At 45.3% G+C, this 144,179-nt stretch overlaps 1 protein-coding gene across 3 annotated transcripts; it reads left to right on the forward strand.

Moving 5' to 3' along the window:
- Positions 1 to 11,329: 11,329 nt before the first annotated feature.
- eif2ak3 (eukaryotic translation initiation factor 2-alpha kinase 3) lies at positions 11,330 to 103,152 on the forward strand. 3 transcript variants are annotated; one of them, XM_078223997.1, is made up of 17 exons: positions 11,330 to 11,643; positions 17,831 to 17,960; positions 54,765 to 54,959; positions 55,903 to 56,036; positions 57,361 to 57,595; positions 57,728 to 57,902; positions 62,073 to 62,210; positions 64,982 to 65,104; positions 73,982 to 74,205; positions 77,090 to 77,202; positions 82,461 to 82,583; positions 84,468 to 84,617; positions 88,179 to 88,923; positions 93,225 to 93,392; positions 93,480 to 93,581; positions 94,459 to 94,521; positions 98,140 to 103,152. In XM_078223997.1, the coding sequence occupies exons 1-17, from the start codon at positions 11,414 to 11,416 to the stop codon at positions 98,314 to 98,316; spliced, it is 3,225 nt and encodes a 1,074-aa protein (XP_078080123.1). In that variant the 5' UTR covers positions 11,330 to 11,413; the 3' UTR covers positions 98,317 to 103,152. The 3 variants fall into 3 exon arrangements, with proteins under 3 accessions (XP_078080123.1, XP_078080131.1, XP_078080139.1); XM_078224005.1 differs by lacking the exon at positions 17,831 to 17,960 and having other exon boundaries at positions 11,557 to 11,643; XM_078224013.1 differs by lacking the exons at positions 11,330 to 11,643; positions 17,831 to 17,960 and adding an exon at positions 33,959 to 34,016.
- Positions 103,153 to 144,179: the final 41,027 nt, after the last annotated feature.

Raw genomic sequence — 144,179 nt, forward strand, 5'->3', positions numbered from 1 at the left:
GAAAAGAGTAGCTAAAGTAAATGTTGGACCCTTAGAAGACGAGAAGGGGGATTTAATAATGGGAAATGAGGAAATGGCCGAGGCCTTAAACAAGTTTTTTGTGTCAGTCTTCACAGTAGAGGACACAAATAGCTTACCGAAAATTGACGATTGTGGGACTGTAGGCGATGAGGTCCTTAAAACGATTACTATTACTAAAGAGGTAGTGCTTGGTAGGTTAATGGGACTAAAGATAGACAAGTCCCCGGGCCTGGATGGAATGCATCCCAGGGTACTGAAAGAAATGGCAGAAGTAAGAGCAGATGCGTTGGTTGTAATTTATCAAAATTCGCTGGACTCTGGGGAAGTGCCGGCTGATTGGAAAACAGCTAATGTGACGCCACTGTTTAAAAAAGGAGGTAGACAAAAGGCGGGTAACTACAGGCCGGTTAACTTAATGTCCGTAGTTGGGAAAGATGCTGGAATCCATCATTAAAGAAGAAATATCAGGACATCTGGAAAAAAATGGTTCGATCAAGCAGACGCAGCATGGATTCATGAAGGGAAAGTCATTTTTGACGAATTTACTGGATTTTTATGAAGATGTAACAAGTGCAGTTGACAGAGGGGAACCGGTGGATGTGGTGTTTTTGTATTTCCAGAAGGCATTCGATAAGGTGCCTCACAAAAGGTTGCTGCAGAAGATTAGGGTACACGGAGTTGGGGGTAAAGTGTTAGCGTGGATTGAGGATTGGCTATCTAGGAAGCAGAGTTGGAATCAATGGGTGCTTTTCTGGTTGGCAGTTGGTGACTAGTGGCGTGCCGCAGGGATCGGTGCTGGGGCCTCAACTGTTTAACATATACATAGACGATCTGGAGGAGGGGACCAAGTATAGGGTAACAAAGTTTGCGGATGACACAAAGATGAGTGGGAAAGCGAATTGCGTGGAGGATCCGGAAAGTCTGCAGAGAGATTTGGATAGGCTAAGTGAGTGGGTGAGGATCTGGCAGATGGAGTATACCGTTGACAAGTGTGAGGTTATCCACTTTGGAAGGAATAATAGTAAAATGGACTATTATTTAAATGGTGAAAAATTACAACATGCTACTGTGCAGAGGGACCTGGGGGTCCTTGTGCATGAATCGCAAAAACTCAGTTTGCAGGTGCAGCAGGTAATCAAAAAAGGCAAATAGAATGTTGGCCTTTATCGCGAAGGGGATGGAGTATAAAAGCAAGGAGGTCTTGCTGCAATTGTACAAGGTACTGGTGAGGCCGCAACTAGAGTACTATGTGCAATTTTGGTCCCCTTATTTGCGGAAGGATATATTGGCCTTGGAGGGAGTACAGAGAAGGTTCACCAGGTTGATACCGGAGATGAGGGGGTTAGCTTATGAGGAGAGATTGAGTAGATTGGGCCTGTACTCGTTGGAGTTTAGAAGGCTGAGGGGAGATCTTATAGAGGCATATAAGATAGTGAAGGGGCTGGACAGGGTAGAGGCAGAGAGATCCTTTCCACTTAGAAAGGAAACAAGAACTAGAGGACGCAGCCTCAAAATAAGGGGGAGTCAGTTTAGAACAGAGTTGAGGAGGAACTTCTCTCAAAGGGTAGTGAATCTCTGGAATTCTCTGCCCATTGAAGCAGTGGAGGCTACCTTGTTAAATATGTTGAAGTCACAGGTAGATAGATTTCTGATCAATAAGGGAATTAAGGGTTATGGGGAGCGGGCGGGTAAGTGGAACTAAACCACTATCAGATCAGCCATGATCTTATTGAATGGCAGGGCAGGCTCGAGGGGCTAGATGGCCTACTCCTGCTCCTATTTCTTATGTTCTTATGTTCTTATCTTTGTCACCTCCTCAAAAAAAATCAACCAAATTAGTAAGACATGACATGCCCCACAGAAAACCATGCTGACATTTCCTAATTAGGCCATGCTTTTCCAAATGCACGTAAATCTCATCCCTAAGAATCCTCTCCAATAGCTTCCCAACCACCTATATGAGACTCACCGGTCTATAAATTTCCTGGATTATCACTATTTCCTTTCTTGAACAAAGGAACAACATGAGCTACTCGCCAGTCCGCCGGGACCACTCCAGTGGCTAGCGAGGATACAAAGATCTTTGTCAGGGCCCCAGCAATCTCTCCTGCCCCTCTCAATAACCTGGGGTGCATCCCATCGGGCCCTAGCGACTTACCTTTAATGCTTTTGAAGAGACCCAACACCACTTCTTTCTTGATATCAAAATGCCCTATCATATTACCATGCTCCACACTAATCTCACTATCCTCCATGTTCTTCTCCTTGGTGAATACCAATGCAAAGTACTTATTTAGGATCTCGCCCACATCCTCTGCTTCCAAGCAAAAGTTCCCTATTTTATCCTTGAGTGGTCCTGCTGTCTCACTTGTTATCCTCTTGTTTCTAATGTATGTATAAAATTCCTCTTTAACTCCACTTGCCAAGATCATTTCATGGTCCCTTCTTGCTCTCCTAATTCCCTGCTTAAGTTCTTTCCTGCTTTCTTTATATTCCTCCTGTCTGATTTTAGCTTCCTAAACCTTACATATGCTTCTTTTTTCCTTTTGACTAAATTCACAACTTCCTTCATTATCCAAGGGCCTCTTACCTTACCATCCTTGTCCTTCCTCCTTACTGGAACATGCCCGTCCTGAACTCTGATCAACAACTCCCACATGTCAAATGTGGGAGTTGTCTAAAAACAGTAGAAAGCATTCTTTCTGATTGTATCACAGCTTGGTATGGCTCCTGCTATGACCAAGACTGCAAGAAACTATAAAGGGAAGCGCAATCCATTATGCAAACCAGCCTCACATCCATTGACTCTGTCTACACTTCCCGCTGCCTCGGCAAAGCAGCCAGCATAATTAAGAACCCCACGCACCCCGGACATTCTCTCTTCCACTTTCTACTTTCGGGAAAAAGATACAAAAGTCTGAGGTCATGTACCAACCGACTCAAGAACAGCTTCTTCCCTGCTGCTTTCAGACTTTTGGATGGACTTACCTTGCATTAAGTTGATATTTCTCTACACCCTAGCTATGACTGTAACACTACATTCTGCACTCTCTCCTTTCCTTCTCAATGAACGGTCTGCTTTGTCTGTCAGGTGGGGTGTCTGATTGTGAAGGCATTGCCCAGACAGTGATTCTGCATCCAGCAGGTGTGTGGAAAGGCACAGTTACCTCCTGAAACTGACTGTCCTCACTTGGGTTTAGAAACATAGAATCTCTACAGTGCAGAAAGAGGCCATTCGGCCCATTGTGTTTGCTCTGACTCTCCGAAAGAGCATCTTACCTGGTAAGAGAGTAGGTTAACCGTATAGTACTTTATGTGGTCCAGTCAAATTGGGCTGACAAGTGGCAAGTAACGTTTGCACCACACAAATGCCAGGCAATGATCATCACCAATAAGAGACACGCTAACCAACGCCCCTTGACATTCAATGGTGTAACCATCACTGAATCCCCCACTGTCAACATCCTTGGGGTTACCATTGATCAGAAACTCAACTGGACTCACCACATAAACACAGTGGCTACAAGGTCAAGTCAGAGGCTAGGAATACTGCGGCGAGTAACTCACCTCCTGACTCCCCAAAGCCTATCCACCATCTACAAGGTAGAATCAGCAGTGTGATGAAATACTCCTCACTTGCCTGGATGTGTGCAGCTCCAACAACACTTAAGAAGCTTGACACCATCCAGGACAAAGCAGCCCACTTGATTGGCACCACATCCACTCCCTCCATCACAGACGCTCAGTAGCAGCAGTGTGTACTATCTACAAGATGCACTGCCGAAACTCACCAAAGATCCTAAGACAGCACCTTTCAAACTCAGGGCCATTTCCATCCAGACGGACAAGGGCAGCAGATACATGGGAACACCACCACCTGCAAGTTCCCCATCATGGATTGCAGCATTTCAAGAAGGCAGCTCACCACCACCTTCTCAAGGGCAACTAGGGATGAGCAATAAACGCTGGCCAGCCAGCAATGTCCATGCCGCATGAATGAATAAAAAAAAGGTTAAATGTGGGATGGATGGCTGGATCAGAAGAGACCATTCAATGTCTCAAATCTGTTGTGAAATGGACATATTTGATCAGTCCTTTAACATTGGCAAGACTCTGTGACAGTTTAGAACCATGCCTAACAAAAACTCTCTATCAGTTTTCAGATTTTCAATTTATCCCAACATTTTCAGAGAGAGGTAGTGGTGTGCCACCTGCCCCCCTCCCCCCCACCCCCCACCCACCCCCCACCCTCTGGGATGACAGTGTCAGATTTCCACTGCTCTTTATGTGAAGCAACGTTTCCTGACATCACTGGCTTTTGCGCTCTTGACCTGGGCTTTCCCAGCACAGGAAATTATTTCTCTCTATCTGTCCTATTAAATCCTCTATTCCTCTTAAACACCACAATTTGTTCACCCCTTAATCATTGATATGCTAGGGTAATGAGGGTGGCATGTGGCACAGTAGTCAGCGCTGTTGCCTCACAGCGCCAGGGACCTGGGTTCAATTCCGGCTTCAAGTGACTGTGCAGAGTTTGCACATTCTCCCTGTGTCTGCGTGGGTTTCCTCCGGGTGCTCCAGTTTCCTCCCACAGTGCAAAGATGCGCAGGTTGTGTGGATTGGTCATGCTAAATTCCCCCTTAATGTCAGGGGGATTAGCAGGGTAAATGCGTGGGGTTATGGGGATTGGGCCTGGGTGGGATTGTTGTCGGTGCAGGCCGATGGGCGAAGTGGCCTCCTTCTGCACTGTAGGGATTCTAATTTTCTATATGAGCCTCGTCGACCGAATCTGTCACTCTTTATTCAACCCCTTTAACCCCAGGTATCATTCCATGTTGTGTTATCTCTTCAATCCGTTGGCTGTCTGTGAGATGTCACAGCTGTACACTGTTGTGCCAATAAAAAAAAACAAAGCCACAGGATTGAGTTGCATATCCTGTGGTTTTGTTTTTTATTGGCACAACGGTGGGCAACTCAATTTTTAAAAAAAATTCCGTTCAATTATTGACCAAAGAGATCCCTGAGCACCGTTGGGCCCACAATCATTTATCGTAATGCATCCGCACAGTCTTTAAAATCCACGCAGACAGGGGATTGATTTATTGAGCACAGATATTTTCATTTCGACCAGGTTTCAGAGTTAAAATCTGTTCCGCATCCGTGGTGATGACTTTCTGTCTTCCTGACGCGGAGACATTGCTTCACTGACGGAAATCACTTGCCCGGCTCCCGGAGGGCAAGTTGCTGAAGTACATAAACAGCAGATGAGGTAATGTGCCAGCCTGACGCCCTGGGAATTTAAATATTGATAGGATGTGCGGCTTTTGCTAATGCATTAAACCTTTAAGACCTGCACTGTATGAGGAGATGCTGCGGGGAGTGAAGCTGACTGATTTCACACATTAAGTAGGTCAGAAGCAAAGGCAAGATGCCCGTTTTACTGTTGCCCCTTTATCTTTTAAACCCATTGTACCTTCTTTCGCTGAACCACCCTCTCCTGTTGAACTCCTTGCCTCATATATCCTTGCCCTGTGTGTGTATATATATATATATATATACATATTTCTGGGGTAGCAGTGGTTAGCAGTGCCAGGGACCCGGGTTCGATTCCCAGCTTGGGTTACCGTCTGTGCAGAGTTTGCACATTCTCCCTGTGTCTTTATGTGTTTCCTCCGGGTGCTCCGATTTCCTCCCACAGTCTGAAAGACGTGCTGGTTAGGTGCATTGGCCATGCTAAATTCTCCCTCAGTGTACCCGAACAGGCGCCAGAGTGTGGCGACCAGGGGATTTTCACGGTAACTTCATTGCAATGTTAATGTAAGCCTACTTGTGAGACTAATAAAAAAAAAAAAATTTAATATCAGCCCTAGCCTATACCCAATTGCGGAACACTGTAAATTAACACCGGAGACATTCACTGCAGTGTGTAAAGACAACTCTCTCCTGAATAAACTGGCACTGATTTTATGGCTAGAGTTTTGCTAGGATTTGGCATGAAGGTGGCTTGATGTTAACATGTTCTCATTTAAGTTTTTCTTAATTGACAGCACTTTCCAAACCCACATCCTCCACCACCTAAAAAGGCAAGGGCAGCAAACGCAAGGGAACACCATCAACGGCACACATTATCCCGACTTGGAACAATAGCACTGTTTCTTGGCTGTAGCTGGGTCAAAGCCCTGGAGATCCTGAACAACATTATGGGTGTTTCTCCACCGCATGGACTATCGCGGTTCAAGAGGGTGGCACATCAAAGGCAATTAAATCTCACTGCACAAAATAAGAGGGCTTGGTATTGGGGGGGGGGGGGGGCGGTGTGGTGATGTATTCGCATGGATTGAGATTAAAAGCAAAATACTGTGGATGTTGGAATCTGAAACAAAACCAGAAAATGCTGGAAAATCTCAGCAGGTCTGACCGCATCTGTGGAGAGAGAATAGAGCCAGCGTTTTGAGTCAAGATGATCCTTCAGATGAAGGTTTCCTCCCATGAGGATAATTAGCATGGATGGAGATTTGGTTACCTAACAGGGAACAGAGAGTAGGCACAAATGGGTCATTTTTCAGATGGCAAGATGCAACGAGTGGGGTGCCGCAGGACTCAGTGCGGTGGACTCAGCTGTTTACAATTTATATCGATGACTGGATGGCAGAATTGAATGTATGGTTGCTAAATTTGCTGGTGACACAAAGATAGGTAGGAACGTAAGTTGTGAGGAAGACACTATGAGTCTGCAAAGGGATATAGACAGATTAAGTGAATGGGTAAATATATGGCAGATGGAGTATAATGTGGAAAAATGTGAACTTGTCCACCTTGGCAGGAGGAAATGGGGAGAGATTGCAAACTCTGAGGTACAGAGGGACCTTGGTGTCCTGGAACACGAATTATAGATAAGTTAGCATGCAGGTACAGCAAGTGATTGGGAAGGCAAATGGAAGGTTGTTGTTTATTGCAAGGGGAATAGAATATAAATGTAAGCAGTTTTGCGACAGTTTTACAGGCTATTGGGAGACCACATTTAGAGCACTGTGTACATTTTGGTCTCCTTATTTAAGAAAGTATATAATTGCATTAGAAATGGTTCAGGGAAGGCTCACTTGATTGATACCTGGGATGAGGGGGTTATTTTATGAGGAAAGGTTGGATACATTGGGTCTGTATCCATTGGAGTTTAGAAGATGGAGAAGTGATCTTATTGAAACAAATAACACCCTGAGGAGACTTGACAAGGTGGATGCCGAAAGGAATTTCCTCTTGTAGGAGAGACGAGAATGAGGGAACACAGTTTAAAAATAAGTGGCGGAATTTTCCAATCCCCCTTCCCCCGCCAGGTGTGTTTTGTAGTGGCAGAGGTGGCCCACCATTGGCCGATGGCGAGATCTTCCACACATGGAACAGCAACATCTCTGGCAAGGTCAGCATTGACCATCCCTAATTGCCCTTGTGAAGGTGCTGATCTTCTTGAACCACTGCAGTCCATATTGTGCTGGGATATGAATACAATGCTTGATCAGGAGATGGCCCCTCTTGAGCAATTAGTGTTTCTTCTGTTCTTGGGGCTGGCAATCATCCTTGCGCACCTGCGCAGAAAAGAAGGGACAAAACTGCAGGTCAGGTGACCTGAACGGGAGTCCTGTGAGAAGCGGCTGGAAGAGATCCATGGAATCTGCTTTGGTCGCATCTGTCATTTACTTTAAAGTGTGGTGTGTCTGACCACAGTTTGCCTGTTAATTTACATCCAATATATCGTTACTCTGAATGTTAGAGTATAAGGTAGATATGGTGATGTGGTTTATCCTTCCTAACTTGTATGTGACTGTGAAGATATAACTGGGGTGGAGAAATAGTGAATAGTTGAATCATATTCTTATTTTTTTTAAAATTCATTCAAGGGATGAGAGCTTCGCTGGCTAGGCTAGCATTCCTTGCCCAACTCTAATTGCCCTTGAGAAGGTGGTGGTGAGCTGCCTTTCTGAACTGTTGTAGCTCTTATAGTACAAGTACATGCCGTTAGGGAGGGAGGTCCAGGATTTTGACCCTGTGACAGGAACGGTGATATATTTACAAGTCAGGATGGTGACTGGCTTGGAGGTGAACATCCAAGTTCGAGGGTTCCCATGTATCTGTTGGCCTTTGCCATTCTAGATGGTCATGGGTTTGGAAGGTGCCACCTGAGGAGCCTTGCTGAGTTTTCGCAGTGCATCGTGTAGATGGTGCACACTTTTGACTGTGAGTCAGTGGTGGAGGCAATGAATGTTTGTGGATGGGGCACCAATCAGATGAGCTGCTTTTTCATAGATGGTGTCAAGATTCTTGAGTTGTTGGAGCTGCACCCATCCAGGCAAGTGGAGAATATTCCATCACACTCCTGACTTGTGCCTTGTAGATTGTGGACAGGCTTTGGCGAATCCGGTGATGAGTATACTACAGAGGCTTGCAGCCTCATGATTGCCAGTCAGCTTCCGAGAACGTTCTGGAACAGCAAGCCCTGACTGACCAGAGTGATCCCCACGCTATTCCCCGACTGGCTCCTCAGGCCACGTGACCCCGACTCAGCAGATGAATTTGTAAGGGACAATCACACAGCTGGGTTCATAACAATATGATGCAGGTACATCAACAGTGTTGTTAGTGAGAAGTTCCAAGATTTTGGCAGAGCAACGGTGAAGGAATAATATTACTTTCCAAGTCAGGATGGTGTGTGATTTCTAGAAATTGCAGATGGTTGTGTTCCTTGTCCGACTGTTGCGTTTGTCCTTCTAGACGGCAGTGGTCACAGATTTGGAAAGTGCAGTCGAAGGCACCTGGTGATTTGCTACAGTGCATGTTGACAATGATGAGACGGAATACTGGAAAGTGATAGAGAATCTGGTGAATGGTGCAATGACAATAATCTCTCCCTCAAAGTCAGTTAAACAAAGGAGGTAGTCATCAACTTCAGGAAATGCAGTGGAGAGCACGCCTCTGTCTATATCAAAGGTGATGAAGTGGAGGTGGTCAAAAGCTTCAGATTTCTAGGTGTTCAGATCACCAAAAATCTGTCCTGGTCCCTCCACACCAACGCTATAGTTAAAAAAGCCCACCAACACCTCTACTTTCTCAGAAGACTAAGGAAATTTGGTACGTCCACTATGACTCTTACCAACCTTTACAGACGCACAATAGAAAGCATTCTTTTTGGTTGTATCACAGCTTGGTATGGCTCCTGCTCTGCCCAAGACCGCAAGAAACTACAAAGGGTCGTGAATGAAGCCCAGTCCATCACTCAAACCAACCTCCCACCCATTGACACCGTCTACACTTCCTGCTGCCTCTGAAAAGCAGCCAGCATAATTACCGTGGGCAACACAGTAGCACAGTGGTTAGCACTGCTGCTTCACAGCTCCAGGGACCTGGGTTCGATTCCCGACTTGGTTCACTGTCTGTGTGGAGTTTGCACATTCTCCTCGTGTCTGCGTGGGTTTCCTCCGGGTGCTCCGGTTTCCTCCCACAGTCCAAAGATGTGCGGGTTAGGTTGATTGGCCATGCTAAAATTGCCCCTTAGTGTCCTGAGATGCGTAGGTTAGAGGGATTAGTGGCTAAATATGTAGGGATATGGGGGTAGGGCCTGGGTGGGATTGTGGTTGGTGCAGACTCAATGGGCCAAATCGCCTCTTTCTGCACTGTAGGGATTCTATGATAAGATATGGAGATGCCGGCGTTGGACTTGCACAGTAAGAAGCCTCACAACACCAGATTAAAGTCCAACAGGTTTATTTGGTATCACGAGCTTTCGGAGCACTGCAGACTCACCTGATGAAGGAGTAGCGCTCCGAAAGCTCGTGATACCAAATAAATCTGTTGGACTTTAATCTGGTGTTGTGAGGCTTCTTACTAAGCATAATTAAGGACCCCACGCTGCCTGGACATTCTCTCTTCCACCTTCTTCCATCGGGAAAATGATACAAAAGTCTGAGGTCATGTACCAACCGACTCAAGAACAGCTTCTTCCCTGCTGCCATCAGACTTTTGAATGGGACTCCCTTATATTAAGTTGACCTTTCTCTGCAACCTAGCTATGACTAGACTACATTCTGCACTCTCTCCTTTTCTTCTCTATGAATGGTATGCTTTGTCTGGATAGCACACAAGAAGCAATACTTTTCACTTATACTAAAATATTTGACAATAATAACTCAAATCAATGACTAGGGGGTTTTCACAGTAACTTAATTGTAGTTTTAATGTTATAGAATCATAGAATCCTATCGTGCAGAAAGAGGCCATTCGGCCCATCAAGTCTGCACCAACCACAATCCCACCCAGGCTCTATCCACATACCCCCACATATTTACCCACTAACCACTCTAACCTATGCATCCCGGGACACTAAGGGGCAATTTAGCATGGCCAATCAACCTAGCCCGCACATCTTTGGACTGTGGGAGGAAACCGGAGCACCCGGAGGAAACCCACGCAGACACAAGGAGAATGTGCAAACTCCACACAGAATGGAAGCCTACTTAATAAAAATAAACTTTAAATTGATCTTCCTTTTACATCTATCCTATCAAGTACTTTAAAGACCTCATTCTGTTTTTGAAGATAAGAAAGGCTCTCAATCTGTCTCAATAAGTATGGCCTCTGGGTTTTGAAGAGTTATTTTGATAAATAGCTCCCTTTGCCTTCAATCAGAGAATCAAAATGTGAGGCAAACACTCGCAGGGTGGAGTGGCCCTTTAAGGCGATCTGTATGTTCAGTCTTCTCTGGGCCGCCGTCCCTCCTCTCGCCCCGCCCCCCTGCCCCGTGCTGCTTTGGAACCGGCCACGTCTCCCTGCTGATGTCACCCCACAGCTGCTCCAATCGGCCGCGCCGCCAATCTCATGAATGGAAAACTAACGTCTCCCAATCTGGAGCGGCGCGTGCGTCACCCGTTCCAACCCCCCGCTCCTTATTGGCGGAGCAGCCCAAGAGCTCGACCAATGAACGGCGGCCGCGGGAGCGGCCCGCCCTCGCTTCGCAGCGGATTGGCGAATGTCGGAATGGCATGGCATGGCTTCCACCCAATCAGGACACGAAGGGGGCGGGACAAACCCCCTCACAACAAACCCCCCTCAAACCCGATTCGGAAGGCAGTGATTGGATATTTTGGACAATCCTGCTGTCGCTTTGTTGAGCGACAGCAGGATTGTCCAATCAGAAATGGGAGCCGGCTGCCCCTACCTATGTATTCGAAGGCCGATTGGTTTCTTTCGTCTGAGCGACGGGAGGGTAAGCCAATCAGAGTGTGGGAAACTGGATGGCGGCCCCGCCCCCTCCGCGCGCCCACCCGCCGCCTCGAACGGACCACAACAAACAGGCGGAGCGGCAGAAGCGGAGAGTGTCGCCGGGTCCGTTCATGTCCCAGCCATGGCTTCTTGGGGCCGCTCCCTCCTCCTCCTCCTCTCCATGCTGATGCTGTGCCTGGCGCTGGGGGTCCGGGAGGAGCCGCCGCCGCTGCTGCTGATGCCGCCGGAGGCCTCAGTTCCTTTGCTCGGCTCCGGGGCAGCGGGGGGTGGAGCGGGAGGAGCCGGGATCGAGGCTGTTGTGGAGGACGATGAGGCGGAGGAAAGCGAGGCGACCGGGGGTGAGAAGCCCAGGTGAGAGCCCCCTTAACCCGCAGCTGCCCCTGTCCTCCCCGGCTCCACCATGTCCACTGTGACTTGTTCTTGGGAGGGCTAGTACAGACGGGATGGGCCAAGTGGCCACCTCTTGTGCCATTATGAGTTCATTGCACCTTGGACTAAACTTTCTCAAACTCCAGTCAGTGATCTTTGAGATTGCTTCTCTCCGTTCTGTTTTTTATTTTCTTTCACCTGTTGGACACTATCCAGATATCACAACATGGACCAAACACCCTTTAGTAAACCTCGTACAATCCCTACAGTGCAGAAGGAGGCCATTCAGCCCATCGAGTCTGCCCTGACAACAATCCCACCCATGCTCCACCCCCATAACCCCTCCTATTTACCCTTGTTAGTCCCCCTCTAACACCAAGGGACAATTTACCATGGCCAATCCACCTAACCTGCACATCTTTGGGAGGAAACCAAAGCACCCCGAGGAAGCAAATGCCGACATGGGGAGAATGTGCAGACTCCACACAGACAGTGACCCGAGGTTGGAATTCAACCCATGACCCTGGCGCTGTGAGGCAGCACTGCTAACCACTGTGCTGCCCTGACAATGGTGCCAACCTATCAAGATGTCTTAAGAGCCTTTATTCTTTTTAGAAACAGAATTGTGAGGCACAGTTTCACAGAGCAGGAATAAGATAAGCCATTGGACCCAGTCACCTGGTTCCTGCTTAAATTGTAAGAACTGTCAGCAGGAGTAGGCAGTTCGGCTCCTTGAGCCTGCTCAGCCATTTATTACAATCATAGCTGATCTCCTATCAGCCTCAACTCCACCTACCAACCAACTCGGGAACAGCTTCTTCCCTGCTGCCATCAGACTTGAGTAGACCTACCTTATGTTAGGCTGATCTTTCTCTACATCCTAGCTGTGGCTGTAACGTATTTTGCACCCTCTCTTTTCCTCTTCCCCTACGTACTGTATGAATGGTATGCTTTGTCTGTGTAACGGACAAGAAACAATACTCCCAGGGGACCAAGGTTCGATTCCTGGCTTGAGTCACTGTCTGTGTCGCGTCTGCACAAGTTCTCCCCGTGTCTGCGTGGGTTTTCTCTGGGTGCACCGGTTTCCTCCCACAGTCCGAAAGACGTGCTGGTTAAATGCATTAGCCATGCTAAATTCTCCCTTAGCGTCCCCAAACAGGTGCTGGAGTGTGGCGACTAGGGGATTTTCACAGTAACTTCATTACAGTGTTAATGTAAGCTTTTATGTGACACTAATAAAAAAACTACTTTTCACTGTGTACCAATCAATACATGTGACAAATCAAATCAAACTTACCTGCCCGTTCACCATAGCCCTTCAAACCCTTACTAATTAAAAATCTGTCTACCTTGTCCTTAAATTTACTCCAAGTCCCGTCATCCACCACGCTCTGGGGTAGTAAATTCCACACACTCACCACTCTTTTGAGAGAGACAATTTCTCCTCATCTGTTTTAAATTTTCCACCCCTTATCTTAAAACTATGAACTCTTGTTCGAGATTGCCCTACAAGGGGAATCATCCTCTCTGTGTTGGCTTTGTCAATCCTCCTCATCACCTTGGACACCTCAGTTAGACCTCTTATTCTTCTAAACTCCAGGGAGTAAATGCCTAAAATGCACAACCTTTCTTAGTAAGATAAATCCTTCATCTCTGAAATCAATCTAGTGAACCTTCTCTGAACTGCCATTGCATCCCTCTTCAAGTAAGGGGACCAAAACTGTACGCAATATTCTAAGTGAAGTCTCATTAATGCTTTGTACAGTAGCAGCAACACTTCACCACTTTTATATTCTATTCCTTTAGCAACAAGTGTCAAAGTTCCATTTGCCTTCCTTATTACCTGCTGAACCTGCATACTAGTTTTCTGTGATTCATGCACGAGGACACCCAGATTCCTCTGCATTGAAACTCTCTGAATTTTCTCTCCATTTAGATGATGGTTTGCCTGTGTTTTTCTACCAAAATGGATCACTTCACACTTATCTACCCCATTTGCCAAATTTTGCCCCTTTCATTTAGCCTATCCATATCCATTTATGGGGCTTGGTTTAGCTGAGTTGGCTGGTCAGCTAGTTTGTGATGCAGAGCGATGCCACCAGCGTTGGTTTAATTTCCATACCAGCTGAGGTTATTCATGAAGACCCACCTTCTCAACCTTGCCCCTCACCTGAGGGGTGGTGTTCCTCAGGTTAAATCACCACCAGTCAGCTCTCCCCCTCAATGGGACGTGCAGTCTATAGTCATTTGGGACTATGCCAATTTTATTTATTTCTTATATCCATTTGTAAATTTCTTATTATCGTAACTTACTATCCCACCTGTTTTAGTTCTCTGGGGGAGTTAAAGATGGTTAACCATAGAGTGCGGAGTTGGAGCATTGGTAGACAGTGTCTGATAGACCTTTGGATGCTCTTCTAAGAGCTTGTGATGGAACCACTTTTATTCAGTGTAACAGAAGAGAGTCATCCTGGTAGATAGGGGAAATGTACTGTGACTCCAGTTCATCAGAGGTGTCCTTGCATGTTTGCAGCCAGACCCAAGCTTTTGGCGTGCAACTGTGGAGAATGCAAACAATATATATTCAATATTTTAAAAATCTTTCTGATTTTGTTTTACAAGTGGTTGTGGTTGGGGTTTTACAGTGAAAATATATCTCTCTTGGCTTAGAGTTCATCTAGTTCATGTTAATATTTTAGAGGTAAAGTTTAGTTCTGGGAGGACTCAAGTTTAATTGGAAGAAGATGGGATAAATAAAACCTAAAGCAGCTTGGAATATGCTACACTTAAAAGATTGGGCCATGTTGACTTAAGGCAGTGGTTCCCAAAGGGTGCGGCGCGCCATACTGGTGCGGCGAGAGAGGATGGCAAGTGTGGCGGGAAGATTCAAGGACAATCAAAGAAACATTTAAACATGGTTTAAACAAGCATTGTTTTATACTTTCTGGATGTCCCAAGATCATATTATAAAGTAGTTGTGTTCTATGTTATGAATCAAGCACTGCTAAGAGTTGTTTTTTTGTTTTTGAATGTATTTCTTATCAATAAAAAATTCAGTGTGGCGCGAGCAAATTTTTATTCCGAAAGTGTGGCCCAGTGAAATAAGTTTGGGAACCACTGACTTAAGGGTTTAATAGCTAGAAGGGTAATAGCAGCTGGGTTTACTGAACTGGAGCCATAATGTCTACACTGCTTTAAAAACGTGGAGTCCAGGGATGTTTTGTTTGAGTTGCAGCTAATTGGTTTAAAAGTAGTCACTGAACCCTGAAAGACATCATGGAGATGGGTGGAGTTTAAGAAGGTTATTTATTTCTGTTGTTGGGTGAGAGGGGGAGGCCAGTTACAGTTTAGACCTCATGTAGTTTGCGACTCTTAGAGAAGCCCTGGAAGCTGTGAGCAGTCAGGGCTCAGGGAAGTCCTGGGGAGCTGAGAAAGTGACTGGAGGTTGTTAGTTCTATGCTGGAGGCAGTTGGGGCTCAGGAGAAATCTTCGGTAATTTGGAGTTTGCTGCTGGGAGATAGGATTCACCCCTGGATTTCAATGAATCTCAGGTGAAGAGATTGAACCATCAAGAGGTGAGCAGTCATTGAGGCAGCCCAGGTGGGAGGGGTTTTTGAGGGAAGCCGGAGGCTCGACCTCCGAATGTTGAAATCCGTTGTGAAAAATAGTGTTTTAATGAGATTTCGTGACTCTCTGATCATTAATGTCTGAGTGGCTGGCTGAAAAATCCGACATTTGTCTATGTTGCATCTGCCACTACTTCATTTATTATAAGGCTAAAGATGTAGAAGCAGAAGTAGACCATTTGGCCCATCAAATCTGCTCTGCCATTCAATGAGATCTGATATGATCCTCAACTCCATTTTCCTGCCTTATCCCATCACCCTTGATTCCCTTGCTGACCTAAAACCCAGCTTCTACAGCTCTCTGCCATAAAGAATTTCACAGATTCACTACCCTCTGAGAGAAGAAATTCCTCCTCATATCTTTGTTAAATAGGCGACCCTTTACTCTGAGATTATGCCTTCTGGTCCTAGACGCTCCCACAAGGGGAAACAACCTCTCAGCACCTACCCTGTTAAGCCCCCTGAGAATCATAGATATCTCAATAAAGACGACTCTCATTCTTCTAAACTCCAATGAGTGCAGACCCAAGCTGCTCAACCTCTTTCCTCATAAGAGAATCCCTCCAAACTTGGGATTAACCTGGTGAACCTTCTCTCGACTGCCTCCAATGCCGGTATGTCCTTCCTTAGATAAGGGGACTAAAATTGTTCGCAGCTTGCCTGTTAATTCATATTTATCTCATTTTAAGAGACAAATATTCTAGATGTTTAACTTTGCTGACTTTGTATAGTTAAATTTATTTTCACCTTGTGGATTTATTAAGGATTTGGGAGTTCAAGCTTTTGCCCATTTTAAACAAAAAGTTACTGGTCCCTAACCAGATTATAACAAGATTTCACATTAAGACTGTCTCAAGGCTCTGTTGTTACTTGAATTAATTTAACACAATGCCACTATACTATTAGACCATTGATTAAATGCTGGTTTCTTTTTCATTTTGTGCAACACTCATGTATCACTGTAAATAGTTTTCACCAGTCATGATGGGTTGAACTATCAGGTCAGAGGCTGTAAGTCGGAATTGCAAGAGCAAGAAGAATTCGAAAAGAACATGTCGGTGTTTTGGTCATTTGATCAGAGCTGAAAAGCTGCAGAGATCTCCCAGTGGACAGAGTGGAGGGCAGCAGAAAGAAGGGTCAACCTAGGTGTAGTTAGATGACTGACATTGGGTGGGAAGAGGATGCAGAGATGCTTCAGCGTGATTTGGACAGGCTGTGTGTGTGGACATCTGCATGGCAGATGCAGCATAATGTGGATAAATGTGAGGTTATCCATTTTGGTAGTAAGAATAGGAATACAGATTATTACTTGAATGGGTGTAAATTGAGAGAGGTGGATACTCAACGAGACCTTGGAGTCTTCGTGCATCAGTCGCTGAAAGTAAGCACACAGGTACAGCAGGCAGTAAAGAAGGCAAATGGTATGTTGGCCTTCATAGTGAGAAGATTTGAGTAGAGACATAGGGGTGTCTTGCTGCAATTGTATAGGGCGTTGGTGAGGCCACACCTGGAGTATTGTGTCCAGATTTGGTGTCCTTATCTAAGGAAGGATGTCCTTGCTATAGAGGGAGTACAGCGATGGTTTACCAGGCTGATTCCTGGGATGGCAGGTCTGTCATATGGGGAGAGACTAAGTCGGTTGGGATTATATTCGCAGAAGAGTGAGAGGGGATCTCATAGAAACTTATAAAATTCTAACAGGGTTAGACAGGGTAGATTCAGAAAGAATGCTCCTAATGGTGGGAGAGTCCAGAATTAGGGGTCATTGTTTGAGGATAAGGAGTAAGCCTTTTAGGACTGAGGTGAGGAGAAATTTCTTCACCCAGAGGGTGTGGAATTCGTTACCACAGAAAGTAGTTGAGGCCAAAACATGGTCTGATTTCAAGAAGAAATTAAATATAGCTCTTGGAGCAAAAGGGATCAAGGGATATGGGAGGAAGGGGGGATCAGGACATTGAATTCGATGATTAGCCATGATCAAAATGAATGGCAGAGCAGGCTTGAAGGGTTGAATGGCCTACTCTTCCTCCTAGTTTCTATGACATCAGAGCTCTTCAAGACGTGCTGTCGTGGATGTGCGAGGATGGAGCTAGATGGATGAGTGTGGCGTACCATGACTGCATCTCTCTTGATGCAGTGAAGGATAAGAGAAACATGACCACAGACAGGGCAGAATAGGCTTGATGCTTGCAAGCGGGGTGTCAAGGGCGGAATGCCAGGAAGGGAGATGAGAATGAGGGAAGGCTCAATGGAGCATAAATGGTGGCACACATCAGGTGGGATCAGTAGCCTTTTGTGGTACTGTAGATTCTTATTAATTTTGCTGTATCATTCAAGGTGTTCTTTGCAGATACAGTCTAAGTTTCAAAGGGCTCACTCGACTACTTATGATGGTGAACAGTTGTCTGTGTAGACGTAGAAATCATACCAGTCACTTGTACTGAAATTCTGTTGACCAATTTTCTATCATCACAGTGGATAATATCAGACTTGTGTGTCAGAGCATCTCATCTTGCCTTTATCCTGCTTGTATCTGCTGGCAGATCCCTGGTTATTATAAGCATGATGGATGGGCGTATTGCAGCATTGGATCCAGAGAATCATGGGGCCAAACAGTGGGAGCTCGATGTGGGCGCTGGTTCTCTAGTCTCTGCCAGTTTCAGCAAGCCTGAGGTAAGGATGAATGCCATTGTCTGTCACATCTTTCTGCCAACTTCCACCTCCATAACTTTGACCATCCCCATCTCTGCTTCAGTCTGTTTGCCAAAACTCACATCGATGCTTGTGTCACCTCCAGGCTCAACCTTCCCAACCCTCTTTCGCTTATCCAAGCTCTATAAACTTCAGCTTATTCACAGCTCTGCTGCCCACATCCTATTGTGATCTAATTCACTATCGTCCAGCACCCTGAGGTCACTGACCTGCCCCAAAGACTTGAATTTAAAATTCTCATTCTCGTGGCCTCATCCCTCCTTATTTCTGTAACCCTCTCGTGTCCTGCTCCCTGAGAGAGCTCTGCATTCCATCATTTCACAAGTGGGAGACTTCAACGTCCATCACCAAGAGAGGTTTGCTGGACGGGTCCTAAAGGACGTATCTGCTCGACTGGGAGTTGAGGGAACCAACATGAGGGAAAAACATACTTGGGCCCCATCCTCACCAACCTGCCTGCTGCGAATGCATTTGTCCCTAACCGTATCGGTAGGGGTGACCACCACACAGTCGTTGTGGAGACAAAGTTTCGTCTTTGCATTGAGGATACCGTCCATTGTGTAATGTGGCACTATCACCATGCTAAATGGGATATACTTTGAGCAGATCTCACAACTGCGCGTCCATGAGGCACTGTGGGCTTTCATTTTCAAAGGCATTTGATAAGGTGCCACTCAAAGGGCTACTACACATGACAGGAACTCATGGTGTTGAAGGTAATATTTTAGCATGGATAGAGTATTGGCTAATGAACAGGAAGCAGTGAGTGCCGATAGAAGGGCAGTAACCAGTGCAGTGCCAGAGCTGTCAGCGCTGGGACCACAGCTCTTAATAAATATGAATGATTTGGAGGAAGGAACAGAAGTTTGCGGATGATCCTTCCACAGTCCAAAGGTGTGCAGGTGAGGTTGATTGGCCATGCTAAATTGCCCCTTACTGTCAGGGAGACTAGCAGGGGAAATACGTGGGCTTACGGGAAAAGGGCCTGGGTGGGATTGTTGTCAGCGCAGGCTCAATGGGCCGAATGGCCTCCTGCACTGTAGGGATTCTATGATTCTCAGGCAAGTTGTAAGGAGGATATCAATAGTTTGAGATATTGACAGGTTTGGTGAGTGGTCAGAAAATCGGCAAATATAATTCAAGGTGAGCTTGTTCATTTTGGAACAAAGAATGAGAAGGCGGATTATTATTTAATTGGAGAGATACTGCAGAAAGCTGTAGCACAAATGGATTTGGGGTCCTTGTTCATGAAACCTGGAAAGCTAGAATACAGGGGCAGTAGGTAATAGGGAAGGCTAGAGTATAGAAGTAAAGAGGTGGTGCTACATTTGGAATGTGCAGTTTTGGTCCTCTTATTTAAGGAAATATATATTGTCATTGGAGGCAGTACAAGAGGAGGTTTACGAGGATGATCCTGGAGGGACTGACATGAGAAGATTAAACAAGTTGGGTCTGTACTCCTTGGAGTTCAGAAGAATGAGAGGTAATATGACTGAAACATATAACATTTTTCAGGGGTTAGACAGGGTTAATGTTGGGAGGATGTTTCCACTCATCGGTGCATGTCGGACCAGAGGGCGTAGTTGCAGAATAAGGGGGTGCTCATTTAAGACGGAATGTTAGATCAGCCATGACCTTATTAAATGCGGAGCAGGCTTGAAGGGCTGAATAACCTACTCCTGTTCCTATTTATTATCACCAAGCCAGGGAATCAACCCTGGTTCAATGAAGAGTGCATGCCAGGAGCAACATCAGGCATACCTTAAGAAGAAAGAGGTGAGAACCTGGTGAAGCTACAACACACGACTAGTTCCATGCCAAATAGCAAATGACAGATAGATCTAAGCAATTCAACAACCATCAGATCTAATCTCTGCAAACCTGCCGTGTCCAGTTGTCAATGGTGGTGGGCAATTGAACAACTCACTGGAGGAGGATATCCACATTCTCAGTAATGGAGGAACCCAGCACATCAGTGCAAAGAATAATGGTGAAGCATTCGCAACAATCTTCAGCCAAAAGTACTGAGTGGATGATCTGTCTCGGCCTCCTCCGGAGGTACCCAGCATCACAGATGCCAGTCTTCAGCCACTTCTATTCAGTCTACATGATATCCAGAAATGGCTGAATGCACTGGATGCTGCCGAAGGCTAAGGGCCCTGACAGTATCCCAGCAATAGTATTGAAGATGTGGTCCAAAGCATGCCGTGTCCCTAGCCAAGATCTTCCAGTGCAGCTACAACACTGACATCTACCAGGCAATGTGGGAATTTGCCCAGGTATGTCCTGCGTACGCACAGCAAGACAAATCCTACCTGACCAATTGCCACCCATCAGCCTCCTCTCAAATCATCGGTAAATGGTGTAAAGGGTCATTAACAGCACTATCAAGTGGCACTTGCTCAGGAATAGTCTGCTCACTGACGCTTTGGGTTCTGTCAGAGTCACAGACCTTGACCTTAGTTCAAACATGGATGAAAGAGTTACATGACAGAGGTGAGAATAACATCAAGGCAGCATTTGACTGGGTGTGACATCAAGGAGCCCGAGCAAAACTGGAGTTGATAGGGATCTGGGGGGAGAGGAACTCTGCTGGTTGGACTCATACCTAACACAAAGGGAGATGGTTGTGGTTGAAGATCAGTCATCTCAGTTCCAGGACATGACTGCAGGAGCTTCTCAGGGTAGTGTTTTAGGCCCAACCATCTTCAGCTGCTTCAAAAGTGATTTTCCTTCCATCATAAGGTTGGATGTTGGCATGTCCATTCCTCAAGCAGTTCATGTCGAAATATCTAGGCTTGGGCTGATAAGTGGCAAATAACATTTATGCCAGGCAATGACCGTCTTTAACAACTGAGAACCTAACCATTGCCCCTTGACATTCAATAGTATTACCAGGTCAGAGGCTAGAAATCCTGTGGTGAGCAACTCTCCTCCTGATTCTACAAACTTTAAGGCACAAGTCAGACCTGTGATGAAATACCCACCACTTGCCTGATGAGTGCAGCTCCTTGAGCACTTAAGACTCCACGCCATCCAGACAAAGCCTGCTTGATTGGCATCCCTTCCACAAACATTCAATCCCTTTATCACTGACCCACACTGGCAGCCGTGTGTACGGCTACAAGATGCACTTTGGCAACTGACAAAGGCTCCTTAGGCAGCACCTTCCGAACCCACGACCAATACCATCTCGAAGGACAAAAGCAGCAGATACCTGGAAACGTTCACTTCAAAGTCATGCACCATCCTAACTTGGAAATACATCACCGTTCCTTCAACAACACTGGGTCAAAATACTGGAATTCCTTAACATCACTGTGGGCGTACTTAGACCTCAGGGACTGCAGCGGTTCAATAAGGCAGCTCACCACCACCCATTTGAGGGCAATTAGGAATGGGCAATAAATGCTGGCCTGGTCGAGACTCTCTCATTGTAAAAATGAATTTTAAAAAAAAGACCTACCTTAAAACCCATTCTTTTACCTGAGTCTTTAGTGATTCCTTGATATCTCTTCCTTTTCCTCAGCATCAATTTTTCATCTGCAAAGTTCTTTAGCATCTTTAACATTAAAGTAATCCCGTGTAAATACAATTCCTGTTGAGGATTCTCCTACACCTGTTTTGTTTTTAGTTTATTAACACATTGTATTATTGCCACGGATCAGTTGGTTAAGCTTTCAGTCCTGAACCGGGAAGTTGTGGGATGAAGCAAGTGATTAGGAAGGCAAATGGAATGTTTGTTTATTGCCAGGGGAACTAAATATAAAAGTTGGAATGTTTTGCTACAGTTGTACAAGGCCAGTGAGCTTGACGTACGTGGTAGGGAAGTTGTTGGAGAGGATTCTTAGAGACAGGGTGTATGCGCATTTAGAACGGAACAATCTCATTAGTGACAGCATGGTTTTGTAAGAGGGAGGTCGTGCCTTACAAATTTGGTGGAGTTTTTTGAGGAAGTGACAAAAACGGCTGACGAAGGAAGGGCTGTGGATGTCGTCTATATGGATTTTGGTAAGGCATTTGACAAAGTCCCTCATGGCAGGTTGGTTAAGAAGGCTAAGGCTCATGGGATACAAGGAGAGGTGGCTAGATGGGTAGAAAACTGGCTTGGCCACAGGAGACAGAGGGTAGCAGTCGAAGGGTCTTTTTCCGGCTGGAGGTCTGTGACCAGTGGTGTTCCACAGGGCTTTATATGATTTGGAAGAAGGTGTAGTTATCAGCAAGTTTGTGGATGACACGAAGATGGCTGGACTTGCGGATAGCGATGAACATTGTCGGACAATACAGCAGGATATAGGCTGGAAAATTGGGCGGAGAAATGGCAGATGGAATTTAATCCAGATAAATGCGAAGTGATGCATTTTGGAAGAACTAATGTAGGGGGGAGTTATACAATAAATGGCAGAGCCATCAAGTGAATAGAAACACAGAGGGACCTAGGTGTGCAAGTCCACAAATCCTTGAAGGTGGCAACACAGGTGGAGAAGGTGGTGAAGAAGGCATATGGTATGCTTGTCTTTATAGGATGGGGTTAGAGTATAAAAGCTGGAGTCTGATGTTGCAGCTGGTTAGGCCACATTTGGAGTACTGCGTCCAGTTCTGGTCGCCGCATTACCAGAAGGACGTGGAGGCTTTAGAGTGCAGAGAAGGTTTACCAGGATGTTGCCTGGTATGGGGGGTCTTAGCTATGAGGAGAGATTGGGTAAACTGGGCTTGTTCTCCCTGGAAAGATGGAGAATGAGGGGAGACCTAATAGAGGTGTACAAAATTATGAAGGGTATGGTGAGGGTGAACAGTGGGAAGCTTTTTCCCAAGTCAGAGGTGAAGATCACGGGGGATCACGGGGTCAAGGTGAGAGGGGCGAGGTATAACTCGGATATCAGAGGGGCGTTTTTTTACACAGAGTGGTGGGGGCCTGGAATGCGCTGCCAAGTAGGGTGGTGGAGGCAGACATGCTGGCATCGTTTAACACTTACCTGGATAGTCACATGAGCAGTCTGGGAATGGAGGGATACAAACAAATGGTCTAGTTGGACCAATGAGCGGCACGGGCTTGGAGGGCCGAAGGGCCTGTTTCCTGTGCTGTACTGTTCTTTGTTCTTGACTTGGTGAGCCCATATCTGGAGAACTGATGTACAGCTGTAGTTGTCTTATTTAAGCTTTGATATATGCATTAGAAGCAGTTCAGAAGTTTCACTCGTCTGAGAACTGGAATGGGAGGACTGTTGTATTAAAGGAAAGGTTGACAGTGAACCTGTATCCATTGGAGTTCAGAAGATTGAGGGGTCATCTTATTGAAACATGCAAGATCCTGAGGGACCTTGACGGTGGTTCTTGAAAGGATGTTTCCCCTTGTGGGAACTGGGGAACACAGTTTAAAAAATAAGGAGTCTCCAATTTAAGACAGAGTTGAGAAGAAATGTTTTCTCAGGGTTCATTCATTTTTGGAACATTGATACCCAGAGTGGTGGAGGCAGCGCCAATGAATATTTTTTAGGGCAGAAGGTAGGTAGATTCTTGATGAATGAGGGACAGAGGAATATAGAGACGTTTGCTAAACTCATTCAATGTTACCAAACAGCAACATCTGATTTTCTGTCTACTGGATGTTCCGCGGCTTCATTTTGCATTGAAATTCTAACACTTTTTCTGGTCTGATTCCTGTTCTATGATTGTGAATGCACGCATTCACTCCTGTTATTGCCAGTCACTGTGGCACATAGTTGAGATCTGCACATTATAACCTCTGGGAGACGTTGAGAAATCAGTAGTTCTGCTTTCCTGTTGATATGATGAAAGACACTGTAGACTGCTTGATGAAGGGCAGGACGTTCCTTGAATTGCCTTTCTCTATCACTCAGCAATGAGGTGAGAAGAGAGATCAAACAGCTTAGACCTATACTCGCTGGAATTTAGAAGAATCAGGGGAGATTAAATTGAGGTATACAAGATGATAAAAGGTCTGGATAAAGTAGACGTGGAGCGGATGCTTCCTCTTGTGGGGCATTCTAGGATGAGAGATCATAGTCTTAGGATAAGGGGTAGCAAATTTAAAACTGAGTTGAGGAGAAACTACTTCTCCCATAGGATTGTGAATCTGTGGAATTCGCTCTCCCAAAGTGCAGTGGATGCTGGGACAGTGAGTAAATTTAAGGAGGGGTTAGACAGATTTTTAATTGGTAATGGGGAGAAGGCAGGAAAATGGGGATGAGGAGCATATCAACCATGATTGAATGGCGGAGCAGACTCGATGGGCCGAATGGCCTAATTCTGCTCCTATATCTTATGCACTTATTAACTTTTAAGGCGGATTATTATTTAAATGGAGAGAGACTGTAGCAAACTGTAGCACAAAGGGGCTTGGGGGTCCTTGTTCATGAAACCCTCAAAGTTGGCATACCGTTGTGGAAGGCAAAATATATGCGAGCTTTTATTTCAAGAAGGTTGGAGTAAAAAAGTAGTGTGTTGCTACAACTGTAAAAGGTACAAGTGAGGCCATGAGGCCACACAAAGGGATTTGGGAGTCCTTGTTCAAGATTCTCTTGAGGTTAATGTGCAGGTTCAGTCGGCAGTTAGGAAGGCAAATGCAATGTTAGCATTCATGTCATGAGGGCTAGAATACAAGAGCAGGGATGTACTTCTGAGGCTTTATAAGGCTCCGGTCAGACCCCATTTGGAGTATTGTGAGCAGTTTTGGGCCCCATATCTAAGGAAGGATGTGCTGGCCTTGGAAAGGGTCCAGAGGTGGTTCACAAGAATGATCCCTGGAATGAAGAGCTTGTCATATGAGGAACAGTTGAGGACTCTGGGTTTGCACTAATTGCTAAAGGGAAGATCCTTTAAAACAGAAAGGGGATCAGGGGTTATGTTGAAAAGGCAGGAGAATGGGAATGAGAAAACTATCAGCCATGATTGAATGGCGGAGCAGACTCGATTGGTTGAGTGGCCTAATTCTGCTCCTGTGTTTTATGATCTTATGTTTGTACTGTGTGCAGTTTTGGTCCCCTTATTTAAGGAAATATATATTATCATTGAAGGAAGTACGGAGGAGGTTTAGTAGAATGACCCTGAGTACAGAAGGACTGCTATATGAGCAAAGATTAAACAGGCTGTATCTGTACTCCTTGGAGTTCAGAGAAATGAGAGCTGATATAATGGAAACATAAAATTCTTAGGGACGTGGACAGGGTAAATGTTGGGAGGATGGTTCCACTCATGGGAGAGTGTAGGACCAGAGGGCATAGACTCAGAATAAGGGGGTGCTCATTGAAGATGGATTTTAGGAAGAATTTCTACTCTCGAGTGGTGAGTCTTTGGAATTCTTTACCCGAGGAAGCTGTGGAGGCTGAGATTTATAGGTTTTTAGCCAGGAGGGGAATTGAGAGTTACGGAGAGAAGGCAGGAAAGTGGATTAGTGAATGTTGGATCAACCATGACCTTGTGAAATGGTGAGCAGCTCGAAGGGCTGAATGGCCGACTCCTGTTCCTATTTTGTTATGGTCTAACAACAGCAAAAAAAGGCCCAGCTCTTGTGTCGGGTCCATTCGTTCTTCTGAGTAGATAGAGGTGGCACTGATACAAAGTTGAATTTCTTTTATATAGAACAGGTCTTAAAATTAACATGACAGAAAGCTGAAAGAAACTGGAGGGAGAGAGATAACAAAAGCCAGTCCAGTATTGATTAATGCAGCACTCGGAACAGACTCTGGACTGAACTAACTAAACATAGAACTGTGACGACAATATAAGCTAATTCTTATCTGTGTTATTGAAACTGCTCGGCAAATGTTCTCTCGAGCTGCAAAAACCACTTGCAGGGTGCTGTTTATGAAAAACTTTGTTTTGGCTTCTGAGAAAGTCTGTTTCTGCTAAGCGTTGTACTTTCAAAGAATACAGTCAATTTTTCAAGCTAATCCCAGCATGCCTGCTGTGTTTTAAAATGTGGTCAAGTTAGCTTTAAAAGTTTAGCATTTAAATGTAATTGCACAGGCAGAAATATCTTAAAATGAAGTCTTTGCATTAATGAAGCAAACAGAGCTAAGCATACATAGGAGCCCTCGAAGCTTATCTCACTACTGTTTGCAAGATCTTGGTTGTCGTAACATAGTTACTGTCCTTCACAATGGAATATTCGCTGAAATCAATATAAATAATTCCATTTGTATGTGAGTGCTTTATATAGTTGTGGTAAAAAGCCACATAAATCATCAGCTACAGCCTGTGTGCAGCAAACAGAGGGTGAGTTGGCATCACTAGAGAAGAGACGACAGAAAGATGACGCTGAGAGTCGTGACCCAAAAACCAACTTGTGGGATTCCCCTCCGAGAACTTGTTTTCCGGCTCTCAGCTAGAAGTGAATCCAGGCAGAGCTGTTTTTGTGTTGTAGTGGGCTGTTTCGAACCTTGTCATCAGAAACTGCCTTGTACTGTGTCTGAGGGTATCTACAATTTTTTCTGGGTCCCTTGATCATGTCCAACCTTCCCTCCATGTTGGCAATTTATGTTTTGAGCTTTCGGGGTTAAATAAAGAACAAAGAACAGTACAGCACAGGAAACAGGCCCTTCGGCCCTCCAAGCCTGTGCCGCTCCTTGGTCCAACTAGACCAATCGTTTGTATCCCTCCATTCCCAGGCTGCTCATGTGACTATCCAGGTAAGTCTTAAACGATGTCAGCTTTCCTTTTTTTTAATCGTCTCTTCACCCCTGATCCACTGAGGAGTCTGCGTTATAATACTTCATGACATTCCAAATTGTTTGCTACCAATGACAGGCCCTTTTTCTTTGAAATGTAGTCACTGTCGTAATGCATTATGTAGAGTGAAGCTGTCTCAGAATTGTGAACAGCTCACCTTGACCATCAAGTCAGAGGTTTACAGCATGGAAACAGGCCCTTTGGCCTGGCTTGTCCATGCCGCCTTTTTTTTTTACTGCTAAGCTAGTCCCAATTGTCTGCGTTTGGTCCATATCCCTCTATACCCATTGTCCCCATGTAACTATCTAAATGCTTTTTAAAAGACAAGATTGTACCCGCCTCTACTACTACCTCTGGCAGCTTGTTCTAGGCACTCATCACCCTCTGTGGAGAAAATTGCCCCTCTGGACCCTTTTGTATCTCTCCCTCCTCACCTTATACCTATGCCCTCTTGTTTTAGACTCCCCTACCTTTGGGAAAAGATGTTCATTATTTTATAGACCTCCCTGAGCCTCCTACGCACCAGGGGAAAAAGTCCCAGTCTATCTGTGTCTCCATATAACTCAAACCATCACGTCCCATAGCATCCTAGGAAATCTTTTCTGCACTCTTTCTAGTTTAATAACATCCTTTCTATAACAGGGTGACTAGAACTGTACACAGTATTCCAGGTGTGGCCTTACAATGTCTTGTACAACTTCAACAAGACGTCCCAACTCCTGTATTCAATGTTCTCACCAATGAAACCAAGCATGTTGAATGCCTTCTTCACCACTCTGTCCACCTGTGACTACTTTCAAAGAGCTATGAACCTGTACCCCTAGATCTTTGTTTTATAACTCTCCCCAATGCCCTACCATTAACTGAGTAAGTCCTGCCCTGGTTCGATCTAATAAACTGCATCACCCTGCATTTATCTAAATTAAACTCTATCTGCCATTCATCTGCCCACTGGCTCAATTGATCAAGATCCCGTTGCAATCCTAGATAACCTTCTTCACTGTCCACTATACCACAAATTTTGGTGTCATCTGCAAACTTACTAACCATGCCTCCTAAATTCTCATCCAAATCATTAATATAAATGACAAATAACAGTGAGCCCAGCACTGATCCCTGAGGCACACCGCTGGTCACAGGCCTCCAGTTTGAAAAACAACCATCTACGCCACCTTTTGTCTTCTGTCATCAAGCCAATTTTGTATCTAATTGACTAACTCGCCCTGGATCCCGTGAGATTTGAGCTTGTGCAATAACCTACCATGCGCTACCTTGTCAAAGGCCTAGCTAAAGTTCATGTACTGCCCTCATCTACCTTCTTGGTTACCCCATCAAAAATCTCTTATCAAATTCGTGAGACATGATTTTCCACTCTCAAAGCCATGCTGACTGTCCCTAATCAGACCTTGCCCCTCTAAATGTCTGCTGATCCTGTCTCTCAGAAAACCTTCTCACTTGCCCACTACAGATGTTAGGCTCACCGGCCTGTGAACTTTTCCTTGCAGCCCTTCTTAAAGGCACAACATTTGCCCCTCTCCAATCTTCAGGCACCTCACCTGTAGCTGTCAATGCTTCAAATATCTCTGCTAGGGGACTCGCAATTTCCTCCTTAGCCGCCCATAGTGTCCTGGGATACGCTTCATCAGGTCCTGGGAATTTATCTACCTTGATGCGCTTTAAGACTTCCTGTAACTACTTCTCTGGAATATGTACGCTCCTCAAGACATCACTGTTTATTTCCCCAAGTTCCCTAACATCCATGCTTTTCTCAACAGTAAATACCGATGAGAAATTTTCATTTAGGATCTCGCCCATCTCTTGTCGATCCGCACGTAGATGACATTGTTGATCCTTTATGTATTTGTGGAAGCTTTTTGGATTCTCCTTTGTCTTATCTGCCAAAACAATCTTGTGTCCCCTTTTTGCCCTCCTGATTTCTCTTTTAATTCTACTCCCCTTTCTATACTCTTCAAGGGATCCACTTGATACTAGCTGCCGATGCATATCACATGCCTCCCTCTTCTTCTTGACCAAGGCCTCAATATCCTGAGTCATCTAGGATTCCCTACTTCTACTAGCCTTGCCCTTTACTCTAAAAGGAATGTGGCAGATTAGAATATAAATTGAAAAAAGCCATGGACTAAGATATGTGAAAGTGCCAGTTCAACCGAGCCTAAATATTTGGTTTGAGCCGAGTCTTGCTCTTGAAGGAGAAAGCACTGAGTTTTGAGCACGACCAACTCTTTGTTGTTGTCTACACCTGAAACCCAGAATCTGGTGAAATGGTGCAATGACAATGTCTCCCTCAAGGTTTGTGAAACAAAGGAGATAGCCATTGACTTCAGGAAACGTAGTGGAGAACATTCCCTTTTCTCCATCAACGGTGATGAAGTGGAAATGATCAAGTGCTTCAAGTTTCTAGGTGTTTAGATCACCAACAACTTGTCCTAGTCCCACCATACTGACGCTACAGTTAAGAAAGCCGGCCAACACCTCTACTTTCTCAGGATGTTAAGGAAATTTGACTTGTCCGCTACGACTCTCACCCATTTATACAAATGCACCATAGAAAGCATAGAAAAGATGTATCACAATTTGGTATGGCTCCTGCTTTGACCAAGACCGCAAGAACTACAAAGGGTTATGAACGTAGCCCACTCCATCATGCAAACCAGCCTCCCATCCATTGGCTCTGTCTACACTTCCTGTTGCTTCGGAAAAGCAGCCAGCATAATCAAGGACCTCACGCACCCTGGGCACATACTCTTCCACCTTCTTCCGTCGGGAACAGGATACCAATGTCTGAGATCATGTACCAACCGACTCGAGCATAGCTTCTTCCCTGCTACCATCAGACTTTTGAATGGTCCTATCATATATTAAGCTGATTCTCTGCACCCACCTGTAACTGCAACACTATATTCTGCATCCTCTCCTTTCCTTCTCTCCTATGTACTTTATGAATGGTATGCTTTGTATAGCACGCAAGAAACAATACTTTTCACTATAGAAATGTGTGACAAATCAAACCAAACCAGTGTGTTCTCTGTCTCTGAGCTGTCAGAGTTTTGCTCTCTGTCATGGATACTTTTGGGTTCAGTCATTGGCACAGATGTGAATGCTGTAATGAACGGATTAACAGTTTTATTTTAATAAGTCGCCAATAATCCAATTCTCATTGGAAGGTGGCATCATGTAGAAATATCCACCAATCTGATCAGGATCAGCTTCTTGTGAATTTGGATTAGTGCCTAATGCCAGTATTTAAGTTTTGAGTTACATCATCCATGCTGTGAACTTTGGTGTAAATGCTGATGCAAGTTTTGATACAGTAATGTGATTGAGTAAATGCTTGAGTGGTTCCATTAACATTGAAATATCTATCCTTCAAGTTTATTCAGGATAATAAAAACACCAAAGAATTGTTTAGTTTTTTTGTCATAAGTGGTTTAAGTTATAAAATTAGGTAAAGAAACCAGACATTTGATATGATGCACTACGATGCAAGTCTCAGCTCTCAAATAAGTTATTTTCATATTATTTCAATGGCACAGTAGTGCTGCCATTTCTTGTCGCAGTTTGCAGTATCGAAGTAGTCCAAAACTGATCCCAATCTATCCATCACTCTGCAAGTCCTCTGCTAGAAATAACGTGGTCTCCTCTATACTGGGGAGACTAAACACAGGCTGGGTGACCAGATGGTGCGGTACACCTTTTGCTCCATCCGCAAGCATGACCCCAACCTGCTGGTCGATTGCCCTCATTTCCACATGTCTGTCCTTGGCCTGCTGCAATGCTACGACAGACGCTACGACAACGGATGAATGAACACCGCTCGACAATCACCAGGCAAGACTGTTCTCTTCCTGTGGGGGAGCACTTCAGCAGTCACGGGCATTCAGCCTTGGATCTTCAGGTAAGCGTTCTCCAAGGCGGCCTTCACGACACACGACAGCGCAGAGTCACTGAGCAGAAACTGATAGCCAAGTTTCGCACACATGAGGACGGTCTAAACCGGGATGTTGGATTTATGTCACATTATCAGTAACCCCCACAGCTTGACTCCTGGACTTGCACAATTTCACAAGCTGTACTGTCTGGAGACAATACACATCTCTTTAACCTGTGTTGAATGCTCCCTCCACCCACATTGTCTGTGCATTTAAGACCTGGCTGGCTGTAGAGATTTGCATTCTAATCAGTATTCTGTAATTTGATTTCTGTGTCTGTGCCCTGTTTGAGAGCAGAGACCACTCCATCTGATGAAGGAGCATTGCTCCGAAAGCTTATGGTATTTGCTACCAAATAAACCTGTTGGACTTTAACCTGGTGTTGTGAGACTTCTTACTGCTGCAATGCTCCAGTGATGTCCAACGCAAACTGAAAGAACAAAATCTCGTCTTCCGATTTGGCATGTTCGATCCTTACCCCACCATCTTAAACCACCCCCTTTTTGTGGTTAGTTGTTTATCAGCTTCCTGGCCCATCTCAACACAGTCCCACCCCTCTGCTACTTGACCACCTGTCCTTGGCTGTTCAGTTGCTCCATTCAACACATTTTGCTATCCCACCTTTGGCCACTATTAGCACTCTTCATCCTTTAATGTTGCAATTAACACTCCCCTTTCTTATGCCTGTGACAAATGTCAATATCTCCTTTATCCTGGCCTATCCCTGTCTTTTCTGCCCTTTTTTACAATTATATAATTCTGTATATTTTTATCTTCAGTTCTGTAAAAGGGTCGTTTAGACTCCACCTTCACAGATGCTGCCTGACTGGCTGAGTTTATCCAGCATTTTCTATCTTTATTTCAGATTTCCACAATCTGCAGGATTTTGCTTTTATTTAAATCCGTTATCCAAGTGTCTCTACAGCAATCCGTATTCAAAGTGTCTCCCCACCTCGCTGGTTCCTATGGTGCTAATTCACAAATAATAAATCTCTATCCACATTCTTCACTTTTCCATTCTTCCTGACTCCCAAAGCGAAAGAGTATTTTCCTGCTGACGCCAACAAACCCTTTTGTAAATTTAAAACTCTTACATTTACTCAGTTCTGTTTATTTTCTCCAGTGGGTATAATCCACATAACTCTAGTCTCTTCTGATAAGTTACTGGTTGTGAACACCTCAAAGGGGAAGGCAGAATGGCCCAGTTGCCAGTCTTCAATCACGAGTGCTCCATGAAGCAAGATATGAAAGTATTTTGTGGCCTGAATTTGTAATAGCCTCATTCTCACGTGACATATTGTAAGTAGCATTTTCATCACAAGTGCTGGACAATTCTCATCTTTCCCAAGTGTCTAACCATCTCTCTCAACTTTCTGTGGTGTTACCATTGCCAAATCCCCCACTAACAAAATGGAGGTTGCCATTTGACTGGAAACTTGAATTATACCAACCACAGTATGGCTACAAGTGATAGAGGCTAGGAATTCTGTGGCAAGGGTGGCACAGTGGTTAGCATTGCTGCCTCATAGTGCCAGGGGCCCAGGTTTGATTCCTGGCTTGGGTCACTGTCTGTGTGAAGTCTACACGTTCTCCCCGTGTCTGCGTGGGTTTCCTCCTGGGTACTCCGGTTTCCTTCCACAGTCCAAAAATGTGTGGGTTAGGTGCACTGGCCATGCTAAATTGACCCTTAGTGTCAAGAAAACTAGCTAGGGTAAATGCATGGGGTTTATAGGGATAGGGCCTAGATGGATTTTGTGGTCGGTACAGACTTGATGGACCAAATGGCCTACAGTGCCTTCTGCACTGTAGGATTCTATGAAGCAACTTGCCTCCTGACTTCCCAAAGCCTGTCCACAAGGCACAAATCAGGAGCGTGCTGGAATACTCTTCATTTGCCTGGATGAGTGCAGCTCCAGCAACACAAGCTTGACACCTTCCGGGGCAAAGCCTGCTTAATTGGCACCCCCTTCACAAACATTCAGAACTCCATCCCCGAAACACATTAGCAGCAGTGTGTACCCATCTACAAGTTACCCTGCAGAAACTTGCCAAGGCTCCTTGGACAGCATGTTCCAAACCCACGACGACTACCATCTGAAAGGACAAGAGCTGCAGATACCTGGAAACACTAGCACCTCTAAGGTCCCCTCATCCTGACTTGGAAATATATCGCTGCCACTTCACTTGCTGGGTCAAAATCCTTGACTCTCCTCCCCTCAGTACTGTCGGTGTACCTACACTGCATGGATTGCAGTGGTTCAAGAAGTCAGTTCACCTCCCCTTTCTGGAGACAATTTGGAGTGCACAATAAGTACTTGCCTTGCAATAAAAACATGACACCGGATGGACTGCAGCGGTTCAAGGGGGTTGGCCACCACCTTGAGGGAAATCAAGAATGGGCCGAGTCAGCAACGTTCAGATCTGATGAACAATTTCTTTTTTGAAAAACAACATGAGTTTCAAAGTGACCCCAGCTGAGTGGGCGGCACGATGGCACAGTGGTTAACACTGCTGCCTCACAGCGCCAGGGACCCAGGTTCGATTCCCAGCTTGGTCACTCTGTGTGGAGTCTGCACATTCTCCCCATGTCTGCGTGAGTTTTCTCTGGGTGCTCCGGTTTCCTCCCACAGTCTGAAAGACGTGCTGGTTAGGTGTGTTGGCCATGCTAAATTCTCCCTCAGTGTACCCGAATAGGTGCCGGAGTGTGGTGACTACGAGATTTTCACAGTAACTTCATTGCAGTGTTAATGTAAGCCCACTTATGACATGAATAAATAAAGTTTAAGCTTTTAAACTTTAAAGCTGAGGCGGGCTCAGCATTTGGGATTTTATGGTCTGCATAAGTGAACTACAAAAATATTGTGAAATTTAATACAAGCCTTCTAATAAGAAACAACTCACTTGTAAAATACTTGCAAAGTTCTTAGTTGAAACCCATAAATATTGAAGGCATTACCAACTCCTTGGGACACCAGGCTTTTAATGAAGATGTGTAGTTTCAGAATTGACTCTGACTCAGTAATTCCATGGTAGTCATGATGTGGAGATGCCGGCGTTGGACAGAGGTAAACACAGTAAGAAGTCTCTAAACACCAGGTGTGAGACGACTTACTCAGTAATTCCAATCAGAGCTATAGTGGCTACGGCAGGTTTTAAGATGAAATGATTCAGTGCCTCGTGATGAGCTTGTCTCTGTCTTTATATGTTTTTTAACTTATTGTCTTGCAGCAATATACATACACATTTGGGATTGCTTCTGTGATGTCTTGAAGTGCTTAGCATCAGTTTACTTAGAGATCTCTTGTTGTCTAAGGCCCCTCTATCACGGGTCTAACATCAGGAGACCTTTTGAGTAATTTTTGGTCAGTCGGGGAAGGTTTGTGTTTTTATTTTTGTTTCCTTGATTGCCTGGCTATTGTAAATCTCCAGTGGCATTTTCTGATGTGGCAGTGTTTCTCTGCTGTTTACCATCCAGGACCAAGCAACCTGCTTGATCAGCACCATATACACTAGCTTAAACATTTTAACCCCCGCCCCCAACAGTGGCATGTGGTGGCAACTGTACACTCTCCTGTGACAAATAATGTTGGGGCATCATTACTACTGGTTGAAATGTAAAGACTTGGATGGGAGGAGGTCGATAATGCACAGTTTCCAGGAAAACGTCCTGCATGGTGCAATGTGCTTGGGATTAGGAGTGAGGAGATTGGGTGGCAGAAGGAGCATGTGCTGCAGTTCGCTTACAGGTTAGGATAGTTGGTTTTAACACCATTACCACAAGGTTCAGGGTTTTTTATTAATTCATGGAATGTGGGCATCACTCGCAAGGCTACTATTTACTCCTGAGAATGCAATCGAGTGCCTTGTTCGGCCGTACCGGAGGAGAATGACGAGTCGGTCACATTGCTGTGGGTCTGGAGTCTTTTATAGGCCAGATGGGGTAATGATGGCAGATTTCCTTCCCGCAAGGACATTTTTTTAATGTGTGCAGTAATCATCAAGCCAGGCATTAGCTTCTGCAGTAGCCTTACCATTGAACAGAAACTCAACTGGACTCACCACATAAACACAGTGGCTACAAGAGCAGGTCAGAGGATGGGAATACTGCGGCAAGTAACTCACTCCTGACTCCCCAAAGCCTACCCACCATCTACAAGGCACAAGTCAGGAGTATGATGGAATACTTCCCACTTGCCTGGATGAGTGCAGCTCCAAAAACACTCAAGAAGCTTGACACAATCCAGGACAAAGCAGCCCACTTGATTGGCACCACATCTGCTCAGTAGCAGCGGTGTGTACTATCTGCAAGATGGACTGCAGCAATTCACAAAAGATCCTCAGTCAGCACCTTCCAAACCCATGGCCACTTCCATCTAGAAGGACAAGGGTAGCAGATACATGGGAACACCACCACCTGCAAGTTCCCCTCCAAGCCACTCGCCATCCTGACTTGGAAATATAATCGCCGTTCCTTCGCAGTTGCTGGATCAAAATCCTGGGATTCCCTCCCGAACGGCATTTTGGGTCCACCCATAGAAAATGGACTGCAGTGATTCAAGAAGGCAGCTCACCACCACCACCTCAAGGGCAACTCGGGATGGGCAATAATTGCTGGCCGGCCAGCCAGCAATGCTGATGTCCCATGAATGAATAAAAAATAAATAAATGGAGCTCTCTGAGCCACCCACTGAAGCTTGTCAGGGCAAGGCCTTCAGTGATGAGTCATTGATTGGGGTGCACCACAGCTGCAGTCCGTTTTCCCTGCAAGGCCAAATTGTACCAATTTGCTGCACAAAGGCCTTGGCCAGTGTGGAAACGGTTGAGGAAGAACATTAGTAAACCAGGTAGGTTTTTACAACACACTGATAGTTTCATGGCCACCATTACTGAGATGACCTTTTCACACCAGATTTATTGAATTAAACTAGAGGAATGTCATTGAAGATGGTTAGGTATAGGGCACTACCCTGAAGTATTCTGCAGTAATGCCCTGGAACTGAGATGATTGTCTCCTTTGTGCTAGATTTGACTGCAGCCAGTGAGTGTCCCCCACCCCCAATTCCCATTGACTTCCAATCTTATTGAGGCTTCTTGATGCCATGCTTGGTCAGATGGTGTTAAGGGAAATCACTGTCCCTTCATCTCTTGTCGTTCAGCACTTTCGTTCATAATTGGACCAAGACTTTGATTTGAGTGTACACTAATAGAAACTAGAACCAGGAGTAGGCCCTTCGAGCCTGCTCCGTCATTTGTTTTGATTATAGCTGATCAAAATATCTCCCCCCCCCCCCCCCCCCCCCCCCAATCCTTTGATTCTCTTCAGCCCCAAGAGCTATATCTAATGTTGTCTTGAAATCAGACAACATTTTGGCCTTGACTATGTTCTGTGGTAGTGAATTCCACACATTCACCATCCTCTGGATGAAGAAATTTCTCCTCACCTCAGTTCAAAAGAGGTTTACCCCTTATCATCAAACTATGTCCCCTAGTTCTGGACTCCCCCATCATTTGGAACATTCTTTCTGAATCTACCCTGTCTAACCCTGTTAGAATTTTATGTTTCTATGAGATCCCCACTTACTCTTCTAAACTCCAATGAATATAATCTGAACCGACTTAATGTCATCTCATATGACAGAGCTGCCTTCCCAGGAATCAGCCCAGTAAACCTTTTCTATACACCCTCTATAGCGAGGACACCCTTTCTCAGGTAAGGGCACCAAAACTGTACACAATTCTCCAGATATGGCCTCACCAACGGCTTCTACATTTGCAGCAAAACAACTTGAATCTTCTCGCTATGAAGGCCTTCATACGTTTGCTGCCTTTGCTGCCTGCTGTACCTGCTCGCTTACTTTCGGCGACTGATGCACGAGGACACCAAGGTCTCATTGAGTATCCATCTCTCTCAGTTTACACCCATTTCAAGTAATATCTTCCGATTATTGCTACCAAAGTGGATAACCTCACATTTATCCACATTATACTGCATCTGCCGTGCATATGCCCACACACTCGGCAATTGTTGGGCAGATGCCAGTGTTGTACCTGTACTGAAACAGCTGAATAAACCAAGTGACTGCGAGGTTAATCATTGACTATTGTACCAAATAAATGCAGATATGCTGAATGGTGGGTGGGCCAAAGCTATGATGTGTAATTCTACTATTGGTGGTTGTGTTCATGTTCAAGTTAGAGTTGAGCTCTTACTTGTTTCACTATCTTAAAGAAAATTGACATTTCTTGGCAACCTTGTCTTGCTTTCATGTGGTATTGCATGTGACTGTCTGTAAACAGGACTTGGGAGTGTTGACTCTGTTTTGCATTCATTGGATTTTTGCAAAACAATTATATTCTGATATCCCAGTGCTGAAGTGAGTTGGTAGCTTGAAGGTTACTGCCCCACTTATCAAACTCTCAGACTTTATCTGCTCAGACCTATCCAGTACTCTTATCTGTCTTTGCAGAGGACATTCAGTTTCATAAATCCTCCTTGGCTGCTTGGAGGTGCAACGGTTGTGTTTTCATTCTTGTTTGGTGTGACTCTGGTCAGGAATGGAGTTGAATAAGATGGGGAGTTAAACATAGAAACATAGAAGATAGGAACATGAGGCCATTTGGCCCTTTGAGCCTACTCAGCCATTCTTTACGATCATGGCTGATCGTCCAACTCAATAGCCTAATCCTACTTTTTCCCCATAACTTTGATCCCATTTGCCCCAAGTACTATGTCCAGCCGCCTCTTGACTACGTTCAATGTTTTGGTATCAACTACTTTCTGTGGTAATGAATTCTACAGGCTCACCACTCTTTGGGTGAAGAAATGGTCTGCCCTGAATCCCCTGGTTCTGGACTCCCCCATCAGGAATATCCTCCCCATCTATCCTGTCTAGTCCTGTTAAAATTTTATAAGTCTCTATGATACCCTCCCTCATTCGCCTGAACTCCAGCGAAAGCAATCCTAACCTCTTTGTATATCAGTCACGCCATCCCCAGAATCAGCCTGGTAAACCTTTGCTGCACTCCCTCGAGAGCAAGAACGTCCTTCCTCAGAAAAGGAGACCAAAACTGCACACAATACTCTAGGTGTGGCCTCGCCAAGGCCCTGTATATAAGTGCAACAACACATCCCTGCTCCTGTACTCAACCTCTTAAATCTGGAGCTTTCACAATTAGTCATGTTGCACTTGGCCACACAGTAACACTGCTCTGCTTAGCGAACTAAATTGTCAAGTGAATGTGTATTTTAACTGGCTTCTTATCATTGTCCCTCAGTGAGTGTTCTGTTGATTCACAACTGTATGCATAATAGCTTAAAATGCTTGAATCCACGTACCATTGCGTTTCTTACAATTTTGGCGCCTAATTTGCTTGTATTTTAAAATTTCAACCTTCATTTCTAATTTTGTCTTCATTCACCTCCAAAGTTGGTGACCCTGACCAGATGACTCCACAGCAGGTGACTATCCTTGTGGGTCAGCTGGGATGGTAACTGTGCTTGACCATGAGTTCATCCCCATTGAGCCAGGGATGTAACAAACATCTATAGAACCTTTAACGTTGTCCCAAAGTGCTTCACAGGGGAGTCATTAAACAGAATTTGACAGTGAGCCACACGATGACCAAAAGCTTGGTCGATGTGACAGGTTTTAAAGAATGCTGTCGAGGAGGAATGGGGAATACTGGGGGCTTGTAAGAAAGGTATGACATTAATCACAGGTGATTTTCATATGTATGTACACTGGATTAATCAAATTGGCAAGGGTAATCTCAAGGGAGAATTTATAGAGCGTATTAGAGATTGTTCCTTGGAACAATGTTGTCGAAACAGCCAGGGAGCTAGATATTTTGGATTTGAGTGTTGTGTAATGATATGGGATGAATTAATGATCTTGTAGTAAAGGATCCTCCAGGGACGAGTGATCCATTGCATGCTTGATTTCAAATTCAGTTTGAAGGTGATAAACTGGAATCACAAACTATTTTTCTGGTGTTAAACCGAGGTAATTATATAGGTATGAGGACAGATTTGGCCCTAGTAGACTGGGCAGAAAGACTAAAAGGTAGGACTGTTGATAACAGTGGCAGGTATTTAAGGAGATATTCAATTCCTCACAAAATATATTCTAGAGAGGGGGAAAATGTATTCATGGCTGCACCAGGAGGTTAAAGATAACATAAAGGCAAAAACGAAGGCACATCATATTGCAAAGATCAGAGGCAGGCTGGAGGATTGACCAACAGAGGGTTACTAAAAAAGTAATAAAAAGAGCAAAGTTAAATTATGAAAGAAATTGAGAACAAAATATAAAAACAGATTGCAAAAGATTCTATAAGAATGTAATAAGGAAGAGAGTAGCTAAAGTCAATGTTATTCCCTTAGAGGATGAGACTGGAGAGTTGTTAATGGGAACACAAATAGCAGACACACAATCAATATTTTGCCTCTGTTTTCACGGTGGAGGAGATTAGAACTATCTCAATAGTAACAGACATTGCAGCAGTTGTTTAAAAAGGAGGAACTTGAACCAATCGCCATTGTTAGGGAAAAAGTACTGAACAAGCTATTGGAATTAAAGGCAGACAAGTCCCCAGGGCATGATGGCCTACATCTAGAGACTTATAGGAAGTGGCAGCAGAGATAGTGGAGGCACTGGTTATAATATTCCAAAATTCCCTGCATTCTGGAAAGGTTCCAGTACATTGGGAAAAGGTTAATGTAATGCTCCTGTTCAAAAACTATTTATGATCTATAATAATGACTTGGATGCAGGGGTAGAATCTGCAGAAGGTGAAGTCGCATGGGATCAGAGGTGAGCTAGCAAGATGGATACAAAACTGGCTCTGTCAAAGAAGACAGAGGGTAGCAGTGGAAGGGTGTGTTTCTGAATGGAGAGCTCTGACAAGTGGCATTCCTCAGGGATCAGTGCTGGGACCTTTGCTGTTTGTAACATATATAAATGATTTGGAGAAAAATGTAACTGGATTGATTAGTAAGTTTGCGGACGACACAAAGGTTGGTGGATTTGCGGATAGTGATGAGGACCATGAGAGGATACAGCAGGGTATAGATCAGTTGGAGACTTGGGCGGAGAGATGGCAGATGGAGTTTAATCCGGACAAATGTGAGGTAATGCATTTTGGAAGGTCTAATACAGATAGGAAATATACAGTAAATAGCAGAACCCTTAGGAGTATTGATAGGCAAAGGGATCTGGGTACACAGGTCACAAAGTGGCAATGCAGGTGGAGAAGGTAGTCAAGAAGGCATATGGCATGTTTGCCTTCATCGACCAGAGTATTGAGTTTAAAAATTGGCAAGTTATGTTGCAGCTTTATAGAAACTTAGGCCGCACTTCTGGTTGCCACACTACCAGAAGGATGTGGAGGCTTTGGAGAGGGTACAGAAAAGATTTACCAGTATGTTGCCTGGTATGGAGGGCATTAGCTATGAGGAGAGGTTGGAGAAACTTGGTTTGTTCTCACTGGAGCGACGGAGGTTAAGGGAGACCTGATAGAAGTCTACAAGATTATGAGAGGCATGGACAGAGTGGATAGTCAGAAGCTTTTTCCCAGGGTGGAAGAGTCAATTACTAGGGGACAGAGGTTTAAGGTGCGAGGGGCAAGGTTTAAAGGAGATGTACGAGGCAGATTTTTTTAGAGTGTGGTGGGTGCCTGGAACTCGTTGCTGGGGGAGGTAGTGGAAGTGGATACGGTAGTGACTTTTAAGGGGCGTCTTGACAAATACGTGAATAGGATGGGAATAGAGGGATATGGTCCCCGGAAGGGTAGGGGGTTTTAGTTGTCAGGCAGCATGGTTGGTGCAGGCTTGGAGGGCCGAAGGGCCTGTTCCTGTGCTGTAATTTTCTTTGTTCTTATAGCTGAAATTGCAGATGACACTAAAATAGGTGGAAAAGCTAGTTACACTGGAGAAATTACAAATGGATATGGATAGGTCAGGTGAGGGGGGGCCAAAATTTGCAATTTAACATGGATAAGTGTGAGGTTATCCATTTTTGGTCGGAGAAATAGGAAGGCAAGTTACTTTCTAAATGGAGAGAAACTCCAAAATACTTCGGTGCAGAGGGATCTGGGTGACCTCATGCACAAGTTGCAGAAAGTTAGTATGCAGGTACAGCAGTTAAGGAAGGAAAATGGAATTTTGGCATTCATTGCTCATGGAATAGAGCCGTAGTCTCCAAATAGTCGATAACCAGCGACGGGTAGATCCTGGGGTCTCTGTCATTGACTCTTGAATCGCTGCTGAAAACGGGAAATGAATGGAATTCTGGTTTCTCGTGATGACGAGCGAATCAGCTCATTGACTACTGAATCGCAGGCACCAAAATGTGGACTAAGCTGGGTGAAGACAAAATGATGAGCGAGGACCTCCAAAATGGCAAAATCCGACCATTTCCACCAGGAATGGGAAAGTGAATGTCAAAAGCAAGACGTTGACAACAGAGTGTAGCCTTAAATAAAAGAGGTAGGCTGAAACAGCATCACAAGACAATGCATGCAAAATTTCCCTTTTAATCAGCACCATTCAGACAAAGGAAGTTGGAGGGTTGAAGGGGATGTTGCAAGCTCAACAGTCGCATTCATTTCAAAACCTGTGGCTTAAAGCAAGGCGAGCAAAGAGGCGTCTTTTCTCATTGGCCATCTGCCAGCAAAACGTAGGTTATCAAAGAGGCGATGAAGGTTTCTGTCACCACCTTCAAAGACTTTGAAAATAAAGATGAAATTATGACAGGCACCAAGAGCATGCCGCTTGGTGCTTTACCAGTAGCCAAGAAGGGTGGAATTGTTTTCCGAAGAAGTGTCTCAGCAAATACACCAAGACTTATCAGACTGTGAACGTTTTTCATTGCAGTTTGAGTCAGTAGTCATGACGGATATGGCCCAACTGATTGAATGCCATGCAAACAAAACCAAAGATGCAACAACAAAGGGGGACTTCCTCCGTTTTTTGCCACTGAGAGGACAAGAGGCGAGGATGTCTACACCAAATTGAAAAGGATGTGACACAGAAAAATATTCTGATCAACAAACTAGTTTCAATCACAGCTAATGGTGCACTGTCAATGCTGGGTGTCAATACAAGTTTTGTTGTCCTTTGCAAATATGATCCTGAATTCCCTCCTTTGTCAATTACCACTGTTATCCACCAACAAGCGCTCATGTTATTGATTTTTCTCGTGATGACAATTGTCAAGAAAGTCAACTGAATTTTTGCCCGAGTTTTGCAACATCGCTTGTTCAAATCATTACTCGAGTTTGATACCACCTATGGTGAGCTAATCCTTCCTGCAGATGTGAGGTGGTTAAGCCGAGGAAAAGTCCTCCAGAGATTTTTAGACCTGCTCCCTGAAATTGTCACCTTTCTTAAATTAGGGTGTATAGTGAACTGTCAGATAATGCACGGTTGCCAGACTTGCCGTTTCTTATGGACTTAAGTGCAAAACCGAATGAGCTGAACCGCGAACCGCAGGGTTTAAAGTTTATTTATTAGTGTCACCAGTAGGCTTACATTAACACTGCAATGAAGTTACTGTGGAAACCCTCTAGCCACCACACTCCGGCACCTGTTCAGTTACACTGAAGGAGAATTTAGCATGGCCAATTCGCCTAAGCAGCACATCTCTTGGACTGTGGGAGGAAACCGGAGCACCCGGAGGAAGCCCACACAGACATGGGGAGAATGATCACACTCCCACAGACAGTGACCCAAGCCGGGAACCAATCCTGGGTCCCTGGCACTGTGAGGCAGCAGTGCTAACCACTGTGCTACCGTGGGACAGATGTCACACATAGTCAGTGCAGTGAATGTGTTCAAGTTGAAACTGGGCCTGTGTTCCTTGCAGTTAAAGAACAAAATTACTGAGCACTTCCCAAATCTGGAGAAAATTCAAAAGCAGTTCAAACAGACAGGGTCCCATCCAAAGAAATTCTGTGACCACCTGAACAAATTGGAAAAGGACAATTTCAGGGGTAGGCAAGATTCAACAAATCATTGTTCTTTTTTCTCAAATTGTTTTCAATTGAACATTGGAGAACTGGCAGAAAAATTTCAGCAGGTGTTTGAACGAAGCAGTGGACTTCACATGGAAGTTACCTTGCAAAATGAGAGTCGAAAGCTAGGTCAAGAGACAAAGATTTTTTGGGACTTGAGAGAAGTACTCTTCTGACATCTGGGCACTCGATATGAAGGCCTACTTTGGTTCCACACACCTTTTTATGAGGTGGCCTTTGATGCTAAAAGTGATCTTGTGTTTAAAAAGGTCGAAGACCACTGGAATAGAGCATAAAAGTAGGGAGGTGCTATTGTGTATGGCATTGGTGATATTGCATCTGGAGTACTGTGCACTGTTTGTGCCCCTTACTTGAGGACAGATGTAAATGCATTAGCAGCGGTTCAGAGAAGGTTCACTAGGTTGATTCCAAGGATGAAGGACTTGTCTTATGAAGAGCGTTTGAGTGGTTTAGGCCTGGACTCAAGTTTTGAAGAATGAGAGGAGGTCTAATTGAGTTGCTAAAGGAGATTGACAGGGTAGTTGTCGAGTGGATATTTCCTCTTGGACATTTTAGAATGAGAGGCCATAGTTATTGGCCAAGGGGTGGCAGATTTAAAATACGTGGAGAGTTACTTCATTCAAAGGGTCGTGAATCTGTGGAATTCTCTACCCCAGAGTGCAGCGGACACTGGAATACTGAACAAATTTGAGGAGGTGGATAGGTTTTTAATTAGTGGGGGATGAAGGGTTATGAGGAACGGGCAAGAAGGTGGAGATGAGGCCAAACTGAGACCAAGAACAGGCTCAAGGGGCTGAATTGCCTACCCCTGCTCCTAGTTATGAATCATTAAAATTGAGGTGCTGATATTTCAAGGGTTGCAGGGTGGGGTTGGAGGTGATGAGGACAAAGATGAGTTTTAAAATTCTGTGTGCCCCTTTATGCCCCCTGGGATGTGGATTCCAGTTCTGATAGGAAATTGAATCCCTCCTGACATGTTGTGGCTCTGCAATTTATTGAAGATCCTGTAATAAAAACTCCACTTCAGCAGCTAAACTGAAGTAGAGTTTCTAATATTGAAGTGGCCATTGTTCTTTTCGTCAAATAGCTTGTTTCTGAAGCATTTGACTTTTTTTTTCTCTCCACTTCCTGGTATATGGTCCTGTGGGTGTAGATCGCCCTCTGCTGTATTGTCCAAGGAGCTGTTTGTGCTCGTTGGTTGTGAATGTTCGTCTGATCTGCAACCACAAGGGTCTCACAACTGAGTCTGACTTTCCTAATGATGTGGAGACAAGTTCCCGCACACATGAGGACGGCCTAAACTGGGATCTTGGGTTTATGTCACACACTATCAGTAACCCCCACAGCTTGCCTCTTGGACTTGCAAAATCTCACTGGCTGTCCTGTCTGGAGACAATACACGTCTCTTTAACCCGTGCTTAATGCTCCCTCCACTCACATTGTCTGTATCTTTAAGACCTGGTTGGTTGTAGGGATTCGCATTCTAATCCCTATTCTGTAACTTGATTTTGTGTCTCTGTGCCCTGTTTGAGAGCAGATATCCACTCCATCTGATGAAGGAGCAGGGCTCCGAGAGCTAATGGCATTTGCTACCAAGTAAACCTGTTGGACTTTAACCTGGTGTTGTTAAAACTCTTACTTTCCTAATGGCCATACATGTGTGTTGCCAGCAGCAGTTACTGACCAAAGGGTAGTCAGTCTGAAATTTTAGCTAGAGATTTTACATTTCCATCTCTAACCCAGGTGTGTTCAGGGCAATTACAGCAGCACTGCTAAATGTCAGGTAAGATTAACTAAAGTAAAACAACACCCAAGTGCCCAGTGAAGAGGCTGCACTTAGGGTCACTAGATTCTGAGCCCCCATGACTTCGGCTCCTATCCCCAGAGGAGGTGGCTTGTCCTTCCTTGGAAGTGTGGCATTGGATGAATATAAACTCAGGTGGAGGGATTCAGGGAGATGGAGGAGGCCAGCCTTTGCCCCTCTCTAATTGCCTTTGAGAGGGTTGAGTTGAAAAGGGGTCACATTGGAAAATAGTTTGTGAATCAATGTCACAGCTCTTTGCTTGGCCTGTCCATAATTCAACAAGGTCATGCTCTATTGTTTGTAATGCTGTGGTCACTTCAGTAACTGTAGACAATACATTAATCCAGACAGTAACAGAATCATAGACTCCTTACAGTGCAGAAGGAGGCCATTTGGCCCACTGAGTATACACCCATCCTCCAACAGAACATCTTGATTTGGTTTATTATACTAATACATCACATGTATTAGTATATTATTATATTAGTATATTATTTCTTATGCCATACATAGAGAAGGAAAGGAGAGGGTGCAGAATATAATGTTACAGTCATAGCTAGTGTGTAGAGAAAGATCAAAATATGAGGTAGGTCCATTCAAAAGTCTTGATGGCAGCGGGGGAAAAAGCTGTTGAGCTGGTTGGTATGTGACCTCAGACTTTTGTATCTTTTTCCTGACGGAAGAAGATGGAAGAGGGTATGTCCGGGGTGCATGGGATCCTTGATTATGCTGGCTGCGTTTCCGAGGCAGTGGATGTGTAGACAGAGTCAATGGACAGGAGGCTGGTTTGAGTGATGGACTGGGTTTCACTCACGACCCTTTGTAGTTTCTTGCGGTCTTGGTCAGAGCAGAAGCCATACCAAGGCCATACCCAGTCCTTATCAGCACGGTGGCGCAGTGGTTAGCACTGGTGCCTCACAGTGGCAGAGACCTGGGTTCGATCCCTGGCTTGGGGTCACTGTCTGTGCGGAGTCTGCATATTCTCCCCGTGTCTGTGTGGGTTTCCTCCGGTGCTCTGGTTTCCTCCCACAGTCAGAAAGACGTGCTGGATTGGCCATGCTAAATTCTCCCTCGGTGCACCTGAACAGGCGGTGGAATGTGGTGACTAGGAGATTTTCACAGTAACCTCATTGCAGTGTTAATGTAAGCCTACTTGTGACACTAATAAATAACTCAAACTGAACCGGGTCCCTGGCACTGTAAGGCAGCAATGCTAATCACTGCCGAAGGTAAAGGAAAACTCATGTTTCCTACCCACTTGAAGTCTAATAATTCCAATTATTTGAGGTGGCTGGAAACTGTTGTATTTCACTACAGATCATTAAAACATGTTCTAATTCCATGATTTCTTGTCACAAAAAGACTTCGGACCCTTCAGCCTTGAGCTAGGCTCACCTTCGGTTACCTTCAGTTGAAACTTTAATTGGAAGTTGGCCTCAACACTGGTTGTTTGTGAACTGGGCCTGCAGTTAGGCTTGCTTTGTCAGCTTGCAGTCCTTCTGAATTTAATTTCACGTTGTTTGAAACACCTTTGAAAATTACCATAGAACTTGCTGGGGCTGTGAGACCATTTGTGCATCTTTACATCTGTTGCATTCTGTTCTGAAAGACTGCCTTTCTTTCTGGTCTCTCAAACACTGGCAGCTCTCCAGTTCCTTGCTGAAGAGACTGTTTGCGCAGAATGGCAATGTGTTGTCGGGCTAAGCTGATCCTTGCCCGCATGGGTCACGATGGTGAGCAGGAGAGGCAGCCTTCCACCCTTCTGGAGAAAGAAGTCAAAGACTTGCATTCATACAGTGCCTGCACCATCTTGGGGCTGCCCCAAAGTGCTCCACTGCCAATAAAGAGACATGATGTGGAGATGCCGGCGTTGGACTGGGGTAAACACAGTAAGAAGTTTAACAACACCAGGTTAAAGTCCAACAGGTTTATTTGGTAGCAAAAGCCACACAAGCTTTCGAGGCTCTGAGCCCCTTCTTCAGGTCTTCAGGAAGAGACACACAGGACAGTGTTAAGGTCTTCGCAGCTGCCGTCTGCTGATTTTGGTTAAGATGAGGAATTCAACAAGGAATCCGTGTAGCTGGGAATGGCATCTTTTTATCACTTTAATGATTATTAGGCAGCAGATGACGAGGCTTAGATCTCCTACGGGTATTCGTTTAGCTGATCTTTTGTGAGTAATGAGATCTAGAGAATGCCACCTGCAAAAATTCCTTCCTGGATGTTTGTCCTGCTCGTGCTGAGTTTAATCTCTGCTGCCCTCTGGCATTCTGTGAAACATTGACAGACTTCAGTGAAGAGGGAATAGCTGTTTGAATGAAGTGCCACTTTGAAGCCTTCCTTCTGGTATGAGTCATACTAGCAGATTAGCTGGTGAGGTAATGGTCTTTGCAGAGATGCTGTTGGTGGGGATGGTGGGGGGTGAGTGGATGATGTCACCTTGTTTCACACTGCACCTTCAGCAATACTACCTGCAGTGAGAGCTCAGACCTGATTATGGATTACTAAGGATTTGTCATTCGTACATTTCGATGCTGATCTCTTCATTTCCTTGTAACTGAAACTTTTCATTTACGTTCCAGCTGATGGCAGTGGTATAAAATATTTTGCTGTGCTCAGCTTTAAGTTCAGCCCTTTGTCTTTGGGACAGATGCAATGCAGTATCTATCACGGCACACTGATGTAATTTTTTGAAGCCTCCCTGCACATAACTGCAGCCACAAGAGAATCCTTCGCAGGAATAGAAAAAGTTCATAAAACTTTTCTTCATAAAATGTGTCGACACTGTGCTAGTCGACGCTAGTGCAGAAATCATATTGGCTAGGAGGTCATATCCTGAGAAATATACTGTCATACAGGTCCATTTGTTCTTCAGTTTGAATGTATTTTAGCTCTTGTGACACTGCACAGCAGATTAGAAATGCATTTATATTTAATAGCCATAAGGTTTTATGCTGTTAATTGCCCAGTATAGGCACAATATGGGAGAGGAAGTGAGATAAGCACACAAGGGAGAAAGGGATTGATCGATGGATGTGTTAGTGGTATTCAGTGACGAAGGGGCTGGGGAGTAGAAACACTGAGCTGAATGACCTGTCCCTGTGCTTTAAACTTGAATGAAATCCGAGTCCTGGGACTAATGAATGTGGAAGAGGAAGGGAAGTCCAAGGGTGTGACAGCTCATGACTGCACTTCAACTGGAATCCTTGGGGATTGTTGGAATCTAATGCTGCAAAGGAGTTGGAGAGAATGGCATCGCTTATTGATCAGTTGATCATTGATCAAACAATGACGAGACGGAGTACAGGAATGAGATAGAGAATCTGGTGAACTGGCGCGGCAACAATAATCTCTCCCTCAATGTCAACAAAACAAAGGAAATTGTCATTGACTTCAGGAAGTGTAAAGGAGAACATGCCCCTGTCTACATCAATGGGGACAAAATAGAAAGGGTAGAGAGCTTCAAGTTTTTAGATGTCCAGATCACCAACAACTTGTCAAGGTCCCCCCATGCTGACACTATAGTTAAGAAAGTCCACCAATGCCTCTACTTTCTCAAAAGACTAAGGAAATTTGGCATGTCAGCTACGACTCTCACCAACTTTTACAGATGCACCATAGAAAGCATTCTTTGTGGTTGTATCACAGCTTGGTATGGCTCCTGCTCTGCCCAAGGCTGCAAGAAACTACAAAAGGTCGTGAATGTAGCCCAATCCATCACGCAAACCAGCCTCCCATCCATTGACTCTGTCTACACTTACCGCTGCCTCGGCAAAGCAGCCAGCATAATTAGGGACCCCATGCACCCCGGACATTCTCTCTTCCACCTTCTTCCTTCGGGGAAAAAGATACAAAAGTCTGAGGTCACGTACCAACTGACTCAAGAACAGCTTCTTCCCTGCTGCTGTGAGACTTTTGAATGGATTTAGCTTGCATTAAGTTGATCTTTCTCTACACCCTAGCTATGACTAACACTACATTCTGCACTCTCTTGTTTCCTTCTCTATGAACGGTATGCTTTGTCTGTATAGAGCGCAAGAAACAATACTTTTCACTTTATGTTAATACATGTGACAATAAATCAAATCAAATCAGTTGGCTGAGATGTGGGCATTACTGGCTGGGTCAGCAAGAATCAACCACATTGCTGTGGATTGGGAATCACATGTAGGCCAGGCCAGGTAAGAATGGCAGTTTTCCTTCCCTAAAGGACATTAGTGAACCCAGATGGATTTTTACAACAATTGACAAGGGCTTCATGATCATCATTAGACTTTTCATTCTAAATTTCTATTGAATTCAAATTTCACCATCAGCTATGGTAAGATTTGAACCCGGGTCCCCACAGCTTTACCCTGGGTTTCCTGATTACTAGTCCAGTGGCAATGCCACAGCCTCCCCATAAATCAATAGATACCAGAACAAGATATTTAATCCAAGCTGTAATAACAAGGATTGCCATTTGTTAGTCTAGGTACAATTCTCCAGTTCCAATACATAGAATGATAACATATAACTTGCAGTAATTTGGAGACAAAGTTCAAAGGACCTCCTCCTAAATCATCCAGTACCACAGATGGTTGGTTAATATTTGTTTTGAAACCCTTTGGAAGATTGAGATTTCTACTAAGGCCCCACTTTAGTGCAGTACTGAGTGAGTGCTGTATTGTTGGAGGAGCCGCTCTCGGATAAAACTGCTTTCTATGTTGTTTCGGCACTTCAGGTGGATGAGTTTTTAATCCCAAGTGTGATTTACAACAGGTGCTCAGGTGTCCTGCCCAACATTCTGCCCTGTAAAGTCCCATCTGCATTGTTTATTACATTCACAAGAGTGTGACATGAGAGAGGCGACTCTGCTCATGGTGTACCCATTCAAAATTACTTAAAATTATTTAACACCAAATTATTTCTTTAATTCTGTTGGGAGTGCATTCAAGGTATCCATTATTCTTTGTGAGAGGAAGTCCCTAATATCAGTCATTAACTAGCTTTTTTGCCAATTTATTTCTACATCACCTTGTCCTGTCCTTTTGATTCCATGAGCTACAACTTTTTCCACAAGTTTGTGTGGCACTGTATCAAATCCATTTTTGAAGTCCATGTACATCACATCAATAGCATTGCCCTCCTAAACCCCCTCTGGTACCTCTTCAAAATTAAACCTGATATCCCCTTAAGAAATCCATGCTGGCTCTTCCTAATCAACCCATGTTTTTCCATGTGATTATTTATGCTATCTCAAATTGTTTCTAGAAGATTCCCCACTACCAAAGTTAACATGAGTGATCTGTGAATGTTGGGCTTATCTCGTTTCAAATGTTTTTGAACAAGGGAGTAGTGTTTGCAATTTTCCAGTCCTTTGGCACCTTCGTCGAGTCTAGAGAAGACTGGAAGATGATGGCCAGAGCCCCTGCAATTTCCATTCTCACTTCAATATCCTTGGATGCATCTGATCTGATCCCAGTGACTTGTCAACTCTTAAGTACTGACAGTTTATCCAATACTTATTTATCAATTTTGAAACCTCCTGGTGACAGAGTTTTCTCCTCTGTCACCACGGCCTGGGTAGCATCTGCTTCCTTGGTGAAAGACCAATGCAAAGTATTCTTTCAACAGCTGCTTGCCTCCATGTGTAAATCCCCTTTTGGTGCTTAACCAGCCCTGTTCCTCCTTTTAGCACCATTTTACTATTTATATGTCTATTTGGGATTCCCCTTTATGTTGGTTTCTGTTCTTATCCCTCTTTGCTTCTCTTATTTGCTGTTTGATCATTTTGAATCTTCTGTATTTCCTCTTGGTTCTCAATTGTATTTTTTATCTGTCACCTATCATAAGCAAACCTTTTGTTGCTTAATTTCTATCCCTTTTTTCATCCAGGGAGCGCTCGTTTTCTTGCTCCACCTTTTCACTTATTTTATGGGAATGTTCAGGCAAAGCCAAGGTACCATTTCTTTTTTGAAGAAAGACCATTGTTCAGCTACACTTATTCCCGCCAACCTTTTGTTCCAGTCTATCCGACTCGGCTCTGTTCTTGCCCCAATCTCCCCAGTTGATTATTATTACTCTAGATTGCTCATTGTCCTTTTTTACCATCTTCCTAAACCTTATGGCTCAATGATAACTATCTCCTAAATGTTCCTTTTCTGACACTCGGTCTATCTGGCCCACCTCATTTCCAAGAAGGAGGCCCAGCCTTTTAATGCAACTCTGCAGTTCTGTCTGATCTCATGTCACACTATCTGTAACCCCCACGACTTGCCTGAGCTTGCAAAATCTCGCTAACTGTCCTGGCTGGAGACAATACACATCTCTTTAACCTGTGCTTGGCCCCCTCTCCACTCACATTGTCTGTACCTTTAACTCTTGATTACCTGTAAAGACTCGCATTCCATCCATTATCTTGTAAATTGAGTTTGTGTCTTTATATGCCCTGTTTGTGAACACAAGTCCTTACTCACCTGATGAAGGACCTTGAGACTCCAAAAGCTAGTGCTGCCAAATTAAAGTTGGACTTTAACCTGGTGTTGTGAGACTTCTTACTGTGCTTACCCCAATCCAATGCTGGCATCTCCACATCATGATCTCATGTTGAACAGATCATTCAGTATAATTTATTGAGTTTATGGATAATTTGCAAGGTGCACAATGGATGAGAGTACATGGCACATTATGCTCTGATAATTCCTTCAGTTTATCGTGGAAGTCTCTGGTCCCTAAAAGGTCTGAAGACTTGTTGCTAATTTAGGTTAGTTTCCAATTGGGTGGAATAAATTGCCTGACTTTGAACATTCTAGAAGACACTTGCACAATTTACTGCTCCCACCTTGACGACATTGTGCCTCTCAAACTTGGATGAAGGAATGCTGAGTCATATATCCAAAGCACGACACATGGTACAAAGCTGAAGTCCATGTACAGATCTCCTGGCCACTTGTCACAACTTGCCAGTCAGAACGTTCCCCTTGTTGTCTCTTTCCTAGCTCCCACCTCATGTCGCAAAGTTGCCTTCAATTGCACATGCTTTCATGGTTTGCAATTCTTTTCATTATTGACCAGAAACTGAACTAGACCAACCATATGAGTATAGTACTGTGTCTACAAGAGTAAGTCAAAGGCTATGAAATCTAAGGCAAGTGTCCACCATCTATAAGGCACAAGTCAGGAGTGTGATGGAATACTCTCCACTTCGCCTGGATGAATGCAGCTCAAACAGCACTCAAAAAGCTCAACACCACCCAGGAAAAAGTTATCTGCTTAATTGACACCCCTTCCACTAACGTTCCCTCCCTCCGCCATTCATGCACACTGGCAGCAGCATGTACTATATACAAAATGCACTGAGCAATTCAAGACTCCTTCGACAGCATCTTCCAAACCCGTGACCGGCACTGCTGAGAAGGACAAGGACAGCAGATCCATGGGAAAGCCTGCAAGTTCCCCTCCAAACTGCACATCCTGCTGAGTGGGAACTCTACCTCTGTTCCTTCGCTGTCGCTGGGTTAAAATTCTAGGATTCCCTGACGGCACTGCGGGTGTGCCTTCATGGGCTGGCTACCTACAAGAAAGCAGCCTGCCACCATCATCTTTGAAGGCAATTAGGGATGGGCAATAAATGCTGGCCTAACCGGTTATGTCCACATCCTATAAAGAATAAAAAGGAGTTTCTGTTGAGCTGTTTGAGGGGGATGTGGAAGGTGGAGGCAGTGTATGTTTTAGTTTACTACTTCTTATCGTTCGCAACTCTTTGGTTCTGATTTATTTAAAGAAGTTTCTTTGAGTGGCTCCAGGGCTGATGGACTTCAGTTATGTGGATACAGGGCGGCACGGTGGTACAGTGGATAGCATTGCTGCCTCAGTGTCAAGGACCTGGGTTCAATTCTGGCCTCGGGTCACTCTGCCCAGTCTGCACATTCTCCCCGTGTCTGCATGGGTTTCCAGTTTCCTCCTACAGTCCGCAAGACGTGCTGGTTAGGTTGATTTGGCCATGGTAAATTGCCCCTTGGTGTTAGAAGGGCTAGCAGAGTAAATAAATGGGGTTATGGGGATAGGGCCTGGGTTGGTGATTGGTGCAGATTGTGGTTGGTGCAGACTCAGTGGGCCAAATGGCCTCCTTCCGCACTGTCGGGATTCTATTCTATGACAGTGAAACTGGGGTTGTTCCCCTTGGAGGAAAGAAAGTTGAGTGGAGATTTGATAGCTGTGCTCAAAATCGAGAGAGGTTTAATTAGAATAGATCAAAAGTACCTGTTCCTGTTGGTGGAAAGATCATGAACTAGAGACTGATTGAATGCCACAGAACCAAAGACAACAGGAGGAAAAAACTTATTTGACGCAGTGTATGGAATGGTCTGCCTGTGTGTGTGGTGGAGGTTGGTGCTTCTTCAAAGGGAATAGCGCAAGTACCTGGAGAGAGAATTTGCCGGATTGGTGAGGGAGTGGAGTGGACGGAGTTGATGTTGCTTGAGCCAAATGGTCTCCTTTTTGTTCAGTGACTATCTATGATTCTATTGTGATTTATATCATATATCATTGATCAACGTCTATTTAAAATTAATGTGTTGCCACTTGAGTGCTTTATATGTGTACATGTGGTCTTCATGCTCTGCAAACCCAAACATGGTCAGACAGCTTGTAAATCCAGTGTTTTATAGCTTTTTTTTGTTACGCAACATACAGATTTATGCCATTGACGAGATATTCTGTGCTACATATACTGATAGAACTACATATGGAACTGTATATATCCATATGGTCACATAAAGCATTATTTGATTTATTATTGTCACATGTATTAGTATACAGTGAAAAGTATTAAGAAAGGTATATTTCGCCTTGTGCAATTGTAAAGATTAAGAGGCTCTGATGGGATTTGAACCCGGGATCTTCTGTTTGCTAGACAGGCGCTTTAACTGACTAAACCACAGAACCTGACGGTACATTACATAAAATATAGTATAACTAAATTAACATTTGGATTTAGTAAGCTTGAGGAATGAATGTGCACTTAAATCCACAGCGCATCTCTGCTCTCTTCAGCTAAGTGGGGTTGGGTCACTGAAACACATTTATAGGAGTTTCTGCACTCTTAGTCATTCTAATAGAAACATAGAAAAACTACAGCACAATACAGGCCCTTCAGCCCACAAAGTTGTGCCGAACATGTCCCTACCTTAGCGCTTACTAGGCTTACCTATAACCCTCTATCTTACTAAGTTCCATGTACTTATCTAAAAGTCTCTTAAAAGACCCTATCGAATCCGCCTCCACCATTGTTGCTGGCAGCCCATTCCACGCACCCAACACCCTCTGAGTGAAAAACGTACCCCTGACATCTCCTCTGTACCTACTCCCCAGCACCTTAAACCTGTGTCCTCTTGTGGCAACCATTTCAGCCCTCGGAAAAAGCCTCTGACTGTCCACTCGATCAATACCTCTCAACATCTTGTACACCTTTATCAGGTCACCCCTCTCCAAGGAGAAAAGGCCGAGCTCACTCAACCTATCCTCATAAGGCATGCCCCCCAACCCAGGCAACATCCTTGTAAATCTCCTCTGCACCCTTTCTGTGGCTTCCACATCCTTCCTGTAATGAGGCGACCAGAACTGAGCACAGTACTCCAAGTGGGGTCTGACCAGGGTCCTATATAGCTGCAACATTATCTCACGACTCCTAAACTCAATTCCTTGATTGATGAAGGCCAGTACACCATACGCCGCCTTAACCACAGCCTCAAACTGCACAGCTGCTTTGAGTGTCCTATGAACTCTGACCCCAAGATCCTTCTGATCTTCCACATGGCAAGAGTCCTACCATTAATATTATATTCCGCCATCCTATTTGACCTGCCAAAATGAACCACCTCACACTTATCTGGGTTAAGCTCCATCTGCCACTTCTCCGCCCAGTCTTGCATCCTATCAATGTCTCGCTGCAACTTCTGACATCCCTCCACACTATCCACAACACCTCCAACCTTTGTGTCATCAGCAAACTTACCAACCCATCCCTCCACTTCCTCATCCAGATCATCCAGGAATGTTTCTATTGGGAAGTTCTTCACCTTTGCCTTGTCCCTCGTAGTCCTTTTTTTCCTGTTCAGTCACTTGGAGTATGAAAGAAGCTACTTTGGAATATGCAATCCCAAAGCGGTACTCTGTTTTCACTGTGTAAACCAATGGTTCTGAAACTTGCTCTGTTGCTCTCGATGGATGCATTCTGTATTTGCCTGGTACTGTTGCCCACTGCTAAAGCTGCACGTCGGATGTAACAGCTGTACTTACCCACAGGTCTTTGGGAACAAAGTAATAATTCCGTCTCTGGATGGTGACCTTTTCCAATGGGATCGAGATCGGGAGAGCATGGAGGCAGTTCCTTTTACAGTGGAGTCACTGCTGGAATCGTCCTACCGACTTGGCGATGACTTAGTCTTGGTAGGAGGGAAGTCACGGACGAGCTATGGGTTAGATGCTTACACTGGAAAGGTAAGTGAATCTGTAGATTCAACTCTTTTTTTTTTGTAGAGCATGTAGACTGATACAGCACAAGAGGGAGAGGAGGCCATTTATTTCATTGTGCCTGTGCTGAAGGAGTTACCAGTTAGTTCCACCCTTTGGCACACTCAAGTCTTTCAAATTTATCTTGATAGGAGTTTGGGCTATTCAGATTTGAAAACATATGGTTATATTTTGTAATTTGGATACAATGAGAAGGAAAAGAAAGACTTTTAACCGCACGAAGGGAGCAAATGAGCAGAGGCATTAGTGGAGTACAGGAAGTGCTGGGTGGAGCTTAGGAAACCTATTAGGAAAGCAAAGAGGGGATATGAGAAAGCTTTGGCTGGTAAAAGTAGGGAAAATCTCAAAATATTGTAAGTATATCAATGGGGAGAGGAACGAGTAGGGCCCATTCAGGATCAAGGGGGCAACCTGTGGTTGGAGCCAACGGACATTGGTAGAGTGTTGAATAATTTCTTCACATTCGTCTTCACCCAAGAGAATGAGGTGAAGGTATCAAGTTCCGGGAGAGAGACTCTGATGTTTTTGAGCAAATTGACATCGGGAGTAACAAGGTGTTGGCAGGTGTAAAAGTGGACAAATCTCCAGGCCCGGATGAATTGTGCCTGAGGTTGCTGTGGGAGGCAAGGGAATAGATTGCTGGGGCTCTGACCCACATTCTTAATTCTTCTCTGGCTGCGAGGGTGGTGCCAGAAGACTGGAGAGCAGCAAACGTAAGTCTCGCAACAGTGGTTAGGAAACTATCAGAGACCCTCGGTTAATGCTCCACTTGTATTCTGGTCTGGTGCTGCTTGCGGTAGTGGATGGTAGAAATGATTGTTTCTCTGCGGCACTGCCACTGTCTGGTTTGCTGAAAGGGTTCCTTCTTTTCTCTCCTCCTCTTCCTCTCTCCCGCCCCCCGCCACAACAGATGCGGTATGTCTGCTCTGCGGGCGGGTGTCGCCGCTGGGAAGAAGAAACAACTGAGCAGGAATCGGACCTCCTGCTGTTGCAACGAACACAGAAAACAGTCAGGGCTGTGGGCCCTCGATCTGGTGCTGAGAAGTAAGTTGGGTTCACAGTTTGGTTCATTAGTGAACTGATTTAAGGTGGGGAGGGGGATATTTTACAACAGGGGTTGTGGGGAGGGGGCCGTTTGGTGTTGGAAGAGGGTGTTAACTGGAGAAACATTTCTCCTTCTTTCTGCATCCATCCCTCTTGGTTTGAAGCAGCTTTTGGGAGCTCATTGCACTGTTTTGGCATCATTGCTGAGCCGTCATTAGCACAAAAAGGAATTTGAGAGTTGGATGGATAATCTAACTCCAGCCCACACTATGATAAGGAATAAGGTATTCAATGGTCTTGAATTAATCCCCCGCCACTCTACCATCTAGAAGGGGGCAAGGGCAGCAGACACAAGGGAACACCACCGCCTGCAAGTTTTCCTCTAGGTCACTCACCATCCTGACTTGGAAACATATCGACATTCTTTCACTGCCACTGGGTCAACACCTTGGAACTCCCTCCCTAACCGCACTGTGGGTGGGCCTACACCAAATGGACTGCAGCCCATTCGAGAAGGCGGTTCATCTCCATCTTCTTTATTGATTCTATGAGGAAAGGTTTAGAGAGTATGGGCCAAATCCAGGCAAATGGGCCGAAGGTCCTGTCTCCGTGCCGTAGACTCTGATTCTCGAGGATAATTGGGATGGGTCATAAATGCTGGCTGAGACAGTGACACCCATGTCCTGTGAAATAATTTTTAAAAAGCAGTTTGGTGGAACCACCTTTTAGAAACATCACAGGACATGTTTTTAAATATTGGAAAACCAACTGGGGCATTGGGTGCCAGCTGAAAGGAATATGTAGCAACTTTTTGAGGGATGCTTATGCGTGTATCAGCCTCTGCGTGCATTTCCTGCAGAGAAATTGGCTGCACTCTGAGTGGCTACATTGACTTCCTTCATCTTAAAATTCATAGCCTTGTTTTCAAATCCAAATCCATCCTCCCCCCATCCCCCCCCTCCCCCCACCCATGGCCTCAACCCTCCCGATCTGCTACAACCCTTGAAAATCTCAGTGCTGTTCCATTTCAGCTCTCAGCAAATCCCTTATTTCAGTCCCTGCACCATTCTCCATTATTCTGCCAGCTGTATAGGCTTAAACTGTGGGATTTCCTGCATCCACCTGTCTGACGCTCCTCCCTTTAAGCCACTTCTTAAAGGCTTACCACCTCTTTGATAACATTTGTACTTCCCTTTTCCAAATAGCCCCTCAGTGGCTCGGTGTGAAGTTCTGCTTGATAATTCCTGTGAGCTCCCTGAAGGTGCTTTGTAAAAGCAAGTTGTTGCTATTTGTCTGATAAAAGTTGTGCTTTATTTTTTTTGAGATGGAACTTCAGTGTCGGGCACTATGAGCTGAGGTACATTCGAGATACAGCATCGCGGATCAGCTACATTGAGAGTAGTTCCAGTGCTAGCAGTAAGAATGGGCGACCAAAAATCTTCTCTGAAGGGGCCAAGGGAGCCACCTTTAAAGACCGGATCATAAAGATCTCTGTCTCGGATTGGAAGGTGATGTCTTTCAGCAACAAAGGAGACGGGCAACTGGAATGGGAGCACCAGGTAACAAATTCTTCATGCGTGGGTCTGAGAGGATTGTTTTCAGAATCTGCCAAGTTCAGAATTCCTTACTGCCTACTCAGCGGGTTATGACTAATCTGGATGTGTTCTTGCCCCCTCCCTTTGCCTGGCTAGTTCTGTACTCCAGTCGCATCAGCCTGGTTGGTAGAGGATGGAGAAGTGATCCCGGTCAGTCTCTTCGACGATGCCAGCTACTCTGCCAGTCAGGGGAACAAAATGGATGATGAGGAAGATCTGGTGGAGGCGGCAAGAGGAGCAGCCGAGTCGGCAGAGTCTGGTGTCTATCTCGGTAAGGAGATGAAGCCAAAACCCCAGTGGTCAAGTGCAGAGTAGCGGCATGGTAGCACAGTGGTTAGCACTGCTGCTTCACAGCTCCAGGGACCTGGGTTCGATTCCCGGCTTGGGTCACTGTCTGTGTGGAGTTTGCACATTCTCCGTGTCTGCGTGGGCTTCCTCCGGGTGCTCCGGTTTCCTCCCACAGTCCAAAGATGTGCGGGTTAGGTTGATTGGCCATGCTAAAATTGCCCCTTAGTGTCCTGGGGTGCGTAGATTAGAGGGATTAGTGGGTAAAATGTGTAGGAATATGGGGGTAGGGCCTGGGTGGGATTGTGGTCCATAAGACCATAAGACATAGGAGCGGAAGTAAGGCCATTCGGCCCATCGAGTCCACTCCACCATTCAATCATGGTTGATTTCAACTCCATTTACCCGCTCTCTCCCCATAGCCCTTAATTCCTCGAGAAATCAAGAATTTATCAATTTCTGTCTTGAAGACGCTCAACGTCTCGGCCTCCACAGCCCTCTGTGGCAATGAATTCCACAGACCCACCACTCTCTGGCTGAAGAAATTTCTCCTCATCTCTGTTCTAAAGTGACTCCCTTGTATTCTAAGGCTGTGCCCCCGCGTCCTAGTCTCCCCTGTTAATGGAAACAACTTCCCTACGTCCATCCTATCTAAGCCGTTCATTATCTTGTAAGTTTCTATCAGATCTCCCCTCAACCTCCTAAACTCCAATGAATATAATCCCACGATCCTCAGACGTTCATCGTATGTCAGGCCTACCATTCCTGGGATCATCCGTGTGAATCTCCGCTGGACCCGCTCCAGTGCCAGTATGTCCTTCCTGAGGTGTGGTGCAGACTCGATGGGCCGAATGGCCTCTTTCTGTACTGTAGGGTTTCTATGATTTCTATGAGAGTAAGATGGTAATGTTTTAAACTTTGGTGGAGGCTGCGTTAACATGGTGCACGTTTGATGATGTAGTTTATAGTTTATTTTCTGGTGTCATTAAAACTGCAAAGAGGTTACTGCGAAAATCCCCTAGTCGCCACACTCCAGCGCCTGTTCGGATACACTGAGGGAGAATTTAGCATGGCCAATGCACCTAACCAGCACGTCTGTCGGACTGTGGGAGGGAACCGGAGCACCCAGAGGAAACTCACGCGGACACGGGGAGAACGTGCCGAGTCTGCACAGACAGTGATCCCAAGTCAGGAATCGAACCCAGGTCCCTGACGCTGTGAAGCAGCAGTGCCACCGTGCCACCCGTAAATATCCATGTCCTGAGTTCCTGACTGCGAGTAGTTAGTTGGATATAACGGAAGAAATCGAGGTTCTGCCTGATGACCTCCAAGAAATAACAGTAAGAATTATAATATATGCACCTATTGACTTATAGTGCCATGAGGTAGGCTTGGTAACTTGAACACGGGGGAGTTCTTTATTATAGGTATTTTTTCCTTTATTGTTTCATTGTGCGTGCGGTTTGTTGCCACTTCAGAGGGCAGTTGCTGTGGCTTTGGAGTCACATGTAGGCCAGACCAGGTAAGGACGGCAGGTTGTCTTCCCTAAAGGACATGAGTGAACCAGATGGATTTTTACAATTAATAAGGTCTCATGGTCATCAGTAGACTTTTAATTCCAGATTTTTAAAAATTGAATTCACATTTCATCATCTGCCATGGTGGGATTCGAACCCCAGGTCCCCAGAACATGACCGTGGGTCTCTGGATTACTAGTTCAGCAGCAATACCATGATGCCACTGCCTTCCCACTGTTCCACAATCAGATCTAAGACTCCACAATTGGGTCCCACACTGCGAGGAGCTAATTCCCAGGGGTCACCTGACCCACACACTTAAAGGGATAGTGCACAGCCCAGCAAACATTTTATATACATGCATCACATATATACATATATCTCAGCAATGGCCTTTGGAAAGACTATCAAAAGGCAAAGTTCACCTGAAAAGCTTTTGGGGAAACTGAGTGCTAACTTTCAAGTAGCATTTTTTCTCACTCAGTCTGTTTTTGGGAAGCTGGTTGAGGGATAAGTAATGGCCGTGACACCAGGGAAGACTACCCTGCATCTCCCAAGATACTGTCAGGAGACCCTGAGAGAGCCAGGTTTTAACATTTCATTGTAAAGGTCCTTTCGACAGTAACAGGCACTCGTTACTGCGCTGGAGTTTGTCTGGATTGAACTCTCAATTCTCTGGTGTGGGTTTTAAAGTAAAGTTTATTTATTAGTCACAAGTAAGGCTTATATTAACACTACTATGAAGTTACTGTGAAATTTCCCTCGTCGCCACACTCCGGCACCTAACCAACACATTTTTCAGAATGTGTGGGAGGAAACCGGAGCACCCGGAGGAAATCCACGCAGACACGGAGAATGTGCAGACTCCACACAGACAGTGACCCAAGCCGGGAATCGAACCCAGGTCCCTGGCGCTGTGAGGCAGTTGTGCTAACCACTGTGCCACCTTGTCGCCCATTGAACTCTTGGTTATGAACTCTTGGGCTTGAACTCGGGCAGGGGTGCTGCCACTGAACCAAGGCTGACACCTAATGGGATTGTTTAAGCAATAGTGCTACAATGGTTGGGACCATGGGGAAATTTAATCTTTCTGGGTAGATGCACTAAAATGGGGCAAATAACCTTCCTCACCTATAGCTCTCCTGTGGTTTGTGAATCATATAACCTGTTAAGAACCCTGAATAAAAACAGTGAAAGAAAATCCACAGGTGGAATACTCAGCAAAACCAAATAATCTGTTGTGTACATTGCAGCAACGTGTCGTTCAAAATGCAAATACCACCAACACGCATTGCCTTCCTTTCAAAAAACCTGATGGATCAAGCCAGGTCTTGGAGGCTTGGCACTTAAGAATTGTGGCTAAATTTGAGATTCAAAGCTCCTGTCTGCCTGTAACTTGGCCTAGATTTCACCCATCCATCAGACTCAATGGATCATTGCAACTACGATGCCTGATGTATGATCCGGGAATACCGAGATTCTGTGGGTGGCAATGTCTGTGACCCAGGAATACGGAGACTCTGCAGGTGGGAATAAGACCATCGGACACAGGAGCAGAATTAGGCCACTCGGCCCATCGGTTCTGCTCCGCCATTCAATCATGGCTGATATTTTTCTCATCCCCATTCTCCTGCCTTTTCCCATAACCCCTGATCCCCTTATTAACCAAGAACCTATCTATCTCTGTCTTAAAGACACTCAATGACCTGGCCTCCACAGCCTTCTGCGGCAAAGAGTTCCACAGATCCACCACTCTCTGGCTGAAGAAATTCCTCCTCATCTCTGTTTTAAAGGACTGTCCCTTTAGTCTGAGGTTGTACCCTCTGGTTCTAGTTTTTCCTACTAGTGGAAACACCCTCTCCACGTCCACTCTATCCAGGCCTCGCAGTATCCTGTAAGTTTCAATAAGATCCCCCCTCCTCCTTCTACAACAAGTCCAGACCCAGAGTCCTCAACCCGTTCCTCCTGGACTTTGCAGGTGGGAATGTCTGTGACCCAGGAATATGGAGGCTGCGTGGGTGGGAGTGTCTGTGATCCAGCTGTGCGAGTGGGAATGTCTGACCCAGGGATACTGTGGCTCTGAGAGTGGGAATGTCTATGACCTGGGAATACAGAGACTGCAGATGGGAATGCCTGACCCGGGAATACCGAGGTTGTGCTAGATGGAAGAAGTTTCAGGGAATCATCGCCCTGGTTAAGGTTCAGGTTCCAGGAAGTGATGAAGGGGCTGGATGGAGTAGGGCATGAGGAGGCCTGTATGAAGTAATTGGGCCGAATGGCCATTTTCTGTGTCTAATGAAACAGCGTGTTTGCAGTAATGCAGGGATAGCAGACAGCTGCTTGTGATTTGTAATGAGAGAGCAGTGAGGAAATCCACAGCGAGTTAATCAGCTATGCACTCCCATCCTTATCCCTACTGATAAACTAAGCCACTGCCTTTTCACTTCAGGTGCTCACTGGTGAAATGTATTTCTGCTGTGTTCAGTTAATTTATGATGTTTAAAAAATATACTGTGTTTTGTGGGGTTGAGGAAGCTACAATTCAACAGCACAATACTGGCTGAATATTCCAGCTCTGTGTACTCTTTGCACCTTTTCTGCCATCGCTAAGCACTGCCATTCTTTCACTGTAATTCCAGGCATGTACAAGGGACAGCTGTACATGCAGTCATCTGTTAAATTGTGCGACAAATTCCCATTGATGATGCCGACCATTGAGGACCATGGGGACAATGAAGTCATGCCTCTGCCGAACGTCAGGTGGAAGCCTCTAATCCGTAAGTTACTGTGGAACTGAAGCAAGGCTTCAATCCCTTCAACTTTTCTTTCCCCAGAAAGTACAGGTGTTATAATCACCTCAGAAATGCAATGTTCTCCGAACCTGTATTACATATTAAATATACAGTGTGTCAGAGCACAGAAACCGCATTCAGCCCAGCTGGTCTAGAATCATAGAATTATAGGATCCCTACAGTGCAGAAAGAGGCCATTTGGCCCATCGAGTCTGCACCGACCACAATCCCACCCAGGCCCTACCCCCCCTTATCCCTACATATTTACCCGCTAATCCTCTAACCTACACACCTCAGGACACTAAGGGGCAATTTTTAGCATGGCCAATCAACCTAACCCGCACATCTTTGGACTGTGGGAGGAAACCGGAGCACCCGGAGGAAACCCACGCAGACACGAGGAGAATGTGCAGACTCCACACAGACAGTGACCCAAGCCAGGAATCGAACCCAGGTCCCTGGAGCTGTAAAGCAGCAGTGCTAACCACTGTGCTACCGTGCCGCCCAAGAGAAATGTCTCTACTGGTCTGCTTCACATCCCTACTTCACCACACTCTGCTCAACTGGTCTCTGCTGGGATTTATGCTTGGCACCCTATTTCATTTCAATATAGAATTATAGAATCCTGAGTGTCCAATGAGGTCACTCGGCCCATCGAGTCTGCAGCGACCACAAACCTATCCAGAACCTATCCGCATAACCCCATGCATTTACCCTAGCCAGTCCCCCTGAAACTAAAGGGCAATTTAGCATGGCCAATCTGCCTAACCCACACACCTTTTGGACTGTGGGAGGAAACCGGAGCACCCGGAGGAAATCCACGCAGACACTGGGAGAATGTGAAAATTCCACGCGGGCAGTGACCCAAGCCGGGAATCGAACCCGGGTCCCTGGTACTGAGAGACAGCAGTGCTAACCACTGTACTGCCCCTATATCAGCATAATGTTTTCCTTTCTCCCTCATGTAATGATGTAATCTCACCTTTAATGCTTCAGTGCTACTCGCCTCAGCTACTCCGTGTTGGCAAAGCCTACTTTCTAACCACTCACTGCCTTCTGTGACTGTTCCAATCCCATTTAAACAGATGCTACTGGCCTGATGAGTATTTCCAGTACTTTCTTCCTTTTTATTTCCAATTTCCAGCAGTATTCTGTTTTTCCATTTAAACCTGCTCCGTCACCAAGACTGAGGCTTATGAAGAAATTGTAATGAAACCTTTTGATTTTGCTGAGAGACACTGCCTCTCTCCAGTTTTTTTTCCCATTTATTGGGTTGTGATTGGGATGAGGCAGCAATATTACTCTCCATCCAATGTAATACATAGTACTGAGACCACCAACTCCCACCTTCTCCTGCCCCACTGTAAGCAGCAGTTTGTAACTTAGACTTCATTCCAAGTCCTCGGCTGGCTCAAATTCTCATTCACTTGTTCAGGTGCTGCGTCTTTCCTGCTATAGTCCTGTCCCTGATTTAAAGGATATGGGGAACCGGTAGGGAGATGGATTTGAGACCAGGGAAAGATCAGCCATGATCTGAGTGAATGGCGGAATCGGCTCCAAGGACTGAATTGCCTACTTCTGCTCCTAATTCCTATGTTCCTACTTCCTGCCCCTTTTGCTGGCTGCAGAAGCTGTTCCCATCTTCCAGTATCTTTCTTCCTTGGTCCTCAGGCTGATATTTCTCTTCAGATGTTACCCCTTTTCCAAGTAGCCCCCTCCCCCCCCTCGCTATAATCTCATATCCGCATTGGTTGACAAATGGTGAACAGCGGCCCTTCCTGTGCCTCCCCGTCCCATTTCTTGTGCCCAGAGTTTTCTTCTGCCTCCAATGCAAATATTTTTATTTACAACTTTTGAGTTTGATTTCATAATCTGTAACGTTGAGAAAGATAACGGTTCGCTCAGCCAATAAGCGTTCCTGTTCGTCCAAAAATTGAGGATGGGTAAAATATTAAGTGCCAGTACTGGGACATGCATGCATCAGAATAGACCCAAATTTCTGGAACGCTTTGATGTATCAAATGACAGCAATAATATACACTTGTGGGCCCACCCCTTCCCCTCGGCTATTCCAAGTCTGACTTTCCCATAGGTGGGAGGAGGAGAGGAGGAAAAGAACAAGGTTCAGGACAGGGATCAGTGTGAAAACGTCTGCAGACTCCTTGCTTTCGATATGAGCTTGGATTGGTATTTGACTAGCGAGAGTACGTAGTGGGTCCCTGCAGCGAGTTGTGGGTGTGGTTGGCATTTTGTCCACCAGATGGGAGTGTTGCGCCATTCTGCTTGATGCATGTTGGAAAAGAGAAAATTGCCCCTCTGTTTTTGCAGTCGCTGTTGTATTGTGGGAAACACAAGCCAGTTTATGCAAAGCAAGATACTACCCCCCATAGCAAATGTGCATCCACCTGTGATAGATGGAGCGATGGTTTAATGTTTGGTCTGAAAGATATCACGTCTCACAGTGATATATACTTTCAGAGCTCTGAGTGCCAGTCTAGAAGATCTACTTAATCATAGAATCCTTCCAGTGCAGAAGGAGGCTATTCGGCCCATCGAGTCTGCACCGACCACAATTCCACCCAGGCCCTACCCCCACATATTTACCCGCTAATCCCTCTAACCTACGCTGGAATCTCTGGAATGGGATTGAACCAATGACCTTCTGAGGGATGAGAGTGCTACTCACTGAGCCGTGGCAGACAAGGGACACAAGGATGCTGTCATTTAAAGTTTGTTTCTTATGTTTTGTTTTAAAGATTCACCAGCCAGAACACCAGCATTGATTAGTTCTGATGAGCATGATAAATGCCTCAGCAACGATAGGCATTCTCACGATGAATATAGTAATGGAGCTTTGTCAATTCTGCAGTATCCGTACGGTAAGTTACATCTCTCCTGAACTAAGCGTCCTGATCTTGTCAAGTGTATAGCCAATACTCAACTTAAAATCTATAAAATTCTAGTTTCCACCTTTTGTCAGTAGTTGTCTTTTTCGTATCTCCTCAGTTTCAAGGAGAAGTGCACTTTGTGCTTTTAATACACGGTCACAAACGGCCTTGGTTCACATCTTTAGCTCTACAGCCTTGGGTCTAATGCATTTTAGAACATAGAACATAGAACATTACAGCGCAGTACAGGCCCTTCGGCCCTCGATGTTGTGCCGACCAGTGAAACCAATCTAAAGCCTCTCTAACCTACACTATTCCAATATCATCCATATGTTTATCCAATAACCATTTGAATGCTCTTAATGTTGGCGAGTCCACTACTGCTGCAGGCAGGGCATTCCACGCCCTTACTACTCTGAGTAAAGAACCTACCTCTGACATCTGTCCTATATCTATCACCCCTCAATTTAAAGCTATGTCCCCTCGTGCTAGCTATCACCATCCGAGGAAAAAGGCTCTCACTATCCACCCTATCTAATCCTCTGATCATCTTGTATGCCTCTATTAAGTCACCTCTTAACCTTCTCTCTAACGAAAACATCCTTAAGTCCCTCAGCCTTTCCCCATACGATTTTCCCACCATACCAGGCAACATCCTGGTAAATCTCCTCTGCACCCTTTCCAACGCTTCCACATCTTTCCTATAATGCGGCGACCAGAACTGTACGCAATACTCCAAATGCGGCCGCACCAGAGTTTTGTACAGCTGCAACATGACCTCCTGGCTCCGAAACTCAATCCCTCTACCAATAAAAGCTAACACACCGTACGCCTTCTTAACAACCCAATCAACCTGGGTGCCAACTTTCAGGGATCTATGCACATGGACACCGAGATCTCTCTGTTCATCCACACTACCAAGTATCTTACCATTAGCCCAGTACTCTGTAATCCTGTTACTCCTTCCAAAGTGAATCACCTCACACTTTTCCGCATTAAACTCCATTTGCCTCCAATATTCAAAGAGTTAATGAATCTTTATTGGGAGGTTAATAAAGACAGAAAATGCTGGAAAGTTCAGGTCTGACAGCGTCTGCAGAGAGGAAACAGTGATCATTTTGAGTCTCTATGATGAGGTAACCTGTGCAGTAAATAAAGGGGAGCTGGTGGATGTACTGTACTTAGATTTTCAGAGGCATTTGCTAAGGTGCTTCATCATTATTGTGGGAACTAAAAGCTCATGGTGTAGAGGGCAACACGTTGGCATGGATAGAAGATTGGCTGGCTAACAGGAAATAGAGTTGGTATAAATGGGTCTTTTTATGTTTGGCAGGATGGAGCTAGCCTTGTGTCAAAGGAATCAGTGCTGGGGCCTCAGCTATTTACAATTTATATAGTGACTTGCATGAAGAGATTGAAGGTATGGTTGCTAAATTTGCTGATAACACAAAGATAGGTAGGGAAGTAAGTTGTGAAGATGACATGAGGCTACCAAAGGAAATAGGTTAGGTGAGTGTGTAAAGATCTGGCAAATGGAGTATAATGTGGGAAAATGTGAAATTGTCCATTTTGGCAAGAAGAATTTAAAAAGCCCATTATGAAAGTGGATTGCAGAACTCCGATGCAGAGGGATCTGGGTGACCTTGTGTATGAATCTCAAAAAAGGCTAGTATGCAGGTATAGCAAGTAATTAGCAAAGCAAATAGAATGTTATCACTTATTATTATGAGTGGAATAGCTTGCAAGAATAGGACGTTTATACTTCATTTATGCACAACATTGGTGAGATTGCATCTGGAATACTGTGTATCGTTTTGGTCTCCTTATTTGAGACAAAATGGAAATGTATTAGAAGCAGTTCAGAGAAGGTTTACCAGACTAATAATACCTGGGATGGTGGGTTGTCATAGGAGGGAAGGCTTGATAGGCTCGGCTTGTATCCACTGGAGTTTGATGAGAAAGAGGTGACTTAATTGCAACATATAAGATTCTGAGGTGATGTGAAACGGTGGATGTGCAAAAGGGATCTTTCCTCTTGTGGGAAAATCTCATATTCGGCCACACTTTGAGGGATTACTTGTTTGTGAAAGAATGAGGAAAATGTTTTCAGATGGTTGCGAATTCTCTTCCTCAAAAGGTGCTTGAGGCAGAGGCTTTGATTATAAGGTGTATTAGATTTAAGGTATATAGATTTTTAATAAACAAGGGGGTGAAAGCTTAACGGGGTAGGCAGAAGTGTGAAGTTGAGGTTAAAAGTAGATCAGCCATGATCTTATTGAATAGCAGGTTGGACTCGAGTGGTTGTCTCCTCCTAATTTGTATGTTCGCTGTAACTGAAATAGGAATGTAGTGGTTTTTATGCTGCTGAAAAATAGAGGAGGGGCAGATGGAGCCAAAAGGAAGGTCAGGGATAGATGAGAGTGGGAGATTACATGACAAGGCGTTATGGAACACAAAACCAGAGTGGTAATAATAAAGATACAGCATTGGTCCAAAGTAGATGTTAATACCTGAAAAGGGCCATTGCTGTCTGAAAGCAAAATAGCAGAATTATAACAGAATGTGTTAATAGCAGGACAAAGGTCAGCACCGTCTTAAAGCACCATGGCAAAATGTTAATAGCAGAATAAAGGCCAGCACCATCATGAGAACAAGATACAGGTTGGCACTTGAAAACGGAAGGGGTGGTGTGTGTAGATCACAGGATTCTCCATCATGCCCGACCCATTTCCAGCACTGCTGTCCTCTGCCCTTCTCTCTTCCTCCCTCTCCAAATCACGGTAGGGTTCTCCGTGATCTCACTTTCCACACCACTAGCCTCTGTATTCAAAGGATTATTCTCAGCACAGCCCCAAGGACTGATCCTAATCTTCCTGTCGCTTATCATTTCAATTCGCTGTCTTGTTCTCATGCTCATTACTCAGAGCATTGGAAATGCATATTGCATACAACAGACAAGAAGCAAGGCCACGCCTTCTTGTGATAAAAGTGAAGAGGCCTAGTTTGCTAGGGCATTACCGACTTAGCAAAATTCTATTGAAGTGGGAATGTGAGATCAAGCACACTAGGGTGATCGAGGGTGTTAAGAAGTATCCTGAAGTCTTCAAGGATGAACTGGATATGTTGTGTGGTACTGCAATGAAGTTATTTGTAGACCCTCACGTTTTCAGGTCCAGAGCAATGCCCTGTGCCAAGTAAAGTGGAGGAGGGTTTGGGGCGGCATCAAAAGCTTGTAATCATTGATCCTGTTCAGTTTTCTTGTTGGGCAGCATCAATTGTTCCTGTCCTTAAACATAATGGTATTGTGTACGCGAGGATTATATAAACTCAATTAATCAGGTTTCCCAATTAGATGCTTATCCATTACCTAGGGTAGATTTGCTTTCATTTCTTGCTGGAGGCAAGATGTTTTCCAAACTTGACATGAGCCATGCCTATCAACAGCTCTTGCTAGAGTAGGACGCTAAGCAGTACGTTTCAATTAACACACACCAAGGTCTGTTCCGGTACAATCGTATGGTTTTTGGGGTATCCCCCAGTCTGGTGATTTTTCAAAGAACGATGGACAACCTGTTGCCAGGCATTCCTCATGCAGCAGTCTACTTGGGTGACATCTTGATTACAGGGAAGACTCGGGAGGAGAATCTCAGCAATCTCGATCAAATGCTAAAAAGGTTTTCAGAAGCAGGACTGTATCTGAAGTGGAGCAATTGCATTTTTCAGGCACAAAGTGTGGAGTATCTCAGCCACTGCACAAGACTTATTTATAAAATGATGAAGGGGATAGATAGAGTGAACGTTCAAAGACTATTTCCTCGGGTGGATGGAGCTATTACAAGGGGGCATAACTATAGGGTTCATGGTGGGAGATACAGGAAGGATATCAGAGGTAGGTTCTTTACGCAGAGAGTGGTTGGGATGTGGAATGGACTGCCTGCAGTGATAGTGGAATCAGACACTTTAGGAACATTTAAGCGGTTATTGGATAGGCACATGGAGCACACCAGGATGATAGGGAGTGGGATAGCTTGATCTTGGTTTCAGATAAAGTTTGGCACAACATCGTGGGCCGAAGGGCCTGTTCTGTGCTGTACTGTTCTATGTTCATATTTCTGTCTTTGGCATGTTACGATGTTCCAGTGCAGCTCAACATAAGCTTGAGGAACAGCATCTTCCAGATAGGCACACCACAGTCTTCTGGACACAGTCACTGAGTTCAATAACTTCAGATCTCTCATGGTTTTGCTTTCCGTCACTGCTGTTCTGCTATTAACACCTACTCTGGACCAATGCTGTGGGTTTTTATCATTACCACTTCTTTGCCATGTCTACTATGACATCTTTGTCATTTAATCTCTCCTGCCTGCTAACCTATCCCCCCTCTTTTGCTCCACCCTCCCACTTTTCTTGCAATAGCATAAAATCCCACACATTCCTACCTTTCTCCAGTTCCGATGAAGAGTAATTTATAATAGACGCTAACTCTTTCTCTCTCCACAGATGCTGCCAGATCAGCTGAGTCTTTCAATACTTGTTTTTATTTCAGATCTCTTCCATTCGCAGTATTGTTTGTCCAGTTTGATATGGGTAAATCCCTGTAATATCACCCCATGTGTACTCATGCACAGTATCACGTGTTTTAACGTTAGTGTATGGTTAGTTTTGTTTGTCTGTCTTCTTTGTTATAGAGGTGCACAGCATGGAAACAGACCCGTCAGTCCAATTTGTACATGCTGCCCAGTTTATATCACTAATCTAGTCTAAGTTAGCTTTCGGAGCGCTGCGAGCAGAAATCCACTCCATCTGACGAAGGAGTAGCGCTCCGAAAGCTAATGGCATTTGCTACCAAATAAACCTGTTGGACTTTAACCTGGTGTTGTTAAAACACTTAGTGTGAAAAAGTAAAGTTTATTTATTAGTCACAAGTAAGGCTTACATTAACACTGCAATGAAGTTATTGTGAAATTCCCCGAGTCGTCACTGTCTGGTGCCAGTTTGGGTCAATGCACCTAACCAGCACGCCTTTCAGAATGTGGGAGGAAACCAGAGGACCTGGAGGAAACCCATGCAGACACGGGGAGAATGTCTGGACCCTTTCATATTTCTCCCCTCTCATCTTAAACCCATGCCCTCTAGTTTTAGACTACCTTTGGAAAAGATGTTGACTTACCTTATCGATGCCACTGATTATTTTATAGTCCAGCCCCCATTCTCTCTCTCTCTCTGCCAACTCTGTTGTGCAGTTCCAAGGGTGTCAACATTGCTTGCCCGAGAGACTGCTGGTCATGTGGACCTAGTCTGAGAGCTGTGGTAACATTTTCCAACAGGAATTTTAATCTTGCAGTTTCCGATCATGTTTATACTTTGTATTCTCAGCATTCTTGGAAATGGTAGTGCAGTACTGATCTTCCTGGACTGGTGATCAAAAGGCCTGGGCTGCATTCAGATCACAACTGCTCAAATCTCACGATGCTGGACACGGAAGTAAAATGTGACTCAGTCACAGTGACCGTGAGGCTGCTAACGCAGCTTGGCACAAACTAGTTTAGGGAAAGAAATGTGCTGTCCTTAACTGGTCAGAGCTGTGTGTAACCTCCTGAAGTTGCTTCGCAAACCAGTCACATGTATCAGATTAGTAATTCACGACAGCACCTCGACACTGGAGATGGGGAATAAATCCCAGCTGCTTGTTGGGAAGCTTGCACCCATAAGCCAAAGTCCAAAGATGTGCGGGTTAGGTGGATTGGCCATGTTCAATTGCCCCATAGTGTCAGGGGGACTAGCTAGGGTAAATACATGGGCTTGTGGGGATAGGGCCTGGGTGGGATTGTGGTCGGTGAAGTCTCAATGGGCCGAAAGACCTCCTCCTGCACTGTAGGGATTTTATGATCTATGCAATTGAATAAAGACAGTAAAATCCCCACTGCATTGGTAGAACAGCAGAGGGCGCCAGCAGGCCACATACCAGAAAGCAAGTCTTAATCCCTTTTGCATTTGGTTTCTTCAAAAATAACAGTTGCACTGAAGGACATGAATGAACACAGTAGTTCAGGTGGGTGTGTTGATGCTGGCACTGATGGTGCCTCTGGGTATGGACTAGACAAACATTTATTTGCTTTGGTAGGGACTTTAATTGGCTTGTTGGCATGACATGGGATCCAGACTGGAGTCCCAGATCCTCGGGGATTTCTAATGATCGCAAAGGCAGAGTTCATTGTCTCTGCTGTGCACAAATCTGTAATTGCAAATGTTGCACCCATTTGCCTGAGGCTTAAATCATAGAATCCTTACAGTGCAGAAAGAAGCCATTCGGCCCATCAAGCCTGCACCGACAACAATCCCACCCAGGCCCTATCCCCGTAACCCACATATTATTCCTGCTAATCCCCCGACACTAAGGGGCAATTGAGCATGACCAATCAACTTAACTCGCACATCTACAGGCTACTGAGCTTTGCAGTGGGGAAGGTAGAAATCTGAGCTTATAATGTCAGGCTTGCAAACAGTCATGGTGGTTCTGTCCATACTCTGTGTGTAAGTTGCTTTGTAATCCACACAGGAAAAATACATCCTAATTCAGCTCCTAAGACCTGCACAGCGATGGGATAATACCACTTTTCCTATTCTCTGTAAAAAATTTGTAGTTGGTTAAACTGGAGTTGTGTTTTGTGATTCTGCATAGTTTTAATTTGTTGCAGTTCTAACGTGTCACCAGTTGTAGAGAGGGTGTCACCAGGTTAAAATTCTAAACTGAGGGAAGGAGAGGCATTTAGGAGAAGTTTGGAGCAATGGGTAGTTTCCCGAAGGGACGGTTTTGACAGTTGCTGCTTTTAGGAGAATGGTGAAGTAATATTTGAAGGAGGACATCGTGAGGTGCTGCACAGAATGCTGTCAAAATAAAATATGACACTGAACCGCATTCAGTTAGGATAGGTGACTGAAAGCTTAACCGAAGGAGCAGTGTTTTAAGCTGCACCTTGAAGGAAGGGAGCAGTTCAGAAGGAATTCTAGAGCTTTGGTCCTGGGCAGCCGAAGGCAGAGTCACCAGTGAGAGCGCAGTGAAAATCAGGAATGTGCAAAAGGTCAGAGTTAATGGCGTGCAGAGTCCTTGTTAGAGTGGTCGGGCCAGAGGAGGTTGGAGATTGAGGCAGGCGGAGCCATGGGAGAAATTCGGAAAGAAGAATGGGAATTGTCAAATTGATGCAATGCCAGTCCAGGAGCCAGTGCAGGTCAGTGAGACTCGGTGGGTGAACGGGAGTTGGTGTGAGCCAGGGTACGGCCCACCAGAGTGTGAGACCATAAGACCATAAGACATAGGAGCGGAAGTAAGGCCATTCGGCCCATCGAGTCCACTCCACCATTCAATCATGGTTGATTTCAACTCCATTTACCCGCTCTCTCCCCATAGCCCTTAATTCCTCGAGAAATCAAGAATTTATCAATTTCTGTCTTGAAGACGCTCAACGTCTCGGCCTCCACAGCCTTCTGTGGCAATGAGTTCCACAGACCTACCACTCTCTGGCTGAAGAAATTTCTCCTCATCTCTGTTCTAAAGTGACTCCCTTTTATTCTAAGGCTGTGCCCCCGCGTCCTAGTCTCCCCTGTTAATGGAAACAACTTCCCTACGTCCATCCTATCTAAGCCGTTCATTATCTTGTAAGTTTCTATCAGATCTCCCCTCAACCTCCTAAACTCCAACGAATACAATCCCACGATCCTCAGACGTTCATCGTATGTCAGGCCTACCATTCCTGGGATCATCTGTGTGAATCTCCGCTGGACCCGCTCCAGTGCCAGTATGTCCTTCCTGAGGTGTGGGGCCCAAAATTGCTCACAGTACTCCAAATGGGGCCTAACCAGTGCTTTATAAAGCCTCAGAAGTACATCCCTGCTTTTGTATTCCAAGCCTCTTGAGATAAATGACAACATTACGTTTGCCTTCTTAATTACGGACTCAACCTGCAAGTTTACCTTTAGAGAATCCTGGACTAGGACTCCCAAGTCCCTTTGCACTTTAGCATTATGAATTTTGTCACCGTTTAGAAAATAGTCCCTGCCTCTATTCTTTTTTCCAAAGTGTACGACCTCGCACTTGCCCACGTTGAATTTCATCAGCCACTTCTTGGACCACTCTCCTAAACTGTCTAAATCTTTCTGCAGCCTCCCCACCTCCTCAATACTACCTGCCCCTCCACCTATCTTTGTATCATCGGCAAACTTGGCCAGAATGCTCCCAGTCCCGTCATCTAGATCGTTAATATATAAAGAGAACAGCTGTGGCCCCAACACTGAACCCTGCGGGACACCACTTGTCACCGGTTGCCATTCTGAGAAAGAACCTTTTATCCCAACTCTCTGCCTTCTGTCTGACAGCCAATCGTCAATCCATGTTAGTACCTTGCCTCGAATACCATGGGCCCTTATTTTACTCAGCGAGATGAGATTGAATTTGTTGCTGGTGAGCAGTTTTGTTCTTTTTACTTATTCTTTCATTGGGTGTGAGCGTCACTGTCAAGGTCAGCTTTTGTTGCCCATCCTTAACAGCCCTTAAACTAGTACCTTGCTTGGACATTTCAGAGGGCAGATAAGAGGCAGTCACATTGGGGGAGTCTGGAGTCACATATAGACCAGATCAAGTAAGGATGACATTAGTAAATCTGATGGGTTTTTCTGACCATTGATAGTTTCACCCTCACCATTACTGAGACTACCTTTTAATCCCAAGTTTTATTAATTGAATTTAAATTCCACCAGCTGTCACGGTGGAATTAGATTCCCAGAGCATTAGCCTGGACCTCTGGATTACTAGGCCAGTGACATGACCATTACGTCTCCCCTTTAATCTGGTTAATCTGTTTGTGTTGGCAGACAATGGTTATCATTTGCCTTCCTATGTGAGAGAGAGAAGCAAGCGGAACACCCAGATTTCTGTCAGGCTCTTCGACTCCACCAGGGTGAAGAAGAAAATGAAAAGTAAAGACCCTGTTCTTCTGCTGGAATGGTGGAGGGAAATTGTGGGCACCATCCTCTTCTGCATCTTTGCAACTACTTACATTGTCCGTAAGCTCGTCCATTATCCAGTTTCAGTTCCGGTATGTGCTGCAAATCAATCTGGTTTATATAAACTTGCCAAAAGGCTTTTAATTCCAGTACTACTGCAGTCTGGATATGTGTGCTCTTTGTCTGGAACTTGTGCATCCACCCTTATTGCACAGAATCCACTGTTACTAAAAAACCTTCTTGCTGTTCTTAATATTGTTATTCAATAATTTCTAGGGACTGTTTATGTTCAGTGCTTGTTTCTGGAATATTTTTTGATTTTCTCAGAAGCTATTTTGCTAGATGGCTAAAAATTAGAGATTCTCTGCTTATTGTGGCATCTTTGCAAATTTCTATGTAAAATTATTTCTATGATTTGGGTGGAGCCCATAAGCTTGAGTGGCCTCCACCCAAATCATAGAAATTTTTGACTCGTACCTAAATTTGATCTTCCAAAATGCATCACCTCGCATTTGTCTGGATCAAACTCCATCTGCCATTCCTGTGCCCAAGCCTCCAATCTATCTATATCCTGTTGTATCCTCTGACAATCTCCGGCACTATCAGCAACTCCATCAATCTTCATGTCATCCGCAAACGTACTAACCAAACCACCCACATTTTTTCCAGATCATTTACATATACTACAAACAACAGAGGTCCCAGCACTGATCCCTACGGAACATCACTAGCTACAGATCTCCATTCTGAAAAACATCCTGCCAGAGAGTTGCTACTCTGTCTCCTATAACCAGGCCAGTTATATATCCATCTAGCCAGCCCACCCCGAATCCCATGTGATTTTAGTTTTTGTACCTGTCTGCCATGTGGAACCTTGTCAAATGCCTTATTAAAGTCCATATAAACTACATCCACAGCCTTTCCCTCATCAATTTTGTTTGTCACCTCTTCAAAAAACTCAATCAAATTGGTGAGACATGATCTTCCCCGGACAAAACCATGCTGCCTGTCACTAACTAGTCCATTATCCTCCAAATGTGCATATATCCTGTCCCTCAATATCTTCTCCAAAAGCTTCCTCAATCCTGATGTCAGGCTCACCGGCCTATAATTTGCTGGATTATCCCTGCTCCCTTTCTTAAACAAGGGAAAAAGATTGGCTATCGTCCAGTCCTCTGGAACCTTGCCTCTGGTCAAATAGGATGTGAAAAAATCTGTTAAGGCCCCAGCTATTTCTCCCCTTGCCTCCTGCAGAAACCTGGGATAGATCCCATCCAGCCCTGGGGACTTGTCTACCTTACTTCAATTTAGGATACTCAACACTGCTCCCTTTGATATATTGACATTCTCTAGAGCGTTCACACACGTATTCCTGACCTCAACATCCATCATGTTCTTCTCCTTGGTGAATACTGATACAAAATACTCATTAAGAATTTCGCCCACTTCCTGTGGTTCCATGCATAACTTTCCTCCACTGTCCTTGAATGGGCCTACTCTTTCTCTTGCTACCCTCTTGCTCTTAATATATGCATAAAAAGCCTTGGGATTCTCCTTGACCTTGTTTGCTAAAGACATTTCATGGCTCCCTTTTACCCCTCCTAATTCCACATTTAAGTTCCTTCCTACTTTCACTGTAATCCTCAAGGGTTTTGTCAGTTTTTAGTTGCCGAGACCTATCGCATGCTTCCTTTTTCCTTTTGACTAAGATTACAATTTCCTTCGTCATCCATGGTTCCCGAATCCTGTCATTTCTATCCTTCATTTTTGCAGGGACATGCCTGTCCCGAACTTCAATCAGCTGGTCTTTGAAAGCCTCTCACTTGCCAGATGTGGATTTGACCTCAAATAGCCGCTCCCAATCCACATTCTCCAGTTCCTGTCTAATTTGGATGTAATTGGCCCTCGCCCAATTAAACATCTTCACCCAAGGGCCACTCTTGTCCTTATCCATGACTACATGGACTATGCAGATATAATCCTCAAGTAGGAAGACCAAAACTGTGCAAACGCTCCAGATGTGGTCTCACCAATGCTCGGTACAGTGGTAGCAACCCACCTTTATTTGTCTGTTCCGTCTTCCTTGCAATAAAGACCAAAATTCCATTTGCCTTCCTAATTACTCATTGTGCTTGTAATCTAACCTTTTGTGATCCATCAATTTTTACCTCTATTACTCTTTGCAGGCAATGAGTTCCAGACCCCTGTACCACCCTGCAAATGAATGCCTTATTTCTCATTTCCCTCTAATCTTTCTGCGTTTAAATCTATGCCCCCCTAGTCCTTAACCCCTCTGCGAAAGTAAACAGGCCCTTCCCGTCCACTCTATCCAGATTCCTCACAATTTTGTACATTCATTTAAATCTCCCTTCAACCACCTGTGTTCCCAGGAGAACAATCCCAGCCTATCTGATCTTTCCTCATAGCCGCAATCTTCCAGTCCTGGCAGCATCCTCGTAAATCTCCTCTGCGCGCTCTCTCATGCAATTGGGTCCTTTCTGTAATGAGGTGACCAGAACTGCATATAGTACTCAAGTTGTGGCCTCACTAAATATTTATACAGTTTCAATGCAATTTCCCTACTCTTACACTCTGCCTTGGACAATAAATGAAAATATTCTCTATGCCTCCTTAACCACCATATTGACCTGTCCTGCTTATTCACTGCACAGTCAACTTTTTGTGTTGTCTGTTCTTGATTGTTCCCCTCAGCAGTTAGGTGCAAATTGTTAATATATACCACAGAAAGCAGTGGACCTAGTACTGCGCCCCGCGAGACCCCACTGGAAACCGCCTTCCAGTCACAAAAGCATCCATCAGCAATTTCCCTTTGTTTCCTGCCACTGAGTCAATGTTGTATCCAGCTTGCTCCACGCCCCTGGATCCTATTGACTTTTGTTTTTTAACCGGCCTGTCACGTGGGACCTTGTCAAAGGCTCGTGTCGACTAACAGCGACCTGTTTGTGTTCTATGCAGCAATGGAAGGAGTCAGAGTCACCGTGCCAGACTGAGAGCACGAATGAGTCAACTATGGGAGAAGTCAAGGTTGAGCTGGGAAATTCCTCTGGAACGGCTGACTACGTGTCCAGGTAAAAGCAAACAAAATTGAACTTTGTGTATGTTGGTGTTTGTGACTGAAGGTGCATATGTTATCATAAATTCTTCCCACAGTGAGAATCAGCTGAGATGTCCAGCTCATATGTTGAAGCCAAATTGCCCACCTTTTGATAGTGTCCTAGTAATTTAGATCTGCTTCTGGCTGTTGCCTTTTCACCCTCTGAAGTGGAACACCATTATTTCCAGCCCCAATATTTGGTCAAAGATTTTTTTTCAACCGGTATCATTGAAATAACAATTTATTGGTCATTAATTTTGGCGTCATGGTGTGTGAAATATGACAACTGCATTTCCCTTTGTAAGTTGTTGCACTCGGAGTAATTTGCTGTCCCTGATGTTCTATAGAAAATCCCATTTCTTTCCCACTCTTATTTTCAGTGACAAATTGTTAAAAATAGGAGCAAGAATTGGTTATTTGCTCCACCAGACCTGTTGCTTTAAATAAGGTCATGGCTGAGGTGATCCTGACCTTAACTCCACATTCCTGCTCGTTTGTATAACCCGAGACTCCTTCCTTTATCAATGAAAAAGGTATAACTCCGCCTCGAACAGACGCGACTCCCGGCCTCCACTGTTCTGTGAAGAGAATTCCAAAGACTAATGATCTCAGAACAGAAATTATCCCTCATCCCCGTCTTAAATGGAGGGACCCTTATTTTTAAGCAGTGCCTACTCTTGGGAAGAGAGATTTCTCTTGAAGAGAAATATCCCCTCGGTACCTCCCTTATTGAGCCTTCTTAGAGTCTTATGTTCCAATGAAGTCACTGCTAATTCTTCTAAATTCCAATGAGTATAGACCCAACATGCTTGATCCTTTCTCCAGTGAGCAACCTCTTCATCTCAGGAATCAGCCCCATGAGCCTTCTCTGAACTGCTCCCAATGCAAGTACATCTCCTCTTCTGTCAGGAGATGAAAATACTGTATTCTATGTATGGTCTCATCTATGTCCTGCCTAGCTGTAGTAAGACTTGGGAACGTATCAGCAGCAAGTGGGCCATTTGGTCCTTCAAACCTGTTCTGCAATTTAATTAGATCATGGCTGATCTTCTACCCTAACCCCATCTTCTCTCATCACTATCCCATATCCCTTGATGACGATTGGCATCTAGAAATCTATTGATCTCTGGCTTGAATATACTCATGTGTTTCCACAGCCCTCTTGGGTACAGAATTCCAAAGTTTACTACTCTCTGAAGAAATTCCTCCTCATCTCTGTGCTAAATGCTCTACCTCTTATTCTGAGATTCTGTCCCCTGGTTCCAGACACCCCCACCTGTCCCAAACAGGAAAATATTGCTCCTGCATCTAAAGCCCTTGAGCCCTGTAAGAATTTTGTACAGTTCAGTGAGACCACCCCTCAATCTTCTAAACGTTAGAGAATGCAGGCTCAATCTCCTCAACCTTTCCTCATAGGACATTCCCACCATCCCAGGAATTAGTCTCTGAGCCTTCATTTCTCTCTCTCTGGCCAGCATATCCTCCTTGCAAGGTTCTATAGACTCTGGAACAGTTCCCACAGATTAGAGGGTAGTTAATGTCAACCCACTATTTAAAAAAGAAGGAAAAGAGAAAATGGGGAAGTATAGACCAGTCAGCCTGACATTGGTAGTGGAGAAAATTCTAGAGTCCATTATAAAGAGCACTTGGTAAACAGTGGCAGGATTCGACAGAGTCCGTATGGATTTACGAAAAGGAAATCATTCTTGACAAATCCACTGGAATTCTTCGAGGATGTAACTAATAGAGTTGATGAAAGGGAGCCAGTGGATATCGAGCTTTATAAATTTGTATTTGAATAATATCGGGTGGTTAACCACCTGGTGATTGCCATTGATTAGAAACGGCACTGGACTAGCCATATAAATACTGTGGCAGGTCAGAGCAGGGAATGAGCAGGTCAGAGACTGGGAATTCTGTGGTGAGTAACTCGCCTTCTGAGGGCAATCTTAAGAAAATAATTCTAAGTCCAGAACACATGCGAAAATGGCAGAGTTTCAGACGTAATTTTTCAGCAAGTCCAAATGTCAAATCTTATGCACTTTGTGCATGGAAAAAGCCTGTAAACAGTTTCTCGCCAGTAGGGGGAGTGGGTGGGGCCTAAATTATCAGAAAGCCAGCTGGTAAATTGATGGAAAAGGTCCTTAGGGATGGGATTTACGACCATTTAGAAAGATGCGGATTAATCCGGGATAGTCAGCATGGATTCGTGAAGGGCAAGTCGTGCCTCACAAATTTGATTGAACTTTTTGAGGAGGTAACTAAGTGTGTTGATGAAGGTAGGGCAGTTGATGTCATATACATGGATTTTAGTAAGGCGTTTGATAAGGCCCCCCATGGTCGGCTTATGATGAAAGTACGGAGGTGTGGGATAGAGGGAAAGTTGGCCGATTGGATAGGTAACTGGCTATCTGATCGAAGTAAGAAGTCTCACAACACCAGGTTAAAGTCCAACAGGTTTATTTCGTAGCAAATACCATTAGCTTTCGGAGCACAGCTCCTTCGTCAGATGGAGACAGAGGGTGGTGGTGGATGGAAAATTTTCTGACTGGAGGCAGGTTGCTAGCGGAGTGCCACAGGGATCAGTGCTTGGTCCCCTGATCTTTGTGATTTTTATTAATGACTTGGAGGAGGGGGCTGAAGGGTGGATCAGTAAATTTGCTGATGACACCAAGATTGGTGGAGTAGTGAATGAGGTGGAGGGCTGTTGTAGGCTGCAAAGAGACATAGGATGCAAAGCTGGGCTGAAAAATGGTAAATGGAGTTTAACCCTGATAAATGTGAGGTGATTCATTTTGGTAGGACTAGTTTAAATGTGGACTACAGGGTCAAAGGTAGGGTTCTGAAGACTGTGGAGGAACAGAGAGATCTTGGGGTCCATATCCACAGATCTCTAAAGGTGCCACTCAAGTGGATAGAGCTGTGAAGAAGGCCTATAGTGTGTTAGCTTTTATTAACAGGGGCTTGGGGTTTAAGAGCCGTGGGGTTATGCTGCAACTGTACAGGACCTTGGTGAGACCACATTTGGAATATTGTGTGCAGTTCTGGTCACCTCACTATAAGAAGGATGTGGAAGCGCTGGAAAGAGTGCAGAGGAGATTTACCAGGATGCTGCCTGGTTTGGAGGGTGGGTCTTATGAGGAACGGTTGAGGGAGCTAGGGCTGTTCTCTCTGGAGCGGAGGAGGCTGAGGGGAGACTTAATAGAGGTTTATAAAATGATGAAGGGGATAGATAGAGTGAACGTTCAAAGACTATTTCCTCGGGTGGATGGAGCTATTACAAGGGGGCATAACTATAGGGTTCGTGGTGGGGGATATAGGAAGGATATCAGAGGTAGGTTCTTTACGCAGAGAGTGGTTGGGATGTGGAATGGACTGCCTGCAGTGATAGTGGAGTCAGACACTTTAGGAGCATTTAAGCGGTTATTGGATAGGCACATGGAGCACACCAGGATGATAGGGAGTGGGATAGCTTGATCTTGGTTTCAGATAAAGCTCGGCACAACATCGTGGGCCGAAGGGCCTGTTCTGTGCTGTACTGTTCTATGTTCTATGATAGCAGAAGAGTGTGCCATTGTGCATGTGCAGGTCTATACTGTTCTCAAAGCAGCAAAGACCTGCTGCAGCTGGCCTCCGTGACCTGAACTCGGCACCCCCCTCCCCCCCAGACCCCAACCTCTTCTACTACTACGAGGTCCTGTGGCCGATCGCGAGCCCCCACCCTCTGATCGCCCCTGCCACCAACATTTCAGGGTGGTGGGCGGGGGGGGGAGGGGTGGGTGATGAGAGGGGAAACGAGCCTCAGTGGCCTCTGGTTCTACTGGTGAGGCCATCCCATCTGGTCCCCGCTGATGGTGGACCATACGTGATCCTCGCCGGAGAGAACCTTCCCGGCTGAGGCTGCACAGGCAAGTGAGCCTGGACAATTGTGTCTCGGGCTCACTAATTTCATTTAATCATATGTGAATTCAATTTAAATAATTAATTAAGCCTTGCGCTGGAAATGGGTGTAAGGCTGATCGCGCCGGATATCCAGTGCCAGTAAGATCGAGAGGCGAGAAATCTGCCGCAAACCTCTGTCGCCTCAAAGCTTGTTCCCCATCTTTTAAAGCACAAGTCAAGAGTGTGATGGAATATTCTCCATTCATCTGGATAAATGTAGCTCTGCTGACTCTTGTACAGCTTGGCATTGTCCAGGGCAAAGCAACCTATTTGGCACCCCATCCACTACCTTAAATATTAACTTCCCCCTCTGCTAGCACGAAGTGGCAATAGTGTGTACCCATCTACAAAGAGTAGAAACTCACTTAAGGGTATTTCAGTGGCAACTTCCAAACCTGTCGCCTCCACCACATGGAAGAACAAGGGCAGCAGATTCATGGGAACACCACCGCCTGTAAATTCCTCTCCGAGCCCCTCACCACCCTGACTTGGAAATATATCGCCATTCCTTCACTATTGGGTCAAAATCCAGGAATTCCCTCCATAACAGCACTGTGGCTGAACCTATAATACATGGATTTCAGCAGTTAAAGAAAACAGCTCACCACCAGCACCTCAAAGGCGAGGCAGGTCCGGGTGGGCAAAAATATTTGGCTGTGCTTGGGATGCTCATGCCCCATTGAAAGAATTTTGAAAAAATTTGAGGACTGGTTGCCTAGACTTGGCTTGTTTCCTTGAGAAGGTTGAGAATTGGATAAATTGAGGTGTTGTAGTAAATACAGAGACACCTTATTGCTCTGGTTGCAGAGGTAGAGCCAGGCCACCCGAGTTGAAACCAGGAAGCCCTTCTCACAGTCAGAGAAATTTGAAACTGCCTTCACCTAAAGGGCTGCAGATGTTGGGCAGCTTTTCAGGTCTCAAGTGTATTTCTGTAGCGATAAGTGTGGAATAGAGGTGGGAAAATGGGGCTGCGGGACAGAACAACTATGGTCTAATTGTGGGACAGTGGAATTGAGGTCACAGTCAGATCACCCATGACCTTGTTGAATAGCAGAGCAGGCTTGGTGGGCGAAATGGTCCACTGCTTCTAATTCTTGTGATCCTTTTGGACTCGAGGAGATGATGGCCTGTGACCTTGCGATCCAATATTTGAAAGTCCACTGCACTTTCTATAGGACATTTAATTTAGAGTATTTCTATTTAGATTCTTCCTTCAGATATTTGGTTTTTAACGTGTATTAATAAATGATCTGTAAGTGGTGTCAATAATACAGGTTAAATCTCTTTCAGATGTCTTGCTGACTTTGAGGTGGTTCAATGTCTAGGACGTGGAGGTTTCGGTGTCGTGTTTGAAGCAAAAAACAAAGTTGATGATTGTAATTACGCCATCAAGAGGATTCGACTCCCAAATCGGTGAGAAAATGTTTGTGAAATTTTGTTGATGTTAAAGCAGGCAAGTCTCTGACAATCTGCTTTGGCAGGTTTATATTGGTTGCACATCTGCATGTGTTAGTACTTCAGAAGGTGTTGGTGTTAAAGGGTACTTGCATAACAAATTCCCATCTCCTCTATCTCACTCCCAACGGCAGCCCCTTCGCTGTGAAGGCTCACCTTCAATAACGCAAGAGGCGCTCTGGAGTTAATGTAAGGATGGCCCTTTACCTTCTGTCTGGTCTGAGCCAGTTGACTTCAGAAGTGCCTTTTTGTTTTGTCTCCTGACCTGAGATTGTTGCCAGGTACAAAACAACAGATCAGTGAGAGTAGGCAAGCAAGCCAATGTCAGACTGCGCTGAGGACTGTTTCTGCAATTGAGGGCATTGTCATCGCCGAATCCTCCATTATCAACATCTTGGGGGAGGAAAGATTACTATTGACCAGAAACTGAACTGACCCAGCCACATAAATACTGTGGCTACAAGAGCAGGTCAGAGGCTGGGAATTCTGCAGCCAGTAACTCGCCTCCCGACTCCCTAAAGCCTGACAGCCATCGCCAAGGTCTAAGTCAGGAGTGTAATGGAAAATTTTCCACTTGCCTGGATTAATGCAGGTCCAACAACACTGCAGGAGCTTGACACCATCCAAGACCAAGCAGCCCTCTTGGCTGGCACCTCATCCACAAACATTTACTCCCTTCACCACTGACACTCATTGGCAGGAGTAGATACCATCTACAAGATGCACTGCAGCAAGGCTCCTTTAACAGTACCATCCAAACCTACAGCCTCTACCATCCAGAAGGAAAAGGGCTGCAGATACGTGGGAACACCACCACCTGCAAGTTCCCCTCCAAGCCACATACCATCCTGACTTAGAATGATAGAATCATAGAATCCCAACAATGCAGAAGGAGGGTTATTCAGCCCATCGAGCCTGCACCAACAACAATCCCACCCAGGCTCTATCCCTGCACCCTCTGCATTTACCTTGCCAGTCCCCGTAACATTTAGCATTGCCAATCAACCTAACCCACACATCTTTAAGTTTATTTATTAGTATTACAAGTAGGCTTGCGTTAACCCTGCCATGAAGTTACTGTAAAAATCCCCTAGTTGCCACACTCCGGCGCCTGTTCGGGTACACTGAGGGAGAATTTAGCATGGCCAGTGCGCCTAATTAGGACATCATTCGGACTGTGGGAGGAAACCGGAGCACCCAGAGGAAACCCACGCAGACACGAGGAGAACATGCAGACTCTGCACAGACAGGGACCCAAGTCGGGAATTGAACCCGGGTCCCTGGCGCTGTGTGGCAGCAGTGCTAACCACTGTGCCACCGTGCCACCCTATAGAAATATATCACCCTTCCTACTGTTGCTGGGTCAAAATCCTAGAACTCCTTTCCTAGCGGCACCGTGGGTGTACCTACACCACAGGGACTGCAATGGTTCACAAAGGTGGCTCAGCATCACCTTCTTGGGAGAAGTTAGGGATGGGCAATAAATGCTGCACTGGGCAATAATGTCAACATCTGTGAACGAAAAGAAAACAGTCTTGCTCCTCTCTAATATTAGCCTGAGTTCATAAGGCCTGGGAGGACTGGCCATCAAGCAGCCTTTTTTGTGATTGAAAGTGTGTATGTGTGTCCTGTGAATGACTTATTTAATAAAAATATAGGTTTTCCTAAATTGCATTCTTTTTTTAAAAAATGTGAATCTTGATGTCGCCAATTAAGTCTGAACCTTTCACAACCCTGCAACTGAAAACAAAGTAATGAAGCCATCCGCTGTTTTTGTACGAAGGAGTATGGCATTTGCCTGGGGACTTGTCTCCAGTCTAATAACTGTTCATAATTCCACAGTGATCAGGCAAGGGAGAAGGTGATGCGAGAGGTCAAGGCACTGGCTAAGCTGGAGCACCCGGGGATCGTCCGCTATTTTAACGCCTGGCTGGAGACACCACCCGAAGGCTGGCAGGAGGAGATGGACAAGCAGCTGCTGAAAGATGAAGGGTAAAAGCTCTAATGCTAGTGGTCAGTAAGCACACCTGGACACTCTCAAGTGATTTACAAACCGGAGGACTGACCGATCACAATAGGGAAAAGAGCATTTTATTTCTGTCCCAATTCCTCTGCCTCTATATTCCTTTTTCATATCCTGACTTCTCATAAATAAACGCCTGTAGGAACAAGGGACATAGGGACAGGAGTAGGCCATTCAGCCCTTCGAGCCTGCTCTGCCATTCAGCAACATGGCTGACCTGGTTATGATAATTCCTCCTATCTCTGTCTTAAATGACTAATCTCTTATTCTTAAACTGTGTCCCCCTAATACTAGCTTCTCAAACCAGTTGAACTTGATATCTCCTGATATCTACCCTATTGAGTCCTTCCAGGGTTTCAATATGATCTCTTTAGCACCTTAATTTTATATCTGTGGCCTTTTCACACCCCCTCAATCTCATGGTGTAAAGAACATGTTCTTTAATTTATTTTTAATTATCTGAGCTTAATTTTTTATGGCTGTGGCCTGTATCTTCAGTGTATGGGCAATCATCATCAGATTGCTGCTCCACTTGGATTCTCCACGTCTTTATGCTGCTTTGTATTTTTGTGTCGGTTTTTTGAGCCTGGCTTCTCCAGAAGTGTGGAGCACATTGAGGAACTCCACCCGATGCTGTACTTTCAGGGGAAGACAGAACAAGCCCACTTTTCACAGCATGAGCTGCTGTATGCTAGGGTTAAATGTCCAGTCTGAATGGGTAGGGTGGATAAAGTGAGTCGGACGGTGAACGGGAATTGGGGTGTGTAAAGGTGGGGGGTGTTAGGTTCCGTAATTACCCAAAAGTTCCTCTTCCTCCTTCAGGTACCATGTTCTAAGAAGGCATTGGTGACCATGGACTTCCATGGGACTAGTCCATGATTTTGCTTGGCACAGTATTGTAGCGATTTGTCATTGCTGTGCAGAATGACCAGGGAACACTCGCACTCTTGCCGCCTGCCCATCGGGTGTATTGGAAGGATTTACAGGCTGATAATCAACCTGTTTGGCCACGTTATGAATGCACCTTCCATGACCATCAAATCCTGAAGTGGTACTTGAACCAGAATTGCTGGCCCTGAAATAGGGATGTTACCACTGCGCCACAAGACCTCACACACCCAGGAGTCGGACTAGTTCTTAATCTGTCTGAAGTCTCTGGCTCCAGCTGAGAGTCAGAGAATTTAGTAGCTGGTCCTGGAAAGCAGCGGATAAGCTTGTTGGAAGTTCAAACTTCCTGGGCAACTCAGAGGTCAGCATGTTGAGTCTCCACGGGGCCCTGGTGCACATATTGGGTTGTATTTCTGGCGTCCGATAATCTGCAGACCAGAAGATCTGGGCAAGGAGATCCCCTTATTCTGTGTTTTCTGAGAGAAGGTCCATCCTCTATCTGGTGTGACAGTTCCTTTCATTATTTTAAATACCTCTGTCATTTCTCTGCTTTGTCAAGCTCATGTCTAAAGAACTCGACCTCCATTTATTTAGTCTCTTTGCATAGTCCAATCCCGTCATCATAGGTATCATCTGTGCCTCATTACTGAACTTTCTCCAAGGCCAATTTATCCTTGAGTAGAGATATCCAGAGTCAAGTATAATGTGTCAAATACTGTCTTAATGCTTTTTATAATTGCAGTAGCAGCTCTTTGCTTCGGTACTTCATTTTGTAGTCTACCATCCCAGTGGCCTTTTTTTTTTTGCATCTACAAGCAGCCATTTAAAGAGTTTGTTTGCCTGGATCATTAAGTATCTTTGTGCTTAGTACTTTGCTATCTGGACTGTAAACTTTATATATACCTTGCACAAAATCAGAAAATGCTGGAAATTCTCGGCAGATCTGACAGTGTCTGTGGAGATAGAATAGAAAGAAGTCTCACAACACCAGGTTAAAGTCCAACAGGTTTATTTGGTAGCACAAGCCACAAGCTTTCAGAGCGCTGCTCCTTCATCAGGTGAGTGGGAGTTCTGTTCACAAACAGGGCATATAACGACACAAACTCAATTTACAAAATAATGGTTGGAATGCGAGTCTTTACAGGTAATCAAGTCTTAAAGGTACAGACAATGTGAGTGGAGAGAGGGTTAAGCACAGGTTAAAGAGATGTGTATTGTCTCCAGACAGGACAGTTAGTGAGATTTTGCAAGCCCAGGCAAGTCGTGGGGGTTACAGATAGTGTGACATGAACCCAAGATCCCGGTTGAGGCCGTCCTCATGTGTGCGGAACTTGGCTATCAGTCTCTGCTCAGCGACTCTGCGTTCTTGTGTGTCCTGATGGCCGCCTTGGAGAAAGCTTACCCGAAGATCAGAGGCTGAATGCCCGTGACCGTTGAAGTGTTCCCCAACAGGAAGAGAACGCACTTCCTGTTGGGGAAGAGACGTGCCGGATCATCGACATAGATGCCATCATCTCATGTGAGAACACCATCCATCAGGTACACAGTACATACTCTTGCAACTCGTTCAATGTTGTCTACCTGATATGCTGCAGGAAAGAATGTCCCAAGGCATGGTACATTGGGGAAACCATGCAGACGCTACGACAACGGATGAATGAACACCGCTCGACAATCACCAGGCAGCAGTGTTCTCTTCCTGTTGGGGAACACTTCAGCGGTCACGGGCATTCAGCCTCTGATCTTCGGGTAAGCATTCTCCAAGGTGGCCTTCACGACACACGACAACACAGAATCGCTGAGCAGAAACTGATAGCCAAGTTCCGCACACATGAGGACGGCCTCAACCGGGATCTTGGGTTCATGTCACACTATCTGTAACCCCCACGACTTGCCTGGGCTTGCAAAATCGCACTAACTGTCCTGGCTGGAGACAATACACATCTCTTTAACCTGTGCTTAACCCTCTCTCCACTCACATTGTCTGTACCTTTAAGACTTGATTACCTGTAAAGACTCGCATTCCAACCATTATTTTGTAAATTGAGCTTGTGTCTGTATATGCCCTGTTTGTGAACAGAACACCCACTCACCTGATGAAGGAGCAGCGTTCTGAAAGTTTGTGGCTTGTGCTACCAAATAAACCTGTTGGACTTTAACCTGGTGTTGTGAGACTTCTTACTGTGCTTACCCCAGTCCAACGCCGGCATCTCCACATCAGAGATAGAATAGAACCAACGTTTTGCGTCTGGATCACTCTTCAGAGCTGACTATAAACCTTTTGTGTGTCCAAAGTAAACTATATCATACTTATTTGTGTTAAGCTATAACCAATGATCTGTCCACTCATCATCAATTTCTGCTACTCATTACAATTCATTGTGTCTTAGCTTCATACCATCTGCAAATTTTGTTTCCAAGTGCAGGCTATTTATAATTATGTAACTGTGTATTTTGGATGCACATGCGGTTTGCAGAAGCTTTCTTCCTCCTGTCATGTTTCACTTCTTAATCTCGTTTTGGGTTCCTGCGTGTTCACGTTTACAATGGCAAGTGTTATTTCTGTTTCAAGTTGTGGTATGATTTAATTACCAGACACGGTGATCTTGCGTCTCATTCTATTTTTTCCTTGACTTTCCCAGCACCGATTGGCCTGCGAGTTCTCCAGAGATTCCCTCTATTAACCGACCAAAGCTGCCAGTCGTGGGAAGCTGTTCAGGTAGCTCTCTGCCTTCAGTGAAGGTCAGTTCCTGCTCTGTGATTGCCACCGATCCGCCTTCTTCATTGGAGCAGTGTGTGCGTTTCGACCTCTTCACAGACTTGAGCCCACCTCCGGAGCCCCCCCGCTGCGGCCAAGATAATCTTCTGTCAGAGGGTGAAAGTGAAGGCAATTCCAACCTGGCCCATTCCTTCGAACTATTCCCATCAGCGGTCGGAAGTCTTGTGAACGAGGACAGGACCACGTCCTTTGACGTGGTATTTGAAGATTCCGGTTGCGTCCGAGCATCTGAGCACGACCTGGACTTGGAGCCATCGTGCCACAGCACGGGCTGCGACGAGAAACAAACCACTACCTCCCGGGTAGAGGTAATGGGCAGAACTGACAGTCTGGTCTCCAGCAATTCTTTATCACGCTCTCCGCCGAGACCCACCTCGTTAAACCTGGGCCTGTGCAAGAGCCCAGAGGAGAAAGCAAAGCCAAACTCGCCGAAGGTTTACTTGTACATTCAGATGCAGCTCTGCAGGAAAGAGACTCTGAAAGACTGGATGAATGGCCGATGTCAGATGGAGGACCGGGAACGGACTGAGTGTCTACAGATATTTTTACAGATGGCTGATGCTGTCTGCTTCTTGCACACCAAAGGACTAATGCACAGAGACCTGAAGGTATTGTAAACTAATCAGAGGCCACACTGTTGTCACTAAATCCTCAAACAGGTGGGCATGCTGTGTCTGCCTTACCTGTGAAAAGGGTATGATTTGAAACGCTGGAACTTCTCTAAGCACTCAGCGAATACCAGTGAATATTTCAGATGTAGACCCCACTCCCATGTTGACTAGAAGTTAATTGGAGCTTTAATAGAATGGCGCTAAACAAAGGGAGTTGTGGACTGTGGAGAATAATAGACTGAATCTTTTCCTTCCAAAACGGGGTGTTATACGGATTAGGCGGATAAGTGGAACTGATCCACTTCAGATCAGCCATGATCTTATTGAATGGCGGGGCAGGCTCGAGGGGCTAGATGGCCTACTCCTGCTCCTATTTCTTATGTTCCTATATGGGTTTTTGAGCTGCACTAGAACAACTTGAATTTGTATAGAGCTTAAAAGTAATAAAATATCCCGAGGTGTTCCACAAATGCACCATGAAGTAAAATATGGCATTCGGCTACATGAGGTATTTGGGCGAGTGCTCAAAGGCCGAGTCAGAGAGGTACCTCCTGCAGTTGTTCCTGGTCTGTCATGGAGCAAGAAGAGTAGACCACGGGTTGGAGCTCCCCTGCTATGTCTTACCTCCAAGTTAAGAACAAAGAACAATACAGCACAGGAACAGGCCCTTCGGCCCTCCAAGCCCGTGCCGCTCCCTGGTCCAAACTAGACCATTCTTTTGTATCCCTCCATTCCCACTCCGTTCATGTGGCTATCTAGATAAGTCTTAAACATTCCCAGTGTGTCCGCCTCCACCACCTTGCCCGGCAGCACATTCCAGGCCCCCACCACCCTCTGTGTAAAATACGTCCTTCTGATATCCGTGTTAAACCTCCCCCCCCCACCTTGAACCTATGACCCCTCGTGAATGTCACCACCGATCTGGGAAAAAGCTTCCCACCGTTCACCCTATCTGTGTCTTTCATAATTTTATACACCTCTATTAGGTCACCCCTCATCCTCCGTCTTTCCAGTGAGAACAACCCCAGTTAAATTAATCCTTTTTATTAAAAACAATATCCACTCTTTGTAATTCTAGAATATTTTTCTTACAGTGAATCACAATGATATCTTAGCAATCATCACCAATAGTAGTAACTACCTGCTCAACTGCACTCGTCCATACAGCTGTTTAGATTTCCTTATGGATGTAAACTTGCATTCTTTCTTTCTTAGTCTTTTAACCACCTGGTTCTGCTCTTGGATTCACTTTTTCTTTACTCCTTTATCCTTGTAGCTTTGTTCCCTAGCTGTTTTCATGTTTAGTTATTTAAAGATGGCCCCTAATATTAGTTACTCACCAACCAATCAGCTTGATGCTTTTCCTGTGACGTCTCTCTCTCATTTCTTCAAGCTGAGCACAGTGTTTGGCCGCAAGTCCCTCCGAGGGCCCCAAGCCTCGCACTCGCTGAGAGCCCCAAGCCTCGCACTCGCTGAGAGCCCCAAGCCTCGCACTCGCTGAGAGCCCCAAGCCTCGCACTCGCTGAGAGCCCCAAGCCTCGCACTCGCTGAGAGCCCCAAGCCTCGCACTCGCTGAGAGCCCCAAGCCTCGCACTCGCTGAGAGCCCCAAGCCTCGCACTCGCTGAGAGCCCCAAGCCTCGCACTCGCTGAGAGCCCCAAGCCTCGCACTCGCTGAGAGCCCCAAGCCTCGCACTCGCTGAGAGCCCCAAGCCTCGCACTCGCTGAGAGCCCCAAGCCTCGCACTCGCTGAGAGCCCCAAGCCTCGCACTCGCTGAGAGCCCCAAGCCTCGCACTCGCTGAGAGCCCCAAGCCTCGCACTCGCTGAGAGCCCCAAGCCTCGCACTCGCTGAGAGCCCCAAGCCTCGCACTCGCTGAGAGCCCCAAGCCTCGCACTCGCTGAGAGCCCCAAGCCTCGCACTCGCTGAGAGCCCCAAGCATTGCGCTTCCTTTATCCTCCACTCCCAGGACAGTGTCCCTCACAGGTCCAGTGCTCTCTGCTCCCTGAAGATAATTATCTATCTGAGGTACTGTGTGTGTCATCATTGTGGTCTGAGCTCATGTAAAGTTGTGATGAGCCCACTGAGTTAGCCTTTAATGTCATTTTGTAAATTACATTGAATTTTACAACACCGGAACATGCCCTTCTGTCTAGTAGGTTTAAGCTCTACGCAAGCCCTTTCTTCATCAAACTATACCTTCCATATCCTTTCCCTTCTGTGTGATAATCAAACTTCCCCTTAAATACTTCTGTGCTGTTTGCCTCAAGTATTCCAAGTGGTTTGTTGTTCTAGCCACTTTTTTCATTCTTTCACGGGGTGTGAACTTTGCTGGCTAGGCCAGCATTTATTGCCCATCCCTATTTTAACTGGTGGAGGATGTGATGAGTTGATGAGGTGGAGCCGGTGGATGTGGTTTATTTGGACTTGCACAAGGCTTTCGAAAAGAACAGAGCGTGTAAAATTAAAGCACATGGGATTGGGGGTAATGTATTGCAATGGGTAGAAAATTGGAAACACATGGAAAAGGGTCTTTTTCCGAATGGCAGGTAGTAATTAGTGGGGTACCACAGGGACCAGTGCTGGGACCCCAGTTATTCACTAGCTATTCACTGTACATGTTGATAGTTTAGATGAGGGAGCTAAATATATTGCCTCCAAATTTACAGATGGCACAAAACTGGGTGAGAGGGTGAGCTGTGATGAGGATGCAGAGATGCATTAATGTGAGTGAATGGGCAAGTGAAAACGGGAAGGCAGATTACTATCCGAATGGCTGTAAATTGGGAGAAGGGAATGTGCAACGAGACCTGGGTGTCCTTGTACACCAGCCGCTGAAGGTAAGCATGTAGGTGCAGCAGGCATTAAAGAAAGGCAAGTGTATGTTGGCCTTCATAGACAGAGGATTTGAGTATAGGAGCAGGGATTTCAGCATTGGTGAGGCCACACCTGGAATATTGTGTGCTGTTTTGGTATCCTAACTGAGATGGTTAGAATTGTATTAGCTGGAGTTCAGAAGTGAGTGGGGGGACGGGGGGAAAGATCTTATAGAAACCTATAAAATTCTAACACAGCTAGACAGGAAAGGTGCAAAACAATGTTCCCGATGGTGGTGATGTTCATTATGATTCAACCAATTTTGTATCCATGCTATTACTGTTCCTTTTATTCCGTGACTCTTTTTCAAGTGTGTTGCATGGCATTACATTGAATGCCTTCGAACCCAGGTCCCTGTGGCATGGTGGTACAGTGGTTAGCACTGCTGCCTCACAGTGCCAGGGACCCGGGTTCAATTCCCGGCTTGGGTCACTGTCTGTGTGGAGTCTACACGTTCTCCCCGTGTCTGCGTAGGTTTCCTCCGGGTGCTCCGGTTTCTTCCCACAGTCCGAAAGGCATGCTGGTTAGGTGCATTGGCCGTGCTAAATTCTCCCTCAATGTACCTGGAGTGTGGCGACTCAGGGATTTTCACAGTAATTCCATTGCAGTGTTAATGTAAGCCTACTTGTGACTAATAAATAAACTTAAAAGTCCATGTACAACAATATTTCCATCTCTCCACCTGTTCTGCCACTTTCAATGGTCTATGCACCTACACACCCAGGTCAGTCTTCTGCCTCCCCCCTTAAGAATTTTACCCATTATTTTGTATAGTCTCTCCAGAAAGTTAGTTAACACGATTTCTCCTTTAGAGATGCATGCTGGCTCTTCCCAATCAACCCACATTTTTCCATGTGACTCCTAATTCTATCCTCAATAATTGTTTTGAGAAGCTATCCCATCACTGATGTTAAAACTGACTAATTGCTGGGGCTGTCCTTACAAACCTTTTTAAATAAGGGCGTAACAATTGCAATTCTCCTGTCCTCCCTGAGTCTCAACAGGATGGGGAAGATAATGGCCAGTTTCTGGGTGTGATGATCATTCCCTGACACCTTCAGTGATATGAAAACTTTTCTGTTGCCCTTCAACCCTGTTCTGGATGACACCAGGTCCTGCTGTTGGCTGTCGTGGATCCAGTCATTAGCAGCAGAAGAGTTGAGAATGGAGCCGAAGGTTGGAATTGGAACATTGTTGATGTACAGCACCATTCCTATCCTTACAGATGCCCAATTTATATTGTGTTTATATGATGCACCATTAAAATTGAGGTGGCACAAAACCTTGTAACTTTTGGAAGAGTTTTAGTTTTGTTGCATTCTAATTTTTTGTCTAATTACACTACTGTCAAATCTCATTCAACGATTGCCATGTTTCATGGACTCTCATTTAAAATGGCCTCCTTTCTTCATTTCCCTTTTAAGCCCTCAAATATTTTCTTTACATTGGATGATGTGGTGAAAGTGGGTGACTTTGGGCTGGTAACTGCAATGGACCAAGAGGAAGAGGAGGGGACTATCCTTACACCAATGCCAGTGTATGCGAGACACACGGGGCAAGTGGGCACTAAGCTGTATATGAGCCCGGAACAGGTCAGTGAAGTAATTCTCAATATTTTCCAGTAAACTTGATATGGCAATATATATAGATTTATAAATAAGTCACTTTATGCTTTGTAGATATCTGGAAACACCTACTCTCACAAAGTGGACATCTTTTCGTTGGGCCTGATCCTGTTTGAATTATTGTATCCGTTCAGCACGCAGATGGAGAGAGTCCAGGTAAACATTCCTGCAGAATGTTCGCTGTTCAACAATGGACTGAACAGTTAGGGACCAACTTGTTACATTACCTGGACAAGGCAGATCGTCGTGAGTGTGGTTACATTCTGCAGATCCAAATATATATTCCCCTATGACCCATGCCGTTCTCTAAACTCTAAGTCACATATTCCTATTTTTTGTTAATGTTTTCCCGGATATGGGCATTGCAGTTGTTGCCTGTCCCTAATTGTCCTTGAACTGAATGGCTTGCTTGGCCATTGCAGAGGGTACTTAAGAGTCAACCACATTTCTGTGGGCCTGGAGTTGCATGTAGACCAAACCAGGTAAGGATAGCAGATTTTCTATCCTAAAGGACATTAGTGATAGCTTCATGGTCACCATTACTGAGACTAACTTTATATTCCAGATTTTTTATTACTTGAGTTTGAATTCCACCAGCTGCCCTTGTGGGATCTGAATCCGTTTTCCGCTTAGGCCTGGGCCTCTGGATTGCTAGACCAGCAAGAGTACCACTAGGCCACCATCTCCCCAAATGAGCGGGAGTGGGCCGCCAATGATGGATTTTGAGAAGCATTTTGAAAGAGGGACAGAGTGCAGAGGTGATGAGGGACATCCAAGGAGCAGACCAAAAGGCTCGGACTCCAAAGTGAGACACTGGGGCAGAGATTTTGATTGAATCTGTGGCTTTGTCTTTTGTTCATTAACTTTGTAGCTTCCGTTACTGTCCTGGCTGGCATTAGTTAACTGCACATCAAGTATTCAACCTAAAACAATCACACCTGCTTTGATTGCACAACAGTGCGTTTGCCCACTGAATCATCCCTGAATTTCAAAGATTGTTTCTCATGTTTAAATAATTCCTTTCCCTTTACAGACGTTAACAGAAGTTCGTGATTTGAAGTTCCCCTCTTTATTTCTTGAGAAATATCTCCAGGAGGTAAGCATTGAGCATACAAATACCCAATGAGTCGTTTTTAATTTCAGTCGACATTGTCCGATAAAATGTATTCACTTAAGAGGTGGACAGGGTGAGAAAGAAAATAAAACTAGTTGTTAAATAGGAGTGGGCACTCACTCACTCTGTTCTTTCAGCTCCCCGAACTTGGTTTAATTCCGACTTGGAACGATGGGATGAAACCCCCTTGCCGACTGCAGTCACCTGACGTGCATCCCTTTCTTCAACAGCAACTTGCATTTGAACAGCTTTTCTTAATGTAGAGGGGCACCCTGAATCGTTTCATTGTCAGACAAAATTTGACACTGAGCTACAGGAGCTTTTGGGATAGATGGCCACCCTCTTGGTCACCTACCCGTAGAGGTAAATTTGAAAGAATGTCTTGCGCTAAAAGAGTGTGAGGTAGGGCAGGATAAGTCGGCAATTCCAGAGCTGACTGCATTGCTGTGAAGAGTGAAGCAAATGGAAATTGGGCAGGTACAAAATGCCAGAATTGGGGGGAGCTCGGAGATCTCAGAGGGTGGTAGGGAAGGATGTGATTAGAGATACGGCCATAGATGGATTTGAACACCAAGAGAATTTTAAAATTGGTTTTAACATGTGAACTCTGGAATTAGTTTTTAGTTCCAGTTGGATTGTTTAACCTGTTGTGTGTATTTTTAGTTTGTGTCACAGTAGGCTTACATTAACACAGCAATTAAGTTACTGTGAAGTGCCTATTAGCAGAAGCTTTGAGGCTGTATTCTGTTAAAATGTTATAAACTGTAATTGTTCATTTCATAGCAACCCTACAGTGCAGAAGGAGGTCATTTGGCCCATCGAGTCTAAACTGGCAACAATCCCACCCCAGGCCGTATCCCCACAACCCCATACATTTATCCCGCTAATCCCTCTAACATACACATCCCGGGACACGATGGGAAATTTAGCATGGCCAATCAACCTAACCCCCACACCTTTTCAGACTGTGGGAGGAAACCGGAGCACCCAGAGGAAACCCATGTAGACACGGGGAGAATGTGCAGACTCTGCACAGACAGTGACCCAAGCCAGGAATCAAACCCAGATCCCTGGAGCTGTGAGGCAGCAGTGCTAACCACTGTGAACTACCAACATCAGGAATGACGTGCTCCAAGTTTTGAGCTCATGACAGACAGTCACTCTCAATATGGCCAGCTAATTGATCCTTCAATATTTAATCATTAAGCAATAGTTATTCATTTGCATACCTTGCCGACTATTCCGCCACCCCACCCCCCAACTCCATTTCTTTCCTTCTCCCTATCTCTGCTTTTCACTTTTCCAAACGAGATTATGAAGTCACTGTGCATCTGCAAAAATAGATCTTGCTACTCTGCATTATTCTATCCCCATTTTATTTACGGCTGAAAAGGACTGAATAAGTAAGCCTCACTGTCTACGTCACAGATTATCACTAGATGTGAAGCCATTCACTTTTTTAATTAACCTCTGCTTAGTTGGTAAGGTATGCAATTGAATAACTATTGCTTAATGATTAAATATTGAAGTATCAATTAGTCGGCCACATTGAGGGTGACTGTCTGTTATAAGTTCAAAGCTCTGAGCACATCATTCCTGATGTTGGCGGCCAATCTTTTTACATGTGATTTCTGTTCACTCCTGAGCATCACTGCCTATTTTGCAGGTTTGTCGGCTAGGGCAGGCTCAAAGGGTTAGAAGAGCTGTTTTGGCAGGAGCAGGATTAGTCACAGAATCCCTGGTCAGAAAATTAATTCCTCAACATTAAACCACCTGAGTGATATAAATAAATGAGTGGTTGACAGATTGTGAGCATAATGGGAGACATTTAGCCTCAACTGGTAATTATCATCAGGCTCAACACTTTGCACATTTCTGTCCGCTGTGTTGCCCTGTGGTTATGTTTGTGCATTTAATCTGCTGCATTACATGTTGAGCACCAGCCGTGTGTTAAAGCCAGAGTACAGTGCTATAAAAGTTGCTGTTCGAAGTATCAGTCTATAGTGTATGAATATTCACATTTCTAAGTGGTAGTTAAGTTCGAATCAGCATAGTCATAAAATCATGCAATGCAGAAGGTAGCCACTCAGCCCACTGTTCACATGCTGGCTCTTCGACAGATCAGCCAATTAGTGTCACTCCCCTGCTCTTTCCCTTTGCCCTGCATTTTTTTTCTATTTTTGAGTAATGATCCAACACTGTTTAACCTGCCATCACTCCATCCACCTTTTTCAGGCAGTACATTTCAGATATCCTTGAAGATGTTTGTTACCTTGGGTCTCGAACATAACCCCATCCCTTGGCCACCGACTCTGACCCCCTCCTTGCTGACTGACTGAGGCTGATCAAAACTGTTCTCAACCATTTCACCTTGAGCTTCTGATCGTACCTACTCCACCGCCAAGGCTCTGCTTCTACTCCCATAGCATTGCCACTCCATTCCTGCTTTAGCTCATCCACTGAAACCCTAATCCACTGCTTTGTTGCCACTAGACTTGATTTTTCCAAGGCTCCCTGGGCTGGTCTCCCAGTTTGCAATCTACAGAAATCCAAAACAGTGTCCTATCTTGCATCTAGTCTTGTTCATGTACAATCCCCGTGCACGCTGACCTAACATTGGCTCCTTGTCCAGCAATGTCTCAATTTATATTTGTCATCTTGTCTCAGAATCTGTCCATTGTCTCATTAAGTAGTCTCAGAACACCAGGTTAAAGTCCAACAGGTTTATTTGGTAGCATGAGCTCGTGATTCCAAATAAACCTGTTGGTCTTTAACCTGGTGTTCTGAGACTACTTACTGTGCCTACCCCAGTCCAACGCTGGCAACTCCACATCATTGCCTCATCCGAAGATATCCGTCTGATCTCTTCCAGCTCCCTAACTCTCAGGTGTCAGCACTTATCTAATTCTGGCCTCTTGAGTATTCCTGATTTTAATTGTTCCACCATTAAGAGCTGTATCACCGACTCCCTAAGTCCCAACCTCTGGAATTTCCGACCAAAACCCCCTTTCTCTCTCTACTTCTCTGTTCTTCTTTAAGATGCTGCTCTTGAATCAAACTTTTGATCATCTGCCCAAATATCTTCGACGTGACTTGGTGTCATATTTTGTTTAATACTCCCATGAAATATCCTGGGACAATTTCCTACATTAAAGACACTATATAAATGCAAGTTGTTGATAACAGTTCATGGAGCAAAAAACTTCTCCCCTCTTGGCTTTTTTTTGTAACCAGTTATTTTAATTACTGGTGTACTCTGGTTACTGCCCCTAAGACCAGTAGAAAGAGTTCCTCCCCATCTGTTATGAAAGCTCCATACAATATTGACCTCCCGTATTAAATCTTCCCTTCTCTGCTCTGAGAACAAGCCCAGTTTCCCTCAGTCTCTGATAATTGAAACTCTGACACCACTTCAATAAACCACTTCAGCATGCTCTCCAAAGCCTTTCCAACCTTCCTGAAGCACGGTGTCCAGCAGCGGGCGCGGTACTCAGCTGAGATCTTTAGGAATTGTATATGAAGCATGATGGAAGTGAGATGAACTAACAGGCTTCTGTAACGATTAACTTTTGTGAATTGTTTGAAACTCCTCCGGTGCAGCACGAGATGGTGAAGCAGATGCTCTCCCACGAACCTGCCGAGCGTCCCGAGGCGATAGACATTATCAACAACCCACTCTTCGAGAGCTTTGAAATTCCTGAAAAGCAGCTGCTGAGGCAGCGATCACGGACACTCAGTTCCAGCGGAGTCAAGGCTTTGAGGGGATCCATTTCTTAACGGTGGAACATCGACCAGGCAGGTGGCAGGTTCTTGACCTCGGTTCTTTTTCGTTTATCGCAACGCAGTCAGTATTTGCGAAAGATTACAAGCCACATTCGCGTGACTTTTTAAAGAAAAGTTGCCGTAAGTTTAAAGACCACGTGACGGGACGCTGAGACTCTTCCGCCACATGTATTGAACATCCAGACCGAAATCTGAAACGTTTGTGAAAGTGTGACCATTTGGAAGATTGCATCTCTCGAAGCGACGACGGGTGGAGATCAACTGATCAAAGATCTGGTTCTGCAGCTCCAGTTAATTCTTCACCAATTCCATAAGCACGTACCGTGGAGTTCCTTTTGTGCACGCACAGTCGATGAGACGTGTAAATTTTGAGGGAAAGTGAACTGGAGATTCCAGTCGGCATTCAGCTTTAAGCTGCAGCGCAGGCAGAGTGGTGCCAACACTGCCTGTTGTGTCTTTGTGTCAAAGGACAAACGTACAACTTGCGTCTCTAAGCCAAAATTATTGGAAATGCGAGCAACGTGGCCACATCAATTTCAGTCATGACTTTGAAACAATTCCCCCCCTCGCCCACATTTTTTGCAGAGGCTCGACTGGATGCAGTGAATCATGGAGTTAGAATGGAGTTAGCTCTGACCTTAAGGCACAGTGGTATAGATACAGCTACTGTTCGCTGAGCATCATCAACACTGGTCAAGAGGAGCTAATGGGTTTTCAACTAAGCTTTGTCTTGCTGTGCAAGTTTCATAGTGAAAGGGCAATTTCTGAATCAATTATGCAAAATATGTCTTTACGGTTGTCATTTTGTTAACATTACTGTATTGATTGCATGTACTTCACTTTTCATCCTGTAACAAGATCATTGTGTTTCTGACCAACTAATAATAGATGAACATACTCAAATTGCCCGTGTGTCATGGTGCTCTCCAGCTCTCTCATGCCTCAGTGGGTAACAGCACAAGTCTGTGAAAGACTATTAACAGTCAAGGCCAGAAGGTACCAGTCTCAGTTTCCATCAGTGTTCAGTTGGCCGCTCTTAATTGTGGCACTATTGCTTCAGCACCTGTGGGCTATTGGAGGAACAGTATCGGCCAGGATTCCTGCGCCTAATCGACAGAAGGCTCATCTTATAGAGAGCCTAAAGCACGCTCATTGTCCGGGCTGATGTGGAGAGTTGGTGCTTGGGCTGGTACTGGGTTGTGCTGATTGTACCAAGCACACACATTGGGCTGATGTGCAGAGTCTGTGCTTTGGATGGTACTGGGGTGTGTCGATTGCACCAAGCACACATATTGGGCTGATGTGGAGAGTTGGTGCTTGGGCTGGTACTGGGGTGTGTCGATTGTACCGTGCTCTTCAAAGTGAAGTAAAAACTGAATTCCTTCCCCTTGTCATATTGACCAGGTTGATTCCAAGCACATGGTTGCAACTGAGTATTTAAATCCAACTTGTTTTGTTAATTACCTAAACAGTTTTCAGCCAGTTTTTTAAAAGAAATGCCTGTTACAGTAAATCATCTGTGCTGAGAAGAATGTCTGATGTACTTATTCCTGCAGGATTGTATCTTGCTCTTGTATCATTTTGTGCATATTTAAGATTGCAGAATTGTGTATTTTCCTGAGTCCGTCAGTGAACCTGTTTAAAATCTTGTCATTTCACAAGATCTGTATATGGTGGTGCGTTAGCCATTATTTTGGCTAAGAGAGGAAACTAATTTAATTTGGTTTTAGATGCAGCTGGAAAAAAAGCTGGTTAATGTTTGAGATTACACTGTCTGATTTAAAGAAGAAATTAGATATAGCTCTTGGGGCTAAAGAGATCAAGGAAGATGAGGGGAAGGGGGGGGAATCAGGATATTGAATTCGATGATCAAAATCAAACGGAGCAGGCTCGAAGGGCCTAATGGCTTACTATTCCTTCTAGTTTCTGTTTCTAACATAGCCACCCTATCGCCATCAAAAGCACATATTCGTCACAAGAAATGGTACTTGTCATTTTCAGTAATATACAGAAATGTCACTACTGAGTTATGATCTGGACAACGAAAAGATGCTGTAGAAATGGTTAAGTGCTGCTGGAATTAACCATTGTGTCGATAGTTCTGGAGGCAAACAGGAAACCGTTGTTGTTGCTGCCCTTTCCATGTTGTAAAAATCTTCCTTCCTGAAGAATTGTCAACATTCCAGTTAAGCAAAGTTGAGCCTAAAATCGAAATGTGCGGATCTGTCGGTGTCCACAGACAAAGATCCAGTAACGTAATAGGATTAATCATTCCGAACAAAAGTGAAAATAGCACAGCACTTTGGTAGAACTGTAGGAAAGGGAAACGGGAGGGAGGTAACAATATAAAATTATGGCTGCCGCGATCATAGGAAGTTCATGAACTGAATTTTTAAAAACTCGTTTGTGGGACGTGGGTGTCGGTGGCTAGGCCAGGATTTATTGCACGTCCCCAATTGCCCTTGCAGATGATGGTGAGCCGCTGCAGAGAATAGAGCCAATGTTTTGAGTCAGGATGGCCCTTCAAGACGAAAGGTCATCCTAATTTGAAACATTGGCTCTACTCTCTCTCCACAGATGCTGTCGGACCGGCTGAGTTTCTCCAGCATTTGCCGTTCTTGTTTCAGATTCCAGCATTCACAGTATTTTGCCTTTACCTTACATTGACCTTATTTTCAGATAATGCAAAAACACATCAAATGTCACTCATGGACTTCCCTGAGGTTCAGATTAGGTTGGACCACCTGCCGTAGCCTTTTAAAGATTAGTTCAGCAGGATTGCCTGTCAAGGTGATTGTCACAGATGACGGCGCTCTTAATATTCCTAACTGCGGCATTCATGGTCATTTGTGCTGAACGAGGGTGATGCAAATAAGCAACTAAGTGCAATGGTGAGACTACTTAGTAACTAAAGCTACATGCCTTAGATAACCATTTATTGCTATGCAGTCCTACCTGAATTACAGTCTTTCTCTTGTGTTGGGCATGCCACATTTCGAAGTGCGCATCCTTTATACCATGCAAGTGTGCTGGTAGATTTTTTCACACCCAAGTGGCTATGAATTTTTCTCAATGCACTTTTTGCTCATGAAATATGTGGTATACTTAAAAATGTTTAATCCTGACCTCGCTCTTTTCAGGATCAAAATATGAAATTGGGAACAGTACTAGCCTAAGCAGTTCTCTTAAATACCTGTATTGTGGGTGCTTAAGACCTTTTTCTCCTCATACCTGTAGGTTTAAGCAGGGGCAGATATTTTGATGGCTGTGTGCACAGTCTGAAATGATTCATGATGATGTAGCTGGGACAAGTTGCACTACAATGTGTTTGGTAGTACCAAACTTTTCCTGGCTTGAGGCCTTTAGCATTAACATTCAGCCCAATGAGAGAAGGCACTTCTCCTGTTAGGTTGGCCCTGTCTAGGTGACCATCAGGCTGTTGTCGGAGAGAACTGAAATGCTTGGAGGGAGAGTTACTGAATTTATTATTTTATGGCAGGTGGACAGGTTTGGTGGAGGAAGCGTGGTACTTTAGCGGAGCAGTTATGTTACTGGGCTAGTATTCCAGAAGCCTGACGCTAATGATCTGGAGAATGGTTCAAATCCCGCCATGGCAGCTGGCGAGCCTGGAATACAATGCCCGCAGTGGCCACCATGAGACTGCTGCCTTGTTATAAAAGCCTATCTGATTCAGTACCATGCTTTCGGAAAGGAAATCTATCTTGCTTCCCTGGTTTATGGCTAAATCTTAAGTGCCCTAGAAATGGCCCAGCAAACCACTCGGCTGTATTGGTGAAGGTAGCTCGCCACAGCCTTCTCGAGGGAAATTAAGGATGGGGAACAAATGCCCACGTCCCAGGAATGATTTATTTTAAATGGGGTTGGTTGGAATTTTATATGCCACATGGAGCCTTTCCCCTCTCCCAGCCTATGTTGCTTCAACTTTAAGATGCCCAATGCCCTGTTTGTAAGCTGGTTACTTAATGGGGAGGCGATGGCCTAGTGGTATTATCGCTAGACTGTTAATTCAGAAACTCAGCTAATGTTCTGGGGACCCGGGTTCGAATCCCGCCACAGCAGATGGTGGAATTTGAATTCAATAAAAAATATCTGGAACTAAGAATCTACTGATGACTGTGAAACCATTGTTGATTATGGGAAAAACCCATCTGGTTCACTAATGAATGTCCCTTAGGAAAGGAAATCTGCCGTCCTTACTTGGTCTGGCCTACGTGTGACTCCAGAGCCACAGCAATGTGGTTGACTCTCAACTGCCCTCCAAGGGCAACTAGGGATGGGCAATAAATGCTGGCCAGCCAGGGATGCTCATGTCCCAAGAATGAATTTTAAAAAATAAACACATTTGGTCGAGTTTGTAGTATGTCCCTTTAAGTGGAATCAGCATGTGATTGTCTTTTGCTACCTTTGCACAGAACATGAGCTGCCCTAAAGATGGCATGAACTGTTGAAAAGAATAATGCTGAATCCTCCTGTGTGAGATGCCTCATTCTGCCACGGTGTACATTAAGCTTCCCCCATCTTCAAAGTAAACATTTTCTCGAATCAAAATACATGAATTGATAGTAATTATGTATAGAATTAATTCAGGATTGCACAGTAACATTTTAAAATGTATTTTATGAAGAAAGGTTTGAGTAAATCTAACTGCAGAGGATTAGATTTTCTTTTGTCATACAGTGTGAAACTGTATTACTAATCTTTATTATCAATCCATTTGGGTTGGTGACATTGGGAATGCACTCCTTGCAATAATTGGTGCATTGCGGCATTGTGACTTCATATAAGTCTTAAATATTAAATAAAATATTGAATAGTACCTGTGGAGTTCTGTTGTGTTTTTATTTGTCAAATGCTGGTTGGCTGGCTAATTTTACAGGGTAGACTCCCTGTCTATATTTGGAAAATACTTTTCCAAGCATTACAGATGAGGGACCACCTGGGTTTTATCCACCATGCCATGTTTGTTAACCAGGGCCTCTAATTTGGAGAGTATTAGCCCGAATCGTAGAATCCCTACAGTGCAGAAGAAGGCCATTCGCTCCATTGAGTCTGCACCGACTCTGCCAGGTTCCCTCCCCTGAGCCCCAGACATTCACCATGGCCAATCCATCTAACCTACATGTCTTTGGACTGTGGGAGGAAGCTGGGACACCCGGAGGAAATCCACGCAGACACGGGGAGAATGTACAAACTCTACACAGGTTGGAATTGAACCCAGGTCTCTGGTGCTGTGAGGCAGCAGTGCTACCTCGTTGTCTTCACTTTCCAAGAAAAAGAATGATGCTCTACACAAATTTATAGCTGTGGATCGAGAAAGGCCCGGGATGTGTGGATTAGCAGGTAAATATGTAGGGATATGGGGGTAGGGCCTGGGTGGGATTGTTGTCGGTGCAGACTCGATGGGCCGAATGGCCTCTTTCTGCACTGTAGGGTTTCTATGGTTCTAATTCCTTGACCACATCTAATTTGTGTGTGAAATTTTATATACTCTGCCAATAAATTCATTTGCTGTGATTTGGGATACTGCGGTTATGAAAGGTCGTTGTATATAATGCAATTTGTTTCATTGTTATTGAAGGATTGACAGCCATTGATCTGCTCTATTCAAAACCACAATACAAGTTGTGCACTATTTTTTAGAATATTTTTCAAACTTAAAATTTCACTTACTTTTGAATTCTGGAGGCTACAGATTTAATCCAAAAGCCAAAATAATCTCTAATTAAATAAAATGTTTGACTTCAGTTATTACCGTGTTTTGTGTAAAGAAAGACTATTGTTTATATCATGAAACTCTAGATATCCCATACCACTTTAGGAATCAAAGCTGCCCATTTACACGCAGCAAGCTCCCACAAATAGCAATGCTATGACCTGATATCTGCCTGTGATGCAGTCGCCACGTGCCTAGCACACCTCTGGATGGTATTTTACTGTGTCAGGACCATTCCAACACAAACACATAGGAACAGGAGGCCATTCAGCCCATCGAGTCTGCTCCACCAGTCAATACGATTAGGGCTGATCGGACGCTTTGCCTTTTACATCCATTGTCCCCATAACCCTTAGATTATTGTTAATCAGAAATCTATCAATCTCTACCTTAAACAAACTCAACGACCGCTTCCACAGCCCTCTGGGGTATAGGATTCAAAGATTCACAACCCTCTGGAAAGAAATTTCTCCTCTTGGTCCTACATGACCTGTCCTCTCCCCCACTTATTTTGAAGTTGTGTTCCCTGGTTGTAGACTCCCCAACCAAGGGAAACATCTTACCTGTATCTACCCTGTCTATTTTGCAGATTTCAGTTAGATCACACCTCATTCTTTGAAACTTTAGAGATGACAGGCCCAGTTTCTCTTCATAAGACAGTCCCACCAACCCTAGAATAAGTCCAGTGAACTTTCATGGAACTCCCTCTACAGCAATAAGGGGGTCAAAATTGCTCACAGTACTGGTGCAATCTAACCAAGCTCCTGTACAATTGAAGCAAGACCTCTCCTGTACTCAAATCCTCTTATGATAAAGGCTAACATTCTATTTGTCTTCCTACTAACTGCTCATGCATGCTAGCCTTCAGTGACTTATGCACACAGACTCCCAGGTCTATCCACACCTTATGTCTTACTATTTAGGAAATACTCTGCACATCTGTTCCTTCCACCAAAATGGATTACTACATTTGGTCCCCACAGTCAAATCATTAATATATATTGTGAACAACTGGGGCCCAAGTACTGATCCATACGGCACCCCACTAGCCATAGCCTGTCAATGTGAGATTATTCCTTCTCTCTGCCTGTTAAATCCTATGGCACAGAAAGAAGCCATTCGGCCTATCGTTTCTGCACTGGCCATCAAGGGCCTATCAAGTGCTGTTTTCTAGCACTTGTTCCATGGCCTTGTATGCAATCACAGAAACCCTACAGAGCAGAAAGAGGCCATTTGGCCCATCGAGTCTGCACCGACCACAATCCCACCCAGGCCCTACCCCCATATCCACCCGCTAATTCCTCTAACCTACACATCTCAGGACACTAAGGGGCAATTTTAGAATGGCCAATCAACCTAACCCGCACATCTTTGGACTGTGGGAGGAAACCCACACAGACACGAGGAGAATGTGCAAACTCCATACAGACAGTGACCCAAGCCGGGAATCGAACCCAGGTCCGTGGAGCTGTGAAGCAGCAGTGCTAACCACTGTGCTACCGTGCCGCCACGCATTTCAAGTGCTCATCTAAATGCTTCTTAAATGTTAAGGGTTCCCATCTCTTTCAGGCAGTGAGTTCCAGACTCCCACCATCCTCTGGATGAAAAAGCTTTTCCTCTAATCACTTCCTTACCTTAAATCTATGTTCCCTGGTTATTTACCCCTTTATTTGGGGGAAGAGGCTCCCTCCTATCTATTTCCGAAATAATTTTGTACACCTCAATCAGGTTCCCTCACCAGGGGAAATAGTTTCTCTTTATCTGCCCTATTTTTAAACACTAATCGCATCAACACCAAGTCTTTTAAATGAAGGAAATCAGCCAAGTGTACAATGGGTTGCAAGAAGAATCATATATTAAAAAACTAAGATTCAACCACTTGCCTACGTTCTGACAGAACAGGTAGGCAATAAGCTATCTTTTAATAAATTATGGGTGAAATCGGTCTTTGGCAATAATGTGCAATGTGGATCAGCCAGACTCCTGGGCGGCACGGTAGCACAGTGGTTAGCACTGCTGCTTCACAGCTCCAGGGTCCCGGGTTCGATTCCCGGCTCGGGTCACTGTCTGTGTGGAGTTTGCACATTCTCCTCGTGTCTGCGTGGGTTTCCTCCCACAGTCCAAAGGTGTGCGGGTTAGGTTGATTGGCCAGGTTAAAAATTGCCCCTTAGAGTCCTGGGATGCGTAGGTTAGAGGGATTAGTGGGTAAATATGTGGGGATAGGGCCTGGGTGGGATTGTGGTCGGTGCAGACTCGATGGGCCGAATGGCCTCCTTCTGCACTGTAGGGTTTCTATTCTATTCCTGTTTAACACATTGCCTGATTCCCATTCCTGTTGACACCTACAGTGAAAATTGGCCCACGTGCAATGCTAAGCAGGCAGCCACTTCACTCATTTTACACTTACTCCCAAGTCAGCATTTGTCCCCGTTTCACCTTTAACACTTTTTTTAAAAAAAGCCTTCAACTGCACACTTTCTGTATACAAACTGCCTCATACTTTTGTGTCCACTATAAATTCCAGTGTATTTTTATGTTGAAAACTGCTGTTGTTGCACATTTTGGCCACTGGGTGGGCCAAAACTCTCCCCTGTATCTACTGTTTCTGTTTGTTTTGGTAAGTTTCCAATGGGACGTCTCAGACTTGATATTGTTCCTCATTCTAATGGCCTTTTTTAATTAACACATCTTGGTGATATTGGCAGTCCAGCTCAGAGGCCTCACTCAATGGCTCTGAAAAAGAATGATCAACTTGCACTTATAATCTTCGTGCCCACTGGATGTCTTCCAACTCGTGGGGTACTTTTTGAAGTATAGCCACCAATGTGGCTATATTTTGATGTACTTCGATGTGGCTATATTTTGTGCTAAGCAAGCTCTCACAAATGGCAATGTGCTGATGACCAAGTCATAATAATTGAGGAGGCAATGTGATTGACTCTTAACTGCCCTCGGGTGACTAGGGATGGGTAATAAATGCTGGACCGCCAGCGACGCTCATGTCCCACGAATGAATAAAAAATGTCACCAGATCCACAGCAATATAGTTGCCCCTCAACTGAGATGGACTCAGTTCAAGGGCAATTAGGGCTGGGCAACCAACAGTGACAGCCAGGTCTGAGGAAAGAATGACGAAGAATAAAATGTATATTTATGATGTTGATTGAAGGACAGTGCCATGGGAACTCATCACAATGGATGTCTTGGCACTCTACACCAGCATCCCCCACGATGAAACAGCATCCCCCACGAGGCAACTGCCTCAGTACTCAATGCCGACAATTGCCAATCTCCAGATGCAATTTTACATCTCCTCCGCTTCATCCTGGACCACAATGTCTTCACCTTCAACAACCAGTTCTTCATCCAGACACACGGAACAGCCATGGGGACCAAATTCGCACCTCAATATGCCAACATCTTCATGCACAGGTTCGAACAAGACCCCTTCACCGCACAGGACCTTCAACCGATGCTATACACTAGATACATCGATGACATTTTCTTCCATTGGACTCATGGTGAACAATCACTGAAACAACTAAATGATGACATCAACAAGTTCCATCCCACCATCAGACTCACCATGGACCACTCTCCGGAATCGGTTGTATTCTTGGACACACGCATCTCCATCAAGGACGGTCACCTCAGCACTTCACTGCACCGCAAGCCCACGGATAACCTCATGATGCTCCACTTCTCCAGCTTCCACCCTAAACACGTTAAAGAAGCCATCCACTACGGACAAGCCCTCCGTATACACAGGATCTGCTCAGATGAGGAGGATCGCAACAGACACCTCCAGATGCTGAAAGATGCCCTCATAACAACAGGATATGGTGCTCGACTCATCGATCGACAGTTCTGATGCGCCACAGCGAAAAACCGCACCGACCTCCTCAGAAGGCAAACACAGGACACGGCAGAGAGAATACCCTTCGTCGTCCAGTACTTCCCTGGAGTGGAGAAGCTACGACATCTTCTCCAGAGCCTTCAACATGTCATTGATGAAGACGAACATCTCACCAAGGCTATCCCCACACCCCTACTTCTTGCCTTCAAACAATCGCACAACCTCAAACAGACCATTGTCTGCAGCAAACTACCCAGCCTTCAGGAGAACCGTGACCACAACACCACACAACCCTGCCACAGCAACCTCTGCAAGACGTGCCGGATCATCGACACGGATGCCATCATCTCACGTGAGAACACCATCCACCAGGTACATGGTACATACACTTGCAACTCGGCCAACATTGTCTCCCTGATACATTGCAGGAAAGGATGTCCCGAGGCATGGTACATTGGGGAGACCATGCAGACACTACGACAACAGATGAATGAACACCACTCAACAATCACCAGGCAAGAGTGTTCTCTTCCTGTTGGGGAACACTTCAGCAGTCACGGGCATTCGGCCTCTGATCTTCGGGTAAGCGTTCTCCAAGGCGGCCTTCACGACACATGACAACGCAGAGTCGCTGAACAGAAACTGATAGCCAAGTTCCGCACACATGAGGACGGCCTCAACCGGGATCTTGGGTTCATGTCACACTACCCACGACTTGCCTGGGCTTGCAAAATCTCACTAACTGTCCTGGCTGGAGACAATACACATCTCTTTAACCTGTGCTTAACCTGTGCTTAACCCTCTCTCCACTCACGTTGTCTGTACCTTTAAGACTTGATTACCTGTAAAGACTCGCATTCCAACCATCATTTTGTAAATTGAGTTTGTGTCTTTATATGCCCTGTCTGTGAACAGAACTCCCACTCACCTGATGAAGGAGCTGTGCTCCGAAAGCTAGTGGCTTTTGCTGCCAAATAAACCTTTTGGACTTTAACCTGGTGTTGTGAGACTTCTTGCTGTGTTTACCCCAGTCCAACGCCGGCATCTCCACATCATCTTTTACATCCAGCAGCGCAGACAGATGGGACTTCAGTTTAATGTCACATCTGAAAGAGCACCTCCAACAGTGCAGCATTTTCTCAATACCTCGGGGGCCCTTTTTTCTCTCTCTCTCGTCTTTAACCCGTCAGCACCATCTGATTGAACATGCAATTTGTTTAAGGCTTTAATCTTCCCTTGGAATGTGTTAAATCACCCAACCCTTGTTGCTGGAGCTCCCACACTGAACCCCTCTTGGGTGTGGAGGGAAGGAAAGATTGTATATCTGCAATGAGATTCTCACCCTCACAGCTTTCTTCTGTCCTTTTATGGTCAACATAATACCTCATTAACGTACTGTTGTAGGAAATGCAGCAGTCAATTTGTACGAGGCAAGGTCCTACACACAGTAATGTAGTCGTCATTTTTTTTATTCACTCATGGGATGTGGGCTTTGCTGGCTAGGCCAGCATTGTTCGCCTAACGTTTAATTGCCCTCAAAGGTGGTTGTGAACTGCATACCTGAACCACTGCAGTCCATGTCGGTGTAGGTACGCCTATGGTGCCATTAGGAAGCGAGTTCCGCAACTTTGACCCAGCAACAATGAAGGAACTGCAACACAGTTCCAAGGCAGGATGGTGTCAGTTTGGGTGGGGACCTTGCAGGTGGTGGTGTCCCCATCTTCTGCTGCTCTTGTGGTAGAGGCCGTGGGTTTGGAAGGTGTGGTTCAAGGAGCCTTGATGAGTTCCTGTGGTACATCTTGTAGAGATCTTGTAGAGACACAGCTGCCACTGTGTGTCAGTGGCAGAAGGAGTGAATATTTAAGTTGATAGACAGGGTGCCAATCAAGTGGGTTGCTTTGCCCTGGATGGTGTCAAGCTTCTTCTTCAGTGTTGTTGGAGCTGCACCTATCCAAGCAAGTAGAGTGTATTCTATCACACTACTGACTTGTGCTTTATAGATGGTGGACAGGCTGCGGTGAGTCAGGAGGTGAGTTATTTGCTGCAGAAATCTCAGAACTCTCAGGAAATGTAAATATTTATTTACATTTCCAATGTCTGTCAAAATCCTGTACTGTTTCCAGTTTTATTCCTACCCTTCTCACTCTCCAAGTCACTGTCATAAAGGGCTTTAATCTCCAGCAGTGTACTGGGCTTTCTTGGAAGACCTGTCAGATATATGAGTTCTCGTATCTTCTCTTGGGAAGGCAACATATTGGTGGAGTGGGATAATAGTATCTGATGCCTGGGTGCTGTGACCTTTACAATCATCTGACTGTAAAGATTGTGAAACCTATTCAATGAAAGACTAGTAGCACAGTGGTGAGCAGTGCTGTCTCACAGCACCAGGGACCTGGGTTCAATTCCCGGCTTGGGTCATCGTCTGTGTGGAATCTGCAAGTTCTCACCATGTCTGTGAAGGTTTCCTCCGGCTTCCTCCCACAGTAAAAGATATGCAGGTTAGGTGGATTGGCCATGCTAAATTGTCCAAATCTTAAACACACTGACCTATGAAGCGGAGAAATTTGCTGGTTCTGTAAAATATAAAGTGGTTTGTTCTTTTCCTTAACTTCATGTCTCAGGGTTCGAGTGACCTGACCCTTCACTATGAGATCTTTGCCTCCTGGCCCTTGGAGCATCAAGTCAGATGGTTGGATTTTTACCTCTTTAAGCCTGTTTTGAAGCCAGACTAATTTGTCTGATAAAATATAGACTCCTAACCCAGTGTCCCAGATTAAATTCTGTTCTGTATCCTTGGACTTTCAATTCGACAGACCAGAACTGTTCATCAGCTTCTTTGATTTCTCCTTGGAAACCAACAGGTTGGAAAGATGTACCTGCTGTTTCTTGGACTTCAAAATGGTTGAGAACATGTTCTAGCTTTCTTCCCATGAATTCTACTTTGGATCTTGTGAGAATGGGTGTCATTTTAAAAAAATATTTTCGGGGAGTATTGTGTTGTCCTGTTCAGGAAACTGATTTGATTTATTATTGTCACATGTATTAACATACAGTGAAAAGTATTGTTTCTTGCGCGTTATACAGACAAAGCACATGGTTCATAGAGAAGGAAAGGAGAGGATGCAGAATGTAGTGTTACAGTCATAGCTAGGGTGGAGACAAAGACCAACTTAATGCAAGGTAAGTCTGACAGCAGCAGGGAAGAAGCTGTTCTTGAGTCGGTTGGTCCGTGACCTCAGACTGTTGTATCTTTTTCCTGTCGGAAGAAGGTGGAAGAGAGAATGTCCAGGGTGCGTGGGGTCCTGAATTTTGCTGGCTGCTTTTCCGAGGCAGCGGGAAGTGTAGACAGAGTCAATGGATGGGAGGCTGGTTTGAGTGATGGACTGGGCTTCGTTCAGGACCCTTTGTAGTTTATTGCGGTCTTGGGCAGAGCAGGAGCCCTACCAAGCTGTGATACATCCAGAAAGAATGCTTTCTATGGTGCATCTGTAAAAGTTGGAGAGACTCGTAGCAGACTTGCCAAATTTCTTTAGTCTCAAGAGAAGGTAGAGGCATTTCTTGGGCTTTCTTAACTATAGCGTCGGCGTGGCGGGACCAGGACAGGTTGTTGGTGATCTGGAGACCTAAAAACTTGAAGTTCTCAATCATTTCTACTTCGTACCAAGTCTTTTACACAGAGGATGGTGGGTGCCTGGAACTCGCTGTCGGGGGAGGTAGTGGAAGCAGATACAATAGTGAGTTGTAAGGGACATCTGGACAAATACATGAATAGGATGGGAATAGAGGGATATGGTCCCCGGAAGAGTAGGAGGTTTTAGTTCAATCGGGCAGCATGGTCGGTACAGGCTTGGAGGGCCGAAGGGCCTGTTCCTGTGCTGTAATTTTCTCTGTTCTTTTCTTTGTTCTTTGTCCCCATTGATGTAATGATGTGGAGATGCCGGCGTTGGACTGGGGTAAGCACAGTAAGAAGTCTCACAACACCAGGTTAAAGTCCAACAGGTTTATTTGGTAGCAAATACCATTGATGTAGACAGGGGCATGTTCTCCACTACGCTTTCTGAAGTTGATGACTATCTCCTTCGTTTTGTTGACATTGAGGGAGAGATTATTGTCGTCACACCAGTTCACCAGGTTTTAGGAGGATTTAAAGGCTTTTACAGCTTGTGCACGTTTTCTAAGTAAACAGAAGATTATTAATTTTTAATTGACCCCAAAATTGGGGGCAATAGGAAAGATATTAAAGATTTTTATATTTTGGAAATGTTAAGTTCAAATAAGTGGTGAGGACCATTGAATTGAAGAGTAATTGGGTGGCACGCTGGCATTGCTGCCTCACTGTGCCAGGGACCTGGATTCAATTCCGGCCTCGAGTCACTGTCTGTGAGGTGTCTGCACATTCTCCCCATGTCTGCGTGGTTTTCCTCTGGGTGCTCCGATTTTCTCCCATGCTCCAAAGATGTGCAGCTTAGGTGGATTGGCCATGGTAAATTGGCCCTTAGTGTCCTAAGATGTGTAGGTTAGGTGGGTTAGCCATGGTAAATGCATGGGGTTACGGGGATATGGCAGGGGAAAGGGCTTAAGGTACTGTCACAGAGAGTCGGTGCAAACGTGATGGGCCGAATGGTCTCATAGAGTCATAGAGGTTTACAGCATGGAAACAGGCCCTTCGGCCCAACTTGTCTATGCCACCCTTTTTTTTTAAAACCCCGAAGCTAATCCCAATTGCCCACATTTGGCCCATATCCCTCTATGCCCATCGTACCCATGTAACTATCTAAATGCTTTTTAAAAGATATAATTGTACCTGCCTCTACTACTACCTCTGGCAGCTTGTTCCAGACACTCACCACCCTCTGTGTGAAAAAATTGCCCCTCTAGACACTTTTGTATCTCTCCCCTCTCACCTTAAATCTATGCCCTCTAGTTTTAGACTCCCCTACCATCGGGAAAAGATATTGACTATCTACCTTGTCTATGCCCCTCATTATTTTATAGACCTCTATAAGGTCACCCCTCAGCCTCCTATGCTCCAGAGAAAAAAGTCCCAGTCTATTCAGCCTCTCCTTATAACTCAATCCATCAAGTCCCGGTAGCATCCTAGTAAATCTTTTCTGCACTCCTTCTAGTTGAATAATATCCTTTCTATAATTGCACACAGTATTCCAAGTGTGACCTTACCAATGTCTTTTACAGCTTTAACAAGACATCCCAACTCCTGTATTCAATGTTCTGACCGATGAAACCAAGCATGCCGAATGCCTTCTTCACCACTCTGTCCATCTGTGACTCCACTTTCAAGGAGCTATGAACATGTACCCCATGATCTCTTTGTTCTGTAACTCTCCCCAACGCCCTACCATTAACTGAGCAAGTCCTGCCCTGCACTGCACTGTAGGGATTCTATGAAAGGGAGAAAGGAAATGTAAGGAGAGGCATTGAGCTGATTTGGGGTTGGCTGTGTGCAAATCTTGGTGAGAATGCACAGAAGGTTCACCAGGATGTTGCCTGGTCTTGAGGGTATTGGCTATGAGGAGAGGTTGAATAAACTAGGATTGTTTTCACTGGAAAGGCAGAGGATGAGGGGAGACCTGATAGAGGTCTACAAAATTATGAGAGGCATAGACAGGGTGGATAGTCAGAGCTTTTTCCCCAGGGTGGAAGTGTCAATTTCAAGGGGGCACAGTTTCAAGGTGAGAGGGGGAAAGTTTAAGGGAGATGTGCGGGGGAAGGTTTTCATGCAGAGAGTGGTGGGTGCCTGGAACACGCTACCAGAGGAGGTGGTGGAAGCAGGCACATTAGCAACATTTAAGAGGCATCTGGATGGGTTCATGAATAGGGAGGGAATAGAGGGATATGGACCTAGTAAAGGCAGGTTTATTTTGTAGTTTAGTTAAGACACCGTGATCGGCACGGGCTTGGAGAGCCGAAGGGTCTGTTCCTGTGCTGTACTTTTCTTTGTTCAAGTCTCCTGGAAACAGCTGTAGGCTGGAAGGAGGTGAAGTTTGAATCAGCCATCTAATCGAGCCAGAAACGCCTTAGGCCAGTGGTTCCCAACTGCCACTGATGTGCCGCGCCTTTGCATTAAGCTACCTGACAAACCCAACCGTTTCTCTCAGCTACTGCTCAGTTCCCAGTCAAAATCCGTTCTCTTCCCAACAGCTGCTGGCTGTCAAACCCCATCCCCCCTCCTCCTATCCCCACCCCTCACACACCCCCCCCCCTCCCCTCCGATTACCATAGCAACAATCCCTAGGGCCTAGGCAACATGTTAATTCTAAGTACATTATGAGGTTGAATACTTTGGAATAGGTGACAATTTATGTAAATAGCCCAACCAGTATCCAATTTATTATTGTGACTGTTGTGTCCTTCCGAACAGGTACCAGTATTATTCTGTTCGAGGCTCAGAAACTAGATTGATTCAGCAAACATTTTCATAGAATCCAACAGTGCAGAAGGAGGGCATTCGGCCCATTGAATCTGCACCGACCACAATCCCACCCAGGCCCTATCCCATAACCCCATGCATTTACTCTAGCTAGTCGCCCAGACACTATGGGGCAATTTGGCATGGCCAATCCACCTAACCTGCACATCTTTGGACTGTGGGAGGAAACAGGGGCACCTGGAGGAAACCCACGCAGACACGGGGAGAATGTGCAAACTCCGCACAGATAGTGACCCAAGCCGGGAATCGAACCCGGGTCCCTGGTGCTGTGAGGCAGCAGTGCTAACCACTGTGCCAGGGTATTTTCAAATATTTTACTTTGATTCGCCCTCTGATCCTTGTTCTTCATTCAGCGTCACAATGGAATTGACAATTTCACATGTCACGTGTTCATACATCGTTGGATTAAATCCCCTTCAGTCAGGTTCACCGGGTTTGTGTTTCACTGTATTCACTTTGGAGAGAGTGCAAAGGAGGTTCACCAGGATGTTGCCTGGTCTCGAGGGTGTTGGCTATGAGGAGAGATTGAATAAACTAGGATTGTTTTCACTGGAAAGATGGAAGCTTTCTCATTTTGAATGGTTACAGTTTGCTATTCAACCAATCTCTGCCACTTCCAATGCGATCACCTAAAAAACCAAACTCTATCTGGTAAACGGAACACTCTACCGATGTCCTCTGGCTCCACCCATAGATTTCCCGCTGCTCCTGTATTTATTCTAACACCTTTTAGCTAATCATTTTCACACACACGTACAGCAGTGCCAAGGAATCAAATATTATGGATGAAAATTCCAAACAATAAACACTAAATAGCACAAGACACCTTGATTTGGAGTTCTTCCACCTAGCTTATCATCATACTGTGTAAGAAGAAGCACCCACAGAAAACAACTTTTGTAAATTTATGTAGTCGTTATCTAAGATTAAATATATTGCTTAGCATTGGGCACACAGCAGGGTTATGTAACAGAGTTACAGAGTGTCACACAAAATGCTGCCACTGCAAACCATGTGTCATTAAAGAACAGCAAATAAATGTGTCTTGTTAAGGACTGTGAAATTAAATTCGCATCTCATAATTACAGGCATGTACAATGCGTTACAACAAACTAACTTTAGTGTTTGAATCTGACATTTAACTTGGTAAACGCCAGAAAGGTTTTTTTTCATATAGTATATTATATTACATACACTCATAAAGCCATAGACTTGTCCAGTGCAGCAAAGGCCCTTTGGCCCATCGAGTCTGCACTGACAATAACTACCATTAAAGTCACGCTAATCCCATTTCCCAGCTCATAACCTTGAATATCATGATGCTGCATAGATTCATAGAACCACACAGCGCAGAAGAGGCCCTTCGGCCCATCGAGTCTGCATAGACACATTAGAGTCTCACTTGATGAAGGAGCAGCGCTCCGAAAGCTCCTGATTCCAAATAAACCTCCTGGACTTTAACCTGGTGTTGTGAGACTTCTTACCGTGTCTTCGGATCAGGTTGGGGTTGTGTTTCCACAGATACTCGGTGTCCTCTATTGCCGCATCAAAGTTGGGTTCTTTAATGTGTGAGGCTCCACGGAGGATATTGATGGATAATCTGATTGATTTTGACTCTCATTGGGCAGACATCAAGAGCAGGATCGCTAATTGATTTGTCACCTCACACACGCACACGCATGCACGTACGCGCACGCACACTTTTCCATCCGCTGCCCCTTTCTTCCCCTGAATCCAGTTCAGAGAACTGAGGCCAATTGAGAATTTGGCTGATTTGACTCGATAGCCCCATACACACACTGGATGGAGCAACCTGCCACCTTGTTCTGTGCAGCTTAACATCACATCACCGGGGCGGCACAGTGGCTAGCACTGCTCCCTCACAGTGCCAGGGACCTGGGTTCGATTCCCAGTTTGGGCCACCGTCTGTGTGGAGTTTGCACGCTCTCCCCCGTGTCTGCGCGGGTTTGCTCCGGTTTCCCCCCACGCTTCAAAGATGTGCGGGTTAGATGGATTGGCCATGCTAAATTGCCCCTTAGTGAAAGGGAGACTAGCTAGGGTAATGCATGGGATTATGGGGAAAGGGCCTGGGTAGGATTACGGTCGGTGCAGACTCGAGGGGCCGAATGGCCTCCTTCTGTATTGTGGGGATTCTATGATTCACTTTTTCACAACACCAGCATTTATTAAAAAAAGCTTAAAATATTTTTTAAAAACTGACACAGCTGGAAATCTTTGTTACTGTCAGTGAAAAAAAACTGCGGTTCCGGACAATTCATTCAATTCCCTCAGATTGAGCTTCTTGCACCAATTCATCTTTACTCTCACAGCAGGAACGTGTTTCAAAGTGGCTTTTCACTTTCCATCAGGCAGATTGGGCAGGCAGCTGTCAGCTGTTGCTTTAATGTTGAAGAAGTGTATGTTTTATTTTAATTTGCCAAGCTTACTATTATTTAAAAAGAAGTGTTCTGATTTCAAGCTGCAATGAGAGGTGTGTTTCCGATGTGTTGGTGACCATTTTGAACAAAGGGAAAGTGTGTAAAAACTCCCAAGAGCCCCTGCTCAGCTTTCTGCAAGTGGAAATAAAGCCATGTCATGATCTGCTGCTTAGCCACTGCCAACCTGCCATAACTCGCATTTAGATAGTGCCTTTAACATTGTAAAACATCTCAGGGCACTTAGCAGCTCCATTTCTGGTTTTGAGGGGTTAATCTTTGGAAGCTTTGGAAAGAGTGCAAAGTGCGTTCACCAGAATGTTGCCTGGTCTCGGGGGTGTTGGCTATGAGGAGAGGCTGAATAAAATAGGATTGTTTTCACTGGAAAGACAGAGGCTGAGGGGAGATCTGATAGAGGTCTACAAAATTATGAGAGGCGTAGACAGGGTGGATTATCAGAGGCTTTTTCCCAGGGCAGAAGTGCCAATTACAAGGGGGCACAGGTTCAAGGCGAGAGGGGGAAAATTTAAGGGAGATGTGTGGGAGAACATTTTCACACAGAGAGTGGTGGGTGCCTGGAACGCGCTGCCAGAGGAGGTGATAGAAGCAGACACATTAGCAACATTTAAGAGGCATCTGGATGGGTATATGGATAGGGAGGGAATAGGGAGGGAATAGAGGCATACTGACTGAGTAAGGGCAAAAGTTTTTGGTTTCGTTAGGGCATCATGGTCGGCACAGGCTTGGAGGGCCAAAGGGCCTGTTCCTGTGCTGTACTTTTCTTTGTTCTTTGTTCTAAGAAAGGTTGAACAGGTTGGGCCAAAACCCATTGGAGATTAGTAGAATGAGCGGTGATATTATTGAAACACACAAGATCCTGAGAAGGTTTGATAGATACCGGGAGCATGGTTCATCCTGTGGGAGAGACCAGAACCAGGGGACCCAGTTTATGAATGAGATCTTTTTTGAAACCGAGATGAGGGGAATTATTTTCCCTGAGTGTTGTTAGTGTGAGGAATTCTGTTCCAGAAATCGGGGGAGATTGGACTCTTTTTGTTATTATTCATTCATGGGACGTGGGATCCGCTGGCTGCCCAGCATTTATTGCCCATCCTTAGCTGCCCGAGGGCAGTTGAGATTCAACCACATTGCTGATGTCACACCGCTGTTTAAGAAGGGAGGGAGGCAGCAGACGGGAAATTATAGGCCAGTTAGCCTCTCTTCGGTCATTGGCAAGATTTTAGAGTCCATTATTAAAGACGAGATCGCAGAGTACTTGGAAGTGCATAGGACTGAGTCAGCACGGCTTCGTCAAGGGGAGGTCATGTCTGACAAATCTGTTAGAGTTCTTTGAGGAGGTAACAAGGAAGTTAGATAAAGGAGACATGATTTATTTATCTTTCCAGAAGGCCTTTGACAAGATGCCGCATAGGAGACAGTTAAGTGCCCACGGTGTTAAGGGTAAGGCCCTGGCATGGATAGAGGATTGGTTGACTGGCAAAAGGCAGAGAGTGGGGATAAAGGGGTCTTTCTCAGGATGGCAGCCGGTGACTAGTGGTGTGCCTCAGGGGTCAGTGCTGGGACCGCAACTTTTTACATTATATATTAACGATTTGGAGGAAGGAACTGAAGACACTGTTGCTAAGTTTGCAGATGATACAAAGATATGTAGAGGGACAGGTAGTATTGAGGAAGCAGGGGGGCTGCAGAATGACTTGGACAGGCTAGGAGAGATGGAATACAATGTGGAAAAGTGTGAGGTTATGCACTTTGGAAAGAGGAATGGAGGCATAGACTATTTTCTAAGTGGGAAATGATTAAGAAATCAGAAACAAAAAGGGACTTGGGAGTCATTGTTCAAGATTCTCTTAAGGTTAACGTACATGTTCAGTCAGCAGTTAGGAAGGCAAATGGAATGTTAGCATTCATGTCGAGAGCAGGGATGTACTTCTGAAGCTGTATAAGGCTCTGGTCAGATCCCATTTGGAGCGCTGTGAGCAGTTTTGGGCTCCATATCTAAGGAAGGATGTGCTGGCCTTGGAAAGGGTCCAGAACAGATTAACAAGAATGATCCCTGGAATGAAGAGTTTGTCGTATAAGGAATGGTTCAGGACTCTGGGTCTAGAACATAGAACAGTACAGCACAGAACAGGCCCTTCGGCCCACGATGTTGTGCCGAGCTTTATCTGAAACCAAGATCAAGCTATCCCACTCCCTATCATCCTGGTGTGCTCCATGTGCCTATCCAATAACCGCTTAAATGTTCCTAAAGTGTCTGACTCCACTATCACTGCAGGCAGTCCATTCCACACCCCAACCACTCTCTGCGTAAAGAACCTACCTCTGATATCCTTCCTATATCTCCCACCACGAACCCTATAGTTATGCCTCCTTGTAATAGCTCCATCCACCCGAGGAAATAGTCTTTGAACGTTCACTCTATCTATCCCCTTCATCATTTTATAAACCTCTATTAAGTCTCCCCTCAGCCTCCTCCGCTCCAGAGAGAACAGCCCTAGCTCCCTCAACCTTTCCTCATAAGACCTACCCTCCAAACCAGGCAGCATCCTGGTAAATCTCCTCTGCACTCTTTCCAGCGCTTCATAGTGCAGAAGGAGGCCATTCGGCCCATCGAGTCTGCACCAACCACAATCCCACCCAGGCCCTACCCCCAAATATTTACCCGCTAATCCCTCTAACCTACACATCCCAGGACTCTAAGAGGCAATTTTTAACCTGGCCAATCAACCTAACCCGCACATCTTTGGACTGTGGGAGGAAACCGGAGCACCCGGAGGAAACCCACGCAGACACGAGGAGAATGTGCAAACTCCACACAGACAGTGACCCGAGCCGGGAATCGAACCCGGGACCCTGGAGCTGTGAAGCAGCAGTGCTAACCACTGTGCTACCGTGCCGCCCTACTGTGCTACCGTGCCGCCCTCTGTGCTACCGTGCCACATCCTTCTTATAGTGAGGTGACCAGAACTGCACACAATATTCCAAATGTGGTCTCACCAAGGTCCTGTACAGTTGCAGCATAACCCCACGGCTCTTAAACTCCAACCCCCTGTTAATAAAAGCTAACAAACTATAGGCCTTCTTCACAGCTCTATCCACTTTAGGTGGCAACCTTTAGAGATCTATGGATATAGACCCCAAGATCTCTCTGTTCCTCCACAGTCTTCAGAACCCTACCTTTGACCCTGTAATCCACATTTAAATTAGTCCTACCAAAATGAATCACCTCACATTTATCAGGGTTAAACTCCATTTGCCATTTTTCAGCCCAGCTTTGCATCCTATCTATGTCTCTTTGCAGCCTACAACAGTCTGTACTCTTTGGAGTTTAGAAGGATGAGGGGGGATCTTATTGAACCTTACAGTGAGGAGAACAACGATACTGTGAGGTCTGGATAGAGTGGATGCGGAGAGGATGTTTCCACCAGTGGGAAAAACTAGAACCAGAGAGCACAACCTCAGGCTAAAGGGACGATCCTTTAAAACAGAGATGAGGAGGAATTTCTTCAGCCAGAGAGTGGCGAATCTGTGGAAATCTTTGTCACAGAAGGGTGTGGAGGCCAGGTCATTGAGTGTCTTTAAGACAGAGATAGATAGGTCCTTGCTTAATAAGGGGATCGGGTCTTATGGGAAAAAGGCAGGAGAATGGGGCTGAGAAAAATATCAGTCATGATTGAATGGCGGAGCAGACTCGATGGGCCGAGTGGCCTAATTCTGCCCCTATGTCTTATGGTCTTATGCTGTGGCTCTGGAATCACATTTAGGCCAGACCAGGTAAGGAGGGCAGATTTCCTTCCCGAAAGGACATTAATGAACCAGATGGGTTTTACCGACAATCGACAATAGTTTCATGGTCATCAGCAGATTCTTAATTCCTGATTTTTTAAAATTGTATTCAAATTCCACTATCTGCTGTGGTGGGATTCGAACCCAGGTCCATAGAATATTAACTGAGTTTCTGGATTAAGTCTAGTGAGGCCCCCCATGATATTATTGAATTTATTCAAGACAGAGTTGGATAGATTTTTGATCAACACGGGAGTCAATCGTCTGGCAAAATTGGACAGACCCAAAGGAGAAGCTGTTACGTTTGGTGATTTTACTTCTTGGAACGGCGGAACTACAAGGAGATTTAACAGTGTTGCAAAAGCAAATCACAGTGGGTTCTGGAATTCTGAAAGAAAAACAAGAAAATGCTGGGCAAACCCTGGAAGCATCTGTGAGGTAGAAACCGAGTTTACTTACCTTTAACTCTATGGGTGGAATTTTCCCATCCCACATAAATTGTGGTGGGACACAGGTCATGCAAAGGTACGTTGACTTCGGGTAGGATTTTCTGGCTTTGGGGCGAGCGTGCCTGGAACACCCCGCCCCATGTCTCTCTCCACAGATGCTGCCTGGCCTGCTGGGGAACACAGTTCCAAAATAAGGGGTGTCCCATTTAAGACGGAGACTTAATCCAGGGTCACTGATCTTTGGAATTCCCATACCCAGGGAACATTGGAGGCTGGGTCATTGAGGAGATTCCAGGCTGATTTAGACGGATTTGGGATTGACCAGAGGGTCAAAGGTTATGGAGGGCAGGCGGGAAAGCGAAGTTAAGGCCAATCAGACCAACCACGGTCTTACTGAATGACGGAGCAGGCCTGATGGGCCGAATGGCCTACTCCTCCCATTTCTTATGACTCAGTCAAAGAGCCTTTGTTTGCCATCCCTGAATTGTTGTGTGAATATGAAACTTCTGGTTAATGCCTCTATTGCTTTGTCTCCCGCAGCAGTATCATGCCAGAAGATTAATCAATTCTTGCAGATTCTGGATGACTTTAAACCTCCACCCTTGAGGGTGCAAATTGACCAGTCTTAATGGGAAAACCTGAACAATACCCACTTGGGTGGCAGCATTTATCAGTATGTATCCCAGTGTGACCTGGACCTCAGGAATCTACAGGAGACAGGAGGATATTTAAGTGGGAATGATGGGAGATAAAGTGGGAGGAAAAATTCCAGCAAGCAAGCATTATTGTAGATTGGGAATTTCATAGAATCCCTACATGCAGAAGGAGACCATTCAGCCCATCGAGTCTGCACTGACAACAATCCCACCAGAGCGCTGTCCCGCAACCCCACGTATTTACCCTTCTAATCCCCCTGACACTAAGGGACAATTTAGCATAACCAAACCACCTAACCCGCACATTTTTGGACTGCGGGAGGAAACCGGAGCACCTGAAGGAAACCCACGCAGATGCGAGGAAAACGTGCAGACTCCACACAGACTGACCAAGCCGGGAATTGAACCCAGGTCCCTGGTGCTGTGGGGCAGCAGTGCTAACCACCGTGCCACTGTGCCGCCCCAATTCATGCAAGGTCTTCTTGAGATGTGACCAGTGATCTATAATAAGCACCGAGAGAATTAGTATTTGAATATTATTTAAGGTTCAAGTCTGACCTTAATGCAGAACGGAGATTCAGGCCAGTTTACAATGCGGTGAGAAGTTTCTCCAGCATACTTCCAGCTACATACATTAGCATTTCTTTCACTGGTACATGTGTCTCCTAATTAGTGATATCTTCCTGAAGGAGCCTGTGAAACTCAAAGAACTGCATCAATGTAGAAACTATGCTTGGCAGATTTTATAATCACATTGCAGAGCCTGATTATAAGTAATTATAGTTAAGCGCAGAGAGGTGATTAAACATTGTTCATGAGCGGAGGGGAAGGGAGAAAAAAGTTGAATTATTTTGCCTGAAGATTGTACCATTATTTTAGGTGACTCCATGGAACTTCCTGGGACTTACAAGCTACAAGTGCGAGATCACAGTGTCGCCCATTTCTTGAGATGTTATAGAGTCATAGAGGTATGCAGCGCAACAAGAGGCCTTTTGGCCCATCGCATCTGTGCCGGTCAATGATCAACCACCTAACTATTCTAATCCTGTTGCCCATAGCCTTGTATGCCTTGGCATGTCATGTCCATGTGACATAGAAATCATAGAAACCCTACAGCGCAGAAGGAGGCCATTCGGCCCATCGAGTCTGCACCGACCACAATCCCACCCAGGCCCTATCCCCACATTCCTACATAGTTGCCCACTAATCCCTCTAACCTACACATCTCAGGACAATAAGGGCAATTTTTAGCATGGCCAATCAACCTAACCCGCACATTAATCTGATGATCCTAACATAGAGGCATTATGTTTGTATCACACCTTTCATGAACCCGATGTTCAAAAGCGCTTTATAATCAATGAAGAACTCCCACGCACAATAGCAGAATAACAACCAGATCCTCTGTTTTTAGTTGTTGATTCAGGGATAAATATTGACCAAGCACATTGGAGAGACTTCCACCGTTCTTTCAAATAGCACCACAGGATCTTTGACTTAGAATCATAGAACCCCAACACTACAAAAAGAGGCCATTTGGCCCATTGAGCCTGCACCAACAACAATCCCACTCAGGCCCTATCCTCGTAACCCCATGTATTTATGCTGCTAGTCCCCCTTACACTAAGGGGCAACTTAGCATGGCCAATGCACCCAACCCACACATCTCTGGAGTGTGGGAGCACCTGGAGGAAGCCGATGCAGACATGGGGAGAACGTGCAAACTCCACACAGACAGTCAACTGAGGCTGGAATCAACCCCGGATCCCTGGCGCTGTGAGGCAGCAGTGCCACCCAACTTTACCTGAGAAAGCAGACAGAGCCTTGGCTTAATATCGCATCCAAAAACAGTACCTCCCAAATATCAGCTGATGATCAAAGACTGAGAGTCACTGAGTCAATCTCATGAGACACTGAGCAGCAGGTATCCATTTTAAAATGATCAAACTCTATGCAGTTAATTTTGGATATCTTGTGCAGTTATTTTGTCAGTAAGGGAGGTGTGGTGTTGTGGTATTGTGACTGGACTGGTGAGCCTGAGGCCCAGGCGAATGCTCTGGGGACATGGGTTCAAATCCCACTGTGGCAGCTGGTGGTATTTGAATTCAGTTAATAAATCTGGAATATAAAGCTGGTATCAGTCGTGGCACAGAGTAATATTGGAGTTGTACAGAGCATTGGCTAGGTCACAGCTGGAGTACTGTGTGCAGTCCTGGTCACTTCACTATAGGAAGGGTGTGATTGCACTGGAGAGCATACAAAGGAGGTTCACCAAGATGTTGCCTGGGGTGGAGCATATGAAGAGAGGCTGGATAAGCTTGGGTTGTTTTCTTTAGAGCAGGGAAGATTGGGGTGGGGAGGGAGACATGATTGAGGCATATAAGATTGTGAAGGACATGGAAAGCGTGAGTAGGAAGCTGCTGTTCCCCTTCGTTGAGGGGTCAATCACGAGGGGGCATTGTTTAGGGTGAGGGCCAGGAGACTCAGATGGGATTTGAGAAAATGGTTTTTCACTCAGAGAGTGGTGGGAATCTGGAATGCACTGCCTGGAAAGGTAGTGGAGACCGGAAACCTTACAACCTTTAAAAAATATTTGGATGAGCATTTGAAAAATTATAACATTTAAGGATATGGGTCAAGTGCAGAAAAATGGGATTAGCGCGAGTTTAGTGGTAGTCATTGTCGGTGCAGACTCGATGGTGAGATTTGAACATGTCCCTCCACCCCGCTAAAAAACATCAACTGAGGCCACTGGATTACCAGTCCAGTGACTTTACAACAACGCTACCATTTCCCTCCATTTAAAGTTCTACACTACCCTCCTCACAGTTCACAATGCTTCCAAGTTTTGATCTATGATCTGCAAGTGGTACGCCACCTTGGTGCTTCCTGACCTATAATGTCTCCCGCTCTGACAGAGCATCAATTTTCAAATTCTCATTCTCGAATCACTCCCTGGCTCTCCCTGTCCCTTTAATGTCCAGCTCTCAAACCTCTGAGGTCTCTGCTCTCTTCCGCCTCAGAGGCTCAAACGTCCCAGACCACTGCAAATTCAAACTTGCCGGCCGCTCTATCGCCCGCCCACACTTTCGCAAATCAGACCACAAGGCAGTGCTCCCGTTCCCGGCTTACACGCAAAAACTGAAACCGGACAATCCGTCAAAGAAAGTCATGGTCTGAGGAATCGGATAATCTCCGACGGGACTGCTTAGAGTCAGTAGACTGCGACCAGCCTGAATGACTATTCCACTACAGTAACTGACTTCATTAGTAAGTGTGTAGAACAACAAAGAACAATACAGCTCAGGAACAGGCCCTTCGGCCCTCCAAGCCCGCGCCGCTCCCTGGTCCAAACTAGACCATTCTTTTGTATCCCTCCATTCCCACTCCGTGGGAAGACTATGGGCCCGATTTTACCAACAGTTTGTGCCCGTTTTCGGGCGCGAAATCGCAGTAAAATCGGGCGTGAGGTCTTTATCGCGATCTGCACCTGCGTCCGAGCAAATCGTGACTTTACTGACACCCAATTCGGGCGCGGATCCGTTCTGCACCCGAATCGGGCGGTCCGACAATTTAAATGCATTAGCATGCATTTAAATTGATTTAATGAACTGCCCACCCAACTCTACCATCAAATCCCATTTTACCTTCTTCTGTTCCGTTCCGGATCCGCGCTTTTAGCGACCTGCAAAATAACAATCCGAAGCCGATTTTTATTTTGCAGGGGAACCTCCGAAGCGGGTTCAGAGACTGCAATGGCTCTCTGACGCAGATCATCCTCTGGGAGGGGGGGGGGGGAGGAGGAGGAGGCGGGTCGGACCATCGTCTGGGGGAGAGGAGGGAGGCGGATTGGATGGATCTCTGGGGGGGGGGGGAGGAGGGAGGTGGATGGGATGGATCTCTGGAGGGGGGCAGGGGGGTCCGCTGCCACTCTGCGGGCGATCCCTCTTCCCCACCGGAGGAACTAATCCCTCCTCCCGGAGTGGTCCCCACTCTGGGAGGAGAGATTCGTCCCTACGGTGGGGAGGAGGGATCGCCCGCAGAGTGGCAGCGGACACCCCTGCCCCCCTCCCTCCCCACCGATCGCCCGCAAAGTGGCAGCGGACCCCCTGGCCCCCCCAGAGATCCATCCGACCCGCCTCCCCCCTCCCCCCCCAGAGATCCATCCGACCCGCCTCCCTCCCCCCCCAGAGGATGATCCGACCCGCCCCCCTCCTCCCCCCCCCCCCCCGCCCCCCCGCCAGAGGATGATCTGTGTCTGCTCTCTCCGCTTTCTGCTTTTTTTTTCCTGCAACTGGTTTTAATGATACATCACACAAACAACTAAATATATGCAAGTCAAATCCACACAAATGTAGTCAGGAACAGGAGGCACAGAATTAATGTGAATGGGTATTGTCTAATTAACATTCAAAGCATTTTCTCCTTGCATTTAAGCCATGTAATAGTAGAAATAAAAACAGGAATCTGTTTTTTCATTCCCTTTATCTTTCCTGTAGAAACACATTTTAATAAAATAAATGGATTAGATCATAAATAAAAAACACTACTTATTAATGACATCACAATAATATGTGCATTTGTCAAAGTTCCACTGATGTCAACACCAGTCAAACAGTCCAGTGATGGTTGTTTCTAAAATCCAAAATTTTGAAGACTACTTTTTGGGCCCGATTTTACCAACAATTTGCGCCCGTTTTTGGGTGTGAAATTGTGGTAAAGTCGGGTGTGAGGCCTTTATCGCGATCTGCGCCCGCGTCCGAGCAAATCGTGACTTTACCGACACCTGCGAGTGGCGCGGATCCGTTCCGCGCCCGAATCGGGCGGCCCGACGATTTAAATGCATTAGCATGCATTTAAATTGATTTAATTACCTGCCCGCCCAAATCTACCATCAATTCCCACTTCACCTTCTTCTGTTCCGTTCCGGATCCGCGCTTTTAGCGACCTGCTAAATAAAAATCCGAAGCCGACACTGCAGCTTCTGAAGAGCGGGGTCAGAGCCTGCAACGGCTCTCTGACCCAGATCATCCTCTGGGAGGAGGGGGGGGGGGGGTCAGATGTGTCTCTGGGGGGGAGGGGGGGTAGGAGGCGGGTCAGATCGTCCTCTGGGGGGGGAGGAGGAGGAGGCGGGTCAGATGTATCTCTGAGGGGGTGGGGGGGGGGGCGAGAGGGCTGATCGTTGTCTGGTGGTGGAGGGGAGGCCCGATCGCTCACTGGTGGGGTGGGGGGAGCGGATGGATCTCTGGTGGGGGGGCAGGGCTGTCCGCTGCCACTCTGCGGGTGATCGGTGGGGAGGGAGGGGGGCAGGGGTGTGCGCTGCCAGTCTGCGGGCGATCGGTGGGGAGGGAGGGGGGCAGGGGTATCTGCTGCCACTCGATCCCTCCTCCCGGAGTGATTCAAGTCCATGATCTTTCATCTGAAACATTAACTCAGTTTCTCTCTCCGTACATGCTCATAGAATCATAGAAATCATAGAAACCCTACAGTGTAGAAAGAGGCCATTCGGCCCATCGAGTCTACACCGACCACAATCCCACCCAGGCCCTACCCCCATATCCCTACATATTTACCCGCTAATCCCTCTAACCTACGCATCTCAAGACACTAAGGGGCAATTTTAGCATGGCCAATCAACCTAACCCACACATCTTTGGACTGTGGGAGGAAACCGGAGCACCCGGAGGAAACCCACGCAGACACGAGGAGAATGTGCAAACTCCACACAGGCATGCTGCCTGAGTATTTCCAGAATTTTCTGTTTTAACTTCCAATGTGCAGCATTTTGCTCTTCTATCTGGAAGTTAGTGCCTGTTATGTTCTGCGTCTTGCTATTTGGAGAAATATGTCTCCAAATATTCTGGAATCCTTTTGATGCCTCATCCAAATGTTTTCATGTGTGAGTCTAGACGGTGACCCACTGCCAAGCTTTTTATTCAGCACAGCATTGTAACTGAGCTCAACATTGCTCTCTGAGTGTTTTACATGTTTAAAATTAACAAGCTAAGGTCACTGGATATTGATCGGAAGCAGGAGTAATTAAATGGCTTTTGTTCAGTTTAGAATAGAGAGACTGAAGCCCTGTCTGGCATCAGCTCGAGCTTGGACTAGGGATCAAATACAAGGATTTTATGATCTTTGTGTCTCATGTAACAGGCCATTTACTTACTGATTCATACTCAGGCAGCACGTACGGAGAGAGAAACTGAGTTCATGTTTCTGATGAAAGATCATGGACTTGAATCACTCTGGGAGGAGAGATTTGTTCCTCCTGTGGGGAGGAGGGATCACCCGCAGAGTGGCAGCGGACACCCCTGCCCCCTCACCGGAGATACATCTGACCTGCCTCCCACCTCCACCACCCCCCCCACCCCCACCCCTCCACCCCCCGGAGGATGATCTGTGTCAGAGAGCCGCTCTTTCTGCTTTTTTATTCTTTCCCGACAGGGGCGTGCTTTTTCAGATTTTTTTCAAACTGCGCATGCGCAGTTCAGAGCTCCGATCGTCCCGGCAGCGCTAAGCCCCGCCCACAGCGCGGATCGGACTGGAGCCGGCTGTAAAGGTATGGGCGCGTCTGAACGTCGATTCCAAGGTCGGATCTGTACTAAGTCCAGATTCGGCACTTAGAATCAAAATGGTAAAATCAGGCCCTTTCTTCCAGAATTTGCTATAATTGTCAACTTTAAATTAATCTTCAAATTGCTCCTCTTTCATTCTAGCTCTTTTGGGAACACGTTTGCGCATTCTTGCTTTCCTTTCAGCTTCTGGCAGAAGGGAAACATCGACTGGCATCATAATAGTTTTTTTAGGCTCCTTGTATCGGATATTGATAGTGGACCCATCAGGTCGAACCAGCAAAACAGGATACAGCCTGGCATAGACCTGCCTTCCAAAGCGAACTACTGATGTTCTATTCGAATTGTTCCGCTGGGTACGCTGGACACAGGATGCACAGCAGGAAGCAACCTTTCAGAAACATTTAGCTGTAAAGAAGGCACAAACCGCCCGGGCGCGCTTTTTCAATTTTTTTTCGAACTGCAGTTCAGAGCTCTGATCGTTCCAGCAGCGCTAAGCCCCGCCCACAGCGCAGATCAGACTGGAACTGGCTGAAAGCGTATGGGCGCGTTGGAAAGCGGATTTCGAGGTCGGATCTGTCTACGCCCAGATTCGGCACTTAAGGCCTGATTTTACCATTTTGATTCTATGTGCCAAAGAAGCAAATCCGTGTGTTCCCCAACGAGAAACATCGATGAACAAGGATATCTATTGCCTGCGGAAATCCAGGTCTGAGGTGTTCAAGTCAGGTGACACTGACCTATACAAGAAAGCCAGATATGATCTACGGAGATCCATTAAAGTTTCCGAAAGACAATACCATACTAAGCTAGAGTCACAGGCTAGCCACACAGACCCCCGCCGACTATAGCAAGGTCTGCAAGACATATCAGGCTACAAGATGAAGGCAGGTAAAATCGCCAGCTCCAACGCATCCCTCCCTGATGAGCTCAATGCATTCTCTGCCTGTTTTGAGCAAGAGGTCAGCGAGAGCGTGCCCTCCACCCTGGAAGCCTCGGATGAACCTGTATCTGGAGTCACCATTGCAGATGTCAGAGCAGCCCTCTTGAAAGTTACCCCACGGAAAGCGACTGGCCCGGATGGGGTACCTGGACGAGCACTCAGATCCTGCGCGGATCAGCTGGCGGGCGTATTCGCAGACATCTTCAACCTCTCTTTACAACAATCTGAGGTCCCTATCTGCTTCAAGAAGATGACCTTCATCCTTGTAGCTAAGAAAAGCCAGGCAGCGTGCCTTAATGGCTATCATCCGGTGGCTCTGATATCCATCATTATGAAGTGCTTTGAAAGGTTAGTCAGGGCACGAATCAATTCCGGCCTCCCAGATTGCCTGGATCCACTACAGTTTGCCAATCGCTGGAACAGGTCCACAGCAGATGTCATCTCCCCAGTCCTGCACTTAACCCTGGAACACCTAGATAACAAAGACACCTTTGTCAGTCTCCTATTTATTGACTACAGCTCAGCCTTCAACACCATTATCCCTATGAAATTCATCTCCAAACTCCATGGCCTGGGGCTTGGCACCTCCCTCTGCATCTGAATCCTGAATTTCCTAACCCACAGACCGCAATCAGTAAGGATAGGCAACAACACTTCCTCCACAACCATCCTCAACACCTGTGCCCCACAAGGTTGTGTCCTCAGCCCCTTACTATACTCTTTATACACCCATGACTGTGTGGCCAAATTCCCTCCAACTCGATTTTCAAATTTGCTGATGACACCACTGTAGTGGGTCGGGTCTCAAACAATGACGAGTCGGAATACAGGAAAGAAATAGAGAATCTGGTGAACTGGTGCGGCAACAATAATCTCTCCCTCAATGTCAACAAAACGAAGGAGATTGTCATCGACTTCAGGAAGCGTAAAGGAGAACATGTCCCTGTCTACATCAATGGGGACGAGGTAGAAATGATCGAGAGTTTCAAGTTTTTAGGTGTCCAGATCACCAACAACCTGTCCTGGGCCTCCCATGCCAACACTATAGTTAAGAAAGCCCACCAACGCCTCTACTTTCTCAGGAAGCTAAGGAAATTTGGCATGTCTGCTATGACTCTCACCAACATTTACAGATGCACCATAGAAAGCATTTTTTCTGGTTGTATCACAGCTTGGTATGGCTCCTGCTCTGTCCAAGACCGCAAGAAACTACAAAGGGTCGTGAATGTAGTCCAATCCATCACGCAAACCAGCCTCCGTTCCATTGACTCTGTCCACACTTTCCGCTGCCTTGGAAAAGCGGCCAGCATAATTAAGGGCCCCACACATCCTGGACATTCTCTCTTCCATCAGGAAAAAGATACAAAAGTCTAAGATAACGTACCAACAACTTTTTCCCTGCTGTTGTCAGACTTTTGAATGGACCTACCTTGCATTAAGTTGATCTTTCTCTACACCCTAGCTATGACTGTAACACTACATTCTGCATTCCCTCCTTTCCTTCTCTATGAACGGTATGTTTTGTCTGTATAGCGCACAAGAAACAATACTTTTCACTGTATGTTAATACATGTGACAATAATAAATCAAATCAAATCAAAGCCTACCTATTCCAGATTTTCATCTTTCCATCACTGGCGACTGTCTCTTGAAGTGTCGGGGCCCCAAATACTGGAGCTCCTTCCCGAAACCACTCTGCCTCCTGCCCTGCTCCTTTAATTCTCTACCTAGGTCTACCTGACACAGTGGTTAGCACTGCTGCCTCACAGCACCAGGGACCTGGGTTAGATTCCTGGTTTAGGTGACTGTGTGGAGTTTGCACATTCTCCTCATATCTGCGTGGGTTTCCTCCGGGTGCTCCGGTTTCCTCCCACATTCCGAAAGACGTGCTGGTTAGGTGCATTGGCCATGCTAAATTCTCCCTCAGTGTGACACAGACAGCAGAATGTAGGTGAATGTGCCACTGTGCACACTTTTCCACCCCTCAGAAGGTCATTGAACTCCTTTCGGCATTGAATCCAGTTGCTTGGCAGCACACTCCCCTTGTTGACCTGTTCAGCAATCTCCAGCCATGTCTCCAGAGTCTGGTTTCTTCTTCCTGTTGGTGAAGGAGGGTTGGCCCATTGACCCTGTGAGCCTTTACAAGCCCCACCATTACATCCAGGGTGGCCCAAACGAGGGGCAAACTTGGCATGTGAGACTTCATGATCTGTTGCTGCCCCGCTTCCACAATCCATCACTGACTTGTATGGATCACCATCACACCGACTAATGCTAATTATTCGGGAAGCCCAGATACCAGCTGGAAATACAGTGACTGGGTGACATGGGCACTGACAGATCCACAGCAATGTAATTAACTCTTAAATGCAGTCAGGGATGCCGCCGACACATGAATGAATAAAAACAAGTCCCTATTAGAGCACATCCCACATGTGACCGACAAACACCCCTACCCTCACCTGGCTCACCTCCTGGCTGAAGGCAAACATCACCAACCGTAACCTGGCAGCAGGCCCAAGAGGTGAAGGCCCAGGTTTCAACCTTCCTCAGAAAATCTGGGCAACTTTCAACCTCTTGAGGATGGGCCAAGGAGGATGTGGCCACAAGTGGGAAGTGAGGGAATACCTTAAAAATGTGACTGCTAAAGTCACACTATCGCCCACACAGTGAACTCCTGTCCTGAGAGATCCATTCCTGGTGGCATCAGGTGAAACCATTGAATGGGTTGTTAACCTTGACATCCAACTATAACTATTTCCTCAACTATACAAAATAAATCTGGAATACCATGACAACTATCGTCAATTGTTGTAAGAAACCCATCTAGATCACTAATCAAGGAATGTACTCTGCCATCCTTAACTGATTTGACCTAAGCGTGACCCCAGACCCACAGCACTGTGGTTGACTCTCAACTGCCCTCTTAAGATGCTGGGCCTATGGAAGTAAGGCCTCTGAAATTGCCTCGCAAGACATTCAATTCCAGCGCAATTATGGATGGACAACAAATAAGAACATAAGAACTAGGAGCCGGATAGGCCATCTGGCCCCTCCACCATTCAATAAGATAATGGTTTATCTTTTTGTGGACTCAGCTCCACTTACCCGCCCGCTCACCATAACCCTTAAATCCTTTACTGTTCAAAAATTTATCTATTCCTGCCTTAAAAACATTCAATGCGGTAGCCTCAACTGCTTCACTGGGCAGGGAATTCCACAGATTCACAACCCTTTGTGTGAAGAGGTTCCTCCTCAACTCAGTCCTAAATCTGCTCCCGTTATTTTGAGGCTTTGCCCCCTAGTTCTAGTTTCACCTGCCAGTGGAAACAACTTCCCTGCTTCTATCCTATCTATTACCTTCATAATCTTATATATTTCTATAAGATCTCCCCTCATTCTTCTGAATTCCAATGAGTATAGACCCAGTCTACTCAGCCTCTCCTCACAAGCCAACCCTCTCAACTCCGGAATCAACCTAGTGAATCTCCTCTGCACCCCCTCCAGTGCCAGTATATTCTTTCTCAAGTAAGGAGACCAAAACTGTACACAGTACTCCAGGTGTGGCCTCACCAGCACCTTATACAGCTGCATCGTAACCTCACTGTTTTTAAACTCCATCCCTCTAGCAATGAAGGACAAAATTCCATTTGCCTTCTTAATTACCTGCTGCACCTGCAAACCAACTTTTTGTGATTTATGCACAAGGACACCCAGGTTCCTCTGCACAGCAGCATGTTGCAATTTTTTACCATTTAAATAGTAGTCCATTTTGCTGTTATTCCTACCAAAATGGATAGGGCGGCACGGTAGTACTGCTGCTTCACAGCTCCAGGGACCTGGGTTCGATTCCCGGCTTGGGTCACTGTCTGTGTGGAGTTTGCACATTCTCCTCGTGTCTGCTTGGGTTTCCTCCGGCTGCTCCGGTTTCCTCCCACAATCCAAAGATGTGCGGGTTAGGTTGATTGGCCACGCTAAAAATTGCCCCTTAGTGTCTTGAGATGTGTAGGTTAGAGGGATTAGTGGGTAAAATATGTAGGGATATGGGGATAGGGCCTGGGTGGGATTGTGGTTGGTGCAGACTCGATGGGCCGAATGGCCTCTTTTTGCACTGTAGGGTTTCTATGATTTCTGTGATGACTATCTATATCCCTTTGCAGACTTTTGTTGGCCGTGGCCACATCGCATGAAAAAATAAAGAAAAAGTTGAACAAAACAACCTGTCAAATGCCATTAATAAAAAGGAACATTCTAAGACTTTGAAAGGTTAATTATATAAATTTTCAAAACAAAAGTCATGCAAAAAGTGTAATTGAACACTGAGTTCTTTGGAAAATGCAATCAAAAACAATCACCATAAAATATAATCTGATGGTGCAAATTACCCAAAATAAGAATCGATTCCCAAAAATGTTGTCTTCCTTCTGCTGTTGTCAATCACATTTCAATGCAAAATGTTATGGATGACTTTGATGCAACAACGAAAGAGGCTGAAAAATTAAATATTGCGATGGAGTCGCACCTAATAAGACTGTTTATAATTCTTCTGAATACACGGAGGAAAAAAGATGTTTTCTCAAGCTTAAAATTGTAATTGCAGCATTGAAGAACTGACACGCTATGTCAATTTCCCAGAGCCCTGAAGGTGATAGAACCTTCCAGCTCAGTATTACACTCGATAATAGTTAGCATGACAAGCATCTGAATTATTCTGCAGAAAATGGTTCGACCTGTTTTGCAAATCTGTGGTCAAGGTGACTTATTCTATTGGGTAGCTTTTAGCTCAAGTGTGATGCAGGTAGGCAGGGAACCTGTGCACAATGGATTCACTAGCTGAGGCACCAAGTTGTTTCAACCCCCTGAACTCACTTTAATAACATGGTTGTCAGACCTGTTGAGATTTTCCAACATTTTCACTTTTCGTTTCGCATTCCAGCATCCGCAGTATTTTGCTTTTATTTTTGCTATTGCATCGTGCTTTTTGTCCCTAGCGACATGGTGGCACAGTGGCTAGTACTGCTGCCTCACAGCGCCAGGGACTTGGGTTCAATTCCTGGCTTGGGTCAATGTCTGTGTGGAGTCCAAAAATCCACCTAACTTTCTCCCTGTGTCTGCGTGGGTTTCCTCCGGTTGCTCTGGTTTCCTCCCACAGTCCAAAAATGTGCCGGTTAGGTGGATTGGCCATGCAAAATTGCTTCTCAATGTTAGGGGAAACTAGCTAGGGTAAATACATAGGATTATGGGGATAGAGTCTGAGTGGGATTGTTGTTGGTGCAGACTCGATGGGCCGAATGGCCTCCTTCTGCACTGTAGGATTCTATGGATTCTGTTTATTGGAATTGGTATACTGGTAACCAGCATTTGTAGAGGACAAGGGGCTGGAGATCGATGAAGCCTCAGCTTGCCTGGCCATTGGTGATGGGGAAATATGAGCCTCCTAGTTACTTGATAACAGAATTAAATATCACATAACCACATGACATGCAACACACAGTCATAGTGACGTCATGTCAACAGTGAGTGAAATATGATCCTGTACATAATGATAACCTAAAACATTTTGTCACAATGTGACAGTGTTCACTCATATGTTTGAATGCCCGGGAGACTGACCACCGCTTCTCAGGGGAGGTCACTCACTATCAAAGGATTGAAAATACATGGGAACGCCACCACCTGGAAGTTCCCCTTCAAGCCACTCACCATCTTGACTTGGAAATATATCGCTATTCCTTTACTGTCACTGGGTCAAAATCTGGGGACTCCCTGCCTAACTGATGTGTATATATCAAGTGACCAGCCTGTCCTTAGACAGAAAATGATGAACAGAATCAAGCTTCCTTTAAGATATTGAATATATCTGGAATTAAGAATCTACTGATGACCATGAAACCACTGTTGATTGTCGGAAAAACTAGCTCACTAATGTCCTTTAGGGAAGGAAATCTGCCATCCTTACCTGGACTGGCTGACATGTGACTCCAGAGTGGTTGACTCTCAACTGCCTTCCAAGGACAGCTAAGGATAGGCAATAAATGCCCATATCATAGGATCCCTACATTACAGAAGGAGGCCATTTGGCCCATCGAGCTGCACCGACAATAATCCCACCCTGGCCCTATCCCCATAACCCCACATAACGCTGCTAAACCCCCTGACACTAAGGGGCAATTTTTCATGGCCAACCCACCTAACCCGCACATCTTTGGACTATGGGAGAAAACCAGAGCACCCGGAGGAAACCCACGCAGACACGGGGAGAACGTACAAACTCCGCACAGACAGTGACCCAAGCCGGGAATCGAACCCGGGTCCCTGGCTCTGTGAGGCAGCAGTGCTAACCACTGTGCCATTGTGCTGTGCCATGTCCCACGAATGAATTTCAAAAAATAATGAATATGGGCACTTAGGGAACCATAATATGATTGGGCTGAGTGAACACAGAGTTTTGAGGTCGTGAGAGTGGCAGGGGAGTAAATGGATTGAAGATACAGATCAGCCATGATTCAGCTGAATGGCAAAACAGGCTTGAGGGACTTGTTGGCTTGCTTCTATTCCTGTGTTAATTTGAGCTCCAGCTGGCACAGATGACAGTTTAACAGCAGAGTTCATTTGATCTCACATAATTCCCCCTTCAAGACAGTAAAAATCAATAATCCCTTTGTGCCCTTTGTCACACTTGTGATCTAGATAAAGGCGCTGATGTGAGAAAGACAACTCGGTGTCCTTCATCACTTCCAGCTGAATGCTGAAAAAGAAAACTTTGCAACTGGGAAAACCCTCAATCTCTTCTCTTGAAAAGACAAGACAGGGAGCGCCTAATACTGAAATGATGAAGGGTTGCAATAGGGTGGATGCCAAGAAAATCTTTCCACACCTCATAGAGGTCATAGAATCCTACAGTGCAGAAGGAGGCCATTCGGCCCATCGAGCCTGCACCAACAACAATCCCATCCAGGCTCTACCCCGTAACCCCATGTATTTATCCTGCTAGTCCCCCTGACACTAAGGGGAAATGTAGTATGGCCAATCCATGTAACCTGCACATCTTTGGACTGTGGGAGGAAACCGGAGCACCCGGAGGAAACCCACACAGACACGGGGGGAACGTGCAAACTCCACACAGACACCCAAGGCCAGAATTGAACCCATATCTCTGGCGCTGTGAGGCAGCAGTGCTAACCACTGTGCCACGGTGCCGTGTCCAAAACCAGGGACCATTTAAATCTAAGACAGTCACTAATAAACCGAATAGGTAATTCAGGAGAAAGCTCCTTACCCAGAGACTGATGAGAATGTGGAACTCGCTACGATAAAGACATAAAATAAAGGAAGGGAAGAAAAATTGGAAAATCATCGTGGTGGCAGAAGGAAAAAGCAATAAAACGGGATAATATGAATACTGCTCCAGCTGTTTTTTGCTTCTGGGAGGTGCTGAATTGTGATGACGCTTGTTGAAGCAAATCGCCTGTATGACTTTAAGAGGCAGTGCATGTACATGATGGAGGAAGGATGTGAGAATAAGGTCAGATGAAGTAGGACAGGAGGAGGCTCGTGTGGATCATTTTTTTTATTCCTTCATGGGTCATGGGCGTCTTTGGCTAGCCCGCATTTATTGCCCATCCCTAGTCAACTCTTGAACTAAGTAGCTTGGTAGGCCCTTTCAGAGGGCAGTTGAGAGTCAACCACATTGCTGTGGCTCTGGAGCCACATGTAGGCCAGACCAGGTAAGGACAGCAGATTTCCTTCCCTAAAGGACATCAGTGAACCAAAATGAACCATTTGGCCTGTTTCTGTGCTGGTAATTCCACTTAATGTGGAATGTGGTTATTGGATAGGCATATGGAGCACACCAGGATGATAGGGAATGGGATAGCTTGATCTTGGTTTCAGATAAAGCTCGGCACAACATCGTGGGCCGAAGGGCCTGTTCTGTGCTGTACTGTTCTATGTTCTATGTTCTAATGTACACCCCTGTTGTGCGGGCACAGGCCATGAGGTTGTCAATCAATATGATGAACTGTGGATAGTCTGCTAAAATGCTTACAGCAGCAGACTGGGGGCATCCCACATTTTAGTAATTAGCACTGCAATTTTTCAGTATGTTAAGCAATTTGAGTTTCAAACATAAACGGAAAATGCTGGAAAATCTCAGCAGGTCTGACAGCATCCGTGGAGAGAGAATAGAGACAATGCTTCGAGTCTGCGTGACCCTTCGTCAGAGCTGCTGCATTCCTTATTACCTGAAAGAAAGAGAAAATGTTTCTCGTTTAGGGTGTCAGATGAGATGAAGAATGAAATGAAACTGGCGATAAGGACAGCTTTGAGATAGGGTGAGTGGGTGCTGCTGGAGAGAGATGTTGAGTATGTGCATATGAGGGTGGATACATAGAAACAGAAAAGATAGGAGCAGGAGGAGGCCATTTGGCCCTTCGAGCCTGCCCCTCCATTCATATGATCATGGCTGATCGTCCAACTCAGTAGTCTATTCCTGCTTTCTCCCCATAACCTTTGACCCCATTTGCCACAAGTGCTATATCCAGCTGTCTCTTGAATACATTCAATGTTTTCGCATTTACTGCTCCCTGTGGTAATGAATTCCATAGGCTCACCACTCATTGGGTGAAGAAATGTCTCCTCATATCCATCCTAAATGGTCTAGGCTGTGACCCCTGGTTCTGGACTCCCCCACCATTGGGAACATCCTCCCTGCATCTATCCTGTCTAGTCCTGTTAAAATTTTACAAGTCTCTATGAGATCCCCCCTCATTTGTCTGAACTCCAGTGAAAACATTCCTAACCTAGTCAATCTCTCCTCATACATCAATCCCGCCATCCCCGGAATCAGCCTGGTACACCTTCACTGCACTCCGTCGTGAGCAAGACCATCCTTACCCAGAATTTCAGAATGCGGTGAGGACAGCAGTCCGAGGAAGGTTGTATGTCCTGGAAATACCTGTAATCCTGGTTGGATTTGAAGCATTAGGGGTGGAATTTCAATTGGAATCCACGTGGGGTGAGTCGGAGACGGAGACAGTCGCTGAGCAAGGCAATATGGCTGTGAAAGCACGTTTTGATAAAGAGCTTGTCAAACACCAGGAGGGAAATGGAAAGCAACGAAGGTGGACAGAGTGAAAGAGACAAATGGAAATCCTGTCGGAGAGAAGAGCAGTACTCCTTCAGGGGAGACATTCTTGAAAAAGAAGTGAGTTAAACACTAAGATAAATGCGGCACGGTGGCACATTGGTTAGCACTGCTGCCTCACAGCGCCAAGGACCTGGGTTCGATTCCCAGCTTGGACGACTGTGTGGAGTTTGTATGTTCTCATTGTGTCTGTGTGGGTTTCCTCCGGGTGCTCCGGTTTCCTCCCACAGTCTGAAAGATGTGCTGGTTAGGTGCATTGGCCATGCTAAATTCTCCCTCAGTGTACCCGAACTGGAGTGTGGCAACTAGGGGATTTTCACAGTAACTTCATTACAGTGTTAATGTAAGTCCACATGTGACAATAATAATAACTAAAATAAAATTTAAAAAAACAGTGAATGCTGGAATCTACAACAAATGTGGAAAATCTCAGCAGGTCTGACAGCATCTGTGGGGAGAAAATAGAGCCAATGTTTTGATCCTTTGTCAGAGCTCAACTAATTTTCAAACCTTTCTGGACAAAAAACATCGACGATACTCTTCCCCTTTATGGATCTTTTGCCACATGGCCCATAAGGCTCCAACAGTTCTGATTCTGATTGTGAACAGCTTCCAGATCTCGAATCCCCAAATGGAATGGAAAAATTCAAGCAATAAAGTTGCTATATTTACACATGAGCCGCTGATATATATATATTTCAAATGACCAGCCTGTGCTTAGACAGAAAATGACAAACAGAATCAGGTTTCCTTTAAGATATACTAAAACCATAGAGGGCAAATCTTCCTGTTCCTGCAGCTGATGGGACTGGAAGCAGGAAGTCTAGGAAAATCAGATAGAAAGTAGCACATACTTTTAAGGAAATCCGACTATTTAAAAAAAATTATGCCACCATTCAAAAACTGCATGATTGGAAGGAGTGGGTTGTCAACTGAAGGCTAGAGGGGTGATTACGCTGGAATATCCAGATGAACAGGGAGGATCTCTTTTCTTGAGGTGGGTTTGAAACATGAGGGGTGGAACTTCAGGGTCTCCTTACTTGAGAAAGGATATACTGGCATTGGAGGGGGTGCAGAGGAGATTCACTAGGTTGAATCCAGAGTTGAGAGGGTTGGCTTATGAGGAGTGACTGAGTAGACTGGGACTATACATTGGAATTCAGAAGAATGAGGGGAGATTTGATAGAAACATATAAGATTATGAAGGGAATAGATAAGATAGAAACAGGGAGGCTGTTTCCACTGGCAGGTGAAACTAGAGCTAGGGGGCATGGCCTCAAAATAAGGAGGAGCAGATGTTGGACTGAGTTGAGGAGGAACTTCTTCACACAAAAGGTTGTGAATCTGTGGAATTCCCTGCCCAGTGAAGCAGTTGAGGCTACCTCATTGAATGTTTTTAAGGCAAAGATAGATAAATTTTTGAACAGTAAAGGAATTAAGTGTTATGGTGAGTGGTCGGGTAAGTGGAGCTAAGTCCATGAAAAGATCAGCTATGATCTTATTGAATGGCGGAGCAGGCTCAAGGGGCCAGATGGCCTACTCCTGCTCCTAGTTCTTATGTTCTTATGATTTAACAGAGTTAGCACCAGGATCAGTGCACTCCACAGGAGAGAGCTAAAAACACATCCACTGCATAAACACCCTCAAAATCCTATTGGTGGCAAGGGGGAGGAGGCCTTCTGTACAACTCTGTGGTTACTCAGGAAATGATACGGTTTGAGTAGAATTTATCGTCAAATTGTTTGTGAAAGTATGACCTTAATGATCTACTTGACCGTTTCTCATCTCATTTTTCCTCTTGTTTCGTTTTCCTTACACTTTATACCTATGATTCTACGTTCAACTCCCCTTGATTTTCTAGAATCATCTCTACAGTGCAGAACGAGGCCATTCAGCATCTTATCCAGGCCCACTCCTCTGCTCTATCCCCATAAACCCCACATACTTATCCAGCTAATCCCCCTAACCAACACATCTTTGGACACTAAGGGGCAATTTAGCATGACTTGATGGGGAAAGGTGATGGCCTAGTGGTATTATCACTAAACTATTAATCCAGAAACTCAGCTAATGTTCTGGGGACCCAGTTCAAATCCCACCACAGCAGATGGTGGAATTTGAATTCAATAAAAAGCATCTATAATTAAGGATCTCCTGATGACTATAAAACCATTGTCGATTGTCAGAAAAACCCATCTGGTTCACTAATGTCCTTTTGGGAAGGAAATCTGCCGTCCTTACCTGGTCTGGCCTACATGTGATTCCAGAACCACAGTAATGCGGTTGACTCTCAACTGCTCTCGGCCAATAGGGATGGGCAATAAATGCTGGCCAGCCAGCGACGCCCATTTCCCATGAATAAATAAAAAAACTCTACACATCTTTCCTAGATTTAGTTGTCATTTCCTTTATTTATTCATTCGTGAGACATGGGTGTCCATGTCCATGTCCATGGCTGGCCAGCATTTATTGCCCATCCCTAGATGCCCTTGTTCAGAGGGCAGTTGAGAGTCAACCACATTGCTGTGGCTCTGGAGTCACATGTAGGCCAGAGCAGATAAGGACGGCAGATTTCCTTCCCTAAAGGACATTAGTGAACCAGATGGGTTTTTTCAACAATTGACAATGGTTTCATGGTCATCAGTAGATTCCTAATTCCAGATTTTTATAATTGAATTCAAATTCCACCATCTGCCGTGACGGGATTTGAACCCGGGTCCCTAGAATATTAGCTGAGTTTCTGGATTAATAGTCTGGCAATCATACCACTAGGCCATCACCTTCCCTCGGTGCTACCCTTTCCTTATTTATAAAACATTGGATAGGGACAAAGGAACAGGAGTGAGCCCTTCAGCCCTTCGAGGCAGTTCTTCCATTCATTGAGATTTTGGCTAGTCTGTATCGCAACACTCTTTCCTCGCCTTGGCTTTACATCAATTAATAGTCATCAAAAATTAGTCCATCTCCCTTTCAATAACTTTTTAATTGAATTATCGAAAGTATAAAAGGTGGGGAAAATGTTAGCAATTCCTCTACATTTGGCATGCATATGGAGAGCTCCTCTGTTCACTGGATAATCAGAAGGAGGGTTTCATGAAGGACCTACACTAGCTCTTAATTCATATGTTCATGTTTGTATGAACTAATTCCTGAAATGTAAGTGAAAGAAATCATTCAGCTTAATTTCCTGGTAAGGTAATAGCCTCTTGATTAAACAAAAAACACAGCATTGGTTCTGCAGGAGAAAACGATTCATTAGAGCAGGTCACACAGTGAGTGGTGGCAAACAAGGCAAAGCAACAATTCAGGATCTGTGTTTTTCCTCTTCTGTGTGTTTGCAAACTGCCCGTGGGTGTAGTACCTGCTCTTCAACACACAGCACTCAGGGTAGGAAAAAATTATATCTAATTTCTTTCACTATCAGTCATTTTAGTGAGGAATATTTTTGGAACAGGCAGGGGTGAGAGCAGTCTGAAGCAAATTAGTGGCATTATTATTGCTACATTGGAATGCAAAATATATTGTTGTGACTGTCTAGTTTCCTAAGACATTCAATCATTGGCTTTGTTGATGGTTACCCGCTGCCTCTCTGTTGATGAATGGCTAGGAACAGGACTAGGCCATTCAGCCCATCAGGCAAAAAGGGACAAAATGAGAAATATGCTTTTGTAATTATGTTCTGCTGAAGGGGCATTGGAAACAGATTCAATAGTAACTTTTAAAAAGGAATTGGATAAATGCTTATACAGAAGAATTTTTTGTGTGCAGAAGGAGGCCATTCGGCCCATTGAGTCTGCACCGACCACAATCCCACCCAGGCCTTATTCCCGTAACCCCACATATTTACCCTGTTAATCCCCCTGACACTAAGGGGCAATTTAGCATGGCCAATCAACCGAACTCACTCATCTTTGTATACTTTGTATATCTTTGTATACTTGGAAAACATTGTGGCGTGCGGGAAAGAGCAGAGAAAGTGACTGATCTTTCACAGAGCACAATGGGCCGAGTGTTGTAGAAACCATAGCAAGGTTACGGCACAGAAGGAGGCCATTCGGCCCGTCATGTCCAGGCCAGCCATGGATTGTAGGATTTCATGATTTCTAGAGTGTTCATCTATTAGTGGGTTCAGGGTGTTTGGAGAAGGACAACAGCAGGATCATCTAAAAAACCATGGCCCATTTATTTCTTAACAATGCCAGAGCAATATAATCACATTGTCCTGTCCACAATGTCAGATGGTGTTATTTGTTTTCACTGGAAAGAGGAGAGACCTGATAGAGGTCTCCAAAATTATGAGAAGCATAGATAGGGTGGATAGTCAGAGGCTTTTTCCCAGGCTGGAAGTGTCAATTACAAGGGGGCACAGGTTCAAGGTGAGAAGGGGAAGCTCTAAGGGAGATGTGCGGGGAACGTTTTTTATGCAGAGAGTGGTGAGTGCCTGGAACGCGCTACCAGAGGAGGTGATGGAAGTAGGACATTAGCAACATTTAAGAGGCATCTGGATGGATACATGAATAGGGAGGGAGTAGAGGGATATGGACTGAGTAAGGGCAGAAGGTTTTATTTTAGTTTACTCAAGGCATCATGATCGGCACACACTTGGAAGGCCGAAGGGCCTGTTCCAGTGATGCACTTTTCTTTGTTCTTTGTTCTCTTTCCTGTTGTCTGAAGGACAAGCACTCAGAAATCTCATTGTAATGACTTCAACGAGGCTCATGAGGTTGGCCTCTTAGAGTAAGAGCTCCCTGATTGAGGTCATATTTCCTGCCCAATCAGGAAATCTCACCTGTATATTCAATGAAGGGAAGGTGGTGGCACAGTGGTATTGTCACTGGATTGGCAGTCCAGAGACCCCGAGCAAGATCTGGGAATCTGGGTTCAAATCCCACCACGTCAGATGGTGATATTTGACTTCAATAAAAATCTGGAATTAAAAGGTCTAATGATGACCATGAAACCATTGTTGATTGTTGTAAAAACCCATCTGGTTCACTAATATCCTTTAGGGAAGGAAATCTGCTGTCCTTACCTGGTCTGGCCTACATGCGACTCCAGAGCCACAGCAATGTGGTTGACATTCAAATGCCCTCTGAAATGGAGGGCAATTAGGGATGGGCAATAAATGCTGGGTCCAGCCAGTGATGCCCATATCCCATTAATGAATAAAAAAATTTAAAAATGGGAGTTTCAGGTTCACTGGCACTCCTGATTCTGACTATATACCTGAAGCACTCTAAAATTAGCCATGATAGACTGGAAACAATATTGAAAGGAAAGACGGTGGACAGGCAATGGCAGGCATTTAAAGAATGGATAGGTGAACTCCAGAAGTTGTTTATTCCTGTTTGGGGCAAGAGAGGTAAGGGAATTGTGGCCAAACCATGGCTTACAAGGGAAAGTAGAGATAGTATCAGATTCAAGGAAGAATCATACAATTTGGCAAGAAAAAGCAATAGGCCTGAGGGTTGGGAGCAGTTTAAAATTCAGCAAAGGAGGACCAAAGGATTGAATGAGAAGGGAAAAGTAGAGTAAGAAAGTAAGCTAGCGGGGAACATAAAAACTGGCTGTAAAAGTTTGTATCGATACGTAAAGAAAAAAAGATTGACAAAAACGAATGTAGGCCCCGTACAATCAGAAATGGGAGAATTCATAACGGGGAATAAAGAAATGGCTGAGAAATTAAATTTATACTTTTCTTCAGTCTTCACAAAGAAAAGCATGAATAATCTACCAGAGTGCTGATAGAAACATGTTTTAGTGAGGAGTTGAAGGAAATCAGCATTAGTAGAGAAATGGTTTTTGGGGA

Source organism: Mustelus asterias, chromosome 1 (assembly GCF_964213995.1).
Source record: "Mustelus asterias chromosome 1, sMusAst1.hap1.1, whole genome shotgun sequence".
NCBI lineage: Eukaryota > Metazoa > Chordata > Chondrichthyes > Carcharhiniformes > Triakidae > Mustelus > Mustelus asterias.

Excerpts from the sequence above, each read along its gene's own strand:
- eif2ak3 (XM_078223997.1), top strand. The coding sequence starts at position 11,414 with ATGGCTTCTTGGGGCCGCTCCCTCCTCCTCCTCCTCTCCATGCTGATG. Across the intron at positions 54,960-55,902 it reads TAGATGCTTACACTGGAAAG|ATGCGGTATGTCTGCTCTGC; the intron begins GTAAGTGAATCT and ends CCGCCACAACAG. Across the intron at positions 74,206-77,089 it reads ATTATCCAGTTTCAGTTCCG|CAATGGAAGGAGTCAGAGTC; the intron begins GTATGTGCTGCA and ends TGTTCTATGCAG.